The 116102-nt window shown below is 41.8% G+C and overlaps 4 protein-coding genes and 2 long non-coding RNA genes across 6 annotated transcripts; 3 read left to right on the forward strand and 3 right to left on the reverse strand.

Annotated features, from left to right (window-relative positions):
- Positions 1–9279: 9279 nt before the first annotated feature.
- On the forward strand, positions 9280–46075 carry hmgcll1 (3-hydroxy-3-methylglutaryl-CoA lyase, cytoplasmic). The gene is made up of 9 exons (XM_014180154.3): positions 9280–9592; positions 14179–14256; positions 16495–16602; positions 17058–17153; positions 17348–17496; positions 32720–32783; positions 34017–34205; positions 44463–44588; positions 44860–46075. Exons 1-9 carry the CDS (start codon positions 9497–9499, stop codon positions 44962–44964), a joined length of 1011 nt encoding a protein of 336 aa, XP_014035629.1. The 5' UTR covers positions 9280–9496; the 3' UTR covers positions 44965–46075.
- LOC145865624 (uncharacterized) lies at positions 9632–11903 on the forward strand. The gene is made up of 3 exons (XR_014383046.1): positions 9632–10878; positions 11673–11727; positions 11820–11903. It is a non-coding gene; the product is annotated as an uncharacterized LOC145865624 (long non-coding RNA).
- Positions 45983–58829, reverse strand: gfral (GDNF family receptor alpha like). Its single transcript, XM_014180153.3, has 10 exons — positions 58717–58829; positions 57859–57993; positions 57128–57280; positions 52129–52524; positions 49071–49136; positions 48617–48947; positions 48229–48482; positions 47853–47933; positions 47606–47684; positions 45983–47521 (listed from the first exon to the last, which is right to left on the reverse strand). The coding sequence occupies exons 1-10, from the start codon at positions 58754–58756 to the stop codon at positions 47455–47457; spliced, it is 1602 nt and encodes a 533-aa protein (XP_014035628.1). The 5' UTR covers positions 58757–58829; the 3' UTR covers positions 45983–47454.
- A 785-nt stretch (positions 58830–59614) lies between these two features.
- Positions 59615–78541, reverse strand: hcrtr2 (hypocretin (orexin) receptor 2). Its single transcript, XM_014180132.3, has 7 exons — positions 75594–78541; positions 73572–73750; positions 67727–67970; positions 62532–62647; positions 62017–62237; positions 61197–61318; positions 59615–60810 (listed from the first exon to the last, which is right to left on the reverse strand). The coding sequence occupies exons 1-7, from the start codon at positions 75808–75810 to the stop codon at positions 60641–60643; spliced, it is 1269 nt and encodes a 422-aa protein (XP_014035607.2). The 5' UTR covers positions 75811–78541; the 3' UTR covers positions 59615–60640.
- A 785-nt stretch (positions 78542–79326) lies between these two features.
- LOC123731432 (uncharacterized) lies at positions 79327–83020 on the forward strand. The gene is made up of 3 exons (XR_006762536.2): positions 79327–79366; positions 79575–79636; positions 79836–83020. It is a non-coding gene; the product is annotated as an uncharacterized LOC123731432 (long non-coding RNA).
- A 631-nt stretch (positions 83021–83651) lies between these two features.
- Positions 83652–99609, reverse strand: sack1b (scaffolding CK1 anchoring protein B). The gene is made up of 5 exons (XM_014180159.3): positions 99415–99609; positions 94973–95475; positions 89872–90036; positions 89026–89150; positions 83652–88158 (listed from the first exon to the last, which is right to left on the reverse strand). The coding sequence occupies exons 2-5, from the start codon at positions 95435–95437 to the stop codon at positions 85896–85898; spliced, it is 3018 nt and encodes a 1005-aa protein (XP_014035634.1). The 5' UTR covers positions 95438–95475; positions 99415–99609; the 3' UTR covers positions 83652–85895.
- Positions 99610–116102: the final 16493 nt, after the last annotated feature.

Consider the following 116102-nt stretch of genomic DNA (forward strand, 5'->3'; position numbering starts at 1 on the left):
GTCCCAATACCGACCCCTGTGGTACACCTTTTGTAACCTTTTGTAACTTAGGTTCCGAAAACCAGTCAGTATCTGGTGTGACCATCATTTGCATTGTGCAGCGCAACACATCTCCTTCGCATAGAGTCGATCAAGCTGTTAATTGTGGCCTGTGGAATGTCGTCCCACTCCTCTTCAATGGCTGTGTGAAGTTTCTGGATATTGGTGGGTACTGGAACATGTCGTACACATCAATCCAGAGCATCGTACACGTTGATCCAGAGCATTACAAACATGCTCAATGACTGAAATGTCTGGTGAGTATGCAGGCCATGGAAGGACTGGGACATTTTCAGCTTCCAGGAATTGTGTACAGATCCTTGCAACATGGGGCCATGCATTGTCATGATGAAACATGAAGTGATGGCGGCAGATGAATGGAATGACAATGGGCCTCAGGATCTCATCACGGTATCAAATTAGCATTGTGTTCATTGTCCGTAGCTTATGCCTGTCCATACCATAACCCCACCGCCACCATGGGGCACTCTGTTCACAATGTTGACATCAGCAAACCCCTCGCCCACACGAAACCATACACGTGGTCTGCGGTTGTGAGACTGGGTGGACATACTGCCAAATTCTATAAAACGAAGTTGGAGACGGCTTATGGTATAGAAATTAACATTGAATTCTCTGGCAACAGCTCTGGTGGACATTCCTGCAGTGAGCATGCCAATTGCACTTTCCCTCAAAACTTGAGACATCTGTGGCATTGTGTTGTGTGACATAACTGTGCAATTTAGAGTGTCCTTTTATAGTCCCTAGCACAAGGTGCACCTGTGTAATGATCATGATGTTTCATCAGCTTCTTGATATGCCACACCTGCCAGGTGGATGGATTATCTTAGCAGAGGAGAAATGCTCACTAACAGGGCTGTAAACACATTTGAGAGAAATAAGCTTTTTGTGTATATAGAACATTTCTGGGATCTTTTATTTCAGCTCATGAAACATGGGACCAACACTTTACATGTTGCATTTATATTTTTGTTCATGTATTTTTGTTCAGTGTATATTAAAGTGTCTTCAAAAGGGGCCTGCCCAGATGCACATCCCTGACCTAGATTCTCCTTATTTAGCATGCTTTTTGAAACAACTCAGCCCATGGATAACATAATATATTTCAGTTTAATATTATAAATGATTCTGTAATCTTATTCGTGATTTTGAAGATGTCAATCAGCTCCTTTATATTTAATATCTTGTTAGCCACTGCACAGGAGCAACCCTGCACTGCACACTGAGTTCTGATGAAATGTCAGTTTTGTGTTTCAGTGCTCTCAGCAGGGTTACAGTGTTGCTCTAACGATGCCTCACTCCCACATAAGCTAAACACCTCCTTCGCCCACTTCGAGGAAAACAACATCAAGTCACCGGCGCATGCCCCCTCCGCTCATGAGGACTGTGTGCTCTTGTTCTCTGTGGCCGACGTGAGTAAGTCATTTAAGCGTGTTAACCCTCGCAGGGCTACCGGCCCAGACGGCATTCCAAGCCGATTCCTCAGAGCATGTGCAGACCAGCTGGCTGGAGTGTTTACGGATATATTCAATCTCTCCATATCCCAGTCTGTTGTCCCCCACACTTCCTTCAAAATGTTCACCATTATTCCTGGACCCAAAATAGCAAAGGTAACTGAACTAAATGACTATCGCCCCATAGCACTCACTTCTGTAATCTTGAAGTGCTTTGAGAGGCTAGTTAAGGACCATATCACCTCTACCTTACCCGACAACTTAGACCCCAACAGATCCACGAACGACACAATCGTCATTGCAAGGCACAGTGCCCATCCCACAGAATGCTGTTCCTCGACTACGGCTCAGCCTTTAACACCACAGTGCTCTCAAAGCTCATCGCTAAGCTCAGGGCCCTGGGTCAGTGGTAAAGGTAGACCACAACACCTCCGCCACGCTGATCCTCAACATGGGGGCCCCACAGGGGTGCGTGCTCCTCCCCTTACTGTACTTCCTGTTCACCCATGACTGTGGCGCAACGCACATCTCCAACTCAATCATCAAGTTTGCTGACGACACAGCAGTAGTAGGCCTGATTACCAACAATGACGAGACAGCATAAAGTACAGGGAGGAGGTGAAAGCCCTTGAGGAGTGGTGCCAGGAAAATAAACTCTCCCTCAACATCAACAAAATGAAGGAGCTGATAGTGGACCACATGAGATGACAGAGAGAGCACACCCTCTTCCACATCGACGGGTCCACAATGGAGAGGGTTAAAAGCTTCCAGTTCCTCAGCAACAGCGCCTCTTCAACTGTAATTGCACCGGAAGAAATGGCAGCAGTTTTACGGGAGCCCAACCAATTGTGCTATTATGTGGTTTTTTTGCGTGTTATTTGAAACTTATTTTGTACATAATGTTTCTGCAACCGTATCTTACGGCAAAAAAAGAGCTTCTGGATATCAGGACAGCGATGACTCACCTCAGATTAGACAAAGATTTTTTCTACAATAAGCAAGACGCACAAGACATTCTCCAAATACCCGACAGGGCCGACATCCCCGTTATTTGCAAGAGGAAGCGACGCAGGTACAGGGGACAAAGAGCCAGATGCCGGTAACTGAAACAACAGCCATTGTCAATTCTGTTGCGTAATTCCCATTTCTGATTCCCTTGCGTTAACTACAGGATTTTTTTCCCTTCTTTGCCTCAGTTTATTTCCAAAGGGTCAGCTTTTCCACAAGGCTGGTGAAATTGTATCTAATAAAAATGTTATTCAGTTTATTTTATTCATCGTTCGACATGGTTCTCCCTATATAGTCATTTACATAGAGAGCTGGGCCAATGCGGTTTCTGCATATTGACGCATTTACATTACACTTCAACAGTTTATGGCAGCCATGTTAGCTCCCCATTAACATTACATTAGGAATATTTAGACAATACTATCTAACTTAATGTCTAGAATTAGAACAATATAAAAACATTCTAAAAGTTGGCCTAACTCTGTAAATATATGGCTCTGGTTCTCCCTATTTGTCTTCTTTGAGTGGGCTGGGACTTCCATTACAGCTCAATCAGTGTCTCTTAAACAGCACGGCCATCTGGGTCAGATTTGTACATGTTGCTTGGTATGACAAGGCTGCAGCAAGACACAAGAAATGTCTCCTTACGCTGATGTATAGTGTGTATGTGTGCTTATATGCACATTTGTTTCCTGAACTAGAGAAAGTGGGGGTGGTGTGTTGTCTTTCCAGAGTCCCAAAAGACTGCATTTGACCTGATATGTCTTCTCCAATCATTGTAAATTGAAGTACCTGTGCCTTGGCAGGGTTAGCCCTGGGATTTAGACTTTCATCTTCAGACATCCTTTCATGAGAAGCAAGCATTTTCCCAAGGTTAACTTGTGTCTTGTGTTGTAAATTTAGGACAAATTCAAGGTTCCCCTCTATTGTTACAAACATAAATTGAGGATTACATACTGTATATTGGCCCTATGTGAAATACCTACTATTTAAAGATCAGTGGATAACATTTTTCTATCAATCTTAAACAACAGTTTGCCAGTCATTTATTCTTAAAAATGTCATGCCAAATGATTCCAAATGATGCCATATTTTCCAATTATATATTTTCCCGTCCCATTTTGTTTTAAGTTTTTGTTTTATCATCGTTAACTCTAAATTGAATACCTGAAACTGACAAATGTATCTGTCAGTTTATCGCCTGTATAAAAATGTAAACATGTTCTGTATGGGTTCCTGTTTAGTGTGGTCTCCTTGGCAACTACAGTATTGAAGAGGTAAGGTGCCTTCCTGATTCTGCTGCCATGTAATGAGAGGATATTTGGGGATTTACTTTCACTTATGGAAAGCTGTTTGTTATGGATTTCATAAAAAATATATACATTATATCTATTTGGGGGGACTAACACAGGAAACATACCTTGCAAATCTTTATTCAGTAAAGGTGTTATAGATTCCTTTCGGAATCACTCTATGCTGTTATCAGAGGCAGGGTGGTCAGTGCATGTCTCATATTGATGAAACACAACTGTATTTTCTCAAGGCGTCTAATTCAAACAGGCTAGTCTCTGGATAATCTCACTTGTTAATGTATTCCAGTAGGAACAAAGTCAGAGCTCCTGGCCACATCGTGCAAACTTGGGAAGAGAATGTGTGCTTTCTTCTTACTGTACAGGCTGTAGGCCTGTTACAGTAACTCGCAGTCAGATGTGTCATAAGACTACAGTCAAATAGGGATTTTATGCATGTTTTCCAGGGGAAAATGCAGCTTCAGATGGACAGAACAACATGACTGTTATGTGTTTTCCAGCGGAAAATACCTCAAAAGAAAAAGATATAAGGAAAAAACAGACTAAATCAGCTGTACGGTATTAACCATCTTCTTCTGAAATGGGTTTAAACGAGGTCAGAGATCTCGTATTAATCATACTGATTTATCATCAAGACTCAAAAGCCGATGGCTGGTCTCCTGCCAGAGTCCATCAGAAGACAAACCCACCTGGTTTATATTTCTGTTTTCAGTTCTGGGCCCAAGTGAAATTAAAAAGCACTAATGCCTGTCAGTGGTTACATCCAGAAGTAACATCCTTGCCAAAAGAAGCATGATGACAAACAGTATTCCAAAAGGATGTGCATTGAAACAGTATTAGTTGTTATAGTCTTTGGATAAAAGAAGAAACTACAATTTCCTTAGTCAATTTTCATCACTGTCATGGCAGCCAAGACAAATATTGCATCAAAATGTGTCAAGTTGTGTAAGACAGAAAGGTGGAGTAAAATGGATTTGCCAGTTGTTCTAGGCACAGGGAATAATACTGTTGCATTGGATACGAAATACATTGTGCATTGGGTTCCTCATCAATCAGGTATTTTTGTTTTGTGTAGTTATGCATTAAAAGTAACCAAAAAGATGAGTTATGCTCTCACAACATCTGATGAAGACACTTTTGTTTTAGAAAAATAGATACAGAGAGGAATACTACAAAGCAGGATCAATGAGCCAGCTAATTTGCCTACATATTCTGAAATAACTTTTCATTTTTTAGAAAGTTAATCTTGAAATGGGTATGGTCTAATTGACTCAAACACCAAAAACACATATTTCTGTTAAACTTTCTTACTGAACCAGAATTTTTGGGGCTTGTTTCTCAAAGTAAGCTGTCTAGATCATTAATTATCCTATGTAGTATACTTAGAAAGTGAATAGAGATATCAACAGCTGCCATTTAACAAATATTCTCTCATGCTCTTGTAGAAAAAAATCTATTAAATATAACTTCTTCCACAAAAGAGATGGGAACATTTCAGAGATCATCATTTATAACATGAGTAGACCCTTAGATTGCTCTACTGGGCAATTAACCAATCTGCACAATACATCTGAAGCTGCATTAAAACATCTGCCTAGATACATCAATGTCAAACCTGTAGTTAGCTAGTTTTCTATTTAATAGCCCGCCAGCAGTCTTCTCAGGAATCAAATTGACCATGTGGAAATCTTACAGTCAATCCATCATGTTTAAGCAAAAATAATTCTGATTCCAAGTTTGAATGATTCAACGATGGTAAGCACTTCTAAGTTCCCACCTGCTGAACAGTACTTTAACAGTCAGTGTGTTGCTGCTGTGGACGTACTGTAGAGCTGTCATAGAGGGCATGCCAAGCAGTCAACGGGTCTCAAAGCCAGCTACTGCTTAGCAGCGCGAACATCCAAATCTGTTGAGAAATGTCATACATGACCCTGCACTTGATGGTCCTTTGGGGACAGTGACCCCAATGCACAGGTCAGTGACTTTTGTAACCAAAAACCAAAGGGTGCTAGGCAATGTTACTACTGCAAAGTAATCTTTAACACACATGCTGTCTCTGAGGGGTGCTATGGAAAGTTGGCCACAGCCAGTCGACCTTCCTGAAAACTATAAGGTAACCCGCTGTTTTTATAAAGGCTTTTACATTTGTAAAAAAAATAAAAGGTACTATTTTTCTCTCTGTCGTTTACACAGAGTTGAGTTGTGGGGAAAGGTCACAGATCTGTTTCTTTTTATCACATTGTATCTATTCAGCATATCTGATGCCGCCCACATACACATCTCAATCCATCCATTCTGACCAGATTTTGCTGACACAGACCTTTGCAACCAGATAATCACTGGTAAGCTAATTTAGTTCTAACTTTCCATGGTTGAAGAGTACATTTATAAAGCTTTCCTGCTGCCCATAAATAACGTACATTGTTAAAACTTATTCTAGCATTCACAGTTGAAGAATGAACAAGGCTCTTCTGTTGCAACCTTTTAAGCAATTCAATCAAATATATGGTTTAGAATTGAAGACGGGTGGAGGGATGAAAATTGATTTAATCTGGATCCTGTTTTCTGTGTTCCATTTTGTTTTCAATATCTGAGAGTTTAAAACCCTTTCATGTCATGCGAAAAACCTGTTCCCTATAAAGTGTGTTTTTCACATTTGTTTCTTTCTGAAGATAATCAGATATATTCTCAATTACTCACAAGAAACATTTTCCAGGTTAGATGGGTCTTTAAGAGGGAAACTGTTGGCGTTTGCCGTATAATTTTTTATTTTACATATTTTCATTCATTTGTCTTCTGATTGCTCTCCAAGAGTTTCATGTGTAAAATATATTGTGCATATGAGGTCCAAAAGTATTTGGACAGTGACACATTTTTTGACGTTTTGGCCCTGTACACCAGCACTTTGGATATAAAATCATACAATGACTATGAGTTTAAAGTGCCGACTGTCAGCTTTAATTTGAGGGAATCCATATCAGGTGAACCGCTTAGAAATAACAACACTTTTTGTACATAGTCTCCCCATTTTAGAGAACCAAATGTATTTGGATAAATAAATGTATACGTGTTTTAAAGTAGTCAAAAGTTTAGCATTTGGTTCCATATTCCTAGCACGCGATGACTACATCAACTTGTGGCTACAAACTTGTTAGTTTCATTTGCAGTTCTTTTTGGTTGCGTTTCAAATGATTTATTGCCCAATAGAAATAAATGGTAAATAATGTATTGCGTCATATTGGAGTAACTTTTAATCAAATAAGAATATAATATATTTTTGAACACTTGTACATGAATGTAGATGCTACCATGATTATGGATAAACCTAAATGAATTGTGAATAATGATGAGTAAGAAAGTTACAGAGGCACAAGACATGCTAATCTCTCACAATTCCCAATAAGCATTTTTTCGGGGGTATGGTATTTATGTCTCTGTAACTTTCTCACTATGGCTAGGCCAGCTAATGACCACGCTGCAGAGCTGCCTCCAGGACAAGATTCATCCCAACCAATGCCAGCCTGCTCTTAATCATGGCGTGAATCATTAAGCTATTTCAAATGTACAAAAGCCCTCTTAATAGCCCTTTTGTATGCATTTTCTCGAACATAAACCTTCCTCAATCGCCTGCACTGCGTTGCTTTGAATGAGTAGGGATATTCCCCTAAGGGCCCCCCACCCCCTTTAAAAGTTACCTTCAGCAGCTGGTATTAGTCAAGATGAGCTTCCATTGTTGTCCTTTTAGCTGCATAGCTCTCATAAAAGGGAAACATTAAATGCCCAGTTAGGGACATGCAACTGCCAAAGATTCAGTACCAACTTTTTGAAATTCTACCCTGCAGAGGCCATTTTAATTCGCCAAGTGTAACGGCCTGGCCATAGAGAGGGGTTTTTGTTCTTTATTTTGGTTAGGCCAGGGTGTTACATTGGGTGGCCGTTCTATGTTCCTTTTTCTATGTTTTTGTATTTCTTTGTTTTGGGCCGTGTGTGGCTCCCAATCAGGCACAGCTGAAGCTCGTTGTTGCTGATTGGGAGTCACACATAAGGAGCATGTTTTTCCTTTGGGTTTTGTGGGTAATTGTTTCTGTTTTGAGTATTTTCCTAACAGGACTGTTTGCTGTCATTTTTGTAGTGTTCTCTTGTTTTTTGAATTAAATATTCTAATGATGAACACTAACTTCGCTGCACCTTGGTCTCTCTCTCACGACAGCCCTTACACCAAGGTCCCAGATAGTAACACTGTCCTGTATAGTAGAATTAGAAACTTGCTTTGGCAATGACACATTGTTGTTGGAATACTTTACCTTTAACTCATTCATCTAAAATTGAGTATTAATGTAGGTATACAATATGATGATACTGTATGTGTCCGCAAAAAATCCACGGAATAGTAAACCTACAGCCAAATAGTTTTTTATCGAAATGACTAAAATGTCAACCTTTCAATAGCAACCTCTCAATTTCATCTAAACTCTCCCTTTCTATTAAACTGTGATTTATGCACCCATCATTGAAACCATCTTCAAACATGGCAGGGTTGGCATTCCCTGCCGAAACCCTTCCCTATTTTCAGTGGCCCAGAGAAGGTTGTGAGGGCGGGATTCTAAATGATCTGCCATGAGGGAGTTTTCAAATTTAGGGAGCTGACAAGTGATGGACATAAACCTGGGAGCCAATGACACAGAGACCTGAAGACCTTTCATGGGACGGTCATACAAGTTCTGTCTCTCCCCTTGAGTGGGGGGTAGGGTTCTCTCATCGCAGGGCAGCTTATTATGTTGAAAGGGTTCAGTGCTAGGACTTCATTAAGCCCCTCTATTGTTAACATCTGGGTGAGAAAGAATGGGTCTTTCTCTGGTAAACTGTGCCCCTGCTTTACAAGAGGATTTTATTACGCTACGCCGTTGACATTGGCAGCTAGTGTCACACCTGGCAATGGAAAACCTTCAGCTGTTTCAGTCAAAAGAGATCAATCAAAGCAACCTGTTTCCCTGAAGCCTTAGATTTCATCCAGAAAGGTTGAGGTGGGGGACTTACAATAAGCAGTGTGTGACTGGTCTTATTCTAGAGCCCAGAGACTCGGCAGGCAAGTACTTCCCTTTGAGAGCTTCCTGACCTCTCAGCTCACACAGTCGCTCGTAACACGGTCAGACCAGTCCAGACATAACATTAGCTCACAGTTGTGTCCCCAGTGAGCCAGCTAGTCACTGACACTCCCACCCCTTCCATATGCCACTCTCCTTCATCGCCTTTTTAATCTCTCTCTCTTTCTCATCGCCTTTTTTAATCTCTCTCTCTTTCTCATCGCCTTTTTTAATCTCTCTCTCTTTCTCATCACCTTTTTTAATCTCTCTCTCTCGCTCTCTGTGTGTTTCTTCCTCCCTCTCGCTGACTCTATCCTCTCTCCCATCCATTCCCTGCTAGGGATGTGGTTGCCATGGCAACGGCTGAGTCACTGCCAGCTCTCTGCTTTCAGCTGCCGTCCTCTGATGTGATTCTTTCAGCGAGGGGGGCAGCAAGGGCCTCAAGTCTCCACCCTGTCTGCTTCATGAGCATATTGATCAGAGAACTCCACCATGTGCATTTGTTGCAGTTGAGCGTAAAGATCCATCACTGCGGGTGTTGAAGCCAGAGGATCCTGGGGGCCAAACGGGAGCGTTTCGGATGGGCAACATCCCCACCACAGTGAAGCACTGCCTGAGCTATGAACAACTCATCCAGGATTATCCGTGGCTAGGAAGCCGGCTGCAGGAGGAGAAGGTAAGATGGAGGGTGCAGGTTGGGGACATGTGAAAGGACAGAGAGGGGGCATCACCCTGGGATGCAGAAACAGGCACTCACTACACTAACTGGCATCACACTGCAAACACTCTATTTCAAAATAAATTCAATTGTCGTGATAAGAGCGCAATATATGAAATAATTGTTATGCCTACTGTTTAACGTTGACTTGTGTTCTAAAAGCAGGATCCCGTTCCTCCCAACGATTTATATACACACTAGATGAATGAAGGGGACGCTATGTGTCTCCATCTTGGCACTCCCCCACATCGTAGAAAATATTTTGGAAGCTATAGAAATGCATTTTTTTATGTAATTTATTCTCTTACAGACACCTTAATGCATACTTTTAAATTATATTATGTGAGATAAACATTTAAAAAATCCTTAAAGTATCATTTTGAGCGATTACTAATGTTACTGTCCTCACTACCATAACAAAAATACTTAAATACATGGAATTTTGTCCTTGAAATATCTCATTGAAATATTGTAGAATTTAATTCATTTGTTCCTCCCCCACCATCTATTTTAAGTAAGTCTGCGTATTGTCAGATAGAGAGAGAGTGCATTAAGTGAACACCCTTCCTATCTTCCTCTCATCTTTTCCCACTACAACTGTTAGATTAGTTAGTCAGGTATAATATAACAAAATCTGTATTATAGTTGTTGGTGGACTGCATTTGTTGTCAACTGTAAAATCGACTGTAGATATTATTAGAAACTCTGAACTGACACACTTTACACGTGTCATGCATTATTAAAGTGCCAGCAGTGATCTGAAGATCAAAGTGTTCTGGGTTTAAAGAGCGACTGCCCCTAAAAAACATCGAATCCCTTTGAAAATGGCCTATGTGGCGTCCTGGTGAGTCAGAATCATTTATTCTAGTGTCAAAATTGATTACAAAGTGTAATAGCATAATTTTGGTCATAAAGTCAGTCTCGCCTAAAATGGAGTTTGGAACCTCAGTGTGTCACAACGAATAAATGAAGGTTGGGTTTGGAAAACAATTATGTCAACAAATCATGCTACCCTTTTCCAAGCTCCACAAGCAAATCGCCCCCAGGCTCCCTTTATTGAATGGGGCTCCCGTTGTTTCATCGCCCCCAACCAACACGTTCAAAGGATCACGGCCATTCGATTGACCATGCAATCAATGCATGCTTCCAGAAGGATGCACAGCCAAAAACGATGGTTTGCATGCCCTGCCGAAGGACCCTATCATGCGCAATAGGTGGTTGGATTTCGTTGCTCTCCAGTGGTGGTGAGTATACTGGTAGCTAGACCACAGACTGCTGGTTGTGTATATTTTGATAATCATTATCACTATCATCGCTAGCTACCTAGCTAACTAACTAGATAGCTGGCAAATGTTAGCCCACCTCAATACAACTTGGACTGGGCTTGGAAACAAAATAACATTTCGAAAGAAGTGAAATATTTAGTAGGAAAACGGGTTGTCATGATTGTGATTTCACCAGATTGACTTTAGATGCAGTATAACTTTAGCCAGCTAACTAAGATTAAGGACACAACCGTATTTTAGCTAGCTAACATTAGCATTGCTAGCTATGTTTGACAAACTTCGCTAGTAACAGTAATGGCAACATTGCCATCTCTCTAGAGTAAATTTGACAACACCATAATATGGCAAAGTTGTTTCCAATGAAATATTTGCCTACTTTAGCGTTGCCATCGTATTTCCATGCCACTCTAATTTAGTGTAATGTAGACTAAATTGTCACAGTCTCCTAGGTGCAATCCAAGTCTAGAGCACAAATACAGTAAATATTGGATGCAACGATGATGGTACTAGGTAACCATGTCTGTCTACAACAGTGCACTAACTAGCAGCAACAAACGCAAATCAACCCTGGGCCATAGCAAAACATGTTACAGTTGGATGCATATTGTAACGGCGTCACCGGTCTGAATCTAATCTGGAGCCAATCAGTCGACATCTGTCAAGCATAGAATTAGCTTCCAAACGAGATTGTTATTTCTCTATGTTTTATAATTGAGAGATGATGACAATCGTTGACCCTTTTTTTCTGTTAGACAAAGTGCACAGTTGGTCATGAATGGATGCCAGGACCTACAAGAAAGAGCACAGGTGGGTACCATAACATGTCCAGTAATGGGACCGCAATGGTTTAGCGACCTCCAAAAATTATTTAATTCACTGTTCTCTTGCTATTTTCACAGCTTGTCAGGAAAGACCTCAGAATAAAAGTGTGTCATGCGACACAAGTACTCGTGTGATAAGGAGGACCGAGCATTCTCATCGACGGGGCTGTAGTGGAGCAAGTTGAGAGCTTCAAGTTCCTTGGTGTCCACATCAACAACAAACTAGAATGGTCCAAACACACCAAGACAGTCGTGAAGAGGGCACGACAAAGCCTATTCCCCCTCAGGAGACTGAAAAGATTTGGCATGGGTCCTGAGATCCTCAAAAGGTTCTACAGCTGCAACATTGAGAGCATCCTGACTGGTTGCATCACTGCCTGGTACGGCAATTGCTCGGCCTCCGACCGCAAGGCACTACAGAGGGTAGTGCGTACGGCCCAGTACATTACTGGGGCTAAGCTGCCTGCCATCCAGGACCTCTACACCAGGCGGTGTCAGAGGAAGGCCCTAAAAATTGTCAAAGACCCCAGCCACCCCAGTCATAGACTGTTCTCTCTACTACCGCGTGTCAAGCGGTACCGGAGTGCCAAGTCTAGGACAAAAATGCTTCTCAACAGTTTTTATCCCCAAGCCATGACTCCTGAACAGGTAATCACATGGCTACCCAGACTATTTGCATTGCTCTGATGACACAGATGACTTCATCAACAAAGACAAGTAATGTGTGTTATGTAGAAAGTTGTATTCAAAAACATTTGATAAAAAAGTAGGCTAATTCCCCAGCAAGCAGATACAACTAGTAGAATCATTTTGGTTGTGAAGTGCATTAGCAAATAGATTTGTCCTTTCTTTAGAACAAAATACAATTTACCACTTGGCTGTCTATTATATTACCTGTCACAGGCCCTACCAGTCAACACCACCTCATAAGCCTGCCTGCTGCACTTGTTCAAGAGATGTCCAGTTTGCAGCCGGACATGGGGGCCGTCATCAGCATAATGCAGACATGCCCTCGCTGTGAGTATTCCTATGAATGGAACAGTCAGTCACATGTTGGCAAGTATCCAACCAGCAACCTTCACCTGTCAGCGGCAACAGCTTTCACCGTCTCATAATTTGTACTAATACAGAAGGTAATCCACTTCATTACTTTGATCCATTTGATAACCCAATTTTGAAACTAAATGTATGTAAACTGACATTATTTGTTGCTATTTTCTACTTAGATGCATATAATGTGTGTGTGTTTGTTTGTTTGTGTGTGTGACTGACCAGTATCTTTGAGGAGGGGGCAGGAGCTAATCTACGCTGCCATGTCTATCAATGGGGCTCTGCCAATGACCTTACCTCCAGCCTCACCTCTTGCCTGCTCACCAACGGTCGTCGATGGGGAGAACAGAATTAGGTAGGTTTAGTGTGACCTCTTCAAACTTCAACATAGTACCAGTTTGTGTGTCAGACATTACCTATCCTAATTGCCATTGGTAATAGAACATTGACTATGTATGTATGTGTTCACAGAAACATACATGGAGACTTGCAAGATGATGTGATGAAGTCCAGACCGACAGACGCACTTGATACTGATGTCTCTGAATGTAGAGAGACCTGGAACTCATCATAAAATGTTTACTAGACACAACTTTTACTTGTATTGTCTTTTTTATTATTGAATGGAATGGTATCAGTCAGTATGGGTAGGAAGAAACCCTGTGTATTCTGCACCAGGATCAGGGCACTCCTGTTGTATACGGGACACCACACAGGGAGGTATGACCACTCTGACATGTTTGCCAAGGTGGCCCCATTACCACAAGAGAAAATGCCGATAGGCACAGTGTCTGTATTGGCTGGGAATGGCAATGAAAGGTGAAAGGTGCACATTGTTATATTAGCAGAACACTGCTTCAATGGTATTATGTAAAGGGTTGTTTATTCTACATGGACCTGTTACTACATTTGAAAGATATCAAAACACTTTGTTTATAACATCTACATAAATTCAAAAATTGAATTCTTCTCATATTATTCTGTAGGCTACTCCCCTATTCAAAGCTTCCTCAGGCATCTCACCATACATCCGCCTGTAGTTGAGTTCAACCTGCAGGATGTTTGTTTGTTGTGATTTGTGGGGAGAAACAGCTGCTGGCAAGGTTATGACAGATGGGTGTGTCTTGGTGGTGGCAAGGACACACCTGAGAAACACATCAAACCACACCCCCAAGCCAACTCGCGTTCGGCTTCTGTCATGGCTGCCAGCATTTCATAAGCAGCAAGCCAAAAATCGAGGCCAAATCAGCAGGTGTAGTTCCCGTTTAAGGTTGTAACACATTGGACAGGAGAAACAGTTAAATGGGAAAATAGCGCTTTAGAGTTTGACAACAGATATAACATTTGTTTATTGTTTTCAATATCTAACATGACTCTTCATTTTCAGTGCACTTTAACACGTGAATATCCAGAGTATGTTAAAATTATTGAAGTCGGACCAAGAGACGGACTTCAAAATGAAAAGGTACATCTTTTCATCACAGTCACACATTTGAATACACAGCCCCCCCCCCACACACACACACACATACACACACCAGCCATGATCACGAAATAAGTCATGTACAGTGCATTCGGAAAGTATTCAGACCCCTTGACTTTTTCCGTGTTACGTTACAGCCTTATTCTAAATTCGATTAAATAAAATGTTTTCCTCATCAATTTACACACAATACCCCAAAATGACAAAGTTAAAACAGGTTTAAAAAAAATATAAATAAATAAAACTTATTTACATAAGTATTCAGACACTTTGCTATGCGACTTGAAATTGAGCCCGGGTGCACCCTGTTTCCATTGATCATCCTTGAGATGTTTCTACAACTTGATTGGAGTCCACCTGTGGTCAATTCAATTGATTGGACATGATTGGAAAGGCACACACCTATCTATTTCAGGTTGACAGTGCATGTCAGATCAAAAACCAAGCCATGAGGTCCAAGGAATTGTCCGTAGAGCTCCGAGACAGGATTTTGTCGACGCACATTTCTGCAACATTGAAGGTCCCCAAGGACACAGTGCCCTCCATCATTCTTAAATGGAAGAAGTTTGGAACCTCCAAGACTCATCCTAGAGCTGGCCACTCGGCCAAACTGAGCAATCGGGGGAGAAGGGCCTTGGTCAGGGAGGTGACCAAGAACTCGATGGTCACTCTGAGAGAGCTCCGGAGTTCCTCTGTGGAGATGGGAGAAACTTCCAGAAGGACAACCATATCTGCAGCACTCCACCAATCAGGCCTTTATGGTAGAGTGGCCAGACGGAAGCCACTCCTCAGTAAATGGCACATGACAGCCCGCTTGGATTTTTCCAAAAGGCACCTGTAGGTCTCTCAGACCATGAGAAACAAGATTCTCTGGTCTGATGAAACCAAGATTGAACTCTTTGGCCTGAATGCCAAGCGTCATGTCTGGAGGAAACCTGGCACCATCCCTACAGTGAAGCATGGTGGTGGTAGCATCATGCTGTGGGGATGTTTTTAAGTGGCAGGGACTGGGAGACTATTCAGGATTGAGGCAAAGATGAACAGAGCAAAGTACAGAGAGATCCTTGATGAAAACCTGCTCAAGAGTGTTCAGGACCTCAGACTGGGGTGAAGGTGAACCTTCCAACAGGACAACGACCTTAAGCACGCAGCCAAGACAACGCAGGAGCGGCTTTGGGACAAGTCTCTGAATGTCCTTGAGTTACCCAGCCAGAGCCCGGACATGAACCTGATCTAACATCTCTGGAAAGACCTGAAAATAGCTGTGCAGCGATGTTCCTTATCCAACCTGACAGAGCTTGAGAGGATCTGCAGAGAAGAATGGGAGAAACTCCACAAATACAGGTGTGCCAAGCTTGTAGCGTCATACCCAAGAAGACTTGAGGCTGTAATCACTGCCGAAGGTGCTTCAACAAAGTACTGAGTCGGAACCATTTCCTGGAAAACAACAAAATGGAGGCCGTCTGAATACTTATACAAATGTGATATTTCAGTTTTGTATTTTTTTTTAAATAAATTAGCAAAAACGTATACCAAACTTTTTTTGCTTTGACATTATGGGGTATTGTGTTTAAATCGATGAGAAAAAAAACAACAATTGAATACATTTTAGAATAAGGCTGTAACGTAACAAAATGTGGAAAAAGTCAAGCGGTCTGAGTACTTTCCAAAGGCACTGTACATTTTACAAATTATTTATGTTCATTACACCATTACAAACTCAATATGACGTCTAAGCCCTGAAAGCTTGCTTCTTTTGTGGTAAGCCCACATTTATATTATCCTTTTGATTGATTCCTGGTTGATTTGATGATCCCCTTAAACATATGGATTATTTTTCTATGATTACCCATGACATGTGTTTCACATTTTCTTCTCAAAAAATGTATTGATCAAATGAACACCAACTGCCCTTAATCTATGGGAAACATGACATGACTTTACCAGATGGCTCATATGTTGTATATATTCAAGTCCGCTGTAGCTGTACAAATTGACATGATGACAAAGTCAAACTCTGGGGGTACTACACGCTGTAATTGTAGGAAGTACTGTATGTTTGGAAGAAGTGGACCCAGCAGGTGAGTGCTGTAAATTACTCTGGTTGCAAAGACATTGCAGCTGAATTGCCCAGATGTCCACTCCGCACATACCTCCAATCTTGACAGGGGATCAGAATCGGATCCAGAAAGAGACGATCTCCATTTCATTGTTTTCCAGGAAATGGTTCCGACAAGAGTCAAAATCCAGCTGATAAACATGCTCTCGGAAACAGGCCTGCCTGTGATCGAGGCCACCAGCTTTGTGTCTTCAAAGTGGGTACCACAGGTAATAACTCTTCTTTGTGTTCCCAGAAAGCTTACTGAGTGATTTATTAGGCTCTCATTGTTCTCTTCAGGACTACTGGGGGAAACATGCTACTCCAGTATCCCAGTTAGACCCTGGACTCGCAGATGTTTTCGGGGAAAACCTTGAGCTATTGGCCTATTCCAGAACCTGTTTTCCAAGCACTTTATTTTGTTTGCCTGTGTAAAATATATGACAGCTCACCTCATGAAATAAATTACAGATGTCTGTGTCATATTCTTGAGTTGAATTGAGACATATGATGTGGAACAGCTATCTCTGCATTTCTATATGAGCTTCTGGAAAATATGAGTTTTCGTAAAACAAGGCTACATACTAGTCTCGCTTGCCAGGCGCATGGACCTCCAACAGCAGCTGTGGGAAGAGACTATCCTCTGTCGACATATTTTGTAAACATGCTTTTGTCTGTTGTCAAGATGGCGGACCACACTGAAGTGCTTCAAGCCATCCACAGATCTTCTCATACTCGTTATCCTGTACTGACACCCAACATGCACGGCTTTCAGGATGCTGTAAGCATTTCATTATTCATCCGAGAAATCACACTCTTTAAAAAGAACAGATATCTCCCCAGGCTCCCCTGATGTGTAGCGCTGTATAGAGGTTGAGGAAACACTATGCCTGAGATGAATGGAAAAGTTTTAAAGTAATGTTTGTTGCATAATGTTACATGGAAATAATGTAACTTCCCTCTGTCCTGTTGAAGGTTGCAGCTGGTGCTACTGAAGTGGCCGTGTTTGGGTCTGCCTCTGAGACCTTCAGTCAGAAAAATATCAATTGCTCTATTGATGACAGCATGCTGAGGTTCGAGGAAGTCATTTGCACTGCTAAACAACAACAGATTCCAGTCCGTGGGTTTGTATCATTCCTCACTTTGTGCTTCTTCACCAGTAAAGCCATTTTACTTTAATATATTGCAATGATTCCATATGCTCTATAACTGGTGTCAACCATGTACAGTTGCAGACAAATATAGTGGCACCCTTGCACTTTTCTTAACCTGTCTGGGAACCTGGGACGTTTGCGTCCCACCCTAGTCAACAGCCAGATTCTACAAATCAGATTTCCACTTCCTGCATGGAATCTTCTCAGGTTTTTGCCTGCCATATGAGTTCTGTTATACTCACAGACACCATTCAAACAGTTTTAGAAACTTTAGCGTGTTTTCTATCCAAATCTACTAATTATATGCATATTCTAGTTACTGGGGAGGAGTAGTAACCAGATTAAATCGGGTACGTTTTTTATCCGGCCGTGCAAATACAGCCCCCTAGCCCCAACAGGTTTTAAATAATTTCCTATTTCTTCTAAAAAATAAGTTGAAATAAAAAAAGAAACATTGGTCTCCACACCATGTAATTGGATTTTCAACATTGCAGAACCAATTTTATTTTTGTAAACTTAAGTTTACAATTTTAATTAAGAACATAAAGACACATTTTATGGACATGGGAACTGGTGGCCTTGAACGTGTGCAAGTCATCATGAAATCAACAGACTATCAATGTGTTTTCAAGTCCAATGTTTAACTCCGTGTCCAAAAACTGGGTCTCCATCGAAGGTGAAGACAGCCATCATGGAACTTCACTGGACTATATGCAAACTGGAACCATATATCCTAAGGCTGTATTTGTTGTAGCTGGTGATTTTACAAAGCAAATTTGAGAATAAGGCGACTTAAATTCTTCCAGCATATTGATTGTGCTACGCGCATAGGCAATACCCTCGACCACTGCTACTCTAACTTCCGCGATGCATACAAAGTCCTCCCTTAGGCAAATCTGACCACGACGCCATCTTGCTCCTACCGTCTTATAGGCAGAAACTCAAACAGGATGTACCAGTGACGAGAACCATTCAACGCTGGTCCGACCAATCGGAAGCCACGCTTCAAGATTGTCTTGATCACGTGGACTGGAATATGTTCCGATTGTACCCACTGTGACTATTAAACTACCATTGTGACTATTAATACCTACCCTAACCAGAAACCGTGGATGGATGGCGGCATTCGCGCAAAACTGAAACCACGATCCACAGCATTTAACCATGGAAAGAGGTCTGGGAATATGACTGAATATAAACAGTGTAGTTATTCCCTCCGCAAGGCAATCAAACAAGCGAACTGCCAGTACAGGGACTAGGTGGAGCTGTAATTCAACGGCTCAGACACGAGACGTATGTGGCAGGGTCTACAGGAAATCATGGACTACAAGAAGAAAACCAGCCACATCACGGACACCGACGTCACGCTTCCAGACAAACTAAACACCTTCTTTGCCCGCTTGAGGAAAATACAGTGCCACCGCCGAGGCCCGCTAACAAGGACTGTGCCCCCCGCTCCCGATCCCAGTCTGTTGTCCCCACATGCACAGCACCCAATGTCACAGGAAGGCCAAAAAGATCATCAATGACATCAACCACTCGAGCCACTGCCTGTTCACACCGCTACTATCCAGAAGGCGAGGTCAGTACAGGTGCATCAAAGCTGGGACCGAGAAAAAAAGCTTATCTCAAGGCCATCAGAATGCTAAACAGCAATCACTAACTCAGAGAGGCTGCTGCCTACAATGAGACGAGACCCAATCACTGGCCACTTTAATAAATGGATCACTAGTCACTTTATACAATGTCACTTTAAATAATGCCACTTTAATCATGTTTACATATCTTACATTACTCATATCAGATGTATATACTGTATGTTATTTATGTTTACATATCTTACATTACTCATATCACATGTATATACTGTATTTTGTACCGTCTATTGCACCTTGCCTATGCGGCTCGGCCATCGCTCATCCATATATTTACATGTACATATTCTCATTCACCCCTTTAGATTTGTTTGTATTTGGTAGTTGTTGGGGATTGTTAGATTACTTGTTAGATATTACTGCACTGTCAGAACTAGAAGCACAAGCATTTCCCTACACTTGCATTAACATCTGCTAACCATGTGTATGTGACAAATACAATTTGATTTGATTTGAGGTTGTGGGTCTTCCAACAGGTCAACGACCCCAAACACACATCAAAAGCACCCATGAATGGTTCAAGAAGAAACACAGGACTCTTTGACTCACATTCATAGCCCACGGCGAGAACTGAACACAGCAGTTGGTGGAGGGCAACCCTCAAACATTGAAGAATTAGAGCAGTTTGCTACTGAAGAGTGGGCCAAATTGCCAGTAGAAAGGTACAACAAGCTCATTGAAGGCTACAAGAAGCAATTATTGGCAGTTATCTTGATCAAAGGCTGTGCAACCAAGTAATAGCTCTGGGGTGCCAATAAATTTGTCCATTTGTCTTTATTTTCTAAATTAAAATTGAAAATATAAGTTTAGAAAAATAAAATTGGTTCTGTAATGTTGAAAATCCAATAACAAGGCGTGGAGACTTTATTGTTGTGGTTGCAATTTTAACTTGTTTTTTTATGAAATAGGGAAATATTTAAGAAAAGTGCAAGGGTTCCAATATATTTGACTACAACTGTATGTTTATGTTGACTTTGAAAAAAAATGTACTACCGTAAAATGTTTCAAAGGCCTAATGTTTCTCTCTGTTAGCAAAGGTACACTCAGACAGTGATAAATGACTCCAGAAATAATAGGTTAACAAGCAAATTTCCAGATGTGCACTGAATCGTTCTATGTGTTGCTTCAACTACAAGTCCAGATGGACAGTATAGAACCGCTGACATGAAGCATGTTTCCATTTTGTGGTACAGTAGCCCCCTTTCATCCAAACAACGCAGCAATGCCATGGCAACGCATCAGTTTGACACAGGCATTCTGGCAAATGTCCTGCTGTTGGAGATGGCTGGGCAGCACTCCCTTCCCTCGAGTCCAGCTAGAACTTGCTGGATATTCCGGTGACAAACTGAGGTATCGTCTAACGACTGCGAGCCCAAGAGAAAAATTTTCTACTTTTCACATGTCCGCTATTTCAAGCAGTGAACGTTTCCTACACATATGGAATAGGCATATTGTTTGACTTCACCCCCCTGCATAATTTCTCATTGCTACTGTCAACAACATAACCACTACATATAACAAAATATTCAACACCAATTGGATATAAGATTTGAAGTCTATATTGCACTCTCTATATTGCACTGGCAGTTAGCGGTTACTGAATCCAGAAAACAGAGTTATGATCTACCTTAATTCTAATGACAGATAGCATAAATTATGACTTTTTGACTAGAGAGAGTTAACCTTTTAGCGCAATTCACTTTGTGACATGTGGCCAAGTTGGCATGTTTATGACCCATGTATTTATATATTCCATGTGTGTTTATGACCCATGTATTAATATACAGTACCAGTCAAAAGTTTGGACACACCTACTCATTCAAGGGTTTTTCTTTATTTTCACTATTTTTTACATTGTAGAATATTAGTGAAGACATCAACCCTATGAAATAACACATATGGAACCATTTACTAACTAAAAAGGTGTTAAACAAATCCAAAAATTATTTACATTTCAGATTCTTCAAAGTAGCCACACTTTGCCTTGAAGTTAGCTTTGCACACTCTTGGCATTCTCTCAACCAGCTTCACCTGGAATGCTTTTCCAACAGTCTTGAAGGAGTTCCCACATATGCTGAGCACTTGTTGGCTGCTTTTCCTTCACTCTGCGGTCCAACTTATCCCAAACCATCTCAATTGGGTTGAGGTCAGGTGATTGTGGAGGCCAGGTCATCTGATGCAGCACTTCATCACTCTCCTTCTTGGTTAAATAGCCCTTACACAGCCTGGAGGTGTGTTGGGTCATTGTCATAATGAAAAACAAATGATTGTCCCACTAAGTGTAAACCAGATGGGATGCCGCATCTCTGCAGAATGCTGTGGTAGCCATGCTGGTTAAGTGTACCTTGAATTCTAAATACATCACAGACAGTGTCACCAGCAAAGCACCCCCAAATAATCATACCTCCTCTTCCATGCTTCACGGTGGGAACCACACATGCAGAGATCATTCGTTCACCTACTCTCCGTCTCACAAAGACACAGCGGTTGGAACCAAAAATCTCAAATTTGGACTCATAAGACCAAAGGACAGATTTCCACCGGTCTTATGTCCATTGCTCATGTTTCTTGGCCCATGCAAGTCTCTTCTTATTATTATTGGTGTCCTTTAGTAGTGGTCTCTTTGCAGTAATTCAATCATGAATCTTTGATACACGCAGTCTCCTTTGAACAGTTGATGTTCAAATCAAATAAAAAATATGTGTCACATGCGCCGAATACAACAGCTGTAGACCTTACAGTGTGAAAAGCTTACTTACAAGCCCTTAATCAACAATTCAGTTTTAAGAAAAAAAGTGTTAAGAAAGTATCTACTAAAATTAACTGAAAAAAAAAATATCTAAAATACAAAACAAAAGAGAAATAGAAAATGTTGCTAATAATTAAGGATCAAAAAAATAAATAACAGTAGCGAGGCTATCAAATCAAATCAAATTTATTTTTATATAGCCCTTCGTACATCAGCTGATATTCTCAAAGTGCTGTACAGAAACGCAGCCTAAAACCCCAAACAGCAAGCAAAGCATGTGAAAGAAGCACGGTGGCTAGGAAAAACTCCCTAGGAAAAACTCCCTAGAAAGGCCAAAAACCTAGGAAGAAACCTAGAGAGGAACCAGGCTATGAGGGGTGGCCAGTCCTCTTCTGGCTGTGCAGGGTGGATATTATAACAGAACATGGTCAAAATGTTAAAATGTTAAAATGTTCATAAATGACCAGCATGGTCAAATAATAATAATCATAGTAGTTGTCGAGGGTGCAACAAGCACGTCCGGTGAACAGGTCAGGGTTCCATAGCCGCAGGCAGAACAGTTGAAACTGGAGCAGCAGCACGGCCAGGTGGACTGGGGACAGCAAGGAGTCATCATACCAGGTAGTCCTGAGGCATGGTCCTAGGGCTCAGGTCCTCCGAGAGAAAGACAGAAAGAGAGAAAGAGAGAATTAGAGAGAGCATATTTAAATACACACAGGACACCGGATAAGACAAGAGAAATACTCCAGATGTAACAGACTGACCCTAGCCCCCCGACACATAAACTACTGCAGCATAAATACTGGAGGCTGAGACAGGAGGGATCAGAAGACACTGTGGCCCCATCCGATGATACCCCGGGACAGGGCCAAACAGGCAGGATATAACCCCACCCACTTTGCCAAAGCACAGCCCCCACACCACTAGAGGGATGTCTCCAACCACCAACTTACCGTCCTAAGACAAGGCCGAGTATAGCCCACAACGATCTCCGCCATGGCACAACCCAAGGGGGGGGGGGGGGGGGGGCGCCAACCCAGACAGGAAGACCACGTCAGTGACTCAACCCACTCAAGTGACGCACCCCTCCCATGGACGGCATGGAAGAACACCAGTAGGCCAGTGACTCAGCCTCTGTAAAAGGGTTAGAGGCAGAGAATCCCAGTGGAAAGAGGGGAACCGGCAAGGCAGAGACAGCAAGGGCGGTTCGTTGCTCCAGCCTTTCCGTTCACCTTCACACTCCTGGGCCAGACTATACTTAATCATAGGACCTACTGAAGAGATAAGTCTTCAGTAAAGACTTAAAGGTTGAGACTGAGTCTGCGTCTCTCACATTGGTAGGCAGACCATTCCATAAAAATGGAGCTCTATAGGAGAAAGCCCTACCTCCAGCCGTTTGCTTAGAAATTCTAGGGACAATTAGGAGGCCTGCGTCTTGTGACCGTAGCGTACGTGTAGGTATGTACGGCAGGACCAAATCGGAAAGATAGGTAGGAGCAAGCCCATGTAATGCTTTGTAGGTTAGCAGTAAAACCTTGAAATCAGCCCTTGCCTTAACAGGAAGCCAGTGTAGGGAGGCTAACACTGGAGTAATATGATCAAATTTTTTGGTTCTAGTCAGGATTCTAGCAGCCGTATTTAGCACTAACTGAAGTTTATTTAGTGCTTTATCCGGGTAGCCGGAAAGTAGAGCATTGCAGTAGTCCAGCCTAGAAGTAACAAAAGCATGGATTAATTTTTCTGCGTCATTTTTGGACAGAAAATTTCTGATTTTTGCAATGTTACGTAGATGGAAAAAAGCTGTCCTTGAAACAGTCTTGATATGTTCTTCAAAAGAGAGATCAGGGTCCAGAGTAACGCCGAGGTCCTTCACAGTTTTATTTGAGACGACTGTACAACCATCCAGATTAATTGTCAGATTCAACAGAAGATCTCTTTGTTTCTTGGGACCTAGAACAAGCATCTCTGTTTTGTCCGAGTTTAAAAGTAGAAAGTTTGCAGCCATCCACTTCTTTATGTCTGAAACACAGGCTTCTAGCGAGGGCAATTTTGGGGCTTCACCATGTTTCATTGAAATGTACAGCTGTGTGTCGTCTGCATAGCAGTGAAATTTAACATTATGTTTTCGAATGACATCCCCAAGAGGTAAAATATATAGTGAAAACAATAGTGGTCCTAAAACGGAACCTTGAGGAACACCGAAATTTACAATTGATTTGTCAGAGGACAAACCATTCACAGAGACAAACTGATATCTTTCCGACAGATAAGATCTAAACCAGGCCAGAACTTGTCCATGTAGACCAATTTGGGTTTCCAATCTCTCCAAAAGAATGTGGTGATCGATGGTATCAAAAGCGGCACTAAGATCTAGGAGCACGAGGACAGATGCAGAGCCTCGGTCTGACGTCATTAAAAGGTCATTTACCACCTTCACAAGTGCAGTCTCAGTGCTATGATGGGGTCTAAAACCAGACTGAAGCGTTTCGTATACATTGTTTGTCTTCAGGAAGGCAGTCAGTTGCTGTGCAACAGCTTTTTCTAAAATTTTGGAGAGGAATGGAAGATTCGATATAGGCCGATAGTTTTTTATAATTTCTGGATCAAGATTCGGCTTTTTCAAGAGAGGCTTTATTACTGCCACTTTTAGTGAGCTTGGTACACATCCGGTGGATAGAGAGCCGTTTATTATGTTCAACATAGGAGGGCCAAGCACAGGAAGCAGCTCTTTCAGTAGTTTAGTTGGAATAGGGTCCAGTATGCAGCTTGAGGGTTTGGAGGCCATGATTATTTTCATCATTGCGTCAAGAGATATAGTACTAAAACACTTAAGTATCTCCCTTGATCCTAGGTCCTGGCAGAGTTGTGCAGACTCAGGACAATGGAGCTTTGGAGGAATACCCAGATTTAAAGAGGAGTCTGTAATTTGCTTTCTAATGATCATGATCTTTTCCTCAAAGAAGTTCATAAATGTATTACTGCTGAAGTGAAAGCCATCCTCCATTTGCGAAGGCTGCTTTTTAGTTAGCTTTGCGACAGTATCAAAAAGAAATTTCGGATTGTTCTTATTTTCCTCAATTAAGTTGGAAAAATAGGATGATCGAGCAGCAGTAAGGGCTCTTCGATACTGCACGGTACTGTCTTTCCAAGCTAGTCGGAAGACTTCCAGTTTGGTGTGGCGCCATTTCCGTTCCAATTTTCTGGAAGCTTGCTTCAGAGCTCGTGTATTTTCTGTATACCAGGGAGCTAGTTTCTTATGACAGATGTTTTTAGTTTTTAGGGGTGCAACTGCATCTAGGGTATTGCGCAAGGTTAAATTGAGTTCCTCGGTTAGGTGGTTAACTGATTTTTGTCCTCTGACGTCCTTGGGTAGGCAGAGGCAGTCTGGAAGGGCATCAAGGAATCTTTGGGTTGTCTGAGAATTTATAGCACGACTTTTAATGCTCCTTGGTTGGGGTCTGAGCAGATTATTTGTTGCAATTGCAAACGTAATAAAATGGTGGTCCGATAGTCCAGGATTATGAGGAAAAACATTTAGATCCACAACATTTATTCCATGGGACAAAACTAGGTCCAGAGTATGACTGTGGCAGTGAGTAGGTCCAGAGACATGTTGGACAAAACCCACTGAGTCGATGATGGCTCCGAAAGCCTTTTGGAGTGGGTCTGTGGACTTTTCCATGTGAATGTTAAAGTCACCAAAAATTAGAATATTATCTGCTATGACTACAAGATCCGATAGGAATTCAGGGAACTCAGTGAGGAACACTGCATATGGCCCAGGAGGCCTATAAACAGTAGCTATAAAAAGTGAGTGAGTAGGCTGCATAGATTTCATGACTAGAAGCTCAAAAGACGAAAACGTCATTGTTGTTTTTTTTTTTGTAAATTGAAATTTGCTATCGTAAATGTTAGCAACACCTCCGCCTTTGCCGGATGCACGGGGGGTATGGTCACTAATGTAACCTGGGGGTGAGGCCTCATTTAACACAGTAAATTCATCAGGCTTAAGCCATGTTTCAGTCAGGCCAATCACATCAAGATTATTATCAGTGATTAGTTCATTGACTATAACTGCCTTGGAAGTGAGGGATCTAACATTAAGTAACCCAATTTTGAGATGTGAGGTATCACAATCTCTTTCAATAATGGCAGGAATGGAGGAGGTCTTTATACTAGTGAGATTGCTAAAGCGAACACCGCCATTTTTAATTTTGCCCAACCTAGATCGAGGCACAGACACGGTCTCAATGGGGAAAGCTGAGCTGACTACACTGACTGTGCTAGTGGCAGACTCCACTAAGCTGGCAGGCTGGCTAACAGCCTGCTGCCTGGCCTGCACCCTATTTCATTGTGGAGCTAGAGGAGTTAGAGCCCTGTCTATGTTCGTAGATAAGATGAGAGCACCCCTCCAGCTAGGATGGAGTCCGTCACTCCTCAACAGGCCAGGCTTGGTCCTGTTTGTGGGTGAGTCCCAGAAAGAGGGCCAATTATCTACAAATTCTATCTTTTGGGAGGGGCAGAAAACAGTTTTCAACCAGCGATTGAGTTGTGAGACTCTGCTGTAGAGCTCATCACTCCCCCTAACTGGGAGGGGGCCAGAGACAATTAATCGATGCCGACACATCTTTCTAGCTGATTTACACGCTGAAGCTATGTTGCGCTTGGTGACCTCTGACTGTTTCATCCTAACATCGTTGGTGCCGACGTGGATAACAATATCTCTATACTCTCTACACTCGCCAGTTTTAGCTTTAGCCAGCACCGTCTTTAGATTAGCCTTAACGTCGGTAGCCCTGCCCCCTGGTAAACAGTGTATGATCGCTGGATGATTAGTTTTAAGTCTAATACTGCGGGTAATGGAGTCGCCAATGACTAGGGTTTTCAATTTGTCAGAGCTAATGGTGGGAGCCGTCGGCGTCTCAGACCCCACAACGGGAGGAGTAGAGACCAGAGAAGTCTCGGCCTCCGACTCCGACTCGCTTAAGAGAGTGCGGGGGCACCGGTTTGTCAAGGTAATTGAGGTAAAGTCGTTGAAGTCGGAAGTTTACATACACCTTAGCCAAATACATTTAAAATAGTTTTTTCACAATTCCTGACATTTAATCCTAGTAAAAATTCTATGTCTTACATCAGTTAGGATCACCACTTTATTTTAAGAATGTGAAATGTCAGAATAATAGTAGAGAGAATGATTTATTTCAGCTTTTATTTCTTTCATCACATTCCCAGTGGGTCAGAAGTTTACATACACTCAATTAGTATTTGGTAGCATTGCATTTAAATTGTTTAACTTGGGTCAAACGTTTCGGGTAGCCTTCCACAAGCTTCCCACAATAAGTTGGGTGAATTTTGGCCTATTCCTCCTGACAGAGCTGGTGTAACTGAGTCAGGTTTGTAGGCCTCCTTGCTCGCACATGCTTTTTCAGTTCTGCCCACAAATTTTCTATGGGATTGAGGTCAGGGTTTTGTGATGGCCACTCCAATACCTTGACTTTGTTGTCCTTAAGCCATTTTGCCACAACTTTGGAAGTATGCTTGGGGTCATTGTCCATTTGGAAGACCCATTTGCGACCAAGCTTTAACTTCCTGACTGATGTCTTGAGATGTTGCTTCAATATATCCACATCATTTACCTACCTCGTGATGCCATCTATTTTGTGAAGTGCGCCAGTCCCTCTTGCAGCAAAGCACCCCCACAACATGATGCTGCCACCCCCGTGCTTCACGGTTGGGATGGTGTTCTTCGGCTTGCAAGCGTCCCCCTTTTTCCTCTGAACATAACGATGGTCATTAAACAGTTCAATTTTTGTTTCATCAGACCAGAGGACATTTCTCCAAAAAGTACGATCTTTGTCCCCATGTGCAGTTGCAAACCGTAGTCTGGCTTTTTTATGGCGGTTTTGGAGCAGTGGCTTCTTCCTTGCTGAGAGGCCTTTCAGATTATGTCGACATAGGACTCGTTTTACTGTGGATATAGATTTTTGTACCTGTACCTGTATCTGTGTCCTCCAGCATCTTCACAAGGTCCTTTGCTGCTGTTCTGGGATTGATCTGCACTTTTCGCACCAAAGTACGTTCATCTCTCAGAGACAGAATGCATCTCCTTCCTGAGCGGTATGACGGCGGCGTTGTCCCATGGTGTTTATACTTGCGTACTATTGTTTGTACAGATGAACGTGGTACCTTCAGGCATTTGGTAATAGATCCCAAGGATGAATCAGACTTGTGGAGGTCTACAATTTTTGGGGATTTTCCCATGATAGGTAGACCTTGAAATACATCCACAGGTACACCTCCAATTGACTCAAATGATGTCAATTATCCTATCAGAAGCTTCTAAAGCCATGACATCATTTTCTGGAATTTTCCAAGCTGTTTAAAGGCACAGTCAACTTAGTGTAAACTTCTGACCTACTGGAATTGTGATACAGTGAATTATAAGTGAAATAATCTGTCTGTTAACAATTGTTGGAAAAATTACTTATGTCATGCACAAAGTAGATGTCCTAACCAACTTGCCAAAACTCTAGTTTGTTAACAAGAAATTTGTGGAGTGGTTGAAAAACGAGTTTTAATGACTCCAACCTAAGTGTATGTAAACTTCCGACTTCAACTGTACATGTCGATAGAGGTAAAGTGACTATGCATGGATGATACAGATTGTAGCAGCAGCGTAAAAACGGGGGCGGTGGGGACAATGCAGTCCGGGTAGCCATTTGATTAGCTGTTCAGGAGTCTTATGACTTGGGGGTAGAAGCTGTTTAGAAGCCTTTTGGACTGAGACTGCTTGCCATGCGGTAGCAGTGAAAACAGTCTACGACTAGCTGTAGTCTGGCAATTTTTGGGGCCTTCCACTGACACTGCATGGTATAGAGGTCCTGGATGGCAGGAGACTTGGCCCCAGTGATGTACTGGGCCGTACGTACTGCCCTCTGTGATGTTGAGATGTGTCCGTTATTTGAACTCTGTCAAGTATTTATTTTGGCTGCAATTTCTGAGGCTGGTAACTCTAATGAACTTATTCTCTTGTAATTCTTGGTCTTCCTTTCCTGTGGCGGTCCTCATGAGAGCCAGTTTCATCATAACCCTTGATGGTTTTTGCGACTGCATGTAACGGCTGTCTTCAGAAATGAACCAAGGCGCAGCAGGTATGTGAATACTCATATTTATTTACCCAACAAAAGGAGTAAAGCATCCACAGGAAACAATAAACACGACAGCAGCAATAAACACGACCCCCCCCCCCCCCCCCCCTCAAGGTGCAGACCCCGGAATGCACCTACCAACATAAAACACCAACAAAAAACCCATGAACAATAACCCCTAAACAATAAGGGAGGGAAGGGAGGGTGGCTGCCGTCACCGACGGCACTGTGCTACACCCTCCCTCCCCAACCCACCTATCCTGGAGGTGGCTCAGGTGCAGGACGTGGACCTCGCTCCACCTTCGGCGTCGCCCACTTTGGTGGCGCCGATAGCTGCGCCGGGCAGACGGGCCACTCGGGCTGACCCTGGCAGACGGACCACTCGGGCTGGGTCGGAAGACATGCGGGCCACTCGGGCTGGGTCGGAGGGCAGGAGGGCCACTCGGGCTGGGCCGGAGGGCGGGAGGGCCACTCGGGCTGGGCCGGAGGGCAGGAGGGCCACTCGGGCAGATCCGGGCAGGCGGGCACCTCCGGCAGAACCGGGCAGTCTGGCCACTCTGGCAGTTCCGGGCAGTCTGGCCACTCTGGCAGTTCCGGGCAGTCTGGCCACTCTGGCAGTTCCGGACAGTCTGGCCACTCTGGCAGTTCCGGGCAGTCTGGCCACTCTGGCAGTTCCGGGCAGTCTGGCCACTCTGGCAGTTCCGGGCAGTCTGGCCACTCTGGCAGTTCCGGGCAGTCTGGCCACTCTGGCAGTTCCGGGCAGTCTGGCCACTCTGGCAGTTCCGGGCAGCCGGGCCCCTCTGGCGGCTCCTGACTAGCGGGCGGCTCTTGTGACTGTTGACTGGCGAGGCTGGGCTGACACACTAGACTCCTGATGTGTGGGCTGGTATTGGACGTGCCAGCCTGGAGACACGCACCTCCATGCTAGTGCGTCTAGCGGGAAACACCGGACCGAAAGGGCGCACTGGCGGTCTTGATTGCAGGGTTGGCATCACCCCTTCCGGCTCGATGCTCACCTTGCCCTGGCACCTGCGGGGCGCTGGTACTGGGCGAACTGGGCTGTGCGTCCGTATAGGCGAGATGGTGCGTACCTCAGCGTAACATGGCGCCCTCCACCTCATACGCACCTCCCTGTAGTCATGGGTAGCTGGCTTACGGCTCTTCCCTGGCCTGGCCAAGCTACCCGTGTGCCCCCCCAAAAAATTTTATTGGGGGTGCCTCTCGGGTTTCCTTAGCTCCCTTAACTTGTCCTCCCAGAATTGTCTTTCGTCCTGCCAGGTCCATTCCTCCATTTTCTTCTCCTGTGGCTTCCTCCTCTTCTGCTGCTTGGTCCTGGTTTGGTGGGTGGTTCTGTAACGGCTGTCTTCAGAAATGAATCAAGGCGCAGCAGGTATGTGAATACTCATATTTATTTACCCAACAAAAGGAGTAAAGCATCCACAGGAAACAATAAACACGACAGCAGCAACAGTTTTCAGGCTAAAAAACGCAGTGCAAAACAACCACCCACAACCCCAAAGAAAAACACACACACCTATATAGGACTTCCAATCAAAGGCAACTCAACACACCTGCCTTCAATTGGAAGTCCCAATCAACAATACAAACATTCCCCATACACAAAACTGCCACGTCCTGACCCCAAAACTAAAACAATAGCTCCATCTGCTGGTCAGGACGTGACACTGCACTTAAAGTAACTTTCAAAGTTCTTGAAATTTTCCGGATTGACTGAACTTCATGTCTTAAAACCTGTTGGGGCTAGGGGGCAGTATTTGCACGGCCGGATAAAAAACGTACCCGATTTAAACTGGTTACTACTCTTGCCCAGAAATGAGAATATGCATGTAATTAGTAGATTTGGATAGAAAACACTCTAAACACTCTGAGTTTCTAAAACTGTTTGAATAGTGTCTGTGAGTATAACAGAACTCATATGGCAGGCCAAAACCTTAGAAGATTCCATACAGGAAGTGCCCTGTCTGACAATTTGTTGTCCTTCTGTTGCATCTCTATCGAAAATACAGTCTCTGCTGTAACGTGACATTTTCGAAGGCTTCCATTGTCTCTCAGAAGGCGCCAGAAAGTGGAATGGGGTGTCTGCTGTCTCTGGGCGAAGAACAGCAGGAGAATTTGTGAGTGGTCAGCCTGGGGACAGTGACACTGGAGAAGCGCGTTTATGAGAATTCTCCAATTTTTGGAATATTATCGAATATTATCGCTATTTTACGAGAAAAATAGCATAAAAATTGATTTTAAACAGCGTTTGACATGCTTCGAAGTACGGTAATGGAATATTTAGAATTTCTTTGTCACGAAATGTGCTCGCGCGTCACCCTTCGGATAGTGACCTGAATGCACGAACAAAACGGAGCTATTTGAATATAACTATGGATTATTTGGAACCAAAACAACATTTGTTGTTGAAGTAGAAGTCCTGGGAGTGCATTCTGACGAAGAACAGCAAAGGTAATCAAATTTTTCTAATAGTAATTCTGAGTTTGGTGAGCCCCAAACTTGGTGGGTGTCAAAATAGCTAGCCGTGATGGCCGGGCTATGTACTCAGAATATTGCAAAATGTGCTTTCGCCGAAAAGCTATTTTAAAATCTGACACCGCGATTGCATAAAGGAGTTCTGTATCTATAATTCTTAAAATAATTGTTATGTTTTTTGTGAACGTTTATCATGAGTAATTTACTAAATTCACCGGAAGTTTGCGGTGGGTATGCTAGTTCTGAACATCACATGCTAATGTAAAAAGCTGGTTTTTGATATAAATATGAACTTGATTGAACAAAACATGCATGTATTGTATAACATAATGTCCTAGGAGTGTCATCTGATGAACATCATCAAAGGTTAGTGCTGTATTAACTGTGGTTTTGGTTTTTGTGACATATATGCTTGCTTTGAAAATGGCTGTGTGATTATTTTTGGCAGGGTACTCTCCTGACATAATCTAATGTTTTGCTTTTGCTGTAAAGCCTTTTTGAAATTGGACAATGTGGTTAGATTAACGAGAGTCTTGTCTTTAAAATGGTGTAAAATAGTCACGTTTGAGAAATTCAAGTTATAGCATTTTTGAGGTATTTGTATTTCGCGCCACGCGATTCCACTGGCTGTTGAATAGAGTGGGACGCAAGCGTCCCACCTCGCCCAGACAGGTTAAAGTAATGATGGGCTTGCCATAATATGGACTTGGTATTTTACCAAATAGAACTATCTTCTTACCTTGTCCCAACACAACTGATTGGCTCAAACGCATTAAGAGGGAAAGAAATTCCTCAAATTAACTTTTAACAGGCACACCTGTTATTTGTAATGTAAGCTGGTTGAGAGAATGCCAAGAACGTGCAAAGCTGTCATCAAGGCAAAGGGTGGTTACTTTGAAGAATCTCAAATATAAAATATATTTTGATTTAACAATTTTTGGTTACTACATGATTCCCTATGTGTTCTTTCATAGTTGTGATGTCTTCAGTATTATTCTACAATGTAGAAAATAGTCAAAATAAGGAAAAACCCTTGAATGAGTAGGTGTGTCCAAACTTTTGACTGGTGCTGTATGTGTGTTTATGACCCATGTATTAATATATGCCAAGTGTGTTTATATTTACCATGTATGTTTGTTTTCTTTTAGATATGTTTCTTGTGCACTAGGATGTCCATACGAGGGACCCATTGAACCCACTAAAGTTGCAGAGGTAAGACAACACTTCTGCGTTGCCTTCTTGTGTCAATAATGGACATACTCTATACCTTATACGTGGGTCGTTCCACGATATTAGTTCATTTTGGCTCATGTAACTTGTTGAAAAAATCTAATTTTATTTCACCTAATTTTAACATTCTGTCACAAAGAGCACATGTTCAACCTAATAAAATAAAAATCCTATCTCAAAAATTACTGTAGTAAGTGCCTATTAAGTGCCAAATAAAGTAACAGGTTTGACCATAACAGGATTGACCGTAACAGGGTTGACGATTTTATCTTACATCAGCCATAAATCCCTTGTGACAGGGGAAATGGAAGCTTGTTGTGTGCAACAGGGAGAGGCAATTTAATGCAAGCTTCACAAAGAAAATGCCATTTTTCAAAGAGTTCTATTCAAATCAACACTGGAGTTGCTTACCAAGAAGACATTGAATGTTCCTGAGTGGCCTATTTACAGTTTGTTTTTACGGTTTGAAAAATCTATGAATCTAAGACTTGAAAATGGCTGTCTAGCAATGATCAACCATCAACTTGACAGAGCTTGAAGAATTTTTAAAAGAATAATGGGAAAATATTGTGCAATCCAGGTGTGCAAAGCTCTTCTAGACTCATAACTTTAATTATTGCCTAAGTTGGAGTATTTTGTGTAGATGGGTGAGAGAAAAAAAATCTATTAAATAAATGTTGAATTCAGGCTGTAACATAACAAAATGTGAAATAAGTCAAGTGGTATGAATACTTTCTGAAGGGACTGTATAGTAAAGAGCACTTCATTTCATATTCAGTATCAGGCTTTTAAAATCCAACATTGGTGCACAATTTCTATTTAAAACATCAAAGGGACGCAATAGGGAATCATTTTCTGTACATGTATAATCTAAACAATGTCAAACCCCTGAAAGGACTGTTTTCTAGATTAAAAAAAAAGTTCATATGTCTGTAATGCTGTAACTACAGTATACACAGTTCTTCTTCTTTTTTTAAAAATGTAACCTTAATTTAACTAGGCAAGTCAGTTAAGAACAAATTCTTGTTTGCAATGATGGCCTACATCTGCCAAAAGCGGACGATGCTGGGCTAATTGTGCACCGCCCTGTGGGACTTCCAATCACGGTCGGTTGTGATACAGCCTGGATCATATCAAGCAAGAGAGCTCTGAGCTCCTGCATGTTTATGTTTCCAACAGACTTGTTATGATAAATTGCTCTATTCTTGGCTATAGGTGGTAAAGCGGTTGTATGAACTGGGCTGCTATGAGGTGTCTCTGGGGGATACTATCGGCGTGGGCACCCCAGGCTCCATGGCCAAGATGCTGCACTACGTCATGAAAGAGGTACCCAGCAGCGCTCTGGCCGTTCACTGCCACGACACCTATGGCCAGGCTCTGGCCAACATCCTAACTGCACTGCAGGTAATGAGCTAACAGCTAACATTTAAGCACAATATGGGCACTACGGTTGTTTCAAACATTTATTTTTAGATCCCCTGACAATCTAGGGTATGAGTAATGTGTAGTAAAACGTTACTGAAAGGATGCATGGTAAACGTTCATGACACAATACATAACAATGTGGTAGAGGGTCATTATGAAGTGGTCCAAGATGGTACATATGTTGGATATTCATTTGAGCCAGTTTGCTACAGCAGGAAAATAATCCTGCAGCAATAGGAAATGTGAATTATTAGGTGAATTCTAATTAATGGACATTTTTGTAGGGGTTTATACACTTTTCGTAAGGGAAAATCAAGTCTGAAATTTCAAAGTGGAAATTACACTACAAGTTTTACATTTCCTACATTGCAGGAAAGTTGTCACCAAATAAAGGTCCTACATCTGTATTATGAAGGCTTTTGTGTACCAAACGTCTTGTGTGCTCGGATTGTTTGTGAGAATTGAGGAGGCATTGTTTGCTTGAATTGAAATATATTCATAAACAAAAAAAACAAAGGTATATGTCACAATAGGACATATTGTACATAAATAGGAAAACACACATCTCTCAATTTGGAATTGGGAACATGATCTGGAAGTCCCCCACAAAGTAAAATAATACAAAAACTGTCCACCAATAAAATCCCAGAATCATAATGAACATAAGATATGCTGTCCTATTACCAGCACCTACATTAAAGATAATAAAATAGTCTTTCACAGATCATTAATAAAGCTTTATCCTCTCTTTAAACCACAAAATCGAATGAAGTTGTACAAAGCTTCCTGGAACACCACTCTTCTATTGTGTTTTTCACCACCTCTCCGGAGTGAACCTATGACCCGGGAGTCAGTCAGGTCATAAACCAGAGGTAAGGTAGACATGGCTGTATCAGTTCTCTGGGGAACCTCATTGTGGTCTGTCTCCCAGTTTGTCATCCTTGGCAGCGGAGGGATGGTCTTTTGGTGCTGGGCGGGGGGGTCAGAAGATGTGAAGGGGGTTCACACAAAGGCTCACCTATTCAGTGTCTGTTTCACATGATAGTGCCCTGGCCTTGACAATGTTACTGAGTGCGAGCGGAGGAAACAGCCAGCCCTGAGGGGTTCCCAACTCATGTGCTGCTTGGCTGTTGAACTATTTGACAATGCTGCGCTTAAAGGGCATGGGGGAAATTATCCTATCATTGGCCCGCATGAAACACATGGAAAATGGAGAAAGCCAAAGAAACCTGTCCAGACCAGTAACTATGTAAGTGAGACAGGGAGAATGCAGTGACTATCGCTGGATTCATTGAGAAATCGAGAGCTTGGGACTATAAGGTTCTATCTGCAAAAATATGATTCTGAGATAATTAGCTTTAAAGTTTCGCAACCCTCATTGTGTCAGCAATTTTAATCTCGTATTCTTTTGAACTTAACAACATGCATTTGGATATTTAAAGTACTATATAGGTAGAGAACATTGAACAGAACAAGGCTATGTCAATAACAACATTTTGACAAAAATGCAGATAGAAAGTTATAGTCCCAATCTCCCAAAAAGTGACTCATGGTAAAAATACTTAGAAAAACAGAACAATTCAAAATGAAAAAACATAATTCACTTAAGAAAAGCATTTGTTGTGCTGCAATCCCACTTACCCTAAATAACCCAAAGTCTGCATAACTTTTAGCACTGATTCATGGCTTTACTTATGAATTTATCTACACAGAAAATCCACCAGTGTTAAATCAACACTGACAGTGTTACATTTAACACTGATCCAGTGTCTATGCAGTTCCACACTTGTCAGTGTTAAGTTAGCACAGTGCTTAGTCTAAAGCCTTATTTGCATAAAAACATAGATATTGAAACAAACAATTCTAAAAATCAACCTGCAATAGAGCATGCTGGAAATATGATAATGATGGCCGTGGTTTTGGTTTAACACTGGTTATTAACACCAACACTGGGGTTCTTTTACACCCATTAGTGTTAATTTATCACTTACAGAGTTAATTTAACTCCTGAATTAACACTATAAATGTTACACTGAAAGATCAACACTAGGAAACACTGGCCAATTTGCTGTGTTTTTCCATGCTCAAGGAATTGTACATGTTCATAAAACAGCTCTCTGTTTTGTATTTTTTTTTAAAAGAACCTTTCAACACATCCTGATGTTGGGCACTTTTGACAAGGGGTGAGAAGACCCAGAGGGTGGGTAAAATTCCTTTCTGTGAATCACATAGAAATTGATTTATCACAGCTGCCCCGTGACCATTGAAAATAATAACAGGCGTGGATATTTAGCCAACCATTTGTTCTCCTCCCATCTCAACAACCTCAGTGGAAATGAAAGATTTTATTATAGACTTTTCATTACTGAGTGCCAGTAGTCCATGCCACCAACTGGGATAGAAATGAATTCCACTAACCCCTGTCAACCCCGTGTCAACTCTGCTTTTGTTCATGATAATGACATTCCATGCTCTTTGTACCTTTATTTTGGGAAGTTCTGGGGTCTTTTGTTACAAACCCACCTTGGCGGGTCACACAATAACAAAGTATATAGTTCGTTTTTCAGACTTGGCTGGGAAATAGATTTGATCTGACCCAACGTTTCCATGTTAACTGCAGCTGACTTGCTGAGCTATTGATAGAGCTCAGTGTAGCCAGACGCTCTTGACTGAGAATTCAGACCTGTTCTTACTCATGCTTATCTCCTCTACATTAAGCAAAGTAAGTCCGAGCCAAAGCTCATCGACAGTGCTTTAAACTTGTGAATCTCGCTAAATACACCACATATAAAAGTATGTGAAGATCCCTTCAAATTAGTGGATTCGGCTATTTCAGCCAAACCCATTGCTGACAGGTTTATAAAATCTAAACCGCCTCTGGAAGCAACATCAGCACAAGTACTGTTCATCGGGAGCTTCATGAAATGAGTTTCCATGGCCGAGCAGCCGCACACAAGCCGAAGATCACCATGCACAATGCCAAGCGTCGGCTGGCGTGGTGTAAATCTCGCCGCCATTGGACTCTGGAGCAGTGGAAATGCGTTCTCTAGAATGATGAATCACTCTTCACCATCTGGCAGTCCTACGGACAAATCTGGGATTGGCCGTTGCCAGGAGAACGCTACCTGCCCAAATGCATAGCGTCAAATGTAAAGTTTGTTGGAGGAGGAATAATGGTCTGGGGCTGTTTTTCATTGTTCGGGCTAGGCCCCATAGTTCCAGTGAAGGGAAATCTTAACGCTACAGCATACAATGACATTCTACATGATTCTGTGCTTCCAACTTTGTGGCAACAGTTTGGGGAAGGCCCTTTCCTGTTTTCAGCATGACAATGCCCTCGTGCACAAAGTGAGGTCCAAACAGAAATGGTTTGTCGAGAGCCCTGACCTCAACCCCATCGAACACCTTTGGGATGAATTGGAAAGCTGACTGCGAGCCAGGCCTTATCGCCCAACATCAGTGCTCGACCTCACTAATGCTCTTGTGGCTGAATGGAAGCAAATCCCTGCAGCAATGTTCCAATATCTAGTGGAAAGCCTTCCCAGAAGAGTGGAGACTGCTACTATAACAAAGGGGGGACCAACTCCATATTAATGTCCATGATTTTGGAGTGAGATGTCCGACGAGCAGGTGTCCACATACTTTTGGTCATGTAGTGTATTTACAGAGTGGAAAGTATGAATGTTATTCTGATAATGGGTGGAAGTGGGTCAGTAAGGGTCACTATTCCATTTTGTCAAATATATCTAAATACTCAGATGAATGTTTTCCCAGTGGTGGCTTTAGAGACCCACTAATGGGTTGTACTGTAGCTAATATCTGCTGGGTAGTGGATCTTGGATAGAGATGTTTATGTTTACTGGTCCCAGAAGCAAAACGTTTGGGAAGCACTGGTGACAGAGACAAAGTTGTAAATAGGATGAGAATGTTTCATAACCACGGTGATGACAAATCAAACAGGCATGTTGTCCAATAAACCTATGGTTATGAGTTAACCCATGCAATCCAGAGGACATTACATTTGAGCTGTGTAGGTGTATTGTTGAGTGTCATTAAAGTGAAGTGAGATGGGTGTAAAGACCTGTCAGTGGTAAACAACTCTGCCTATTTTCAACAAAGTGACTAAACATTTAGACAGCTTCATCCATGTGGTTTGATGGTTGATTACTAAACCCTCACTCAAAGGTCAAGGAGCAAAGTCTCTAGAATAATGAGTGTTAACATTAGTTGAATGTTAATGACTCTTCAAACGAAAGGTTGTTGACATATCAACAAAGGGAGTCTCTTTTCTAAAGAATTTGGAACGCTCACGTTGTGCAGTCTGTTTATCTTCGGTAAGCATGTTTAGTGCTCTAGCTAGCTAGCCTACAGCACCGCCTATAACAATATTTAAACTTTTCCCTAAAAATGACTTCTGGAAATTTGGCAACATTGCCAACATGACAGGCTACAAGGAACTCCCATTTAATTGCCTGCTGAGGATATTAGCTTATTAGAAAAGGCCTGTGCCCCAGAGCGTGGTGCAGGAGTCAGTGTATGTGCCAGGTAACCATAGTGATGAAAGCCAGTAACTTGGTGGAAAATATACCTCTCTGTGTGCGCTTAAGATCAAGACAATGCTGCCCTGGGCATGGTCCCGTTAGTACACGAACACACAAAGAAATGGTGCCTTATTAGAGAGTAAAACACTATCAATTAATCGACCTTAGGTCGACATGAGGTGTCTGCTGTGTCTCAAGATGGAAAATATAGTTTAATATACTAAAAACCACGCATTTCAAAGTTAACTATACAAACAACAAAGGTTAGATTGGTGCAAGAATTGGTGCAACCAATGAGGCAGGTGAAATGAGTATTTCTTGAATTTAGTATGACTTACTTCTTCAGCTTAATGTACAAAACGTGGTAGTCAAATGCTTTGAGTGGTTTATACTGTAACTGAGGGGTACTTTCTTTAGGAGTGAGGTCTCTACTTGGCCATTGACCGCCATGGTCCGACTAGACAATAGAAGGTTTTCAGGCTTTAAGTTAGAAATGTTCCTCTTTTCATTTCTGATTAATCCATATATGTTTTTGTGTCTACCTCCCTATTACCTACAAATATCAAGGAAGATGGTGTGGCTTTACAATGACAGGACAGTTTATTTATTGCTGGAAAGGGCTGTCTCAGGTTAGACATTTGTCAGCCTTGTGAGTTACCATTGAATACAATCTCCTTCACTTCCATATTCTATGTAGAGAAATGTCAAGGCTGCGTTGGTGAAACATTGCTGCCTCAAACACTTCAGTGAACATACCCTTTCTGCCCCAACTGACGCATGGCCGCACTTCAAACAAACAATACTGGACAAGAGTGTGGCAATCTCTCAAGTTGTTCACTTACAGTATATTAGCCGCCTTCCGTAATCCCATATCATGTGATGTGAACAGCCCGAGTAAACTAAAGTGTATTTTGCCAGGAATGTATTGTTTTTATACCTCCACTGCTCACTGAATGTGGCTCTTTAACAGCCAGGCCACATCTGGTTTCTGGGCTATGAGAGGCTAATTGAACACTGGCAATTTGGACTTTCTGACCACCAGTCCCTGTGCATATTACGTCCCATAGAGCAACAGGAGTCAGACGTGCTGTTGAAAAGGATCACTGTGCTCTTGCATTTTGTTCCTCTCAGAAATGGTCCACCAGAGACCCTCTGACCCTCTCAAAGTTAGCAGCAGAATGCGAGAGGTTTGGCACTGTAAATTACAACTCTGTGTTTACACAACAAAAAAGTCTGCCCAGTACAATATCCTGCCCTGGAGTTAACTAAGGTCTGGGAATCTTGTGCGCAGTGCACACCGGAGTGGATCACTAGGCCTTTGCCAACACAAACAGCAATTACAGGCTGCTCAGACAGCCCCCAGATAAAATAGACCCTTGTCTCGGAGAAAAGGCACCAATTAGGACCATTGTTTAAAGAGCAAACTGTGCTTCCGTTATTGTTGTTTGCTTGGGTCTGTCCCCCAGGGAGAGACGTCCTTCATGGTTTCATTCTGATGTGTCAATTTAGTCCCGTGTGGCTCAGTTGGTAGAGCATGGTGTTTGCAACGCAAGGGTTGTGGGTTTGATTCCCATGGGGGACCAGTACGGGGGGAAAAAATGTATGGGATGTATGCATTCACTACTGTAAGTCGCTCTGGATAAGAGCGTCTGCTAAATGACTAAAATGTAAATGTGTCCCCATGCCACACCGGGGTCAGTGGGAGGATAAACGAGTTCATTTTATATCACCGTGGGATCCTCTGACATCTGGTTCTGCCACGGAAGCAGGAAAACGTTGTTAATATTCTCCTGACGGTCGCTGAGATACGTGGAAAACATTGTGAATATCTTAATCTGCGATGCCTCTGAGAAGTAGATGCTTGGCTTCAGGGCCGGCCCTAGCCTTTTGGGGTCCCACCTCGAGGGTAAAACATTTTCGTGGCTCCCCTCTTGACGGCGGAAAGAAAACTTTTAAAAGACATTTCCTGCAATGCACATTTTGCCATGGGGCGTAGAGAAAATATTGCAGTTTTAAAGCAAGTTTTCTGCCATTCTACACATTTTGCCATGGGGCGGAAAGACATTTAAAAACATTTATAATAAATGTAATGCAATTCTATAAATTTTGCCATGACTTACAGTTTCTTCAGAAAGTACATAAAGCTTTGTATTCAGGACATTACATTTATTTATTTTCCATATTTTGCAGTTTTACTTCATTGCCTTATTGCAAAAAGGATGCATGTTTTGGATTTTTTTAAATGTTGTACAGGTTACCTTCTTTTCACTCTGTTAATTAGGGTAGTATTGTGGAGTAACTACAATGTTGTTGATCCATCCTCATCCCATCACAGCCATTGAACTCTGTAACTGTTTTAAAGTCACCACTGGCCTCATGGTGAAATCCCTGAGCAGTTTCCTTCCTCTTCGGCAACTGAGTTAGGAAGGACGCCTGTATCTTTGTAGTGACTGGGTGTATTGATACACCATCCAAAGTGTAATTAATAACTTCACCATGCTCAAAGGGATATTCAATGTCTGCTCTTTTAAAAATGTATGCCCATCTACCAATAGGTGCCCTTCTTGGCGTGAGGCATTGGAAAACCTCCTTGATCTTTATGGTTGAATCTGTGTTTGAAATGCACTGCTCAAATGAGGGACTTTACAGATAATTGTAAGTGTGGGGTACAGAGATGAGATAGTCATTTAAAAATTATGTTAAACACTATTATTGCACGCAGTTAGTTCATGCAACTTATTATGTGACTTGTTAAAACTTCTTAGGGATAGGGGACAGTATTTTCACATCCGGATGAAAAGCATGCCCAAAGTAAACTGTCTGTTACTCAGGCCCAGAAGCTAGGATATGCACATAATTGGTAGATTTGGATAGACAAAACTCTAAAGTTTCGAAAACTGTTAAAACAATGTCTGTGAGTATAACAGAACTGATTTGGCAGGCGAAAACCAGAGGACAAACCATCCAGGGAAAAAGAAAATTGAGGTCACTGTGTTTTCCTTTGGTTTTCTATGGGAAGCTCTATTTAATAGGAACCTGATTGCAGTTCCTATGGCTTCCACTAGATGTCAACAGTCTTTAGAAATTGGTTGATGTTTTTCTTTTGAGAAATGAGGAAGTAGGGCTGTTTGTATGCGGGGCGCTGTCCTCAGATAATCGCATGGTCTGCTTTCGCCGTAAAGCCTTTTTGAAATCTGACCCAGCGGGTGGATTAACAAGAAGTTAAGCTTTATTTTGATGTCTAACACTTGTATGTTTTATTAATTTTTATTCTGAGTATTTCTGTTTTTGAATTTGGCGCCCTGCAATTTCACTGGATGTTGTCAAATAAATCCCGTTAACGGGATTCGAATGGGAAGGGATCACTAAGAAGTTTTAAGCAGAGTTTTACTCCTGAACTTTTTAGGCTTGCCATAACAAAGGGGTTGAATACCGCACCTCTCTTTCCTTTACTGACACAAGACAGTTCAGCTTTTAATGTTGTATACATTTTTTGTACCTTTTGACATTATGGAGCATTGTGTTTAGGCCAGAGACACAAAATCTTTATTTAATCAATTTTAAATGCAGGCTATAACACAACAAAATGTGAAAAAAGTCAAGGGGTGTGAATACTTTCTAAAGTCAAAGGGTGTGAATACTTTCTAAAGGCACTGTATGCCAATGATCTGAGTGAAAGTGACTAACAAAATCAATGTGGGCCGCCTGGAGGTTAGGGCCCCTGGGCACGTGCCCTGCATGCCTGGTCGGTATTGGGACATGATTACTACAAGTTTAGATAGTTGGCTAGACTAACTTACCAATCTAAAAATTGTTAGCTGACATGGCTAATTTAATGACTCTCAGTGACTGACATAACAAGATAAAAAACTGCTGATACACAACCAGATTTTGAACTTGCACCTTGTGTATTCTACTATTCCACCTCTCAAGTTGAGACCCCGACTGAGTTCCTAGAAATATATGTTTTTTGGGGTCATGGGCCACGCTTATGTCGCTTATGCATGGAACCGGCCCTGCTTGATTTTATAATTTGGCCCAATGAAGACAAAACTTTCCAAGGCTATTGTAAATAACCTGATGGCTTTGAGGCCTGAGGTCCTCAGAGGCATATTATATAGTAATTTCCCCCATCCTGAAAGTAAGTGAAGTTGTGTACAACGTTTTTATCACGTGGAAGTTGATGAACTGTATAAAACTCAGGTTCTCTGTTAGATCATATAAATCATGTTTAAAACCCAACATAACAACAACAGCATATCCCATGATTTGAGAGTTAACATCTGGGAAAACTTCTCTATGGTTCATATTGTCTTTAATGAAACGTAAATGTATTCGACAAGAATAATTAAACTTGTCTGGCGGACTGAAGATGTTTTTATGACGTAAACATTTTGGACGAAACAAGCACATGATTTTTTTAAATGGCAGACAAATTAGCGAGGTGGGTTTAAGGCAAATGGTTATGCTTTCATGTGTTTTTGAGGTCTTCATAACTTGGAATTGAACTGTCACTTTCAGCTGTACTTCCTGTCTCCTTTGCTTAAAGTCTGAAGGGACAACAAAGGACAACAACAAATCTTTATGCTTTTCTACATTCTTTATACAGTGATGTTGCATTCCATATGAAAGATAAAAACATTCTTATCATGATAAAGTGGATTATTCTACCCAAGATCACATGAGGTGGATGTTTTGGGAATGTTTAACTACGATAAGGCATTTCTTTCCTGCAACACTAGTTCAACCAAAAATCAGTGAGTCTATCCCTTGCTAAGCAGCATGTTCTGGCTGTTTGGTACCGTGGTCCAACAATAAGCTCAACAATGCATCATTAATTCTCATATGGAGGCCAGACAGTTGGTGTCGTAGGCAGTAAAAAGCATTTTCCCACAGAAAGTAGAACTCTCTGACAATTACTTTTATTGTGGACATTGCATGAACCAATTTGAACTCAGAGACATTAAACAAAACAAGACATACATTTTATATGTGATTATTTTTACATATGGATGCATCCTATTTTTCCAGGACATGGAAAATACTGAGACATTATACTCAAAGACAGCAGAGGGTGTCTTGATGTCATTGAAATTGAGTTATTGCCCTGAATTTAAACAACCCCAGCGCTTAGTAACACACACCTTTGGAATTAACCATTTACAAATGGACTGTAGGTAGAAGACTAATTATTCAATGAATGTATAAAGTTATAAGTCTTTCAGTTATAGAAAAAAGACCCAAGAAAATATATGTGGAGAACAGTCTTGTTTAAAGTGAGTAACAACTGAGTAAAAAGGAAACAGAAATTCGTATTTTGAGACTAAGAGGTCACAGTTAAACACACGTTACCATGAGGATCAGAAAACATGACAAAACAATATGGAACTGTCTGCATTTACAGAGTCTGATATTACCAAAAACAAATGATGTGCCACTGGTTTAGTATGACAAAGAGGATGAGTAAGCTGAACTGTGGGGGACACCAAGCTGTTGCACCCACTCATCTCCGAGAAATGAAGACCACAGTAATCCTAACTGTCTGTAAAACATCACCACAACCCTGGCAGGGCACACTGTACCAACACATACAATACAGGAGAACAGGGGACATTGTTCTACATGGGATTTTGCCATCTGCTTGCTCTGTGCGTGTGGTTGCTGAATGTCTCTCCTGTGTGTGTGTATACCTCAGATGGGGATTTGTGCGGTGGACTCGTCTGTAGCAGGTCTGGGCGGGTGCCCATATGCCCAGGGAGCCTCTGGTAACGTGTCAACAGAAGATGTTCTCTATATGCTCCATGGCATGGGCATTAAAACTGTGAGTGTTGCTTCACACATAACCTGAAAACAGCACTTTAAAACAGCTTTATAATCGCTAGGGAATATACAGCTCACCCTCATAAATTTGAGAAAGCTTCAGACAGAGGATTGGGCCTCGTTTACATTAGTAAAGTGTTTTTTTTGCATAACTGTCATGTGTATTGGTAGGCCTGCTGTTTCTATTTTCACAACTGTTTCTTTTACAATGGCTCCCCCTGCTGGCAGGGTACCATTCCTGCTTCTTTGATCCATTGTTTCTTTCATTCCAGGGAGTCGATCTCTCCAAGGTAATAGAGGCAGGTGATTTCATCTGCAAAGCCTTAAAGCGCAAGACCAACTCCAAGGTAGCCCAAGCAAGAAGCAACTCCTCGTGATTGATACAAGAAGAAGATAAAGACCTTTAGCAGTGTTTTGTCCTGCTGATGCTGCATATAGATAGCCAACGATGCTATACAAAGTGCAATATACATTTTTTTTTAAACCAAAATTGATGGCCATTTAGCAGAGGCACTTTATTAAAACGTTGCTGGATAAGGCCTACTTAAATTCAAGAAATAACTTAACTTTTTTAACCAAAAAACCTCTTCCAGTTATCACGTATAGACTGTCTGGCAGGAGGTGAAAGATAGAGATGACTCCTCACTAAGTTGTGAAAGTTATTCATGGTGTTTCTGTGGGGGTCTCTTCCCATTCATTTCCAGCTCAGCAGGAGTCCTGCTGGGTTTTAAACCAGTGAGCGTCGATCATTGTCTCCCTCAAAATGTATTTCTCTCCCTCAACATGTATTTTCAAGTCTGTGCTCTATTAACATGGAAGTCTGCCTGTCTCCACATGTAAAATATTGATTCGTTTTTTCTCTCTTCAAAGCAAATGTTATTTGTCATGTGCCAAATACTGGTATAGACTACAGTGAAATTCTTGCTTACGAGCCCTTCACAACGATGCAGAGTAAAACAAATAATAGTAACACAATTCATCCTCACCAGTGCATGACCCCATTCAAAACCATCTAGATGGTTACGACCATTCATTTTATTCTGTAGAGTTAAAAGCACAGTAGGCGGCAGCTTTATGTCGACCTATTGTATGTGCAATAGTCAGAGGGGTCAAATGTATTTTACCTGGAGAAGCCTCTTAACCGTTTATTTTAGTTGAAGTAGGCCTTCTGATCATACAGCATCTCTAAGAACACCGAACAATATCATGAACTTTGTTGTATAACAAAGTATTTAACCTCCCTTCCACTAGACTGTACTCCTTTTAAAACGCCTCACAAAATGTCAATATACACAAGTAAATTATTTTATTAATTTGCATTTCAATAGTAATAGTAATGAATGCAGTTCAATGTGAAGTATTATGTGACAAAGCTCCATAATAAGAAGAAATATATTCAATGTATGTAGTGACTTTATTCTATGGGTTCATCTTGCAATAGGAAGCAACATTTATATTATACATTAAATAAAAAGTTATTTAAAAAGGGTGGTTGAGTAAGTCTGATTTGTTAGAAAACCAAGATAACATTAATAATAGTATCCCTTTTATATTGTAGTTGGATTGGAGGAAATATAAACAGAAAAAAAACTGAAGAGTGTTCTGGCAAACCACTGTGAATCCAACATGTTTACTACATAAAGATAATAAAGGTTGATTAAACAAAATTGTTTACAGTTAAAGAGCTAGACTACAGTAGGTTTCAGATTACACATGACATTCTAAGCTTTCAATGTTTGCCTACAGTGCTGCCTGCATATCTAATATTTATCTAATCATCTACCGGCCCCTTCAGCCCAACATTTCCCAAAAATCAAGGCCTAGCTTTGTTATTATCTTGTGACAATATTGTATTACTTAAAATATTATTTTACTTGAGATAAATCCAAACAGTTGTTAACCTTTAAATATCTTACTGGGAGAGTATCACAGGCTTAAACACACAATAAAGTTTTTGTCACACATTACCAGTATATTTTATGAATGTTAAAAAATACAAAATTCCCATTGCTTGTGGAGGGCTTAAGTAAACACATCATCAATTTTGTAGACATCTGGATTAAGGTGTTGAGGTTCAATGAAAAGGGGGACATGACAAAGCAATGCATCATATCAGACTTGAGACAGGTCATAGACGTGACCTTAAACATAAACATCTGCTACATAGCAACGTTAGCCATCATATATCAACCTAATTATGCAATTCTCTAACACGTTCTGTATAGCCAGCTAGCATAATGCTAATATAATTAACTAATGTTGGTTACTGGTAATACATTGCACATGTGAAAATACAACAAAGATCTTGTTGTCTTTGCTCCCTTGGGGAAACAGGATGGTTACAAGGCCGTAAAAAATATATAGATATGTTTTCTTATAAGAAGGCTGAATCAGCTCTACAGCATTGGAGTGACAATAGAGGCAAGAAAAAATCCTCACTTAAAAGGGATGAGTCAATATTTGACCATCATTGCCTTGTTGACATAACCAGTTGTATAATGTCCCTTACTGCCTGTGTTGTGTACCAGTTACTAGAGCGCTATCAGCTTTTTCCAGGAGTTATCACATAAACCACGCCACTGTGTTCAGACACTCACACAAGCAAGGATAGCAGAAATGGCTTATGGCCGTACATTTGTTTTAATTGTACAAAATTATCTTAAAACAGACTCATGTTTTGACATATTAGTATAAGTAGCTAAGTAAATGTTGATAAAATAGTATTTTCAAAAAGCCGTTTGATACCAATAAATCTAAATTAGATCAGAAAATGCAGGTTCTGCATTATCAGACATATACCATTGCATACTGTACCATAATCATATGCACAATATATACACAGATACATGCGTGTTTGAGTGTCAAGGTCAGAATATTACAACGCAATTTTTATCAGGAGGGTGAAATTGGGGCTTTTCGTTCCCTCTGTGCGTCCTATGAGAAAAAAAGCAATGTATCAAACAATTGCATTGTTTAAGCATTCTACCCCGCATCTATTATTAATGTATACTTACTTACCGTATGTGAAAAACAATCATGACTCCCAACAGTACTACTGCAACAAGCAGTATGTACGCAAAAACATACAACAGTTGATCTGAAAAAACAAAATGCACTTTAATTGGAAGCTCTCATGGTGGATGTCAATTGATTTGACTGTCTCAATACCATTTTGAATACAGTGCTGACATTACAGTGCTGTATTCAACAACCATTACAGTGCTGACATTTAGCATTACAGTTGAAGGATAACTTAAAACATTACCACTCAACCATTCATATCCTGATCCTGATTCACTCATTGGAGGTGGCACATAAGGAGTACTTTCTTTCTTCACTGGTGACACTGAAATACATTTTAAAAACAGTTAGGTTTTCAGCCATAATTTTTTTTATCTGAAACACAAACTATTTGCCCCACTCCCCCCACTGACTTTGCTGATAACTTCATTGTTGAGAGAAAATGTACTTAGTTATCTTAAGATGAATACACTAATGTAAGTGGCTCTGTATATGAGTGTCTGCTAAATGACTCAAATGTCAAATGTAAATGTAATAAACACATCCATTGGGGAAAAGACTTCACCGTATAAATAATCCAATAAGTAGTGTTGTAGTTAATGACTGTGGACGTCACTCACTAAAATGTGTTCGGTTGTGAAGTACTTCACGCATCATGTTGCACTTGAATAGGTCTTTGTTGTGAAGTCCATCACACGTACAGGGATGCTGAAGTGTTGTTCCCATGGTAGCAATCAAAGCCATTCTGCACTTTGCATCTCCTCCGAGAATAAGAGCAGGATCCAGAAGACTAGTGCATTCATCCATAGCAAGATCACTGCATGGTGTGTCTTCAGTCTCCCAGCAGTTTGATAGGAGAGCTTCCAGACGGTTCCTATTCATTTATATTTATAGAATAAATCATACAGCAAAAAGACCCAGGCAGGCACTTCAATGTCTACATGAAAACATCAGCAAAATCCCCTGCAGACTTATAGAAATGTTGTATAGCGATTGTCCAATACAAACCTGCAGAGCACCTCCCCCAGGCAGTTGTCAAAGATTTCCAGACAGATTTGGGTCCTGGCGTCCTCCAAATGTTCTCCACATGTGCCACTGTGCAGACCCTCCTTCATATGCAGACAGTCCGGATCGCCTGGGTCACATTCACAGAGGACGAACATCTCTGCGATGTTGTATGGCAGACCAGCGTAGAGCTGTTGAGTGACCTGTCGACAGTGAGTGCTGTTGCATTGCTTTGCCGAACACGTCTGCACAAGAGGAACCATCCGCCTGTTGCAGACATCATCATGGAGGCAGATTGTCATCTGTTGCAAACAGGACCCATCAATGTCATGAACTGAAAAATAAGAGTCAGTTATACTGTTTATAGCCCAAACTACAATATCTCCAGTAACATAAATAGTTATAAACGTCTAACTGTGTTCTAAATGTATGAACACGAGGACAACAAATTCATTACCGTATTCTTTCAGACTGCTACTTTTCCAATCCACAGTTGAACTCTTCTTCTGTTGTGCTATATGGACTAATAGATCATCAAAGAGAATAATGCATTACACACAGACTTATACACAACGCCCACAGACCGCAATACCCTGCTATGTGTGGATAGTATGCATCCTCTTGCCATCTAGAATGGTCTACCATATAGCCAGTTATGCAGGGTTAAAGGAATCTGTGGCCACCAGACAGATTTTGACAGCAAGGCTAAAAAAATGACAGATCAATTCAAAATGAGAGGCTACAAGGACAAAACTCTTGATGCTGCAATGATGAAAATATCTCAAAAACCAAGAGAGGAATAACTAAAAACTCAGCCAAAGAAGAAAAACAACGCAACCGTCTTTTGCACCAAGTACACCAAGAGTTCGGAGAAAATGAAAGCAATCCTGAAAAAGCACTGGCATATTCTGCAATTAGATAAGAAAATCACACACCTCTTCAAGGAACCCCCAATGGTGGTCTATAAGCGTGGTCGCAATATTGGAGATAGTTTGGTGAGATCTGACATACCCCCTGAGCCCACTCAGATACTCTTGACACCCTTTCCAAATGGGAACTACAAATGTGGCTCATGCGCACAGTGCAATAGCACTATAAAAACATCCTTCTTCAGACACCCACATACAGGTGGAAAAATCCCTGTTAGGGGTATCATCTCATGCAAGACCAAGGGAGTAATCTATCTCATCACCTGTTCATGTGGAAAAGCCTACGTAGGACAAACGAAAAGACAATTAAAACAGAGCATAGCTGAACACCGCAGCTCAATCAGGTGAAAGAACATTGACTATCCAGTAGCAGCTCACATTGTTGAAGCTAACCATCCAATCTCCTCCCTCAAATGTACAGGCATTGAGCATGTTGCTCTACCAAGGAGAGATAGTAACATTGAGATCCCACTACTACGAAGGGAGGCTTACCGGATATCCTGTCTAAAAATATTGACCCCTAGTGGTCTGAATATTGACTTTGATCTCAGGCCCTTATGAACAATTCTTTATTGTATGAACAAGTCTTAGAAATTGATATATTCTTTCTACGGCTTATTAGCATACACCTAATATGTTCCCCCTGTTGATGATGCTTATTATGCATTATGGTTGAACCAATAGATTACATGTGACAAATATGAAATGAAATACGAAATAATGAAATATGTGAATTTGAATTAAACAAAAATGTATGTTGATGCTAATATTATGTAAAATATTTAATTATGTTTCTACATGAGAACAACAGCCTAATATATTTAATATGCCATAAACTATTGTTTTTTAACAGTTTCAGTAATTAATTCTAATTAACTTAATCACTATGACACACCCCTCACTATTGTCATTAGTTACACTAATTGCACTGTTTGTCTACATAACCTGGTTCAAGTATTCATGACATTACCCTGAAGAAGGTACAGTGATGCTGAAACGTTGGTAAATACCCAATAAATTACTGGGAGTTTATATATGGAGTGCGCGACTATTTTGATAGTTTATAGTTTATTCGCCATTAGTCAGCACCTCCACACAAACACATTTTTCTGGGTGTGCGCCAGCTCATGTTTTTTATTGTGCTATATGGGTGGGACAAAGATTCAAAAACAATATAAATCCAGCCTCTTATACAGTACCAGTCAAAAGTTTGGACTCACCTACTCATTCCAGTGTTTTTCTTTATTTTTACTATTTTCTACATAGTAGAATAATAGTGAAGACATCAGTTAATAGTGAAGACATCAGTTGTGTTGTCACAAGGTAGGGTTGGTATACAGAAGATAGCTCTATTTGGTAAAATACCAAGTCCATATTATGGCAAGAACAGTTCAAATAAGCAAAGAGAAACGACAGTCCATCATTACTTTAAGACATGAAGGTCAGTCAACTTTCAAGAACTTTGAAAGTTTCTTCAAGTGCAGTCGCAAAAACCATCAAGCGCTATGATGAAACTGGCTCTCATGAAGACTGCCACAGGAAAGGAAGACACAGAGTTACCTCTGCTGCAGAGGATAAGTTCATTAGAGGTAACTGCACCTCAGATTGCAGCCCAAATAAATGCTTCACAGACAGGTGTCATCATCAACTGTTCAGAGGAGACTGCGTGAATCAAGACTTCATGGTCAAATTGTTGCAAAGAAACCACTACTAAAGGACACCAATAAGAACAAGAGACTTGCTTGGGCCAAGAAAAAGATGAGCAATGGACATTAGACCGGTGGAAATCTGTCCTTTGGTCTGATGAGTCCAAATTTGAGATTTTTGGTTCCAACCACAGTGTGCAGAGTAATTGAACGGATGTGTAGTTCCCACCATGAAGCATGGAGGAGGAGATGTGATAGTATGGGAGTGCTTTACTGGTGACACTGTCAGTGATTTAATTAGAATTCAAGGCACACTTAACCAGCATGGCAACCACATCATTCTGCAGCGATACGCCATCCGATCTGGTTTGCGCTTATTGGGACAATAATTTGATTTCAACAGGACTATGACCCAACACACCTCCAGGCTGTGTAAGGGCTATTTGACCAAGAAGGAGAGTGATGGAGTGCTGCATCAGATGACCTGGCTTCCACAATCACCCGCTCTCAACACAATTGAGATGTTTGGGATGAGTTGGACTGCAGAGTGAAGGAAAAGCAGCCAACAAGTGCTTAGCATATGTGGGAACTCCTTCAAGACTGTTGGAAAAGCATTCCTCATGAAGCTGGTTGAGAGAATGCCAAAAGTGTGCAAAGCGGTAATCAAGGAAAAGGGTACTTTGGCTACTTTGAAGAATCACAAATATAAAATATATTTTGATTTGTTCAACACTTTTTTGGTGACTCCATGATTCCATATGTGTTATGTCATATTTTTGATGTCTTCACTATTATTCTACAATGTATAAAATAGTAAAGAAAAACCCATGAATGAGTAGATATGTCAAACGTTTGACTGGTACTGTACCTATGTCCATTTTAAAAATAAATAAAAGTTGATCAATACCCTGTAAATTACAGGAGATAAAATGAGTCTTACCATTACCAATTAACTTCTTTCTTGTATTTGACCTGTCCTTTAAATCATGTAGACCCGTTGAAGCCAATGCCTCCAGTGCATTCTGAATGCAGGAGTTGTTGTTCACGACACTCCATATCCTTTGGCACTTTCTTCTGCTCAGGGCGCATGTACAATTAGACAGAGAGGTGCTCTGGAGTTCCATCCACAATGACAGACAGTGGCCCTGAGAGCTTGAAGAGTTGCACTGTTTTTTTCTTTTCTGGCATGAGTCCTTCAACTTCTTATACACTAATGCACAGTGATGAGACTTCTGGCAACTATGAAGAGCAGAGAGACAGCTATCTCTGGTGGTTATTGATTGTTCCTCCATAGGATTCCAGCGGGGTCTAACAGAGCTGCTCAGGGCTTGACCATCTACAAATACAGATGCATTGTAATGTAAAAGGGACATGTAATGTACAGTTGAAGTCGGAAGTTTACATACACTTAGGATGGAGTCATTAAAACTCGTTTTTCAACCACTCCACAAATTTCTTATTAACAAACTATAGTTTTGGCAAGTTGGTTAGGACATCTGCTTTGTGCATGACACAAGTAATTTTTCCAACAATTGTTTACAGACAGATTATTTCACTTATAATTCACAGTATCACAATTCCAGTGGGTCAGAAGTTTACATACACTAAGTTGACTGTGCCATTAAACAGCTTGGAAAATTCCAGAAAATTATGTCATGGCTTTAGAAGCTTCTGATAGGCTAATTGACATAATTTCAGTCAATTGGAGGTGTACCTGTGGATGTATTTCAAGGCCTACCTTCAAGCTCAGTGCCTCTTTGCTTGACATCATGGGAAAATCAAAAGAAATCAGCCAAGACCTCAGAAAAATAATTGGAGACCTCCACAATTCTGGTTCATCCTTGGGAACAATTTCCAAATAACTGAAGGTACCACGTTCATCTGTACAAACAATAGTACGCAAGTACAAACACCATGGGACCATGCAGCCGTCATACCGCTCAGGAAGGAGACGCATTCTGTCTCCTAGAGATGAACGTACTTTGGTGCAAAAAGATGCTGGGGGAAACCGGTACAAAAGTATCTATAGCCACAGTAAAATGAGCCCTATATCGACATAACCTGAAAGGCCGCTCAGCAAGGAAGAAGCCACTGCTCCAAAACCGCCATAAAAATGCCAGATTACGGTTTGCAACTGAACATGGGGACAAAGATTGTACTTTTTGGAGAAATGTCCTCCGGTCTGATGAAACAAAAATAGAACTGTTTGGCCATAACGACCATCGTTATGTTCAGAGGAAAAAGGGGGATGCTTGCAAGCCGAAGAACACCATCCCAACCGTGAAGAACGGGGGTGGCAGCATCATGTTGTGGGGGTGCTTTGCTGCAGGAGGGACTGGTACACTTCATAAAATAGATGGCATCATGAGGTAGGAAAATTATGTGGATATATTGAAGCAACATCTCAAGACATTAGTCAGAAAGTTAAAGCTTGGTTGCAAATGGGTCTTCCAAATGGACAATGACCCCAAGCATACTTCCAAAGTTGTGGCAACATGGCTTAAGGACAACAAAGTCAAGGTATTTGAGTGGGCATCCCAAAGCCCTGACCTCAATCCCATAGAACATTTGTGGGAAGAACTGAAAAAGTGTGTGCGAGCAAGGAGGCCTACAAACCTGATTCAGTTACACCAGCTCTGTCAGGAGGAATGGGCAAAATTCACCCAATTTATTGTGGGAAGCTTGTGGAAGGCTAACTGAAACATTTGACCCAAGTTAAACAATTTAAAGGCAATGCTACCAAATACAAATTGAGTGCATGTAAACTTCTGACCCACTGGGAAATTGATGAAAGAAATTAAAGCTGAAATAAATCATTGTCTCTGCTATTATTCTGACATTTCACATTCTTAAAATAAAGTGGTTGTCACGTCCTGACCATAAAAAGCTTTTATTTTTCTATGGTAGAGTAGGTCAGGGCGTAACAGAGGGTTTTGTCTAGTTTATTTATGTCTATGTTGGTTCTAGTTTATTTTTCTATGTTGGGGGTTTTGTCTAGTTTATGTATTTCTATGTGAGGTTCTAGTTGTTGTATTTCTATGTTGTTGTTTTTTGTGATGATCATCGTTGTCTCTAATTGGGGATCATATTTAAGTTGTTGTTTCTCCCACTAGGAGTTGTGGGAGATTATTTTGAGTAAGTGTATGTTGCACCTCTTCATCACGGTTTGTTGTTTTGTTCATTAGTTTATTTGTATGTCTTGCATAGTTTCACAGTTATAATACAATTTGGAACGATACACACGCTGCGCTTTGGTCCCATTCTTCAGACAGCCGTGACAGAATCTCCCACCAACAAAGGACCAAGCAGCGTGGTCAGGACAAATGGACATGGGAGGAAATCCTGGACGGGAAAGGACCCTGGAGGCAGGCCGGGGAGTATCGCCGTCCGAAGGAGGAGATTAAAGCAGCGAGAGCAGAGCGGTGACAATATGAGGAACTAGCACGGCAACGATAGAAGCACGAGAGGCAGCCCCAAGACATTTTTTTGGGGGGGGGCACACAGGTTGGTCAGTGAAGCCGAAGGGTGAGTCTGAGAGCGAAGAGGAATATTGGGAGAGACTGAGCGAGGAGTACTGTGAGATAGTGGAGCGGGGTGATGAGAGAGAGCTGTTGGTTTGGCGTAGTATGTACGGCATTTTCCCTGAGGAGCATGTTAGCCGTCAGATGCCACCTGAGTCAGCTCCCCGTACTCATCCCAAGAACTGTGTTAAAGTTCCAGTACAAATGAGGCCGGCTATACGCACCATGTCTCCAGTGCGCCTTCACAGCCCAGTACGTCCTGTGCCAACTCTCCGTACTCACCGTGGGGAGCGTGTGAGCTGTCAGGCACCATGTTTTGCGATGATACGCACGGTGTCTCCAGTGCGCATTCACAGCCCAGTGCGTCTTGTGCCAGCGCCCCGCACTTGCAGGGCTAAAGTGAGCATCCAGCCAGGACGGATTGTGCCAGCCCTACGCTCCAGACCTCCAGTGCGCCTCCACAGCCCAGTACGCCCTGTTACTGCTCCTCGCACTCGCCCTGAAGTGCGTGTCACCAGTCTGGGTCCACCTGTCCCGGCTCCACGCACTAGGCCTTCAGTGAGTCTCTCCAGTCCGGTGTGTCCTGTTCCTGCTCCCCGCACTCGCCCTGAGATGCGTGTTACCAGTCTGGCGCCACCTGTGCCAGCCCCACACATCAGGCCTCCAATGCGCCTGCCCAGTCCGGTGTGTCCTGTTCCTGCTCCACGCACTCGCCCTGAGGTGCGTGTAACCAGTCTGGCGCCACCTGTGCCAGCCCCACGCATCAGGCCTCCAGTGCGCATTCCCAGTCCGGAGCTTCCAGCGACAGTTCCCAGTCCAGAGCTTCCGGTGACAGTTCCCAGTCCGGAGCTTCCGGCGACAGTTCCCAGTCCGGAGCTTCCGGCGACAGTTCCCAGTCCAGAGCTTCCGGCGACAGTTCCCAGTCCAGAGCTTCTGGCGACAGTTCCCAGTCCAGAGCTTCTGGCGACAGTTCCCAGTCTGAAACCTCCTGAGACGGCCCACAGTCCGGAGCCTCCTGAGACGGCCCACAGTCTGGAGCCTCCAGCGACAGCCCCAGTCCGGAGCCTCCGGCGATGTCTCCCAGTCCGGAGCCTCCGGCGGCGGGCTGCAGTCCGGAGCCTCCGGCAATGATCCGCAGTCCAGAGCCTCCGGCGATTTTCCGCAGTCCAGAGCCTCCGGCGATGATCCACGGTCAGGTGACACAAAAGCGGGGGGATCAGAGCGGGGGCTACGCCCTGAACCGGAGCCGCCTCCTATTCTGGCAGATATAAGCAGGATGTGAGGGTTCTTCGTCCCGCACCAGAACTGCCTCCGATGCAGGAGGATCCGCGGTATGTGAAGGTTCTTCGTCCTGCACCAGAGCCACCACCGACATTAGACACCAACCCTAACCCTCCCTGTTTTTTGTTGTTGTTGTTTGGGGTTGTGCGTTCGGAGTAGGCACCTTTGGGGGGGGGGGGGGGGGGGGGGGGTACTGTCACGTCCTGACCATAGAAAGCTTTTATTTTTCTATGGTAGAGTAGGTCAGGGTGTGACAGAGGATTTTTCTAGTTTATTTATGTCTATGTTGGTTCTAGTTTCTTTTTTCTATGTTGGGGTTTTTGTCTAGTTTATGTATTTCTATGTGGGGTGCTAGTTGTTGTATTTCTATGTTGTTGTTTTTTGGGATGATCTCCAATTAGAGGCAGCTGGTCATTGTTGTCTCTAATTGGGGATCATATTTAAGTAGTTGTTTCTCCCACTAGGAGTTGTGGGAGATTATTTTGAGTAAGTGTATGTTGCGCCTCTTCGTCAAGGTTTGTTGTTTTGTTCATTAGTTTATTTGTATGACTTGCATAGTTTCACAGTTATAATAAAATGTGGAACGATACACACGCTGCGCTTTGGTCCCATTCTTCAGACAGCCGTGGCAGTGGTGATCCTAAATGACCTAAGACAGGGAACTTTTACTAGGATTAAATGTCAGGAATTGTGAAAAACTGAGTTTAAATGTATTTGGCTAAGGTGTATGTAAACTTCCAACTTCAACTGTATGTATCACCAAAGGAGGGTTACATTTACTGTACTAGGTTTGCTTCATTTTGTTGTTAATTGATTCCTTACGAAGAATACTAATGTTGATAGGACAACTAAAAACAACATGCACAGATGTAGGATGTTAATTTGAGCCAGTTTGCTAAAACAGGAAAATAATCCTGCCCCAACAGGAAATGTGAATTATTATGTGAATTATAATTAAGGGAGTTTTTGTTGGGGTTGATAAATGTATCTTATGGGAAATTAAGTCTGAAATTTTAAAGTGGAAATAATCAACTTAAGAAGCCTTTTTAAACCTCAAATAGACTAAAAAGTTATTCTGCAACAGGGTGAACAAATGAAGATCCTACATCTGTACTATGTATGAGAGAATGGGTGCACCTGTCTCAGGGAGGCATTGTGAAGTGAGTAGTTCCAGAGAAGTACAGGGCTCCTCCCATGCACACAGACACCCTCTCACTGTAGGATATTGGTCAACAATGGAGTGGATGGTCATGTTACAGACCTTTGAGACTTTTATTTGGCAACTTCCATCTGGATTCGAGCACAAAGGAGAAGAGGTAGAAAAACAGGATTTTCAAAGGCAGTTAAATAGATGCACATTGGCACTGATATGTATTCTGTGCAACAGGTGTTTTTTTTTCAAGGCTGGGCTACCCCCCACCATGTAATTGGCCAAATGAATTGTTTGATTATCTCAGAATAAACACAAAGCATTTCTCTGGGCAGGTTTGATGTAGCTTTGTGGGACTCCAAAGACGGACATGTAAATGTCCAATCCATTTCCCACAATAATGTAGCCTACAGCTCCCAGAATTATAGTCATTGAGGTTCTATTTATCCTCTCCTTGAGACAACAATATCATCTGCTCCAGGCAATAGCAGGTGTGAAATCCATTTTCCACACAAGACTATAGGCTTGAGGCTATTGCTTCAGTAGTATTAGGTTTCCTCAATATCACACAGGGGTGGAATCGAACATTATCTCTACTGTAATTGAATTTATGTTCCATGGCTTTTGATAGTATTTTATTCACTCAAAGAATGGCTATATGGTTAAGTCCCAGTAATCAAATAAAACAGATTACATCTCTTACAGCAAAAAAAATTACCTTTAGGATTACATATGTTTCTGAGAGATGATTTCTCACAGAAAGCTGACTCTGATATGCACGTCTCCATAAAGGCCAAACAGCCTGTGGATCTGGATGAAATCCCGGTGCTGGTAATCTGGTAAACAAGAATTACTGGAAGATATTTACAAAAAAAGTTTGAATACAACAACTTTAAAGTAATTTAACTCTTCACCAATGTTTTGGTAGATAGAACACCTTCCCCATCCTTCTCTTATGAGTGGATTTCACACTGAGTAAGCTGCAAAGTAGGCTACTGCTTGAAATTGAATACAAAACGTTAGTCCTTATGTTCCCCTTTAAACTATCCACTGGGCACAGACCTCAGTTCAAGGTCCAGTTTTGATTTACATTTTGTTGAGTTGTTAATTTAATGTAAAATCAACAAAAAAACAAAATCACAAGTTCATTGGATTTAGGTTAAAAGTTGGGTAAAAACATTTTTTTAATGCCCTTACATTGATGACTTTTTGCAAATTCAATCAGTTTTCCACGATCATTCAGCATCGGCACATTGATGTTTACTAGTTGAAATGACGTGGGAACACCGTTGATTAAACCAGTAGATTGTGTTGCATTATTTAAACCAAGTTCATTTAGGCTGCCAATTCACTCATTTATTTGGCAAATGCAAATACTAAACATATGGATATTATCATAACTCTAACTTGACCACTTTTGCTACTTACTCTACATTGGGGAGCTACATTCTATCTTCATAGGTCAGGTTTCACAGAAGTAGTAGTAAAGGAAAGCTTGTCCTTTATTCATCTGCTTGAGGCTCGATAAAAAGAAGCTAAACATACACCAAATTACCGGTAGACTTTATATACTCACCAATTACCGCTGCGGTTTTCACACCTGTCGTTCGCGGCATGGTAACACCTTCCCGTTCGGTTGGTACCTCTTCAAGTGGACAGCTCCGATCTTTGCAGCTGCGATTGCCCCGGTACGTATCAATCGCTATGACGTCAGTTGAAAGGTAACCAGACTTGCAGGTGGGATCTAGGCTAAGTACTTACACCTCTGAGACTATGATTAGTTAAACAGATAAGTGAATGAAAGTTTGAGGTGCGGCTGATTGCACAGATCAAACTTCATGCTCATAAAGTAAACATTTCATGCCCTTGTTATTCATGCAGCACTGGGTTATCAAATAAAATAACTTGGTTACTTATATCTTGTATCTTCAGGGTAGTAATGCAAATTCATTCTAATGAAATATGTTAAAAGTTGTCAAACACATGGTGACTGACAGTCAATGAAAGATGTTTAGGACAGGGTGGAATATATACACCACTAATAAATTAGTTGTATAACAAAACACATAGCACTGTCTCCAGGTTGCTTTTACCAATGTTAGGATTAGTGGATAAGGACAGTGGTGGTCAGTAAGAGGTGGGTATATTCAGCCATTTAAATAATAGCCTACACAACCTGGTTAGTCAATCATGGCAAAGTTCATTCTTAACCACAGGAGGTTGGTGGAAAACGGGCTGGTGTTAATGACTGGTTAATGACTGGTGTTAATGACTGGTTAATGACTGGTCTTAATGAAGTAATTGAAATACCCTAAATAGTATTTGAACCCAGGTCTGATGAATACAAGGTCAATGTTGATACATAATATGTTGTTTTACAAGAAGCACAGCAAACAAACAATGATAAATGTTTAAAATGTTTACCTTCAAACAGATCAAAAACAACAATCACTTACATGAACAGATACATTTTTAGGGGAAACTGTTTAACATACTTTTTTTTTAAAGTACATGAAATAATAAGAAACACCAATAAGAAATCATCACAACAAACACCTGAGAAGAAATCAAAACAAACAAAAGCGATTGTAGAAACTGCTTTTCAGGGGTTCACATCAAATAAGACGTTGTTTTAAAAATACTATCAGAATTCAATGTCTTGTAGGGTTATTTACTTCTGACTGCTTGTTGATTGATCCAGCAGTGAATTAGAAACAAAGCCGTCTTTATGATGTAAGGTTGTGAGAATGTAACCTTCCACTGTAGATGTATTCATCCGTGGAGATTTTCCAACTTTGGTTGGATTGTTAATGTACAATACCGTATCTGTAAACATATAACCAGATATTACACATAGAATAGGAAGGTAATAACAATAACAATACAAAATAATAAACAACAGCATCAACAACAACAATAATACAAATATTAATAATAACAATAATAACTATTATTATTACGATAAATACTCAGCATAAGACATAAGTAAACATCACCACAAATACACATGTAGTACACTATTGTGGCTAATTAACGAGTAAATTGTTATTTTGTAATCCATCTTCAGATTTAAGAAGCTTTGATAATTAACGTTGATAGGGTTTAATCTTTGCATTGTGATTCATCCTTCAGTCTGTTCTTTCTGGTGAGGTGTATAACACCATGGGGTGCTACTTCCTGCCTCTGGTGGGATGAGAATCAAAGACTGGAGCCGATAAGACGGTTATCCATCTGTAACAGACACGATTCATTCAAATCACTTCTCTTCCCCTGGGTTGAATTTCCAGCAGGGGAGGGATTTGCTTTCACACAGGTTGGTGGATATTGAGTGCTTTCAGTCCATTCAGAGTATGTGGTCTCATTCAAGATGTCTGTTATTAAAAGCTTGACGTTACAATGTGTTCTATTTGTGACCTTTGTATCATGGAGACAGTGAATGCCAGTGTGTCCTGGGTGGCATGGTGCAATTATAAGATCTCCCAGCATGCCCCAGTATAGGATTAAACCACATGGTCAGATATCCGTGAGACATTGTCCATGTTGTTGACTTGAGTGGACAAGGATTTACGTCTGTCAGTGTTTATTCTTGTCCGCATGCCCTCTGTTTGGTTCTGACATCGGCCAAAAGAGCGACAGGAAAATGCTGCTTTGAATTCCGCTCGAAACTTCCCTGTGGAAAAAAGCTAAACTTTGTTAAACACATAACATTTCAGTAATTTAGCAGACGCTCTTATCCAGAGCGACTTACAGGAGCAGTTAGGGTTAAGGGCCTTGCTCTAGGCCACATAGACAGATTTAGTTTTTTGAACCACCAACCTTTCGGTTTACTGGCCCAACACTCTTAACCACTAATCAAACCTCATATGAAAGGGGTATTCTGTTGAAATTCTACCACTTCAGTATTACATTTCTTTACCCTTAAAATTGATTGAACAAGTTACCCCGGCACATCAAATCCCTCTTCCAAAGATCCACTCTAAGTGTGTTGTGATATACTGTACTGTCCAGCAGATGGGGCAATAAAATCATGAACAAAGTATTTTGAGACAAACTCACCACTTAAAAAGTTATAGATGATTGGATTTGCAGCACTGTTGGCATATATCAGCCAATGTGAGAACGTGAACCAGGCGTATACAGTCTCTCTGCTGTTTGTGTACTTAAATGTCCCAAACACTCTGCAATGACAAGGTAGCATCAGTGAGACCTCATCAGTAATGACACCAAGTGTGTCGAAACTGTAAATGGAGCTATAGCTTATTAACAGGTGGGGGTATTAAAGAGATAGTTTAGCCTCATTTCTATTTTACCTCATTTTATAAAGAAATAGCAAGTGATATATCGTCGCTGTCTGATGAAAACCTCGTAACTAAATGGTTTGCCAATTTTCATAACTATTTTACATTTATTGAAAGCAGTAACTCCCCTCAATGTACTCTGAACTTTTCATGACTCTAGGACCAAGAAAATATATTCAATATAGCTTCTGAAGTTTCAGAATTGTATATAAATGGGAAATTATGGTCATTCTTTCAAATTCCTGAAAAGCTTCTGTTTTGGAGAAAATAGGTTTTCATCAGACCGATATGCACCCTGAGAGACAGACTTCACAAATATGTTTGCTTACCGCATTGATATAGATCAGAACATATGTGATCTAGGTATGCTAAATTAATGCTTACAGATTACTAAATTCTCAGTATGTAAACACAATGTTTACCAGGGTCTACTGTGAATGACAACCGTTATTTGAGTCAAATGACTCATTTCCAAATCGAAACTTCTGACTCATTGAAACATCTCAATGTTGAATCCTAGAGTGTAATGGCTATTGATCCTGAAGACAGAGAGACAGAGCAGCCAAAGAGGCTGTTACCTTTTCATGATGTTGAGTACGCTGATGGGCAGGTAGCAGAGGGCAAAGACAAAGAGGACCACCATCAGCATGCGGGCTGTCTTCCTGCGGGCCCGGACCTGTTTGATCTCAGCAGACACTGTGCTGGTCCGGACCCTGGCTGACTCCCCAGGGCCTGGAGGATAAGTGGAACCCTGGAGGGACGTCCGCTTCCTCTGTAGCACAGATGACGTCCCAGGAATCTGTTTACAGAACCCACAACCCACAGCCGATCACACAGTGGTCTTTGAACAGCTTTTGCTTGACAAGCTCATTAAAACTCAAAAACATTCAAAAAGCTCAATGGAATGGATCTGAACAGTGGAGTGCATAATCTGAGAGTGCATTGTCAAATAATTGCAAGGATAATGGACACTGATAAATTGGTGACTGCATGATCTTGAAATAAATGTGGAGAATCAACAAACAGCCAGATTGCTAAGAAACAGTTCAAATGTTGTCTGTTATTGTTCACAAACATGAATTTACATAGATACCTGTTGACACCACAGTTTATGGCATATCTGGATGTATGCCAGAACCATCAGACAGAGGGGAGCGAAGTATGTGACGATGAAGAAACAGGTGTGATACACCTTGGGGTAGACATCAGCTGTTAAGAGAATGAAATGTGACTTAACTAAATGATTGTGACATAGATGTAAATTAGAGGCACTACCCTTATAGAAAAACCTCATGATATCACATGTGGAAAATCACATGATTTTACATGAAATGTTACATGTTACATCATGTGAAAACTATTTTTTGTAACCCTTCACATTGTTTCAAAGGTTTTCACATGTGTAGTTTCATGTTATCACATGTTGCTTTACATGTTGTCACATGTTATCACATTAACTTCACATAAGATCACAGATCACATGAAAACATGTGTTTTTGGAATACTTCACTTGATCACATGTGAGATGATGTACTTTTTTCATAAGGGTACTGTAGGAATTGTGGTGGCAATTGGTAAAATCCAAAGGGGAAACAAACATGTCTACATTTATATACATATTTATCAGTAACATGCATGAACTTGTAGTTACTGCGCAGGAATTTAAATTGAGTGGCAAGACAGAACTCTCCATCAAAAAGAGAATTTTTTTTAAAGGAATCATCAGATTGTGCTGAATGTGGTTCCTATTACAGAAAGGTTCAGCAGAACAAATAAAACATTCTACACTTTAAGAAATGACAATTGAATAAGTAGGAAAGTTTCCATTGACCCAGGTTTATTCAACAAAATCTATGTCACAAACATTGCGACATGTGTAATGTAAAAGGCAGTTATAGGAGAAATGTTCTAAACATCTACTACATTTATATCTATACAACAGGGGCGGATTTTTCTTTTGTCAAACTTTCTTTATTGTGACAAACGATTATGGAAAAGGTATTTTTCAAATAAATAATGATTGCCAAATATTTTTGAAGGTATGTTGGGCATGTGATGTCATTACATTACTATAAAGCTCCACTCCACATTTCAGCCTAACTCTAAATGCCTAGTGCTTGCTAAATCAATTTTTTAAACTATAAAAATTATGTTTTTTTGCAGGACAAGACTTGTCCAGTCTATCAAGAATGAATTAATTGCTTAACTTTGCTTTTCTGGTTGGCTGGATGAAAGTTTCAAGATCCAATTATTTCAGGTCTACAGGACTGCAAGTTTCACCATAACACAGTTGGGCAATACACTGGCACATGAGAATTATTAGAATATTACAAATATTACTAAATTCTTGCATTCTACCCATGTTAACTTTTGCGGATTACCTAAGTCATGAAACAGATAGGTGGGAGTGGGCATACCAATTTACTAATGCACTCTGCCCTACATGGAAAGAGTTTGACATCCCTGCTTTAGACAAATTGCTGAGCAAAAATTGCATCCTGGCAATGTAACTGTCCCCATACAACTTAAATGATAACTTTTGCATTTCAGAGATGTGAGTCATGAGTAATACCGCGTTCACGTGTTAGTCAGAACTAAAAAAACTTGCTAACAGGGTTGTGGTTATATACGTGATGTGTTCAACAAGTTAGAAAGTCTAACATTTCCGAGTTCTGAATAGCATACGAACGTGGCATAAGTCTGAGATGCAGGTACTGTACATATACTACCTGTGGACACCTGCTCGTTGAAAATCTCATTTCAATATCATGGGCGGTAATACGGAGTTGGTCCCCCCTTTCAGATATAACAGCCTCCACTCTTCTGGGAAGACTTTCCACTAGATGTTGGATCATTGCTGCGGGGACTTGCTTCCATTCAGCCCTTGCTTTGTGCATGGGGGTATTATCATGCTGAAAAAAGAAAGTGCCTTCTCCAAACTGTTGCCACAAAGTTCGAAGCACAGAATTGTCTAGAATGTCATTGTATGCTGTAGCGTTAACATTTCCCTTCACTGGAACTAAGGGGCCTACCCCAAACCATTATTCCTCCTCCACCAAACATTACAGTTGGCACTATGCATTCGGGCAGGTAGTGTTCTCCTGGCAACCGCCAAACCGAGATTCATCCATCAGACTGCCAGATGGTGAAGCATGATTAATCACTTCAGAGAATGCGTTTCCACTGCTCCAGAGTTCAATGGCGGTGAGCTTTACACCACTCCAGCCGATGCTTGGCATTGCACATGGTGATCTTAGGCTTGTGTGTGGCTGCTCAGCCATGGAAACCCATTTCATGAAGCTCCTGACGAACAGTTATTGTGCTGATGTTGCTTCCAGAGGCAGTTTGGAACTCGGTAGTGAGTGTTGCACGGACGATTTTTACACGCTACGTGCTTCAGCATTCGGCAGTCCCATTCTGTGAGTTTGTGTGGCCTACCACTTCGCGGCTGAGCCGTTGTTGCTCCTAGATGTTTTCACTTCACAATAACAACCCTTCAATTGACCAGGGAAGCTCTAGCAGGGGAGAAATTTGACAAACTGACTTGTTGGAAAGGTGGCATCCTATGACTGTGCCACGTTGAAAGTCACTGAGCTCTTCAGTAAGGCCATTCTACTGCCAATGTGTGTCTATGGAGATTGCATGGCTGCATGCTCGATTTTATACACCTTTCATCAATGGATGTGGCTGAAATAGCCGAATCCACTAATACTTTTTGCCATGTAGGATCTTAATTTGAGCCAGTTTGCTACAGCACGAAAATAATCCTGCAGCCACAGGAAATGTAAACTATTATATGGATTTTATACAATGGCATTGTTGAATACTCGTTTCTGATTGGCTTGAAGGGCATTCTAGAGCATACATTTTTTCCCTGTAAAGTACGGAATATCCGCATGGTAGAATTTAATGGCAACATTATTGACATCTGTGAATTTCATTTTCATAACAGCAAGCTAGGACTGATGGTTTGGTGAGCTAAACTAGCAAGTCTGTTTGTTTGGTTACCAAGGCAACTACTGTAGCTAAACTACTCTAGTAAACTTGCTAGCTACTTCAGTGGATGTTGAACACATTTCTTACGGCAAATGAAAACATTTCTAGTGGAAAATGTGCTAAATTATAGCCATGGTATACTGTAAAAGGACAATCAATCGGGGCTCTATGCGTTCTCTGGAAAAGAATGCCTTCCACGTCGTCCATTATTTTCCATAGAACGCATATGCCCCTCGCTGATTATCCCTTACATAATGTATGGACATTTTTAAACTTCAAATACACTACAAGTTTTAAATGCCCTGCATCAAATTAAGATCCTACAGCAAATGAAGATCCTACGTCTGTAGATATCAACCTTTAAAGTTGAGAGTTTGCATGAGGACACATTCCTGCAAAGGTTTTCCACCCAAAAACGAATTTGAGAGATGGAGAACTTTGATCTCACTCATTTAATCGATAGCCTTGACACATTCATTTATTTTCTATCTAAACAATTGTGCTGCCAATAGTTGTATGGTTTTCTGTGTGAGAGTATTTGTCTGTAGCAATCAAGAGGCACCCAAGCCTCTTTTATCGGATAACCTGCAAAGTATTTTTCAACTGTCTGACCCTGAATCATTCAGTAGAACAGATAAATGGGAGGCTGGTGAGGGGAGGACAGTTCATAATAATGAATGGAATGGAAAACCAGGTCTTTGATGTGTTCGATATTTTTACATTTATTACATTCCAGCCATTACTATGAGCCTGTCCTCCCCATTTAAAGTGCTACCATCCACCAATGCCTTAAACATACAGTCTGGTTAGATAGTAGTTTTTCCTATCAAAGGAAGACAGTGACTTGTTTTCAATATTGTGTCAACATGGATGTTCCATTTGTATTACTCATCGAGTAGAATTCAAAAGGTACACGCCCATGTAGAAAACATGTAGGAGGCTGGGAGAGAACACTCAACCATGTAGAAAGAACTTGCAAGAGGCCCAAATAGAAAACAGATTGTTGCTATGTAATTACATGCTTGACAGTAGATGACGGTACAGTATGAAGCTGAAACCTATGCTTTTTGTTTGCACCTTAGATTTGCACCTTTTTGTGTTCACTGTCAAGTATGTAATTAGACACCAATAGTATTTTCTCTGCCTCCTGCACATTTTTTCTGTATGAGTGTGAGTACCTTTTGAATTCTACTTAGTTATTCCCTAGTTATGCGAGTATTTAGTATATGATTAGAATACTATACAGCAGCGGATTAATGACATTTGGATACTGGTCTCACACAGCTTCAGAATCCCTTCAAGGAAAACTCCACGATCTTTCGGTATTTGTTTCATTGGTCCATTATTGATTTATTCCCAAAAAGTTTTTCATGTCATCAATCAAGTTTCCAAGATACAGTATATAACTTTCAAAATTCAGAAATACAGCTGGTATGATGCATTTTGCATCATATGATGCTGCGCTTTTCTGTATTTTGAAAGTTATATATTTTGAAAACTTGATTGCTGACATGAAAAACATTTTGGGACTATATGAACATTGGATTAATGAAATAGTATTTCGGTGGAATTGTCCTTTGAGAGTGATGTCAACACAGCAGACACTACAGTATATTACATTACAAATGTTTTTTTCTAATGCGCCTATGAAATATTGATTCCATCAGAAAAAAACAAGCATTTGTGTAGCTGGTGTAGTGTAACACAAATTATAAACCGGGTGGTTCAAGCCCAGAATGCTGATTGGCTGAAAGCCGTGGTATATCAGACCTTATACCACGGGTATGACAAAAAAATTATTATCATTGTTCTAATTACGTTGGTAACCAGTTTATAATAGCAATAAGGCACCTCGGGGGTTTGTGGTGTATGGCCAATATACCACGGCTAAGGGCTGTGTCCAGGCACTCCGCGTTGAGTCGTACGAAAGAACAGCCCTTAGCCGTGGTATATTGTCCATATACCACACCCCCTCGGGACTTATTGCTTAATTATTCCCCATCTGTCAACAGCTCCGGGAGGTTTAGTCACAAGAACTGAAATATGCCTTTCGTCTTTGGTCCAGACCTTGGTTCAAACAGTGACTGTTTACTAGAGGCTGTCTGGAATACTAAATGGGCAGGCTTAATACTTTTGGGACTACTCCAGTGGAGTACTCAATTGTTTCAGGCATTCTCAATCAAGCTCAATCCAGCAGAGTTAGAGTATTAGAAATTGGTCTGGTCTGGGGTTACAGTGCCTTGGCGAGTTCCTGTGGCATTGAGAGGGGGGATTTTGTGGATGCCCGCCTACCTCCCCAGCGCTCTTCACACACAGTGAAAAGGCTGGTTTTGTTGGTGAGCTCAGGGAGCAGGCTGCTGCACTCCATCACGATGGCCTGGGGGATCATGATGACACAGGAAACCCCCCAGATGAGGAGGATACTCTTGCGGGCGCGCCTGGCCGTGCTTTTGAACATCAGCGGGTGGCAGATTGCGTACCAGCGGTCAAGAGCAATGCAGCTTAGAGTCAAGACTGACACAGATACGGAGATTGTCTGGGAGATTGAAAAAGAGGATGTGCAGTTAATTAAAGTGAAGCAGTACAAAAAGTACCACACTTAACATATACCTGCTGAGAGAAAATCTGTGATTTCCCTTGGGCATACAAAATAATACTTTCTCTTCATCCTTGTGAAGAAGAGAAGAAGAAAATGACTGTTCTTTTTATCTATTTTCTCATTTATAAGACTTCTCCATATGAATATCAATAAGGATAGCACTTTTTCCCCATGATGGACAGGGAAAATTGGCTGATCTAGACGTTGACAGGGGCAACCGTTTTCCCTCAGGACGATTACACCCAACCTCCCCCAAGGCATCAACTATTTATATGGACTAATTAGAATTGGTATGATGTGAAGCAGAATGGTAAGGCAACCCTTAGAGACCACACACACCGCACCGGATGTTGATCTGCCATTCGTTCGGCGCAGTATTTTTGTAGGGACCACCAGCTGGTGGACGTCTGACTGCTGACATTTTTGCACGATTCTGTAGAATGTAGAATGTAGAATGTAGAATCGACTTGCACTTGGTTTGAAAATGACGGCCGGCACTCTGTTCAGAGGTGCTAAGTACTCTCAGCCTTTGTTAGAAGCGCAGAGATAATTGACTGTCAGGTATTACAATTATATATTATATATATGTGTAGTATATATGATGAAGTCTGACTAACTACCATAACCAAGATTACAATATAAACATTTATATGATGAATCTGAGTTTACACAATACAAACAAATTCTAGCAAAAATAAATAAAACGGCATTACTGTTGATATGGCGAAATACTGTCAAAGTATGGGGGCCCTAGTCTATATTCAACAGGTCTATACTCCCTTAACAGTCAACATTCTCAGCATGTTTTATTTATTTTACTAGGCAAGTCAGGTAAGAACAAATTCTTAATAACCGTCACAACCGTTTTTGTTTTTGTGGAGCGAACAGCTAACTTTTGACGTGACGACCGGGCATTCGTGCGGTTGAGTTTGTTTCTACGGTATTGATGCAATAATTTCCATGGTAATTTAGAATGTTCATTCAAATGATGTTAACTGATGTGGCTCATGCAATCAAATGAATTTTTAGTAATGTCAGTTGAGTTGAATCAACAAATCACAGAGGTCGTCACTAGTTATCACCGCCACAAAGTCATAACCCTGCCTATTTCTTCAATTTATCTTCTTAAAATGTAAGTTGCATTTTAGCAGATGCACTTATCCAGAGCAACCTACAGTAGTGAGTGCATACATTTTTGTACTGCTCCCCCATGGGAATTAAACCTACAACCCTGAGTATGGAAGCGCAATGCTCTACCAACTGAGCCAGCCACACAAAACCTAACTGTCTCTTTAACATCACTGTGACCTTATGCCGATCCCTAACCTTAAATTAAGACTAACCCAACGGCCGACAGTCCACTCATTATGCCATCATTGATTTGAATGGGGACGCCCGTTATATTCATTCTATTTCTATGGCAGCACACGCAGACAGGAGCGGAGGAGAGGAGAAAATGTGCATCTTAAAAAATTAAATGTGTTTTGGTTGTTATTTTTTTTGCTATTCAAACAGTTATGACGTGACTCCGGTCATTTGGCTGACGAATAACCGTCATCCGAAATTCCATGACCCTCACAGCCCAAAATGTTGATTTTTACTCATCACAGTGATATGAATCTACCAACCATTTTCTGTTATCCTTGTTATCCTCTGTCAGTTTAGAGTGGCGGGATTTATGATTATATTAACCATAACACTTTCAAGAGATAATTTGGCAACTTCATATTAATAAAAAGAAAGACATCACAAATCTAGAAATGATATGGGGCTTGTGTATTCTTTACAGTAGTTTTAGATTGTGTCATATAGCTGGATCTGCAAAACAGACAGCCTGGGCCTTTTACATTTCAGACCAGTTTATCCAGAGCGACTTACAGAAGTAGTAAGTGCATACAGCTTAATCCTTCTTTCATACTCGTCCCCCGTGGGAATCAAACCCACAACCCTGGCACTGTGAGCACTATGCTCTACCAAATGAGCTACACGGGACTGTTCTTGACAGTACACTACTTTTGATGGTTTAAAACAGCTGACACACTTTGATCTTAGAGTGTTATGTTCTTTTCATATCTGCAGCCATCACACAAATATCAATTAGAGCCTGTAGACAGTAGAGGAGCTGTGAGAATTACAATTGAGGCCATCTGATTGACAATGGGGGACATTTTCAGCTCTCTCATTAACATCCTATAGCCAATGGACACATCAAATTGGCCCTACAGCTGCTACAGCTATTCCAATTTACCTCAGCCATGCTTCACACAGCCATTAGGAGAGGCACGATGTACACATAGTGTTGTAGTAAATATTGGAGTAACTAATGAAATGTCAACGAAGTTTGTGCAGCATTTACAGATTACCTTCCTTGGGAAAGCACTTTTCTCACACTGCAAGTAGGCCAGGGGAGAAAACCAGTTTAATATCCTGCTTCTGCAGCTCATCAGGTAAAGGTTTTATAAATGGTTTTAATTGATCTCTTGATGGCCTCTCCTCTGTTGGTAATTGTAGTTCTCTCAACACTGTCTTTCAGGCAGACATGAATGATAACACAGTAATTCAGTCCAGGACCTTACTGATAGGGCTCCAGGCATTTGTCTGTGGGTTTTGGATACAGTCCAGTGTTAAGGAAATCCAAAGATCAGCTAACCTGATAAAACCTTTCTCAATCTCCTGACCACCTATTATATTTGTCAACAGGCAGGATTGCAAAAATGTAAGGGCACTATCCACTATATTTGTCTCCAGCATGAATGCAAAATAATATGAGTCAGAAATGGATTGAGAGGCTGTCTTTAGATCATTTCAATGTTATTTTCTCAACGGTTAGGCAATCAGATGTTTTTTAAAAAGGCAAATTGATAAAGTATGCCCCCATTTAACATGAAAATAAACTGAGACTGAAGAAAGGTCATTTTGTTTAGACTTTAGAGCTTTTCATAAAACTTTTAAAAAGGCTAACATTTTAGACAATATTCTCATATCCTTGGACTAGCCAGAATCCAACATTCATTAATTTCTTCACTGTATTCGGAACGGTGCTATGCCAGAATGTGGACAGTCAGAGCCCGGTGCAGTGTATGGGTGGGAAAACATACCTTAGTCCAATGATGGAATATGTCAATGTACTCCTAATTCTCCTGAAATGATGAATGGTGAATTGAGAAGATTGGAAAACTGCTAGTTTTTTTTTATTAAACTGCATGCTAGGCTAGCTAATGCTATAGCAGCCAATTGGATTCCTTGAAAATGCATTGGGGTGAGTAGTTAACAGAAGTGTTGTGGAATCCAATAGGTTGCTTTCATAGCCATGGAAAGTAGGGGTGCTGAGGATGCTGCAGTACCCTCTGAAAAATCTATACAAAACAAAAGAATAATATATTTTTTTAAATTACAAAAATGTATTCACAAAAGTAGTGCACTGGGCCTTAACTAGTTCTGTATTAGCAGACTGATATAAATTATTAAATCATATAATAATCTGACATACCCAAATCTAACTGCCTGAAGCTCAAATCTAACTGCCTGTAGCTAATGACATACCCAAATGTAACTGCCTGTAGCTCAGGACCTGAAGCAAGGATGTGCATATTCTTGATACCATTTGAAAGGACACACTTTAAGGTTTTTGGAAATGTGAAACGAATGTAGGAGAATATAACACATTAGATCTGGTAACAGATAACACAAACAAAAAACATGTGTTTTCTATTTTTTTTTTTATCCATCGTCTTTGAAATGCAAGAGAAAGGCCATAACACAATATTGCAGTTTAGGCGCAATTTAGATTTTGGCCACTAGATAGTAGCAGTGTGTGTGCAACATTTCAGATTGATCCAGTGAAGCATAGCCATACTGGAAAATATTTTGTATCAAGTCTGCCCAAATGTGCCGAATTGGTCAATTGATTCATAACTAATTGGTCAAAGTACATAACTATATGTACTTTGAATGTATCAAACCAGTTGCCGTGGTAAGTTCTTTGTTGTTGTGCACTCTCTTCAAACAACAGCATAGTATTTTTTCACTGTAAAAGCTACTGTAAATTGGACAATGCAGTTAGATTAACAAGAATTTAAGCGTTCTGCCCATATACGACATGTCTATGTCCTGGAAAGATTGCTGTTACTTACAAACATCACGTTAATCCCATTAGCGCACGTTAGCGCAACTGTCCCGGTGTAGGGACACCTATCCTATCCTATCCTATCACAAGGATCACCATGGAGTCCCTTCAAAGGTGTTTCAAAGAATACTGTTCAGTACCCTGGAGTTCTGTACCAACTATCAAGCTTGAAGTGGCAAGCGGTACCAGTACCGGAGCGCCAAGTCTGGGACCAAAAGGCTCCTAGACAGCTTCTACCCCAAGCCATAAGACTGCTGAGCAGTTCATCAGATGGCTACCCTGACTATTTGCATTGACCCCTTTTTTTTTCTTCAATTTGTATTTTCTTTGCACTGACATTCTTGCACTGGCTCTATGCACACTCACTTGACTCTACCCACACACTCACACGTACTACACTGACACTCCAACACACACACACACACACACACACACACACACACACACACACACACACACACACACACACACACACACACACACACACACACACACACACACACACACACACACACACACACACACACACACACACCACACACACATTCACACACAACTTCAACATTTCAACATCATCAAATCACCTATGCTTAGTCTAATACAGTGACAACTAAAAGATACCAAAATCAATTTAGTCCAATCAACTTAAGCTACATATGATGTCACTGTCATGGTTCAGATTTGTGTGTATGTGTGCGTTCCTGCAAGTAGAAAAAACATGTTGACTCACCCTACTTGCAGAGAAACGCCAATGCCATCCTCCTCTCTTTCATGCTGATGAAATGGTCTATGACTCTCTCATACAGTACACACTTTTATTTTTTGTTGTCCTACAGCACATACGCTCACACACACAAAACACACATGCATATTGACGCCACACACTCACACATTGGCACACATTCACACTCTTCACATACGCTGCTGCTACTCTGTTTATTAATGTATCCTGATTGCCTAGTCACTTTTACCCCTACCTACCTACATATTACCTCAATAACCTCAACTACCTCGTACCCCTGCACATTGACTCAGTACCAGTACTCCTTGTATATAGTCCCGTTATTGTTATTTTATTGTGCTACTATTTCCTTTTTCTTTTTGCTAATCTTTTCTTACTTTTTAACTCTGTGTTGTTGATAAAGGGCTTGTAACTAAGCTTTTCACGGTAAAGTCTACACCTTTAGCAGTTCTGTGTAACTCAATTAGTAGAGCATTGTGCTTGCAACGCCAGGGTTGTGGGTTTGATTCCTGCAGTGGACCAGTACAAAAATGTATGCAGTCATCTGGATAAGAGCATCTTTTAACATGTAAATGTATTTAGCACATGTGACAAATGAAATATTATTTGATTTTAATATAAAGTGAAAGTTGGGAAATGTGAAAATAAAAACCTTGAGACATCCTCTTACCTGTAAGTAAGGCAGTATTTTACAAAGAGTGTTTCCAAAGAACCATGTTTCTGTAATGTCTACCACAAGACTTGCCGGGAGACAGGTGATGGTGACCAGGACATCAGCAAAGGAGAGATTCACAATGAAACAGTTGGTCACTGTGCGCATGTGATGGTTTTTCCACACTGCAAAACAAACTGACAACAAGACACAACCAAGGACTGCTGCTGTTAGGAATACAGGGAGACATCAATGACTTTAATTGGTTTAAATCAAATGCAATACAACACACAGCACACACCTGAATAACAGAACCTGAAAAACAACTATCAATTGCATAATCAATATGAATGTATTACAAATTAACCTGTTGTCCTGTTATGTCACTTAAATATCCTTTGGTGGTTATGAAAAGGGCAGGCAAACAACAACATATAATAGTGACTAATTGAATCTACAATAAGCCTACATCTGTAACAAGACTGTCATAAACAAATGTCTTATTTACTGCAAAATAATGTGGAAGGTAAAAATAAGGGATATGAATACAGTAAACATAGCCTACTCTCAGTATCCACAGGGTATGACATCAAGACAGGTTTAAAAAAAAAACTCAGGAGAGTTAAACATATTGAACAGGTTTCTCGTCTTCAAAGGTTCCCCAGCCTGCAGTGAACCATTCCATTCTCCAACGCTGCTCTTCAAAAAGCACAGAACGCTCCTCCTGCCTTAAATACACAATGTACCCTCACTACAGACACATGTATTATAATTGGCAAATAAACCACTCTCATTCACAAACAGCTCATGAGGGTTGAGTAAAATCGTGCTCTAAACTTGGGGTAAAGCATCTTCGCTGATGGCTGTTGAACACTGCCTTTCAGTCCACAGCAAAATGTCTTGCCCTATTTTTTATTTAACTAGGCAAGTTAGATAAGAACAAATTCTTAACTACAATGACAGCCTACACCGGCCAAACCCAGAAAACACTGGGCCAATTGTGCAACACCCTATGGGACTCCCAATCACATGTGATAGAGCCTGGATTCGAACCAGGGACTGCACTGAGAAGCAGTGCCTTAGACCGCTGCGCCAATCGTGAGCCCGATCAACACAAGCGAACAGCACTGCCATAGTAACAAGAGAAACTGCATGCTGAGAAAATGAGACGGATTGTAGGCTACTTGAAAACATTGTCAAATTATGCCAGTATTGTCAGCACCGAAAACATTATTTAGAATCAATTAAGACATTTAATTAAGACCATTAACAATAATTTAATTAGCATATAGTTTCATAATAGCAGTTATTAAGGGCTAGATTAAATTGTATTCAAATATGCCATGTTTAAGCAGTATCTTAAGTGTCTTGATAAGATACTGCCCGAGAATCGTATTCTGAAAACTGGAAGAATCTACTTGTAAAGGGACCATGTTAATGCAGTAGACTTGATTTATTCCACAGGCATCTTATTCTGAACTAGAAGCATTGGCCTAATAAGGATGCTCCAAAAATATTTTATTGACAATTTCTAATATGCCCTCAACTATATTTGTCAGGTATTATTAACAGCTAAAACGGAAAACGAACGTTTAAAGAGAATGCTTGGTACAGCACTTTGATTCCGGTTTATCACTTTACAGGTCGCATGGCTTATCATTTTCCCTGTCGAGTGTCGCATGCACATCCAAATCCGACAGATGCCCATGCAGGTCCGCGCTCGGGATAATGTCTTTATTTTGCGCTTCCCAAATACATTCGATTGTCAGTAACCTCTTGTCTAGACGGTAGTCTACTGATACTGAATTAGTGAACACCAAATTAATATAAGAATAGTATTAATAATAATATATGTAATACATAGCCTACATTCGACTCACCAGTAGCCTAACTTATATAAAACTACCATTATGTTCAATGAAGCCCAGATAACTTTGCGGACTTGATCTAATGCCATGCACTTTAAAATGAGGATGACATTTTAGAAATGATACTGGCTCAATTAATCCAACCTGCGCCGAAACCTTTACCAAAACTTACCTAGTGTGTTTCCAATGAGAGAAACAAAAAAAACAAGTATGTATCCTACAATAAGAACCCATTCATATTGCTTGGGATGCAAATATTCCCTCCAGATATACTTCAGAAGTTCATCATCGTCATCGATGCTAGAGTATGGGCGTAATTCCGCGGTGCATGGCTCATGCGAAGGGGGTGAACATTCTCCACAATCCGAATTCACTGTGATCCCCGACATCCTTCAATAGTTGAAAGTGTTTACGGTCTTTTTAGTGTCCATTCAGCGCACCTTGGAACGAGCAACAGACTACCGGGTTTAACGTCTGCTAATAGAATGGCTATGCACCAGATCTGAATCGCTTTGGCATCGTCAACGTGACCATCTCTCCAAGGCAGGGATCATGCAAGGCAAGGAGCATTCAAGCAAGAAACCAATCAGAAAATTCCTTGTTGACAAAAAAGAGTGGGGAGGGTTAATTCCACAAATATCAGAAGCCCTGTCATAAAACACAAATGATTGTTTGAGGAATTGAGGAGACAAGATTTGATGACTTCATTAAATAACATTATTTTTAATAGAACGATGTGATATACAAATGTGTAACAATCAACTGAAAAAGGTCTCAGCGGAGGGTCCTGATCGTTTCCTTATTGAAGCAAAGTAAGACCAGAGTTGAAGTCAGATCTTTGTCTTAGGAAAAAGTTGGAAAAAGTCACCAGGAAGCAGAAGTGGACAATTAACCACTCTGACAGGAGAGGGATGTCTATCACATTTGTTTATAAACCAATATAAATATAGTGCAGGGGTAGGCCACCCCGTTCCCGAAGTGCCACAGATAATGGAGGATTTTGTCCCAACTCGGCACCACACCAGACCAACTGAGCTAATTGATCAGTTCAGTGATCAACATTCTAAATTCAACACACCGGGTCTTCCAGGTTGGTTAAAACAAAAACATGAATTCAGGAGTAGGGTTGCCTAGCCTTGGTCAAGTGGTTCGCTACACATAGAAATCACTGGTACGCAACAGCATATTGACGGCATTGTCTGACAGCATGTTGTTTCCAGGTTGGGGGTTTTCCATTATATTGAAAGATAATGGGCCAGGACCGAGTTTGGGAAACCCTGACCTAGCTGTTCATTAATCCCAAAAACTGTCTACAGCGGTTGATTGGGGTCACATACCCCAGCGGTTTGACATTGGTTTGGCACCTATCATTAAATTTGGCCATAGCCTCATGCACTCCTCTATGTTTACTGGCGGTGAGGGACTGGCACTCCCTCCTAAAAGCCTTTGAGCACTTACATTTGATGCTGAGGTGCTCCAAAGGAAGAGCATCCTGTGCTGAAAACTGTATCTTCCTGTTTTCATACAGACAACTATAGTTTGTGTGTGAGTTCAACCAGGTATCACAGATTATTGTGAAATAGACACGACTGCATTATGAAGAAAGAAATAAAAATTATACACAAGAAAAGTGTACTTTTTCTTGTGCCTGTCACAAATATCGAATAAGTAATTCATGTTTATTTCACAATAAGCTGTGATAGTTTTGGTGAGTTCTGGTGGGCCTTCGCGCTTCAGCAAACAAAAGAAAAGGAGGGGTGCTTGACAACAATGACAACTAGAAAAGGAAGTTTCAGTAGAAACTTTCTGTGCTTGCTTAGCTGCCTGAAAGTAATATTATTAATGGTAGTGGAAGAAGTTTACACAGTGAAATAGTTAGGCCTATATCTTTCAGATATCTTTCAGTAAAACCAATACCTTTAAATGCTTACAGTTTAAAATGTATAGCCTTTGCCTCCTTTGATTTGCTGAGGGAAACCTATAATCTTCCCAGAAATAACTTTTGCAGATACAGATCAACTCAAATTTTATTGGTCACATCCACATGGTTAGCAGATGTCATTGCGAGAGTAGCGAAATGCTTGTGCTTCTAGTTCTGACAGTGCAGTAATATCTAACAAGTAATCTAAAAATTCCACAACTACCTAATTACACACAAATCTAAGTAAAGGGATGGAATAAGAATATATACATATAAAATATATGGATGCGCGATGACCGAGCGGCATAGGCAAGATGCAAAAGATGGTATAAAAATACAGTATATACATATGGGATGAGTAATGCAAGATATGTAAACATTATTAAAGTGGCATTATTAAAGTGACTAGTGATCTAGGCCCACCTGGAAGAGAGACAGAGTGACGCAGTAGAGAATTAGGGGAGATGCCACCGACAGAGATGGTCGCCTCGCTTTGAGTTCTTAGGAAACTATGTAGTATTTCGTTTTTTCTGTATTATTTCTTACATTGTTACACCATGAAATCTTAAGTTTTATTACATACAGCCGGGAAGAACGATTGGTTATAAGAGCACTGTCAACTTACCAACATTACGACCAGGAATACGACTTTCCTGAAACAGATCCTCTGTTTGGGCCACAACCCAGGACAATGGATCTAAATCCAGGAGTCGACCCAAAACAAGGGCGCCACAGAAGGGGCAGACGAAGTGGCCTCCTGGTCAGGCTCCGTAGACATGCACATCGCCCACCGCTCCCGAGTATACTACCAGCCAATGTCCAGTCTCTTGACAACAAGGTAGACAAAATTCGAGCAAGAGTTGCCTTCCAGAGAGAAATCAGAGATTGTAACATTCACTGTTTCACGGAAACATGGCTCTCTCGGGATATGTTGTCGGAATCGGTTCAGCCACCGGCAATCTCCATGCATCGTGCCAACAGAGATAAACACCTCTCTGGGAAGAGGAAGGGCGGGGGTGTTTGCTTCATGATGAACGACTCATGGTGTCATCATAACAACATACAGCTACTCAAGTCCTTCTGCTCACCTGACCTAGAATTAGTGAAGAGGCGACTCCGGGATGCAGGCCTTCTAGGCAGATTTGCAAAGAAAAAGCCATATCTCAGACTGGCCAATAAAAAGAAAAGATTAAGATGGGCAAAAGAACACAGACACTGGACAGAAGAACTCTGCCTAGAAGGCCAGCATTCCGGAGTCGCCTCTTCGCTGTTGACATTGAGACTGGTGTTTTGCACGTACTATTTAATGAAGCTGCCATTTGAGGACTTGTGAGGCATCTGTTTCTCAAACTAGACACTCTAATGTACTTGTCCTCTTGCTCAGTTGTGCACCGGGGCTTCCCACTCCTCTTTCTGTTCTGGTTAGAGCCAGTTTGCGCTGTTCTGTGAAGGGAGTAGTACACAGCGTTGTACAAGATCTTCAGTTTATTGGCAATTTCTTGCATGGAATAGCCTTCATTTCTCAGAACAATAATAGACTGATGAGTTTCAGAAGAAAGTTCTTTGTTTCTGGCCATTTTGAGCCTGTAATCGAACCCACAACTGCTGATGCTTCAGATTCTCAACTAGTCTAAAGAAGGCCAGTTGTATTGCTTCTTTAATCAAAACAACAGTTTTCAGCTGTGCTAATGTAGCAGTGTGATGTTGTTCCCCTAGATTATGCACCAAGTTGCACACAAGGACCAGTTCAAATAGGCCAGGTCAAAAGGGGATGTTAATAATTTAATAATAATAATATTAATAATTCAGTGTGTTTTTTTTTGTGTGTGTGAAAACACTTTTTCATATTTATATTGTAAATACACTTGATTGTTAAAGTTTTGTATATTTTGGTTTGGTCCATCGTGGGGTATCTGTGTTACTGTACCCTCCTATTGTTGTATATTTTGGTTTGGTCCATCGTGGGGTATCTGTGTTACCGTACCCTCCTATTGTTCTCTCTTGCCTGACCTTCAGCAAGCGAGGTATGTTGTCCTTGGCACCGCTATTTTTCAATATAAAACCGTGGTAATGTTACACAATGTGCTGTTATGCAACCATACGTTTTGTTACAATATGTACAATATAAATATTTATGTTAACAAGTTTTACCGAGCTCGTAAGCTAGTGTACCTACTGTAATTTGTGGGTACTTGGGACAGTGTTTGAGTGAGTTTCCTTGTGCTCGCGCAGGTGCCTGAGAGCTGTGATTGCGCCAAGGGCTAAAATATTGTGCATTGTCTCTTCGTGCGAAGGTATGTCTTTTATTTTGTCCGAATTATGTTGTATATCATTTTACTTGTATTGTATTGTGTGCTGTTGAGCACTGAATGTGTGCACGCAGCACCTGTTATTTCCTTTTGGTCACTCTCTTGCTGACCTTCAGCTAGCGAGATGCCTGAGAGCTGTGACTGCGCCAAGGGCTAACATATTGTGCGTTGTCTCTTCGTGCAGGACAAAGAAAAATCCAACAAGCAGACCTTCAGTTGTCGCAGTGTCCTCATTAAATTACACAATGCAGAACGAACCACGCTATAAACTGGTGCCGCGACCTGCCGTCTATCGGATCTGTGCATGTGGAGGAGGTGCGCGACCTGCCGCCTATCGGAGCTGTGCATGTGGAGGAGGTGCGCGATCTGCGCATGCGCTCTTGTTAATGGTTTGCTATAAGTGAATATATACTGTAAATAGTGAAGGTGAATGTAGCATATTCACTAGATAAGGGTATTTGTGTTTATTTGTATGTTTTGGAGGAATTTGTTTATTGCATTTTTTTGGTATTTAAATGCAGTAAATTACATTGTATTTTAGTGCTCTGTTGAGCCATGGAAGACTCTCAAGTCCATAAAATGAGCTATGCTGGGGATTTTAGTGTGGGTAGAGGGAGGGGTGCCCTTGCATTTACACCATTTGTACAGTCAGCTCCTGGGAGTAGAGTGTTTCCTAGTCCTTTAAAAGCACTGGGAGGGGTAGGCTGTTTACTCCACCTGAGCAGGGTATCCCACCTCTATCTTTTGATGTACCATCATCCCCAGTCCTCAGTAATAATGGGACACCTCTGAATCAGTTTAGTGACCTTATTAAGCATATAGATTCTCCTATCTCTGAACCAATCAGAGCAAGTTTACTGCAGCCTGGGGCTTCAAGTCTTTCTCCTGCCCGTCCCCCTCACCTACCCCAGCAGTTTCCCCTGTCTGATCAATGTGGTTCAACTTTTATTGATGCGTCCAAGCTGAATCTGGTTGTGAAGTCAGATGTTAGTCCTCCACCTTTCTTTAGGGGCGATGGCTCAGATAAGTACTCTGTCCTGGAGTGGGTGGAGCTAATGGAAGTCTACCTAAAGAAGAGGGGTTACACTGGGTCTGAGAATGTTGGGGAGGTGATGTCTAGGCTCATGGGGAGGGCACGGGATGTGACCAAAGTCTGGATGCGTAACAGCCCTGTTGTCACAGATGTTAGGGCAGTGTTCAGTGTTCTCAAGCAACACTTTGGGGATACTGTCTGCTCAGGTATGCCATTAGCTGATTTCTATTCAATCAAACCATATGCTAATGAGGGTCCACTAGATTTCTGGATTAGGCTTAACAAAGCTGCAGAGGCAGCTGAACAGCACCTTGTAAGAAAGGGTAGGACCTTGCCCAATAAGTGCTCAGAGTTGGCAGTCATGTTTGTACGCAACTGTCCTGATAAAGAGTTGGCCCAAGTGTTCAAAAGCAAACCACTTTATGACTGGACAGCGAGTGAGGTACAGGATCGTTTGGATGAACTGTTAAGGGAGTGTAAAGCAAGTAGAACACAACGTTCACAGCAGGTGGCTGCCGTCTTTGACTCCCCCCAGGAGGAAGTGGGTCCTGTGAGCAGGCCTAAGGTGTCATCCTTTTCTCCATGTGGCCGTGAACCAGACCAGGCCCCACCTTTATCTAAGAGTGGGATATTAGAGAAAGTGTTGAGTATGTTAGAGAAGGCACTTGTCAGTAATACTCAGTCTGTGAACAGAGGGCCCCATAAACAGTTCCCCAAACGCCAGCGTGAGTGTGCTGTCTGTGGAAGCACTAATCACAGGACCAAAGCTCACTGTCAGATGCACCAGCTGTGCTTCAAGTGCTTCTCTCCTGGCCACATGAGCTTTGACTGTAGTGAGACTGGGCAACAACAGAGCCCTGGATGTGGACAGACCGGCAGGTATCAGGAAAACTAGAAAACCTCCATTCTGAGGAGGGCAATGTGGGGCAGTCTAATTTTTGCTCCAGTGATGATGATATCCAATCTGTTTATTCTTATTTTTGTCAGTACCCAAGAACAACACAGTCATTTTTCAGAACACAGTGAGAATTACTCAGAATGACAGTTTGTTTTACACCTCTGTGCTAGTACAGGATAAAGTTGAGCTGAAGGGGATGTTAGATAGTGGGTCCATGGCTACTACTCTGCGCGCAGATATTGTACCTCGGTTGAGGGAGGCAGGAGTGGTAGAGGGGAACTTTCTAGCTCCTTCAGACATCATCCTGGTGGGTTGTGGTGGGAAGCAAACTAGCCCAGTGGGCATGTGTGACTTAAACATTCAGCTTTATGGGTTCAGTTATGTGGTCCCAGTGCTTATTTTAGATGGGCAGGTTGATGAGTACAACCAAATTATGTTGTATATCATTTTACTTGTATTGTATTGTGTGCTGTTGTGCACTGAATGTGTGCACGCAGCACCTCTTATTTCCTTTTGGTCGCTCTCTTGCCTGACCTTCAGCTAGCGAGATGCCTGAGAGCTGTGACTGCTCCAAGGGCTAACATATTGTGTGTTTTCGCTTCGTGCGCAGGGCAAAGAAAAATCCAACAAGCAGACCTTCAGTTGTGTCAGTGTCCTCATTAAATTACAAAACGCAGAACGCTACACTAACATAATTGCAAAAGGGTTTTCTAATAACCAATTAGCCTTTTAAAATGATTAACTTGGATTAGCTAACACAACATGCCATTGGAACACAGGAGTGATTGTTGCTGATAATCGGCCTCTGTACGCCTATGTAGATATTCCATAAAAAATCATCTGTTTCCAGCTACAATAGTAATTTACAACATTAACAATGTCTACACTGTATTTTTGATCAATTTAATGTTATTTTAATGGACAAAAAATGTGCTTTTCTTTCAAAAACAAGGACACTTGTAAGTGACCCCAAACTTTTGAACAGTAGTGTACATTATTGCAAAAATACAATAATTCAAACAACATATGGCCACTGTTGGTGAAGCCACTGTTAAGAATGGTGTCCAATTGAAAAGCCTTTCAATTTTGTGTTTTCAACTGGGTCTTTAAGAATAGTCATGTATGTTTTTCATATTATTGGACATTATGTTCTATACAGTCCCTTGCTTTATCCCACTGCAGGTTTGGGGTCAATTCCATTTAAATTCCAGTCAATTCAGAAAGTGAACCAAATTCCAATTACACATTTTCCTCATTGAAAAGCATTGAAGAGAATTGGAATTTCAGTGTACTTCCTGAATTGTTTCCAACCCTGTCCCACTGTCCTGCAGCAACTGGTTCGACATTAAGTGGAAGAGAAAAATGTTCTTCCCTCATCATTAGCTATGCGAGCTCCAAGGTTAATGAAATATTTACAATAAATAGATCAGCAAACACAGGTCTCATGGGGTGTGGTGGCGTAGCTGTCCTTGCATGCTTGACTGTAAGTTGCTTTCAGGGCTGGCTCCAGGCATAAGCGCCATAAGCTGTCGCTTAAGGCCCCCAGCCGCTAGAGAGTTAGAATAGTAGAATAAAAAAGGTGCAAGTTCGAAATTTGGTTGTACATCAGCAGTTTTGATCTTTTGTTCTCTACTCCCCATGGCAAAAACTTTAACATTTTCTCTGCACCCTATAGCAAAATGTTTAGAATTGCAGGAAATTCACTTTAAAACAAAAAATGTTTTCTCCGCTGTCAAGGGGGGTCACTATTTTTTTTGGCCCGCTCTGTGTGCCCCCCCCAACCAATTCTTGTTTAGGGCCCCCTAAAGACTAGAGCCGGCCCTGGTCACTTTGGATAAAAGTGGCTACTAAATGGCATATATTATTATTACATATAAAATATAGTCAAGAGACTCTTTTCTTTTGTAATTCCCATAAACACTCTAATCTGCTGATTTATAAATATTTTGATCAGACTAGTGACCACATGTATTTGAACAGTAACTCCTATTTGTTCTGGTCTTAATGGCACGTAATGGCGCATAATGGTCTTAGTGGAACATAACAATATAAATGTATTACTTATGAGAGGCTTTTGGAAGCAGTTTATTCCATTGCATATACAGTATTGCACAAATTAGACACCCAGTGGGAAAAACTGGTTACAATGACACATCTTCCTAGCGACATTACAAAATTATGTTTCTGACTTGATGGTCATAATGCTGACCTCCATACAACCTCTTGTAAGCTACAATCTCATAATTCAGACCTCATAGCTCTAAATTATAACAGATCTATTGGACAATATCTATTCTCATTATGACTAAAGATGGAAAACACAACGCACCAACAGGTAATTCAATTCAAATTATAAAAGGGCCAAGTGTTCACTTATGCTTATCGAGAGCAAATACCAACATCCTATTATCAAACACAGATTCAAATAAAGTTTCAATAGAACAATTCCCAACCTTCCATCCATCATGTCCCCCCTCCCCCCTACCATTTTATTATGAATGTGATTTCTTGTATACCTGATGCAATGACAATTATTCCCATATCAATTACAAGCAGCTGAATGCCTGCATGCATGCACTCTGTGAACTTCACATTGAATGATACACTTTCTATGTGATGTGAAAGATTGAGGTCTTGAAGTACTTAGTGACAGTAGGAACCCCGTTTAATGAAAAGGCATGGTTCAAAAAAGCGTGGTTCAAATAGTCCAGAATCAGTGGAATGCAAAACGCTAAAATAATGCTGTGCTCTATTCAAGTCATGCTTATATATCATGTTGACTGTGAAATTGTCTTTAGCTTGTCAGAGGAATGGGTTGAATACTAACACATACAACCTGGCCAAAAAGCTATTCCGTAGCTTAAACAGACTGAAATAAATACTTCACCTCATGGTGGTACTGTAGTATGCACTGCCCTATAGCTCATACAACAAAGGATCAAAGGTAACAAAAACACAATTTCACATTTGTTTGGAAAAAAGCAACTATATTTTTCAACCAACTTTGTCAGTGTTTGTACAGGTCAAATATTTGACACACAATGTACATTTCCCTAAATTAGTCCCTCATAATACCACTGCATTTCCCACAACACCTGTAAAATCCAAGCATATTTTGCCAAGACATTTTTCCAAGAAAAATACTCATCAAAACACTCCAGACACTGCAATGATGACAAAAGTGGCATTAGGTTTTGACAAACGAACTCATTCACCCAATCATGCAATTCACATGTACGCACTGTACATCCTGTACTCTGGATATGTTTTTCTGATATTGTGGCTAACAAATGGATTGTTTTCACTCTTTTGATCAGAGTTGTTATTGTGAAGATATCTTTAAAATGAAATGATTTAATGTGTTTTATATGGAAATGAAGCTACTGCCTTATGAATTCATCCGATTTTAGTTACCTTTAGTCTCTCATCACAGCCATCGAGCAGCTGATTGGTTCTGGGTTTAAAAAAAATGCTAATAGATTTGATATTTTATGAAGATTATAGATCTTTGATGAATTAAAGACCAAAAAGCATAACATATTAAAGCACTCTTAGCCTCGAAGAGCAAATAAGATGTAACAAATTTGTGTTCAGTGTTTCCCCACACTGAAGTGTACAAACACACTCACAGACACACACACACACAAACGTTTATCTTACCTCTTTTAGTGTTGGACTGAAGACTTATCAACGTCAAGGTACTGGAGTGACGAGCCACCCTTTCTGTCTCTCCCAACTCGGATTCCCTGCCGCTGACCACTAATTCCCTTCTAGTTCTGTCTCCCCTACCACAAGGACCTTGGACTGTGCCTCAGGACAACCTGGCTCTCCCTGTCATTGGAGGCTGCTGAAGGGAGGACGGCTCATAATAATGACTGGAACAGAGCAAATGGAATGGCATCAAACATGTGTTTGATGTATTTTATACCATTCCATTAAAACCGCTCCAGCCATTACCATGAGCCCGGCCTCCCCAATTAAGCTGCCACCAACCTCCTGTGGTCCCTGTTCACTTGGCCGTGCTGCTGATCCAGTTCTGCTGTTCCGACTGACACTGTGGGCCCCTGACTTGATTTCACAGTCCGTGATACCTTGTCCTGGACCATGCTGATCCCCCCCTTTAATTCAAGTAAAAATCTGTTTGCCATTGCCTTAAAGAGTCCTAAAAGGATGTAATCTCTTCATGTAACCAGTTTTCAAGTTAAATAGTGCAGTACACTGTTTCCACTCTGCCTACCATTTGATTGGGCCCTTGAAAGCTTTTGTAAATTTGACCAGTAATCCATGTTGTATTATGCTAACTTTCTTTTCTACTACTTATTTTTGTGAATGAAATGCCCCACTCTTTGTATGAATTTGCCCAGTTTGTTTTCATGGTGGCTATGTGTCTGCTGGCCAGTGTGGTTGTGTTGTTCATTGGTGGAGCTACTTTTAGCAGAGTACATGCTCTTGGTCCTCTCTGGGGAGTGTATGAGGGCAGGGCCTGTTGCAGATTGTGAGGAATGGGGTCGCTCCTTCTCCAATGAACAGAAAGGCTCAAATCTGCTATACAAACGACTATCGCCACCCCGATCGCTACGCCAATTTCCTGATGCAAGCCTTGTCCTTTCATGCATTTTATCAATGGAAGTATGCTGCCCTTGTGTCCCCATGGATTTAGTTCTGTCAGGAAGATTTTGGTGCAGCTCTTCAGTGCTAAAACGAGGGGTTGAGGATAACCCTATATCATCTGCATAGTGGTTCTTGTCCATCTGGAGCATGCTACTCAGTGATGCAAACTTCCTCTCTCGCTCTGGTCTTTGTCCCTCTTCGTCAGTGACTATGATGTCTGAGCTACCACCCCTTTTAGGGGAACCCCCTTTAGGGGAACCTTCTTTTTTCTCCGGTATTTTGAGCAATGATCTGATTTGCTTGGTGCTCTTCTTGAGGAAACGTGGTGAACCCAATGCCGTGCTGGTGGACTTGTAAGTGGGCTCTTTGCTATTCATATCAAGGGCTGCTGCAGACACAGTTCTGGAGGTAGGCTCTTTGCTATTCATATCAAGGGCTGCTGCAGACACAGTTCTGGAGGTAGGCTCTTTGCTGTTCATATCAAGGGATGCTGCAGACACAGTTCTGGAGGTAGGCTCTTTGCTGTTCATATCAAGGGCTGCTGCAGACACAGTTCTGTAGGGAGGCTCTTGCCAAATAGAAACAGGGGGGCTCTTTGTGTTCACAACGTTTTTGACGTCATAATGAGAGACAGATCTCTGATCCTTATTCAAATTTGAAGAATATCCTCCATTCTGTGCACCCAATCTTGTTCCACCACCATCTGGCTGGCTCCTCCCAAAGGCCCTACCGTACATGTGACTGGAGGACTCTTTATTGACTCTGTAGTCACTGTTGGTCTTTGAGTCTGCCACACTGTGTCTTTTGTGCCAGTTGTCTTGAAGGAGCTCAGGGGCTTTCATTACCAGTCCCTCTTTGGCTCTTCCCAGGCAGGCATAGACTGACTGATGTGGGTCTCTTCCTGGGCCATAGCCAATGTTATTCCTAGGATCATCCAAAATCTGCAGACTCCGCCTTTTCATTATGTATTCATCTTGTCTCATTCTGTTTTCCATCGATGTTGCTGGATTCCATTGCAATTGCATTGAAGAGTAATACGGTGCATTGTTTGGCTTTGCAGAGGGGTCGACCTGACGTATGGAAGAGGAAGAGTTGTTTGAGTGACTGTTTGTCTCTGGTTTCTCTGGAATAGTGGACTTGAAAACAAGGGATGACCTAAGTCTGGAAGGAATCAATGAGCTAGTTTTGTTTTCCTGTGCTTCATACTGGTCCAGATAGTCACAGGATTCCCCAATAGGATCATCAGTGTTATTGAGGTAAGACTCTATCCTATATGTGCGCAAGAAGGACTTAGCCGTGTTCTTCAAAGTTGGCATGTTCCGCTGCATAGAGCGGACTTGTTTGTCATTCCCGTGGTAGGACTGGCGAAAATTGCGACCTCTGATTATCTGTACCCCCTGAGAATGGTCTTCCAAAGCATTGGAAAAGTGGCTTCTTCCAGGAGCACAGTGATTACCTCCATCTCCAGCCACGTTCCAGTTGCTTGCCCCATACCTTGTGTTGTGTGGAACATATGGGACTTCTTGTCTCTCCCCAGCATAACTGTGCCTTTTCAGGAAGTTCACAGTCTCTGCAGACTGGAACTGATGGATGCGGTTTTGAACACTCTGGCCGTGATTCATCATGGGTCTGTGTTCAAATGGCTCCTTGTCATAAAGTCTCTCCTCCATCTCTCCGATATGGCTCGTCATGCCCGTCTGTCTCTCACAGGCTTTCCTGTACACTGTGTCCAGGGTATGTCTCAACTGGTCCTTCCTCTCAAAGGCTTGTCTGGATTCAGAAGCATACTTTGCCCGAGCATGTCTTCCATTCCGTTCTAGTAGCACAGTCTCGGGAGGGGTGAGAACTGCTGGCACGAAGGAACGGGCGAAGAGCGTTCTAAACTCCTCGTCATAGGACTCCACCAGCTGGCCTGTTATGACCTGCACCATACTTAGGTTGATTTTCTCATAGGACCACATGAAGCTAGGCAGAGAAGAATAAACAGAGAGCAGCAATTGCTTCAGTGAAAATGAAATAACAGCCATTTTTATCTCAGTCAACTGCACACGGTAAACTGAGGTAGACAGTTTCACAATATCAGTAAATTGTTGAAGATGTATCGAAGATACGCCTTCAGGTTGTCTAAAGTAAAAAATAAAAATAAAAGTCATATTGCCTCATCTGTTACCCATAGGTATTCTAGGAATTTATCAGCCCCTACCTCATAAAAATTCAGTTTTTGAAAAGTGAACCCTTTTCGATTTTTATCCCAATCTTAAATGTTTTCTTATTTCAAGAGTTCTGTGTTCCTTATAGAATTGAAATACAGGCTCTACAGACAGCCCTGTCATGTAACATTTTGGAACAGAACTTCTTCCTAAAAACTTTGTCCAAGTTTTCATTCTCATTTTCCATTCATTGTTTACTTCACAGATGTAAGAATACAATTATGATTGGTGTAAATATTCAGAAAACCATCCCTTTAAGCCTTACCCTTACCGTGTTCAAATAGTCACTGTTAAAATACAAAGAAAGAACATGATAATGACTCAATAAAGTGCCTTTCATTTATAGCTAAAGAACATTTTAATCAATATTGGAAAAGCCTTTTTCTGAGCTGCTAAGATTATCATACAATAACGATAGTGTACTTGCTATCCGGAATCCTTGGGACGTCCCAGCTCTGACGTCACCCCCATTGAAGTTGATATGGTTAAGGTTAGGGTAAGAGTAGGGGTTAAGGTTAGGGTTTAGGGTAGGGAAGTCCCAAGGTACCTGGATTGCACGAAGAGTAACAATAGGGTGAGGTTATTGGACATTTCTTCTCCCTGAGCTCCTAGCTCCATTTACCTGTATGATCCGTACACCACTGTTTGGCAGTCCACCAACAGAAACTTCTGCTCCATTGCTCCATGAAATGTAGCTCCTGAACGACAGAGGTAATCCTGACCCTTCACTGTCCGTACTCTCATGTTCTGTAGACCAAGAGAGTCAGTGGAATGTTACCAAGACCATTCTATGGTAACACATCGCTTTATGCAAAGCCTGAATATATATATATATATATATATATATATATATATATATATATATATATATATAAATAAAAATAAAAGGTTTATTGTCACATACACCAGATAGGGGCAGTGTAATGTGTTGTTTTATAGGGTCAGCCATAGTAGTACGGCACCCCTGGAGCAAATTAGGATTAAGTGCCTTGCTCAAGGGCACATCGACAGATTTTTCACTTTGTCTGCTTGGGTATTCAAACCAACAACCTTTCGGTTACTGGCCCAACACTCTAAATGCTAGACTAACTGTCGCCCTTTTGTGAACATGCTTAAAGGGTGTGGTTGCTGCGTGCTAAATACCTCATCCCTCTGGTAATAAATACAGTTAACTGCCAAAATAAAGGAAACACCAACATAAAGTGTCTTAATAGGGCGTTGGGCCACTGCGAGCCAGAACAGCTTCAATGCATAGATTCATCCCTCTGGCAATAACTACCTCGCCCTTTAAACTGCCTCACCCTGCAAAAACAGGAGGAGTGAGACTTTGACTTCTTTCGTCTGTCATTTTGAGGGCCTATTGTCAGTGGTTGAATCAATACTGTTTATATGATGAGAGGACGATCAGTCGATGCATGTAGATCTCTACCTGCATACGTTACCATTGTAGCAGAGGATCTGAACTTACCCTAAGTTTTGGGATTTGGATGTCTTGATTCTCAGCCATTAAGAGAAAGCTTTGCAGATGAAATTCATCCAGAAGCACATAAACTGGAATTCCTCTGGTGGAGGCATCAACCACCTCTTTGAATATATCCACATCTGTAAAAATGTCCATTACAATTGCAATAACCTGTGGGGAAAGAAGGGACAATAACAACACAAATTAGAACCAGAAGTACAGAAAAACATGATGATTTATGAAAATAATTTGTATACCATTACATACTAAACTCAGCAACAACAAAAAAAACATCCTCTCACTGTCACGCCTGCTCAGGCTCTTCCCCCCTGGCGCTCGAGGGCGCCAGACTGCCCTGCATTATGCACTCCTGCCACCATCATTTACGCACACCTGCCTTCCTTCGTCACGCGCATCAGCGATATTGGACTCACCTGGACTCACTCAATCACCTGTTTATTACTTCCCCTATATTTGTCAGTTCCCCAGCTCTGTTCCCTGCTGCTGCATTGTTTGTCATATGTCCGTGTTACCCATGTGCTGCCACTGTTCCTGTCTTGTTCTATGTCTATTCCCGAATAAATGTCTGGCTCCCTGTACCTGCTTCTCCTGTCCAGCGTCGGTTCTTACAGGGGGGTCAAAATCAAAAGTGTGGCCACCAGCTGCATTTAGTACTGCAGTGCATCTCCTCCGCATGGACTGCACCAGATTTGCCAGTTCTTGCTGTGAGATGTTACCCCACTCTTCCGCCAAGGCACCTGCAAGTTCCTGGACATTTCTGGGGGGAATGGCCCTAGCCCTCACCCTCCGATCCAAAAGGTCCCAGACATGCTCAATGGGATTGAGATCCGGGCTCTTCGCTGGCCATGGCAGAACACTGACATTCTTGTCTTCCAGGAAATCACGCACAGAACGAGCACTATGGCTGGTGGCATTGTCATTTTGGAAGGGTACCACATGAGGGAGGAGGATGTCTTCCCTGTAACGCACAGCGTTGAGATTGCCTGCAAGGACAACAAGCTCAGTCCGATGATGCTGTGACACATCGCCCCAGACCATGATGGACCCTCCACCTACAAATCGATCCGGCTTCAGAGTACAGGCTTCGGTGTAACGCTCATTCCTTCAACGATAAATGCAAATTCGACCATCAACCCTGGTGAGACAAAACCGCGACTCGTCAGCGAAGAGCACTTTTTGCCAGTCCTGTCTGGTCCAGCGATGGTGGGTTTGTGCCCATAGGCGACATTGTTGCCGGTGATGTCTGGTGAGGACCTGCCTTACAGCAGGCCTACAAGCCCCCAGTCCAGCCTCTCTCAGCCTATTGCGGACAGTCTGAGTACTGATGGAGGGATGTGCATTCCTGGTGTAACTCGGGCAGTTGTTGTTGCCATCCTGTACCTGTCCCGCAGGTGTGATGTTCAGATGTACCGATCCTGTGCAGGTGTTGTTACACATGGTCTGCCACTGCGAGGATGATCAGCTGTCCGTCCTGTCTCCCTGTAGTGCTGTTTTCGGCATCTCACAGTACGGACATTGCAATTTATTGCCCTGGCCACATCTGCAGTCCTCATGCCTCCTTGCAGCATGCCTAAGGCACGTTCACGCAGATGAGCAGGGACCCTGGGCATCTTTCTTTTGGTGTTTTTCAGAGTCAGTAGAAAGGCCTCTTTAGTGTCCTAAGTTTTCATAACTGTGACCTTAATTGCCTACCGTCTGTAAACTGTTAGTGTCTTAACGACCGTTCCACAGGTGCATGTTCATTCATTGTTTATGGTTCATTGAACAAGCATGGGAAACAATGTTTAAACCCTTCACAATGAAGATCTGTGAAGTTATTTTGATTTTTATGAATTATCTTTGAAAGACAGGGTCCTGAAAAAGGGACGTTTCTTTTTTTGCTGAGTTTATTGTATGTTATATACTGGATGGGTCAAGCCTTGAATGCTGATTGGCTGACACCCGTGGTATATCAGACCGCATACTACGGGTTTGACAAACCATTCATAGTTACTGCTCTAATTATATTGGTAACATCGCGGCTAAGAACAGCCCTTAGCCGTGGCATATTGGCCGTATACCACACCCCCTCGGGCATTATTTCTTAAGAACAACACCATAGTGCTGATCGAGTGTTAATTAGAGTATGAGGCATTACTGTAAGCTCAGGAAATCTGTCTGATTTGTGGACTGTGATGCCGCCAAAAATACAGGTGACAAAAATGGTACTTCAGGAGCTCATTAGATAGTGGTTAAGGCTGTGTGATATCGTCATCCTTCCATATGTGTTATACTAGGATCTGTCTCTGACAGGTTACCGCTTTCTTATCCATTTGTGGGTAATCAGAACTGCACTATTTGGTGACATAATGGATACTACCTGATGACCAAGACCTATTACAGTTAGGTAAAAACATGTTGTTTCATGTCACTAAAAGTACCTTTAAAATGCACCCTTTTACAGTCAGGATGCAACCTGACCATCAAAACAACAAAAACACACTCAGCACACTGCAATATATGTGCCATATACCTAGTTAAAATATGTTCACTTTGAAGCAAATGTCACACTGTGTTGACTCTTCCTTTTTTGCTAGTGCTATCTATACTGTATAGTATCGCAAGAGGTAACTGGTAACTTAGTAAGTGTGTGGTCACAAGGACATTGACACTGTGTTTACCATATTTACTGTGACAAGTAGGACTTGGTTTGACACATGGATGGAAGATTTACCTCTATACACACCAAATTCCTCTGGCTAACACACTATACATGTATATACAAAAGTATACCCAAAAGTACCCCTTCAAATTAGTGGATATGGCTATTTCAGCCCCATTGTTGTTGACAGGTGTATAAAATCGAGCACCAGCCATGCAATCGCCATAAACAAACATTGGCAATAGAATGGTCCGTACTGAAGATCTCAGTGACTTTCAATGTGACACCGCCATAGGATGCCACCTTTCCAACAAGTCAGTTCATCAAATGTATGCCCTGCTAAAGCTGCCCCGGTCAACTGTAAGTGCTGTTATTGTGAAGTGGAAACATCTAGGAGCAACAACGGCTCAGCCACGAAGTGGTAGACCACACAAGCTCACAGGACGGGACTGGCGAGTGCTGAAGCGCTCAGCGCGTAAACATCGTCTGTCCTCGGTTGCAACACTCACTACCGAGTTCTAAACTGCCTCTGGAAGCAACGTCAGCACAATAACTGTTCGTCGGGAGCTTCATGAAATGGGTTTCCATGGCAGAGCAGCCACACACAAGCCTAAGATCACAATGCACAATGCAAAGTGTTGGCTGGAGTGGTGTAAAGCTTGCCGCAATTGGACTCTGGAGCAGTGGAAACTGCTTTCTCCAGAATGATCAATCACGTTTCACCATCTGGCAGTCCGACGGTGGAATCTGGGTTTGGCAGATGCCAGGAGAACGTTACCTGGTTGAATGCATAGTACCAACTGTAAAGTTTGTTGGAGGAGGAATAATGGTTTGTTGAGATGGGTGTGGAAGAACTTGACTGGCCTGCACAGAGCCCTGACCTCAACCCCATCAAACACCTTGGGGATGAATTGGAATGCCGACTGCGAGCCCGGCCTAATCACCCAACATCAGTGCCCGATCTCACTAATGCACGTGGCTGAATGGAAGCAAGTCCCTGCAGCAATGTTCCAACATCTAGAGGAAAGCCTTCCCAGAAGAGTGGAGGCTGTTATAGCAGCAAAGGGGGGACCAACTCCATATTAATGCCCATGATTTTGGAATGAGATTTGTATTTGGAATACTTGTTGTTAATACTAGCTAGACAATGTAGACTAAATCACATGAGAAACTACAGTAAAACTATAGCTTGAGTGTTCTGATAGGAGATTTGTAAATGTTCAAAATAACACATCCTTGACCGAAGCGGATGAAGGAGCAAATATAATTATCAGGGGTTTGGCATTGCATAGCCAACAGATTATATGACTGCATGATAGGATTCAAAGTACACTCTCAGAATAAAGGGTACAGTTAGGGCAAAGTACAATAGATCAAAAGCCCTTGAATTTGCTACATTGGTGTTAGAAGTTTTATGGCGGAGAGGTGTGTACACGTGAGGGACTTGGCATAGAGAAGAGGTACATTTTTGCCACTTAAAATTATCAAATGGCTTTGTCACTGTGGTGGTACCCTAAAAAGGCACATTTGTACCTTTTGGCTCTTTTGAGGTACGAACTGCAAAGGTACAATTATGTACTTATAACTAATTGTACAATGGATGTACCTTACAGGGTAGCACTACATTGACAATCATTTCTACCCCTTTAAGTACAATTCGGTACCTTTTTTTTTCTGAGAGTGTAGTTATGACTGCTACGATGATAGGTTTTCAGGAACATCCTTTCATGATCCCAGTTCCTGTACAACCGGTTCTTTCTTTGAACACAGCATTGACAGATTTCTTGCATGACAGCTGCAGGCAATCCATGATCTGTGTACTGTCCTGCAGTCCTGCTGTGCAACGTAAGGTAAAAGTCTATTGATCTTTACATTTCTATTTCTGGTAATGGTAGTCTGAAAATGTCTTGTGAATCACACAGAGAACAAGGTTAGAAGCAGGATAATCTGTACATGGCTTAATCTCAGGATTTGACCCACAACTATGAGAATTACCTCACATTCAAGGATACTGGGTGAGTTTTCGTTGCAGCGGTACCTATACTTTTACTCATGAAGATAAATTGTAAAAAAATATATATATATTTTATAGACCCACCGTGACACCACCTCAGACACACCTGTCTAGTGAAAAGGAACTATGTGGGTATAATTCTGCCCTGGGAGAAAAGGGAGTTGTGATGTAAATAATTTTGTCCGGGAATAGTTTCAATTTGTGATTCAGGAGCTATCACGTTCACACAAAGAGTCACAGTTGAAGAACAGACATTATTGTATATACTGTATAGTATATACTATACTAATTTACTATAATAATAATAATAATACATAAAAAAAAGGAGCAGCAGCATTTAAAAAAGACAACTATTGTAATTTGCATTCCATAAACTCCATTAGCTCCGTAAGCATTGCCATTGTTGTTGACACAATGCATTGCAGGATTACCTGTCTGGCATTCTGAATGTGTTTCCGGATCACCTCTTTGATGGTGGGTCTGTTAAGTCTGGGTGGATGGAAGAACAGATGTATATTGGTTTGCAGTCTATCAGGCATGACCTCCGGCCACCCTAACTCCAAGTCAGGTGTTGCTATGTCAGAGTCCACAGGCCAGTATGTTCCAGTTGAAGACTTGCTGGCCGCAGCGTCCGGAGCTGGGCCGTCAATTTCTTCTGTGTGGTTGCTAGGCAATGGCTGTGAGGCGTTTGTAGTGATGAAGTGGAGTTCATCTTCTGAGAGGAAGCTCCCCATCCGCTCGGACTTGAGGAACTTCTGGTAGCTCTCTCTGCCGTCATTCACCAGGGAATCAATGGCAAGGCGATAGGCCTCCTTATAGTGGGGCTGAATGTAATCTTCAGGCTTCAACTCTTCCTTCAAGGAGGACAGCAGGGAGAGGTGTTGGGAATCCATCATAAGGGTGGCTTAGTGCGTTCTGTTACAGGTGGTGGATGCTTGAAGTCAAAGAGACAAGAAGCAAGGCATTAGAAAAACAATCTGATAGAGAGTGTGTCTTCCTTTAAATAAATGTTGTGTTTTCACTGAAAATACATTTTGGCATTTCCCAGGTCATGTTTGTCCAACTTCTAGGAAGATTTTAATCCACTTAACCCCAAGATTTCCCCAAGTTTTCACCATCATTGTAAAGCTTTGGGGCATCAACCCTGTGACAATATTTTACCATTGAATGCAATGTATTGACATAAACTCAATAGGTTGACACTCATCGTTTCCCATTGAATGCAATGTATTGACAGAAGCATCAATTGGTTGAAGTTTCTCTTTTCCCATTGAATGCAATGTATTGACATAAACGTCAATAGGTTGACACTCATTTTTTCCCATTGAATGCAATGTATTGACAGAAGTATCAATTGGTTGAAGTTTCTCTTTTCCCATTGACTGCAATGTGTTGACATAAGCGTCAAGCCTTTGGCACTCATCTTTTCCCATTGAATGCAATGTATCAATTGGTTGATCCTTATCTTTTCCCATTGGCACCGCAAATCCTGGTGGGAGCATGGCCAGTATACCTAAGCATCAATTTGTTGATGCCTAACTTTTTGCAAAAACGTGACAGGATGACGTTTTAATAATGGGATAACATATTATATTATGCGAAAAGCAACAACGTTTGTTTTCTACTCTTGTTCAAAGTTAAATAAATCCACCAGCCAATTGAGGTGTAAATCAGGGCAGCCCCCAACTAACAGAAGTATCTTAAATGTAATTTGATAGCTCGAGGTAAGGTGAAAATCAGATGTTGTCAAATAAACACCTTTAATAATTTCATTACCCCCACCCTTTGATGTCTATATACAGGCTGGAGCCGAGTTGGAATGTTTGTATTTCTCTGCAGTCAATTAGGGAACCCTGCCATGCTCTACATCAATGCTTAATAACAGCTGGGTTTAAAGGAGATCTTAAAGGGATAGTTTGCCATTTTGACAATGGATACCATTTTTATGTCTCTGTGCTCAGTATGCAGGAAGTTCAAGGTCATTTTGACAGCTAGTGCTAACTAGCTTAGCGCAAAGACTGGAAGTCTTTGGGTACAGATAGTATTTGTACTAACTAGTTATCATGAAATTACATCCCTTGAATGGTATTCACGAGTTCATCTCTCTGGAGAAGTACATAAAGGGCTTCATTGCCAAAATCCAGAACTATTCCTTTAAGATATAATTTAAACCCAGATGTTATTAAGCATTATAGAATAGGTGGGTCTAATCCTGAATGCTGATTGGTTAAAAGCACATTCCAGTCGGTGTCTATTAACAGCAGCTAAATCTATGCCGTTAAAATGCCTATTTACTCTGTTCCATCTGACCGCGCATTCCACTGTCTCATCAGCCCAGGCAAGGAAGTTATAAACTTCATCTCCTCTATAAAAAAGCATGATCTCACATTTGTTATTTTTTTCTGCCCCCTTTTTCTCCCCAATTTCGTGGTATCCAATTGGTAGTTACTGTCTTGTCTCATCGCTGCAACTCCCGTACAGACTCGGGAGAGGCGAAGGTCAAGAGCCATGCATCCTCCAAAACACAACCCAAATTGCTTCTTGACACAATGCACATCCAACCCAGAAGCCAGCCGTACCAATGTGTCGGAGGAAACACCGTACACCTAGCAAACCAGTCAGCGTGCACTGCGCCCGGCCCGCCACAGGAGTCGCTAGTACGCGATGAGACAAGGATATCCCTGCCGGCCAAACCCTCCCTAACACAGACGACGCTGGGCCAATTGTGCACCACCCCATGGGCCTCCTGATCGCGGCCGGGTGCGACAGAGCCTGGGCTCAAACCCAGAATCTCTGGTGACACAGCCTTAGACCTCTGCACCACCCGGGAGGCCCTCACATTTCTTTTAAACATTTAGTTTTCAACAGCGGAGATTTGTATTAAGCTTACTGTCTGTCTCGCTGACATCGTTTCAATATTCAAATTCGATCTCCAATTGTCCCATAGTAATGAACGTGTCGGGGTCGGGAGTCTGGACAAGAGAGAGAGGCAGGCAGCGTTTTTTAGCCAGTCAAAATCATGAATCAGCTGGCATCATTGTTATAGATATATACACAGAAATGTCAATTGAAAAAAGATAAAACAAAACGAAGTGCAGCTAGTTTGCAGTCTTTCCAGCTCCAGTTTGAAGTTATTGTGTTAGCTGTGTTGTTGGCTAGCTCCTCTGAATAACAGTGTCCTGATGACTGAGCACATTCTCAATGCCAGATGAAATTGTGCCTCATTAGCTCATTGTTATGGATGTATCCAAATAAATGTCACTACAAAACAGCTTAAACAAATGCAGCTACTGTTGTTATTCTGTCTACACTGTTTGACGTGACTGTAAGTTAGCCATAGTTGGCTAGCTAGCAAGCAAAGGATAAGAACATTGCCAGCCAGTATAGCAATGGAACATTTAGAACGAACATCCATAGATACAGAACAATGAGACTGAACGACTGGATCGCGTCCCTGGCAACCGAACCAATAGAACGAACGACCAGCCGGCTTGGGTAGCAACCCTAGATTTGTGTCGGGACTATATCTTGTAGAAGGATGAAACAGTATGAATAAATTCATCAATATAATGTTTTTAATGAAAATATGTAAATTATTATTTGAATATGTTGGTAAGCTGTTGTATTAAAGTGATAATGCTCTCAAAGGTGGTGTTTGGAGGATATATTGGCACAACACCTGTGCCAACATATCCTCCAAACACAGGGTTCTCGGGCATCATCACTTAATTGATGTAGAGCATGGCAGGGTTCCGTAATTGAGAGCTGAGAAATACAAACATTCCAACTCGGCTCCAGCCTGTATATAGACATCAAAAGGTGGGGGTAATGAAATGAGTAAAGGTGTTTATTTGACATCCTCTGATTTTCACCTTACCTCGAGCTATCAAATTACATTTAAGATACTTTGGTTATTTGGGTGCTGCCCTGTTTACACCCAAATTGTCTGGTGGATTTATTTAACCTTGAACGAGCGTTGAAAACAAAATGCAAGAAGCATAATATGACATGTCATTCAGGCTCATCAAGTAGTTAAACATAATAAACACTAAACCTGACACCTATAACCACCATTAGCTAGAGACCATAAATGAAACAGCTGTACCAAATCAGCATACTAATGAGCCACTAAACCTAACCCTAACCTTAACCACACTGCTAACCCTAATGCCTAACCCTTAGCTTAAATTAAGACCAAAAAGCAAATTTTTGTTTACAGAAATTTTTACAATATAGCCAGTTTCGACTTTGCAGCTGGCCTATCTAGTGGAAATCGTTCAGTTCTAACTCCAGGACAAGACTCACCATGACAATAAACGTCAACCTGCCTAATGGGGACTTTAAGGTTAATACATAGGCGACTTACAGTTAGTGCATTCGTCGTAAGGTAGCTAGATGGCACAACCACACAGTCATTCTAAGGGTGGTAGGTAGCCTAGCAGTATAGAGCGTTGGGCCAGTAACCAAAAGGGTGCTGGTTTGAATCCCCGAGCTGACTAGGTTGAAAAGGGCAAGGCACTTAACCCTAAGATAAGAGCGTCTGCTAAATGACGTACAATTACAATTTCTCCTCAATTAAGTAGCCATCAGCAAAGACAGTGCTAGTAACAAAAGACAAGTGTTTCCTTGATTTTTGAAAGAATCTCTTAATTGTTATGAGAAAATATTTAGATGAATAGGGATGATGCGTATTGTTATGCATATTGTTATGCATGTTGTTATGTGTATTGTTATGCTTATTGCTATGCGTATTGTTACGCTTATTAGTCCATGTGTCTGTTGTTATTCATTCTCGTCTATTTAATTATTTTAAAGCATACTGTACATTCCATATCACAACAGTCTAATGTTAAACTCTATAGTAGTTACTTACATTAAAAGTATGAGTTATAGAAAAATCCTCTTGTAGTTTCCCAATAAATTCCAGTACTGCATTTTTCAATGTATTCTTCCGACTGTTTAGACGTATTGGAGCAAAGCTGATATCTGCCAACTGAAGTAACAAAGACAAGGAGGTGTCTCAACATGAGAAGCACTCTGTGGATGGAGGGTGTGGATTCCAGTTTTCTCATGCAAATAGCAATGGCTTCAAACTTGCTCACAGGCCAAGGGCTGCCATAAACCTGTTTCAGATAGGAGTCACACCCCTTTCTTCTTCAAGCGTTCAAAGTTGAATTATGGTGTGTAGACAATGGAGGTTTTGATAGTCAGTTATCTTTTCAAGCAAATTTAAAGGCGTTGCAATTTTTACATATAATATGGTAATATGTAATTAAGCTTTAACTGTACTTGTTAACTTATTTGGTGACACTTACCTATCATAAGTATTCACCCCCCTTGGATTTCTTCACATTTCATTGTGACAAAGAGGGATTAAAATGTATATAATTGTCATTTTTTGAAAATGATCTACACAAAATATTCTGTCATGTCTAAATGGAAGATTGTTGTAATAAAATAAAAGACCAATTGACCTTGATTTAACCCCTGCACCCGAGTCAATATTATGTTAGAAACAACTGGCACGGTCGTGATAACGGGCGGACCAAGGCGCAGCGTGTGTTGAGTTCCAAATCTTTATTTGCAGTGAAAACTTAAACAAAAAACAATAAACATACAACAAACATGAACTATGTGGTGCTGAATGCACTCACACAAAACAATATCCCACAAAAGCCGGTGGGAACAGGGACACCTTAAGTATGATCCCCAATTAGAGACAACGATAATCAGCTGCCTCTAATTGGGAACCGTACTCAATCCCAAACATAGAAATGAATCGACTAGAACACCCCCTAGTCACGCCCTGACCTACAACACCATAGAGAACCTCTCTAAGGTCAGGGTGTGACAGTACCCCCCCCAAAGGTGCGGACTCCGGCCGCAAAACCTGAAACCAAATGGGGAGGGTAGGGGGGGTGACTAGTGTCGGTGGCGGCTCCGGTGCGTGTCGTAGCCCCCGCCCAGACCCCGGATCCGGCCATGTCGCTGAGCTGAACGCTGTACCTGGACTGGGCATCGGCGCAAAAGAAGGCTCCGGCCTTGGAGCGGTACTGGATGCCGTGCCTGGACTGGGCACCGGCGCAGAGGAGGGCTCCGGCCATGGAGCTGGGTTGGACGCCGTGTATGGACTGGGCACCGGCGCAGACGTCTCCGGCCATGGAGCTGGGTTGGACGCCTTGCCTGTACTGGGCACCGGCGCAGAGGAAGGCGCCGGCCATGGAGCTGGGTTCGACGCCGTGCCTGGACTGGGCACCGGCACAGAGGAAGGCTCCGGCCATGGAGCGGGACTGGACGCCGTGCCTGGACTGGGCACCAGCGCAGAGGAAGGCTCCGGCCTTGGAGCGGGACTGGACGCCGTGCCTGGACTGGGCACCAGCGCAGAGGGCTCCGGCTATGGAGCTGGGTTGAACGCCGTGCCTGGACTGGGCACTGGCACAGAGGAAGGCTCCGGCCATGGAGCTGGGTTGGTCGCCGTGCCTGGACTGGGCACCGGCGCAGAGGGCTCCGGCCATGGAGCTGGGTTGAACGCCGTGCCTGGACTGGGCACCGGCGCAGAGGGCTCCGGCCATGGAGCTGGGTTGAACGCCGTGCCTGGACTGGGCACCGGCGCAGAGGAAGGCTCCAGCCTTGGAGCGGGACTGGACGCCGTGCCTGGACTGGGCACCGGCGCAGAGGAAGGCTCCAGCCTTGGAGCGGGACTGGACGCCGTGCCTGGACTGGGCACCGGCGCAGAGGAAGGCTCCGGCCTTGGAGCGGGACTGGACGCCATGCCTGGACTGGGCACCGGCGCAGAGGAAGGCTCCTGCCAGGGAGCGGGACTGGACACCGTGCCTGGACTGGGCACCGTCACTGGAAGCTCCAGGCCGTTGACCGTCACTGGAGGCTCCGGACTGTGAACCATCACTGGAGGCTCCGAGCTGGCTGAACCATCGCTGGAAGCTCCGGACTGTGAACCGTCGCTGGAAGCTCTGGACCGTGAACTGTCGCTGGAAGCTCTGGACTGTGAACCGTCGCTGGAAGCTCTGGACTGTGAACCGTCGCTGGAAGCTCTGGACTGTGAACCGTCACTGGAGTCTCTGGACCGTACACACGCACTGGAGGCCTGGTGCGTGGAGCCGGCACAGGTGGCACCGGACTGATGACACGCACTTCAGGGCGAGTGCGGGGAGCTGGCACAGGACGTACCGGACTGGGGAGGTGCGCCTGGAGGCCTGGTGCGCGGAGCCGGCACTGGTGGCACCGGACTGTTGACACGCACTTCAGGGAGGGTGCGGGGAGCTGGCACAGGACTCACCATACTGCTGACAGGCTCTTCAGGTCGAATGTTGTGCAGAACACACCTGCACAACATCTCTCTCCTCTCTCTCCCAAATTCTCCATCGCCTCCTTGACGGTCTCTGGCTCTTCAGGACGAGTGCGGGGAGCTGGCACAGATGGCACCGGACTGATGACCCGCTCTTCAGGGCGAGTGCGAGGAACCGGCACAGGACGTACCGGGCTGAGAAGGCTCACTGGAGGCCTGGTGCGTGGAGCCGGCGCAGATGGCACCGGACTGGTGTCACGCTCTTCAGCACGCCTGCGCTGCAGCATACTCCTCGCTACCACCTCTTTCCGCTATCTTTCCTTGAATTCCTCCACCGACTCCCAAACGGGCTCTGGCACTCCCGCTGCTCAGTCGACCACCCCATGTGCCCCCCACAAAAAAAATCGTGGGGTTTCTGTGGCCGCGGTCCCCGGCGTTGTCGCTGTCCTTTCTGATCTTTCTGCAATTCTCTCCAAAGAAGGGTCTCGCATCCTCCCCGGATTTCCTCCCAGGTCCAACTCACTTTATCCTCCCGAGCACGCTGCTTGGTCCTTGAATGGTGGGATATTTTGTCACGGTCGTGATAATGGACGGACCAAGGCGCAGCGTGTGTTGTGTTCCACATCTTTATTTGCAATGAAAACTTAAACAAAAAACAATAAACATACAACAAACGTGAACTACGTGGTGCTGAATGCACTCACACAAAACAATATCCCACAAAAGCAGGTGGGAACAGGGACACCTTAAGTATGATCCCCAATTAGAGACAAGAATAATCATCTGCCTCTAATTGGGAACCATACTCAATCCCAAACATAGAAATGAATCGACTAGGACACCCCCTAGTCACTCCCTGACCTACAACACCATAGAGAACCAAGGGCTCTCTATGGTCAGGGCGTGACAACAACTTTGGCAGCGATTACAGTTGTGAGTCATCTTGGGTAAGTCTCTAAGAGCTTTGCACACCTGGATTGTGCAATATTTGTCCATTATTCTTTTCAAAATTCTTCAAGCTCTGTCAAGGTGTTGGTGACAATGGCTAGACAGCCATTTTAAAGTCTTGCCATAGATGTTCAAGTAGATTTAAGTAAAAACTGTAACTTGGCCACTAAGGAACATTCACTGTCTTCTTGGTAAACAACTCCAGTGAACATTTGGACTTGTGTTGTAGGTTGTTGTCCTGCTGAAAAGTGTATTCTTCTCCGAGTGTCTTGTGTAAAGCAGACTAAAGCAGGTTTTCCTCTAGGATTTTGTCTGTGCTTAGCTACATCCTGTTTCTTTTTATCCTGAAAAACTCCCCAGTCTTTGCTGATGTCAACAATACCCATACCGTGATGCAGCCACCACCATGCTTGAAAATAAGGAGGCAGTTACTCAGTGATGTGTCCCAAACATAAGGCTTTGCATTTAGGTCAATGTGCCATGTGGTTTTTGTTTTTTTTGCCTTGTTGCATGTAGGATGCACGTTTTTGTATTCTTCTTTTCAATCTGTCATTAAGGTCATTATTGTGGAGTCACTGCAATGTTGTTGATCAAAACCATGCTGTCATTAAGGTCATTATTGTGTAGTCACTGCAATGTTGTTGATACAAACCATACCTTAAAAATACATATTTGATTTACATTTGTGTTTGCCTCTACATCACTCTGCCTGCTCAAGCCAGATCCAAAGGTACCTGTCATTTTCCCACCATTCAACAATGATATACCGGTAGACTACTACTATCAGGTTTATACTGTAGCAGTGGTACCCTGTGAAGCATGTGGAGTCTGGAGCAATCCAACAGATTGTGAACCAATTACTCATTTCTGTGTAGTTGTCAACAAGCCAATAGGGCCTGGGCATTCTTTATTCATTCAACAGAGGGTTATTTTACAATGCTCCCTCAAAGTTCAATGAATATTATTATTTATTTTTTTCACCTTTATTTAACCAGGTAGACCAGTTGAGAACAAGTTCTCATTTACAATTGCGACCTGGTCAAGATAAAGCATAGCAGTGCAACAAAAACAACAACACAGAGTTACGCATAAACAAACGTACCGTCAATAACACAAAAGAAAAGAAAAATAGAAAGATCTATGTACAGTGTGTGCAAATGTAAAATAGTAGGGAGGTAGGCAATAAATACGCCATAGAGGCGAAAATAATTACAATTTAGCATTAACACTGGAGTGATATATGTGCAGATGATAATGTGCAAGTAGAGATACTGGGGTGCAAAAGAGCAAGAGGGTCAGTAATAATATGGGGATGAGGTAGTTGGGTGTACTATTTACAGATTGGCTGTGTACAGGTACAGTGATCTGAAAACTGCTCTCACAGCTGATGCTTAAAGTTAGAGAGGGAGATATAAGACTCCAGCTTCAGAGATTTTTGCAATTTTGCAATATTAATCAATTGGGCATACAATTCCATATATCTCTGAGGCTATTTATAATTCTCTGTGCATCAGGGATTATTCTAGTTGACTAATAATCACTGCAATTTTCCACTGAACAGCTCTTACTTGGCAACCGTGTCAAACACTTACTTTGTTCCTTACCATATTAACTAGTATTACCCTCCGAAAGCGCACGGCTCAGGTTTTTCACCTGTTGTTTATTTGACAAGTGTATGCCGTGACTTCATGAAAACACACGATTACTGTTATCTATGTATTGTCATTGTTATCTATTTATTGATTATTGTTATCTATGCTATTTGTAAGAGTGAATTATGTTGTACTAAGGAGCTCCACATGCAGTCTACCTGCAGTGTATTTGATTGTTTTAAGGGATTGTGTTTCTCTTGACCCAAACCTACCACAATCCATCCCAAACAGACTACATCCAGTCAACTTGACAGTCATTCTTGTGTAGCCAGAAACACTTTGATTAGGCAATGTATTGAAATGATCTCATCATAGGTGAGAAGCTGCCTCTTCAGATTCAGCAAGGGAAGTGTGGAATACTAAATGAGGTTTAAACGTTGCACTCCAAATCAGTGAGCCAATCAGAGTCACAGAGATTCCCTGAGTGATGACATCTCTTATACCATGTACATAAGTGTAGCTGGCGCTAAATGAAAATATTTGGAATACAGCAATCAGCCACAGTCTTCAGGGCGGAAGGTAGCCTAGCGGTTAGAGCGTTGGGCCAGTAACCGAAAGCTTTCTGGTTTGAATACCTGAGCCGACAAGATGAAAAATCTGTTGATGTACCCTTGAGCAAGGCACTTAACCCTAATATGCTCCAAGGGTGCTGTATTACTATGGCTGAGCCTGTAAAACAACACATTTCACTGTACCTAACTGGTGTGCGACAATATAGCATATATACTGTATATTTAAAAAGATTCTCCCCCGGTGCCTTTGAATACCGCAAGCAGCCACAGTCTTTCATCACCCATGCCTGGTGAGAAATAGAAAGAATCTGAGCAGGGCCTTTATTCCATTCATTCTATTAACCTAGCTAATAGAGTCATTTAGTCATTTAGAAATAACTGAAACAATCTGAGCAGGGCCTTTATTCCATTCATTCTATTAACCTAGCTAATAGAGTCATTTAGTCATTTAGAAATAACTGAAACAATCTGAGCAGGGCCTTTATTCCACTCATTCTATTAACCTAGCTAATAGAGTCATTTAGTCATTTAGAAATAACTGAAACAATCTGAGCAGGGCCTTTATTCCACTCATTCTATTAACCTAGCTAATAGAGTCATTTAGTCATTTAGAAATAACTGAAACAATCTGAGCAGGGCCTTTATTCCATTCATTCTATTAACCTAGCTAATAAAATAATTTAGAAATAACTGAGGCAAATTGGTTTGAAGTATTAACGATGCATTGAATTTATACTAATATTTGAGAAATATGAAAACTACATATTTGAAATCGTGCCTAAAACTAAAAACATTTCCTGGGGTCATTTCTAACATAAAGAAGAATACTTACTCTTATCTGACATGTATGTCAAAGAATTAAATGATCAGATCTCTCCGAGTACTTAGTTTCTTTACCAGTCTAGACTCAGTCAGACAGTGTGAGCTCCAGGGCTAAATGCCTACGTGGGGTGTGTAATTGCAGTAGTAGGTCAATGGGAAATAGACCACTATTCCCTTATTCAATCAAAGTTTTGCAGAGAGGGGGCCTTGGAGTCATACAGAGTTGACTAAATTAACTCTCATCTGGGGAGGCCAAATGTTGTTTTTTATCAGCCTGGGGAGGACAACTGTATTTTGTGTGTGTTTTTTGGGGTTGGGAGGTTATATACAATTTAGTGCAACACATCGACTGACAATGACACTCGGACTGCTGTTTCAGTTAAATCACCCTCATCTGCAATTCAGTGGCTCGCCTTATTTCCATGTTACTAAGCTAACATGTTTATTTCCTGAAGAGCAGCTTGCTTTGTGTTTGGACTGTCTGCCTATCAACAGTGATGCTGCTTGTTTGTACTTTCAAACATCTATTTCTAATGAATCATCACACGACTTGGCAAACACACATCTATTCTATTTTATCTCATCTATTATGAGATAAAGACAGGAAATTAGGTTTGTGTTGGTGCCTGTGGCATTGGTTGTAGTGGATTTTCTGAAGTATTTACTTTCTGGCGCAGTTGGATCTTTTGTTTGGACTAAAACAATAGTATGCTTATCATTTACAAAAACAAATTGGTTTAACAGATACATAAACGTTGACTGATGGTATATGGTGTTGTTTAAAAAAATATATGATATTAATACACTGATTGAGATAAAGCCAGAAATTGATTTTTACTGAAATAAAAAGATACCATTGTACATGACAAAGACATAATTATTACCATCATCGTGTGTCTTGTCCAACGGTTCCGATGAATACAAGTATTATCTTTGAATGCATGTGTAAAATTCAAAGCATGTTATCTTGACTTCTTCAGAATTGAATGTTCAAACCCAGGCCAGTGAATCAGACAAGATTTGCATTTTCGTCCACAAAGCCCCTGTGTTTTTGTGTCCTGAGATATAGTAGGGGAGACTGGGGATGGTTGTAACACTTCTCACCTTTTCCTCAGTGTCTCAGAGTATTCAAAACATGATACAAACAACCTACATCTATCCTTTACCAATTGGTGTGGTTATTATATATGTAAATCAAACTGTGAATGTATGGTGTTGTCTTAAATATAAGGAGTGAAGTGTTACAATTTACCACATGGTCTGGGTTAGTTGTAACAGTGCTTGGGGTGAATCGTAACAGAATGAAAAAGTGAATAAATCATGACACACAACTAATTATAGAACGCCTTTATTGAGACCATGAGAGCAACATTGCCATGTTTAACATATTGTTTGGCAGAAATAATAATAAATATAGATAATAAAATGTTTATTACTTTACCCTCTACTAAATGGTATTTCTCAACCAAACAACAACTAGGCTAAACTAAACACCTGAACGTTTGTGGTGTGTGTGTGTGCGTATGTGTGTGCGTATGTGTGTGTGACTGAATGTTGGACATGTTCACTTAATCAGAGTCACAGTTGTGACAGGGGTGTGGCTGTACTGGGGCACAGGCTTGGTGGGCCCAGCATTCCCAGAACTCTACACCGAGACCTCCTTGGACTTGAAAGTGTTAAAGTGCTCCATGCACACAATGAAGAAGTTTTCCTCATATAGAGGAATCTGAATCTTCTGCTTCAGTGTGATTTAATTTTTTATTTTTCTCAGGCAAGATTGTTTTTAGTTGTTATTCAGTGTGATTTGTCTTGGCTTTTTTCTCAGGCAGGATCGTTTTTAGTTGTTAATCAGTGTGATTTGTCTTGGATTGCTTCTTTCCAGCAGTTTTTTTAGGCAGGGCAGTTTTACTTTTTGCCTTCTGAGTGCTTGACTTTTTATGCTCTTCTTCCAGTACCTGCTTGGGTGTTGTAACGCCCTGGCCATAGAGAGGGGTTTTTTGTTCTTTATTTTGGTTAGGCCAGGGTGTTACATTGGGTGGGCGTTCTATGTTCTTTTTCTATGTTTTTGTATTTCTTTGTTTTGGGCCGTGTGTGTGGCTCCCAATCAGGCACAGCTGAAGTTCGTTGTGGTTGATTGGGAGTCACACATAAGTGCATGTTTTTCCGTTGGGGGTTTGTGGGTAATTGTTTCTGTCATTGTGTTTCACCTGACAGGACTGTTTGGCTGTCGGTTTTTTCTTGTTTTGTTTGTATAGTGTTCTTTCTTAATTAAATATGACGAACACTAACTCCGCTGCGTTTTGGTCCACTCTCTCTCACGGCAGTCGTTACAGGTGTATCCGTCAAAATCACAGTTTTTCTTATTTTCCTGCCCCTTGTTGTAATTTTCCTGGGCCCTGCTTTTGGGAAGGGGTGTACATCAACTGGGTTGAAATCAGAAGAGTGATCAGGTGTTTCCCAGCCACAGCCTGATACATGTGGGGAGGTGCCCTGTGAAGTGTCTGGAGAGGTGCCCTGTGAAGTGGCTGGAGAGGTGGGCTGGAAGGCAGCTGGAGAGACGGCCTGGAAAGTTGCTGGAGAGGTGGGCTGGATAGCAGTGGGTACAGTGGGCATAAATCAGCTGCCCTCAAGAGATACTCTGACAGCTTCTGCTCCTGCTTTTCCATGAAGACCCTGTTTCCACTACTGTAGCGTACACGAGGAAGCTCTCTCAACCCTTCTCCAGTAGCTTCTTTCTCGCTTTGCAGCATCACATGACATATGCCATACAACTTTGCAACCGATCTGATTGACTTCCCCTGCTCTGCTACATAATTTGATGCTCTTTTCAAAGTGTGAAGAGGTACTCCCTGTCTGTCTTTCTTTTCCGCTAGCTAGGCATGCTGAAATGAAAAGAAAACATGTACCAAAAACATCCAGTTTTACTCGGTGTAGGTTGTAACATTTTCTCACAAGTTGTTACCACTAACCCTGACCCTGCAGCCCTTAGCTAGCTTCCATTTTAGATAAATGTTAAAACTTTAGCATTGCTAACTTGAATCAAATAATCCTACACAGACTGGTTAGAAACCTGATATAAGTTTGGTGAATGGAACTACAAAGCAGTTGATGCCATCACAAAAACACATTTGGTCAAAATAATTACTTTCTTACTTCAAAAAAAGTTTATCACAGGGACTTGCTTTTAAACATGAGGGTTCAGGACTAAACTGAGCATGTGCACAGTGAATCCTGTAATTCTACCTCTCTCCTGATTGGAGGAATTGCAAGTGTTACAACTGTCCCACGTTACAACCATCCCTGGTCTCCCCTATACACAACAGCTACTGTATACATGAATATATCATAATGTGAATTAAATGCCTCTGGTAGTTAGTTCCCCAATTCTGAACCTGAAAGGAGTCAGGGAGGACAAAATATGATCTTGCATTTTTCAGCTATAATCTGGAAGTGGGTGTAGTAGTGATTTAGGCCATCTAAGGTATGTCTTCTGTCATTAACTATGCATTTCTTCACCTGAAGCTGCATCACTGGTAAGTCTCCTTGGGAAATTCAAGCCCTGCTGTGATGTTGTCCCTATCTGTGACTGGCAGGCTGTCTGGGTCTGCCTCATGCCCAGACAGGTGTCTTGTTATTCCCAACTCTGATGTAAGCACAATGTATCTCTGGGATGCCACTCCTTCTTACAAACTGTGTGTGGTTATGCTTAAGAAACAATGTGTGTAGCCCTACTGTAATATTTAGATAAGGGATAAACGCAGACGGTCTGTACATTATCTGGAAATAATGAAGGACGTGGTAAGGACAACCGACATGGCCCCTTTTAAATAAAATTAATATAAACTAATAGTCTCTCCTTACATTCATAACAAAAAAGTCTGGAACTAACAAGACCCTGAACAGCTTCTACCCCCAAGCCATAAGACTTCTAAATAAGACGGCTAAATAGCTAATCAAATGGCTACACAATACTACCTGCATTGACCCTTTTTTAAACTAACCCTCTTGCACTGACTCTATGCACACACACTGGACTCTACCCACACGCTCACACATACTTACACTGACACCCCAACACACACATAAACACACACACTACATACGCCCACACAATTATAACATGCACACACATGCATAATGACGCCACACATACTCACAAACACACACACACACTTTCACACTCACCACATACGCTGCTAACACTGTCTATTATCTAACCGGTTGCCTAGACACTAGACCCCTCAGGTGTGCATGCTCAGTCCCCTCCTGTACTCCCTGTTCACTCATGACTGCACGGCCAGGCCAGACTCCAACACCATCATTAAGTTTGCCGATGACACAACAGTGGTAGGCTTGATCACCAACAACGATGAGACAGCCTATAGGGAGGAGGTCAGAGACCTGACCATGTGGTGCAAGGACAACAACCTCTCCCTCAACGTGATCAAGACAAAGGAGATGATTGTGGACTACAGGAAAAGGAGGACGCCCCCATTCTCATCGATGGGGCTGTAGTGGAGCAGGTTGAGAGCTTCAATTTCCTTGGCGTCCACATCACCAACAAACTAACATGGTTCAAGCACACCAAGACCATCATGAGGAGGGCACGACAAAACCTATTCCCCCTCAGGAGACTGAAAAAATTTGGCATGAGTCCTCAGATCCTCAAAAGGTTTTACAGCGGCACCATCGAGAGCATCCTGACGGGTTGCGTCACAGCCTGTTATCCTCTATGGGCTAGGTGGGACGCTTGCGTCCCACCTACTCAACAGCCAGTGTAATCCCGTGGCGCATTATTCAAATTCCTCAAAAATGCAAAAACTTCAATTTTTCAAACATATGACTATTTTACACCATTTTAAAGACAAGACTCTCGTTAATCTAACCACACTGTCCGGTTTCAAAAAGGCTTTACAACGAAAGCAAAACATTAGATTATGTCAGCAGAGTACCCAGCCAGAAATAATCAGATATCCATTTTTTCAAGCTAGCATATAATGTCACATAAACCCAAACCACAGCTAATGTCACGTCCTGACCAGTATAAGGTTAATTGGTATTGTAGTTTGGTCAGGACGTGGCAGAGGATATTCGTTTTATGTGGTTCGGGGTGGTGTGTTTTGTTGAAGGGGCATTTGGTTTAAGTATTCCGGGGTTTTTGGGCACTGTTTGGTTTTCAGGTATTCTATGATTTGTCTAGTATGTCTGTTTCTATGTTTGGTTAATTGGGGTTGGGACTCTCAGTTGAAGGCAGGTGTTGTCTATCTGCCTTTGATTGAGAGTCCCATATATGAGGGTGTGTTTGTGTTTGTTATTTGTGGGTGATTGTTCTGTGTTGAGCCTTATGCTTTGCCAGACTGTTTGTTGTTCGTTCATTCTAGTGTTTTGTTATTTTGGTATTCATTTTGAAAATAAATAAACGTCAAGATGAGCCTGCACTTACCTGCTGCGTTTTGGTCCTCCTTCACCGACGACAACCGTGACAGCTAAATGTAGCACTAACCTTTGATGATCTTCATCAGATGACAACCCTAGGACATTATGTTATACAATACATGCATGTTTTGTTCAATCAAGTTCATATTTATATCAAAAACCAGCTTTTTACATTAGCATGTGACTAGCATTCCCACCGAACACTGCCGGTGAATTTACTAAATTACTCACGATAAACGTTCACAAAAAGCATAACAATTATTTTAAGAATTATAGATACAGAACTCCTCTATGCACTCGATATGTCCGATTTTAAAATAGCTTTTCGGTGAAAGCACATTTTGCAATATTCTCAGTAGATAGCCCGGCATCACAGGGCTAGCTATTTAGACACCCAGCAAGTTTAGCACTCACCAAAGTCAGATTTACTATAAGAAAAAATGTTATTACCTTTGCTGTCTTCGTCAGAATGCACTCCCAGGACTTCTACTTCAATAACAAATGTTGGTTTGGTTCAAAATAATCCATAGTTATATCCAAACAGCGGCGTTTTGTTCGTGCATTCAAGACACTATCCGAAAGGGTAAATAAGGGTGACGAGCATGGCGCAATTCGTGACAAAAAAATTCGAAATATTCCATTACCGTACTTCGAAGCATGTCAACCGCTGTTTAAAATCAATTTTTATGCCATTTTTCTCATAAAAAAAGCGATAATATTCCGACCGGGAATCTGTGTTTAGGTAAACAGACAAAAGAAAATAAAGCATTCGGTCGACTCGGGCATGCGCCTAAGCCCATAGTACTCTGATCGGCCACTTGCCAAACGCGATAGTGTTTCAGCCAGAGGCTGCCTCGATATCGTTCAGCTTTTTCCCGGGCTCTGAGAGCCTATGGGAGCCGCAGGAAGTGTCACGTTATTGCAAAGATCCTCAGTCTTTAATAAAAAGAGCCAAGATGAAACACAACTTGTCAGACAGGCCACTTCCTGCATGGAATCTTCTCAGGTTTTGGCCTGCCATATGAGTTCTGTTATACTCACAGACACCATTCAAACAGTTTTAGAAACGTTAGGGTGTTTTCTATCCAAAGCCAATAATTATATGCATATTCTAGTTACTGGGCAGGAGTAGTAACCAGATTAAATCGGGTACGTTTTTTATCCGGCCGTGTCAATACTGCCCCCTAGCCCTAACAGGTTAAGGTAACTGCTCGGCCTCCGACCGCAAGGCACTACAGAGGATAGTGCGTACGGTCCAGTACATCATCGGGGCCAAGCTTCCTGCCATCCAGGACCTCTATACCAGGCGGTGTCAGAGGAAGGCCCTAAAAATGGTCAAAGACTCCAGCCACCCTAGTCATAGACTGTTCTCTCTGATACCACACAGCAAGCGGTACCGGAGTGCCAAGTCTAGGTCCAAGAAGCTTCTAAACAACTTCTACCCGCTAAGCCATAAGACTCCTGAACATCTAATCAAATGGCTACCCAGACTATTTGCATCCCCCCCCCCCCCCCCGCCCTCCTCTTCTACGCTGCTGCTACTCTCTGTTATTATCTATGCATAGTCACTTTAATAACTCCACCTACATGTACATATCACTTCAATTACTTCGACACCGGTGCCGCTGCACATTGACTCTGTACCGGTACCCCCTGTATATAGCCCCACTATTGTTATTTACTGCTGCACTTTAATTATTTGTTATTCTTCTCTAACTTTTTGGGGGATTTTCTTAAAACTGCATTGGTGGTTAAGGGCTTGAAAGTAAGCATTTCACTGTATGGTCTACACCTGTTGTATTCGGCACATGTGACAAATAAAAATGTATTTGATTTGAATTGAAGCATGGTGGCGGTAGCATCATGTTGAGGGGATGTTTTTCAGCTGAACGGAGGAAAGTACAGCGAGATCCTCGATGAAAACCTGCTATAGAGCGCTCAGGACCTCAGACTGAGGCGAAGGTTCACCTTCCAACAGGACAACAACCCTAAGCACACAGCCAAGACAATGCAGGAGTGGCTTCGGGACAAGTCTCTGAATGTCCTGAGTGGCCCAGCCAGAGCCCGGACCTGAACCCGATCGAACAGCTCTATAAATAGCTGTGCAGCAACGCTCCCCATCCCACCTGATAGAGCTTGAGAGGATCTGCAGAGAAGAATGGGAGAAACTCCCCAAATACAGGTGTGCCAAGCTTGTAGCATCATACCTAAGAAGACTTGAGGCTGTAATGGTTGCCAAAGGAGCTTTAACAAAGTACAGAGTAAACGGTCTGAATACTTATGTAGCTGTGATATTTCTTTTTTTTAAATTTGAAACACATTCACAAAAATGTCTAAAAACCTGTTTTTGCTTTGTCATTATGTGTTATTGTGTGTAGATTGATACATTTTAGAATAAGGCTGTAATGTAACAAAATGTGGAAAAAGTCAAGGGGTCAGAATACTTTCCGAATGCACTGTATAATCAGTGTGTATCTGATTGGATGTTGAAGAGAAACAAAAGGATGAATTCGAGGCTGAAAGAAGTGACGTCGAAGAGTATTGCATTGACTAAAGAGTCCAGACTTAAAACAATTAGCGTCCTATTCAGAGGGGATGTGCTCAGGGTTCCCATACACAGTCTAATCATTTCAGGTTCTATCCTTCTGCATCAGACGAGGTTGATGAATTGTTAGTGACCTATAGCTCTTCTCCAGAGGGATGGTTTGAGGTAAGGTAATTTAGTTATTTTGAGCACAATTATGCTGTGTACATGACATCTCATAAATTCATATATGCGAGCATATGGGAAAAATCCACTTAAACCCCCCTCCATCTTGTAATTACTAGTGGGAAACTTGTCTATCATCCCTGTGCTCCGACTTCTCCCACATTGTGAACTCCGAAATCACATACTGAGGATATTAACTTGATAACATCATTTTCAGCAGAAAATATATTACATGTTACATGCAAAATACCAAAAAAAATAAAATAAATAGCATTCATAAAAACCAATCTATTCCTATGGTTTTTGAACTCTATACTGCAACTTAATTACGAGCATGATAGCTGTACTTTCGTTAATGGTTGCTGCAACTTCTTCGCCATTAGCCAATCGACGCGCTCAACGAGTCCACATTCTCTGACTTCTCACGTAAAACTTGGCTCCAGACCATTTAGCTAGGCCTAGGACCGCTAGACTTAGCGTGAGAAGCAATATCGTAAGGCTAGCTAGATGGTTTCGTAATATATGAGGGCTCATCCAGAATGCTCCGGATTGATACAATGCATATGTTTTTAGTTTTATATGTACAATTAAACACAAAACTACATTTTAACTGTCATATTTAGTGTTGACAGGATATTCCAAATATGACCTATGAACATCAATAGCTGTAGCAGGTGTAATAAGCTGAGTTTGCTGTAAAATTGGAAATTTCAGTACACGCCAAGTTGCAGGTAATAATTCCTTTATTAAGATGTTTTAATTACACAACCAAAAAGTAATGCTTAAGGCCTTTACTTTGTGCAGTTTTCAGAGACTGAATAGCTCAACTGATGGCAACCGACTCACACATGGTACAGGATGACTTTTAATTCCCATTCAAAGCAAAGTAAAAAAATGTAAACATATTTATGACTCATTGACAGTCAATGCCATAGACACAAAACAAAAGTGTGCATCAGAGTTGTATCTTTCTTTAGAATTTGTTGGGCTGTTTCTAGCCTAAAGCACAAATGCCTCAATTTGTCAACAGTCTCAATTCGTCGGGGCATGGACTCTACAATGTGTCAAAAGTGTTCCACAGGGATGCTGGTCCATATTGACTCCAATGCTTCCCACAGTTGTGTCAAGTTGACTGGATGTCCTTCGGGTGGTGGACAATTCTCGATACACACGTACATTCTTGAAACTGTTGAATGTGAAAAACCCAACAGCGTTGCAATTCTTGACACAAACCAGTGCGCCTGGCACCTAGTACCATACCCCGTTCAAAAGCACTTACATTTTTTGTCTAGCCTATTCACCCTCTGAATGACACATATACACAATCCATGTCTCAACTGTCTCAAGGCCTAAAGGTCTCTGTCTCAAGGTCTCCTCCCCTTCATCGACACTTATTGGAGTGGCTTTAACAAGTGACATCAATAAGGGATCATAGCTTTCACCTGATCTATGTCATGGAAAGAGCAGGTGTTCTTAATGTTTTGTATACTCTTAATGTTCTTAATGTTTTGTACAATAGATATACAATCAACATACGCTGGTTGACTTGAGTGAGGATGTATGTGATACCATTTCTTAAATTAGCTGAATTAGCATTTGACATACAGTATTAGAACTAGCGATACCCAGTAGATTCAGAAAGTAAACAGCATAGTGGGTCAATTTCCGTAACAACTAAGAGTGTTGAAGCGCGAGGCTCAACCAGTCCTCTGTTTTGGTGCCAAGGCTACCACTCTGGGAACAGTGTGAAGTTGTCACGTTCTGACCAGTAAAGGGGTTGTTTGTTATATTAGTTTGGTCAGGACGTGGCAGGGGGTATTTGTTTAGAGTGTTTCGGGGTTTGTTGGGCTATGTGTTTTGTAGAGGGGTGTTTGATTAGAGTGTTCTGGTGTTTTGGTTTGTGTTCTATGTTAGTGTATTTCTATGTTCTAGTCTAGTCTTTCTAGTTCTATGTTTAGTTTATTGATTTGGCCTTCAATTGGAGGCAGCTGTTCCTCGTTGCCTCTGATTGAAGGTCTTATGTTTAGTGGTGTTTTGGTAATGGGAATTGTGGGTAGTTGTCTCCTGTTTAGTGTCTATGCACCTGATAGGACTGTTAGTGTCGTTTGTTGTGTTTTGTATACGTGTTTTGTTTGTTTTTCCTTCTTTTCACAATTAAAGAAGATGAGTATACAT

This window comes from Salmo salar, chromosome 28 (genome assembly GCF_965601325.2).
Source record: "Salmo salar chromosome 28, fSalSal1, whole genome shotgun sequence".
NCBI lineage: Eukaryota > Metazoa > Chordata > Actinopteri > Salmoniformes > Salmonidae > Salmo > Salmo salar.

What these genes read in the sequence shown, in the direction of transcription:
- hmgcll1 (XM_014180154.3), top strand. Translation starts at nt 9,497, where the DNA reads ATGGGCAACATCCCCACCACAGTGAAGCACTGCCTGAGCTATGAACAA. An exon ending in AACCCACTAAAGTTGCAGAG is followed by an intron (nt 32,784 to 34,016) that starts GTAAGACAACAC and finishes TCTTGGCTATAG; the next exon opens with GTGGTAAAGCGGTTGTATGA. An exon ending in ATGGCATGGGCATTAAAACT is followed by an intron (nt 44,589 to 44,859) that starts GTGAGTGTTGCT and finishes CTTTCATTCCAG; the next exon opens with GGAGTCGATCTCTCCAAGGT.
- gfral (XM_014180153.3), bottom strand. Translation starts at nt 58,756, where the DNA reads ATGCCGCGAACGACAGGTGTGAAAACCGCAGCGGTAATTG. An exon ending in ACAATGCCTCCCTGAGACAG is followed by an intron (nt 52,525 to 57,127) that starts GTGCACCCATTC and finishes CTGTATTTGTAG; the next exon opens with ATGGTCAAGCCCTGAGCAGC. An exon ending in ATGATTGTTTTTCACATACG is followed by an intron (nt 47,522 to 47,605) that starts GTAAGTAAGTAT and finishes TTTTTCTCATAG; the next exon opens with GACGCACAGAGGGAACGAAA.
- hcrtr2 (XM_014180132.3), bottom strand. Translation starts at nt 75,810, where the DNA reads ATGTCGGGGATCACAGTGAATTCGGATTGTGGAGAATGTTCACCCCCT. An exon ending in TCTCATTGGAAACACACTAG is followed by an intron (nt 73,751 to 75,593) that starts GTAAGTTTTGGT and finishes TCTTGTTGTCAG; the next exon opens with TTTGTTTTGCAGTGTGGAAA. An exon ending in GTACTCAACATCATGAAAAG is followed by an intron (nt 61,319 to 62,016) that starts GTAACAGCCTCT and finishes TTGTCATTGCAG; the next exon opens with AGTGTTTGGGACATTTAAGT.
- sack1b (XM_014180159.3), bottom strand. Translation starts at nt 95,437, where the DNA reads ATGATGGATTCCCAACACCTCTCCCTGCTGTCCTCCTTGAAGGAAGAG. An exon ending in ACATTCAGAATGCCAGACAG is followed by an intron (nt 90,037 to 94,972) that starts GTAATCCTGCAA and finishes CTTTCCCCACAG; the next exon opens with GTTATTGCAATTGTAATGGA. An exon ending in GTGGTGTACGGATCATACAG is followed by an intron (nt 88,159 to 89,025) that starts GTAAATGGAGCT and finishes TTCTCTGCCTAG; the next exon opens with CTTCATGTGGTCCTATGAGA.